Genomic DNA, 144,179 nt, shown 5'->3' with positions numbered 1-144,179 from the left:
AGCTTGAAACACCCAAGGTTTATTTCTTGTTCGTGATATGTACCCCTTGAGGCTTGGCAAGGGGACTCTGCCCTCTGCAGCCACTCAGTGTCCCTGGGAATGGGGCGGTCATTATCCGAAACGATGCTGTTGCCTCTGGCCAGAGGGAAAATAGAGCCGTAGGTGGTTTCAGACCAGCAAATAGGTGCTTCGGCCTGGAAGTGGCCCTTGCCGCCTTGCCCTCCACGCACTGAGTGCACGGGTCCCCTGCCCTACCCATGCCGAGAGAGAGGTGGCGGTGCAGTTCGAGGACGGGGAGAATTCCAGGGCAATTCTAGGAAGGCTGTACTTGACTAGCGTGACAACCACGGGATACCGGCTCTGTGCAAAGCACTGCGTTAGCACCCATAGAAGGTCAGGTGATCCGTGAGCTATGACCATTGTGACGTTGGTCCTTGGGGGACCTTCAGTCTGGCAGGAGAGATCAGGGACGGCAGAGGGCAGAATGAAGCAGATACCACTTCTGAGTTTCCAGCAGCATGTCACCGAGCCCGGAGGACGAGTGGACTGGTTCATTCCTACAGCACTGCTTTGGACACTGAAGAAATTCATTACCAGGGGCCTGGCAGGGACTGTAAAGATGTTATTTGGGAGATGAGAACAGGGGTAGTAATAGCTCATCATTTTTAAAGTTCTGGTGCAGGCCGTCATCATCAACCCCACCACTTATTTAAACATCGATCTGTCTGCCTGATGGGCTAAGCCAGGAGCCGACACGGTCCTGCCCTGGCAGAGAGCTTGGGGACCAGGGAGCCACAGGCAGACCGAGCACAGCACGGAGGGGAGTGGGATGCCCTGGAACCCACTCCCATTCCATGCTCCCGTTCCCACCCATGCCCCAGCCTCAGTCACAGTTACCGGGCACTAATTTGTTACAAGAAGACAGGGAAGGCAATGTGGGGAGACAGAGAAAGATGTGGAAGCCTTGGCCCTGCCCTCGAGGTGCTCAATACCTATTTAGAGACATAAGACAGCGAGGCAAGGAGACATCACAGTCGAAATCTCGTAGAGATTAGTGCCTAAATGAGTAATCCAGACCTATAGCATCTGAGAGAGAGAGAGAGAGAGAGAGAGAGAGAGGGAAAGAGAAAGCCCCCTGCTGTGAGAGGTCCGGGAGCACAAATGGAGGGGGCAGACTCCCCTCACCCTGGGGATGGGTAGGTGTGTGTTCGTTGGAAGGGATAGCTCGGGAAATGGCATGTGCAGAGGTGGTCAGGGAGGATGTTGAAAGGTCCAGGGGGACTCTAGCCAGCAGAAGGGCTTTAGGTGGTGGAGCCATAGGCAGAAAGGGAGGCAGGTGGGAAACATATTGCAGTTTCCAGGGTCAGATTTCCCCACAGGGCAGTGAGGGCTCTTTGAAAGGATGCGACATGTTTTAGTGTATTTTGTCTCCACGCCTACTCTCAGAGGCTAGCAGGCGCGTACATGAGGAGACCGAGGCTTGGAGGTCGCCCGGTAATAGGAGGCAGAGCTGGGCGGTCACACTCACGACTGTCTGGCGTTCAGCCTCATGTCCCTTCGATCACATACACTTAGTGTCCGTGAAGACTGTGATGTAGGAACATGACCTGGTTACGCAACATATCAAGAAGATCAAGCAAACTGTGACAAGGAAGATGGATGTGGGGACAGAGACTGGTGGCAGGGAGACTGAGAACTGGTGGCAGGGAGGCAACTCTAAAAATGAAAAATTTGGTAAGGGCTTGAATTGAGATAATGACGAAGGGAATGGGTGTTGCCATGGACCATAAGGAAGTCACAAATTGGGAAGAAAGACGGCGGCTTTGGTTGCAAACATACCCGACCAGGTTGCTACTTGGTATCGTGAGACCAGATCCATGAAGCGTTAATTGTTAGAAGCACAAACACTGTGTGACCTTAGGCAGCTCCTTCCCCTCCGTGAGCCTCAGTTTCCCCCCATCTAGATTGCTGTATGAATGTGGAGCATTGAACACTGTCTAAGAAACAGTGGGAACACCTGATTAGTATGGCAGCTGACATTTATGGAGAGAAAGGCCAGAACTTGGGAACGTGCCTTCTCCAAGACTTATCTTCCTGGGCTGAGAATTCCAGCAGCGTGGCCCCTGGAGACTCTGCCTACAGCTTCCATTATGACTCTTTGTCTGATTGATCCTCTTGGGTTTGCCCATTCGAATAGTACACCTGCCCTTCTGTATCCCTACCTCCATGGTGGAGGAGTCTGGCCTGCCCTGTGGTGTGGTGAGCATGGGATCTCCAGGTTTCCCAAAAGAGGAGGGTATGGTACCCACTTCCTGGTCCACGGTGCTTCTGGAGCTGTTAAGCCTCCTCTGTATGTCCCTACATTACATTCTCTTTACATGGAGTCAGTGCATGTTCTATACCAAGCGAGTCTTTGAAAGAAGACACCCTCAAACCCCAATCATCACCACTGCAAGGTCACATAAACACTCTCTGTTCTTATCACACAGCCATATTATCTGTTGCCGGAGAATTTCATAAACAAACTTGGATGTGCAATTAAAAAAAAAAGTCCCCACACCAGGCAAGCAATCAGATTTCTACATCTTAAAAGCCCCAATGACTTGCATACCTAGCAACCAGGTTTGTCCTCATAAAAGTCATTCTGCTACCCTCAAACTCATCATAAAAAGATCTATATTAAAAATCAGCATCACGATGTCCATAAAAGATTGAGGTGAAAAAAAAAAATGGAACGCCGAGTGATTCTCACAGGGCCTAAGGCAACCCTCATATGAGGCAGGTTTCCATAAATGTCAGGGTAGCTGAAGTCAGCTAGTAAAGGTGACTTACTACTCACTTAGTAAAGGTGAGGCGCATCAGAAATCATATACTTCCGTATAACTCTTTGGAAACTGAAGAACAATGAGAAAAGCGTAGCTGAAGGTTAACGGTTCTGTGAGCGCTCTCTTCCCTCACCAGCCACCCTAGCCCAAACACATCTCGTGGGATCCAAGTACCGCTAGCCTGGAAATTTATTTTCTCCACACACGCCTGCATCATTTCCTCACAATCACATGCAGTTGCCTGGGATGTTTCTGTTGCCACAATCACCTGGCTTTCTCTCTTTCTCTTTCTGCTTCTTTCCTTTGTTAAAGCTGCTCTGGGGGGGCGCCTGGGTGGCTCAGTCGGTTGAGCGTCCGCCTTCGGCTCAGGTCATGATCTCACAGTCCGTGAGTTCCAGCCCTGCGTCGGGCTCTGTGCTGACAGCTCGGAGCCTGGAACCTGCTTCGGATTCTGTGTCTCCCTCTCTCTCTGCCCCTCCCCTGCTCGAGCTCTGTCTCTCTGTCCCAAAAATAAATAAAAACGTTAAAAATAAAAAAAAATTAAAAAAAAAAAAAAAGCTGCTCTGGGTTCCTGGACCTAGAAGAGGTCTTGTAAGTTGGTAGATTCACACCAAGTAAGTTGGTGACTTCCCTCATGGAAGTTTCTCTTGACCTCCGAAGGGGTCCCCTTCGAGAAGAGGTTCTGGGAAAACCTGCCTGGGGGCCCTCGGTCACTGGCAGAGGCAGGTGGCATGACCTCACTGATATCACTTGCAGGATTGTGCAAATGAGTGTGGTAGACATGATGGCATGACGTGGTCCCTGCCAAAGTCTCGGCCTTGTGGGACAGGAAGTCGAGAACCTACTGGTGGCCCCTCTAGTGGCAGAGAAAGAAATTGGGGCATAGATGGTCACCATGACCCGTCAGATATCAAAGCTCAACTTCATTTTATTTTATTTTATTTTATTTTTAACGTTTTTTATTTATTTTTGAGACAGGGAGAGACAGAGCATGAACAGGGGAGGGTCAGAGAGAGGGAGACACAGAATCCGAAACAGGCTCCAGGCTCCGAGGTGTCAGCACAGAGCCCCCACGCGGGGCTCGAACTCACAGACTGCGAGATCACGACCTGAGCCGAAGTCGGCCGCTTAACCAACTGAGCCGCCCAGGCGGCCCTCAAAGCTCAACTTCAAAAGGCCTCGATTCCTTCATCTGCAAAATGGGGATAACAAAATCAGGATGAAATGAGATTATTTGTAAGTTACCAAAAAAAAAAAAAAAAAAAAAAAAAAACAAACCACAAAAGGGGCCTTTCTTCCCTTTCAAGCACCTGCCTGCCTCGTGGGCCAGTGGCACACACGCCTTTCTATTCCAGTCCCCTGTCATCCCCTCTCCGGACACTCAGTGACACTTGCTTCCTCTCCTGCACCTGCTTGCTCTTCCTGAAGTGGAGAAGGTGTCTGTGTGTAGGGTTTGGGTTAAGACCGTCAGCTCTGGGGGCCGATGAGCCTGGACTGAACCCCTTTGCGCCCACGGGGGCCTGTCTATCATCACAGAAGAGCTGGACCAGCCGCTCTAGAGGACAGCAGGGGCAGGAAGGAGGCATGACAGTGCTCCAGGCCCGCCCCTCAGAGTCACAGGGAGGGTCATTTGTACACACTTCGGTTGCTGGAGTATCTCATGTGTGCCGCAGACCAGACCTCACACCAGTTCCCCCACCTGCTGGCTCACCTGCCGAGCCCTGGTCACAGGCCAGGGCTGACCATACCTCCCGCTCCTTCCCGACAGCCAGCGGGGATGAAGCCATGCCTCCATGCTGGCTACGGCCTCCTCTCCAGCCTGTAGGGGCAGAGGAGACGGTCTTCCTGGATGAGATAGCCATACACACCCTACGTCGCATGGGACAGTGAGAGAGACGCTTCTCTTAAGCCCCGTCTTAGTTTGTGGGCATTACTCGGACCAGCAGGGAGAAGCAGACGCTGGTCCTTTCATCCCTACCCTTGCCCTAGCACGGGGAACCATCACCACAGTATCCATGACTGTGTCACTGGCACTGCTCCTTGGCCCGTGACCCCTCATCCCTGTCCCCTATGCGCGGACTAAGGTGGTCCACGTCAGCTGGGGTCGTGAACGCGAAGCCCTTCCCTTCTGAGCATTTCCATCATGTTCTGCCATCGATGCTCAAACGGGGCAATGGTGGAGGGTAAGTCCGCCTTCTGATTTGCTCACGGGGCCACGGGAAACTTCATGTTTGGACAAAGCGCTGGGTTACAGTGAGTGGAAACAGGACAAAAGATTTGGATTTGAGATTAGCAGGGAAAATCTATGACCTGGAGCTGCCAGCCCTTTTCTCTTAACCTGACCACTTTCCCAGGGGCGTGGTGGTGGGGGGGTGATGGAGGGTAGGGGGGTGGTGGGAGGTTCTGAGTTATCAGTGGGAACCGGGTTTCCAGAACAAAGACAGGGGAGCTCATACTTTTTCCTTGTCACTTTTGCCCCTAGTTATTGCCATTCTAGCCAGATAAGAATGAAGGGAGAAGGAGAAGCCAAGACAAAGGAAGAAAATTAGCTGGGCCATGAGGCAGGGGCCTTTTTTTTTTGTCTTGGGCATCAAAGGGGGCCATCCATCCTTTTATTTCCAACCTGTCTGATTTCTGACCATCACAGTCTTCCAAGGCATGCTCTGAAACTAAGAAGACAAGGGAGGAGAGAAGAGAAGAAAACTTTATGCCAACCTCGGGGCGCCTGGGTGGCTCAGTTAAGTGTCTGACTCTGGATTTCAGCTCAGGTCATGATCTTGCGGTTGTGGGATCGAACCCCACATTGGGCTCCATGCTGAGTGTGGAGCCTGCCTGGGATTCTCTCTCTCAAAGTAAATAAGTAAACATTAAAAAAGAAAAAGAAAAAAAAAAAAAACAACCTTATGCCAACCTTGAAAGAACAGATTCTGAGATCTGAAGAGAGTGCGCTAAGGTATGTCTGTTACTTCGACTAATTTTGATTGGAATTTATACTTTATCCGCCTCCTAAGATGTTATTGGCAGTTTCCAACAAAAGATGCAGATAAGAGAGCCAAATTCAATGATTTAATCAGAATCCAGTGAGACTCTTAAAATGCGCCGGGTCCCGGGGATGCAGGGAGGTCGGCCAATGCAGAGAGCAGGGGCTTTGGAATAGTTCACAGCTGCGTAACTTGGGCAGCTTACTCAATGTCTTTGAGCACCGGTTTCCTCTTCTGCAAAGCAGAATTAATAACCGTAGTACCTACCTCATGGGATTGTTGCATGAATTTAAGTGTGAAGCACTTAACACAGTCTGGCAATTAAATGAGCACTTAATACACGGGAACTATTGCTGTGCTTATTTCTGTGCTAGGAAATGGTGGTGGGGACATTGTCCTTGCTCTGAAGGAGACCCAGGGGCGGGGAAAGACTTGGGGCGTTTGGGGAGGAGTATGCAGGGTGCCGAGTGAGTGGGACATGAACAAGGACAGGAAGGAAGCTAGGCTCACTTTGGATTTACCCTCTTGGCAATGAAAAGCCACCAAAGCCCTGAGTGGCAGGGCTATTTCCAGAGATTACTCTTTCTAAAGTGTAATCGTTATTTCATAGTAACGTGGAGGGTGGGCTGAAGTAGGAAGAGACAGGAAGTAGTTATGGGCCTACTGTAAGACCTGAGGTAGAGGTGAAAATAACCTTCATTAGGACCTTGACAGTGGGGAGGGCAAGTCGGAGGCAGAGTCCCAGGCTTCTGGCCTGTGGGGCTTGGGATGCTCCCCTAGAATGGAGGTCCCACCAGAGCCGGGGGCTTGGTTTTATCCAGCGATGTATATCCAGCACCTAGAGCGGTGCCTGGCACACAGGAAGTGCTCAACCAATGTTTGTTGAGTGAGTGCGTAGATGGGAATGACCCTAACCAGGGAGAATAGGAAGCTTGAGGGTGAGGACAACGATTTTGTTTTGGATGTGCTGATTTTGAGTGGCCTCTGGGGCTTTCACGCGAAAACGTCTCGTGTGGAAAATGGAAACGTGGGCCTGATGCTCGAGAGAGAAAGCTGGACCCGGAGCAGGGTTCGGGCCTCTAGGAGGTGACGGAAATCACGGAATGGTTAAGGTCAGCCTGGGGAAGTACCCAAAACAAGAAGAGGAAGGGTTACGAATAGAAAGTTGGCTGAAGACTCACACTTGAGAGGGGAGAGATACAGGACAAAGAGCCAAGGGCTGGAGAAAGGGTAAAAGCCACATAAGAAGGGAAGACACAGCAAAGGGTGTTCTGCCGTGTGGCCTCTGACACGTAGCTCCAAGAAAGCCGTGCCGACTGCTACGGAGGCTTTGGATAGAAGCAACGGGCTCCTTGATCCGGCAGCTGGGACATCGTCAGTCAGCCTGTGGGCAGTAGAGATAGAAGCTGGATCACGGCCTCCAACCTCCCCCCCCCCCCCCCCCCCCCGATGACCCACAGAAGGGTCTGCTGACCATTTCCACTTGGTTTTCTCAAATAATTACCAGATGATTCCAAACCATCTTCATTAAATGTAAAACCAAGCGGCAGATTCATCCAATACTTAGGAGTGACTTCCCCTCCCCCCCCCCCCCCCCACCAATTAATAATGCCCTTGCTCAGCAACATTGTCACCAATTTAAGGAAAAAATAGAAATGTTCACATTCTAATCACATTGTTCACTTCCCTACGGTGCTTTCATGTGATTATTTTAGGTTATTCCCGTGGCTGTTCAGAGCGCTCGAATCCGCACAATTTGGGAGCACGTTGTCACGTCAGAGAAGTTTAAATTGGGTGCGTTCGTGCCTCGGTGGCTATGAAAACCTCATGTTCTTAAATGTCATTTTCTGAACTTTAGGTATGCAAACTCGGAGTGAGACGCCAAGGCAATGATTGCTTTTTCCAGCCATGATTAGGTTTGTCTAAACCATTCGGTCAGCTCCGTTATATTAAAATCCTTAAGAGAAATGAGAGAAACCAGAACATGCGATCTGAAGTATATACATCCTCTCCTATTGTTTGGGAAAGCCAATGGAACAGACTGCACGTAGAAGGACCTCATCCTCACGACCGTCGCGCATGGATAGTCCCGGGCTGGTGATGCATTCTTGTATAAACTCGGCTTTCCCTAGCTCAGCGGCTCAGCGGAGCCTCAGCCCCAAGGAAGGTTGCCTGGCTTTGCAGTCTTGCCTAACAGTTGATGGATACAGCGCAGTATGCCTGTTCATATAAATATTTTAAGTTGGAAAAAACCCTTTTGTTATTTTTCTCCTTGCCTAAGAAATACTTCCATGAACTCTTCCCATAACAGAGCCGTGCTCCGGCTTCAGTAATTCTGCCCCGGGTGACAAGGAAATAGCTTCTTGGCATCGTTGGCTTTCCACAACTGTTTTTAAAAAACGATGAGAGAATATGCAGAACCACGCCACTTTTAGGCAAATAGAAAAGTTCCTCATTTCCTATAAACTGTTCATCTGTTCTCCTTGCCAGTTCCGGATGTGGAAAAAAATTAACAATAGCATTAGTAAGGAAGCCAGTGTATTCAGCACTCCATTAACCTCAGAGAGTCCGGCTTCTTTGAGAGTTTCTCATTTTCTTCCCGTTGTGCCGTGGTACAACCTGTAACCTGGATTTTAATCCAAGAATTGCTTCTTCTAGGAGGGCTTTGGTGACTAACCCCAGCCCACACGGTCTCTTCCTTCCTGTAGAGCGTGCGCGTGCGCTCATGTGCCTCTATGCCTGTATGTTTCTGTATTATTTTCTTTTTTTTTTTTTTTTTTTTTTTTAATTTTTTTTTCAACGTTTATTTATTTTTGGGACAGAGAGAGACAGAGCATGAACGGGGGAGGGGCAGAGAGAGAGGGAGACACAGAATCGGAAACACGCTCCAGGCTCTGAGCCATCAGCCCAGAGCCTGACGCGGGGCTCGAACTCACAGACCGCGAGATCGTGACCTGGCTGAAGTCGGAGGCTTAACCGACTGCGCCACCCAGGCGCCCCTCTGTATTATTTTCTATTTACTTGTTCGGATATTTGCCTTCCCCATCTCCTTCGTTAGTCTACAAAATATTCCAGAATGAGGATTGTGTATCTTCTTCTTCTCTTGTTTTCCGTTTCAAAGCATCTAGCCAGAAATTAGCATCAAAGAAGTGTTGAGTCAGCGCTCGTGGATGAAATAGTGTTAGGACAGAAAACTAGATGCCGAGATCTGGGGTCGTACCCCTTCCTCCTGACTAATACATTTTGTTTTGCTATTATTGCCCTGGGTTCCAGTGAGGGTCCATGAACCCTCTGAAACTGTACCAGAATTTTAGTGAAATTGTGCTTCTGTGTGTGCATGTGCCCTTTTGGGGGCCATCGTTAGATTAAAGGGGCCCAGGTTTCTCAAAGTCTTGAGGAATGAGCTCCCTCCCTCCTCTTGGTGTTGGCAAATGGACAATGCAAAGACTGAGTGCTTTTCCAGAACCGGTCAAGAGTCTTCCAGACATGAGGAAGTTTACCATTAAAAGCCTTAAAAATATTTTTTTTTCTTTCTTCCTTTCTTCACTTTGGAGGGAAAGAGTGTGTGCGAGCAAGGGAGAGAGGCTGAGGGGGAGAGAGAAAATATTTTATTTTATTTATTTATTTTTAATGTTTATTTTATTTTGAGAGAGAGAGAGAGAGAGAGAGAGAATCTTAAGCAGACTCCATGCTCAGCACAGAGCCTGATGCAAGGCTTGATCCCTTGACCCCGGGATCATGACCTGAGCTGAAATCAAGATTCAGATGCTCAACTGACTGGGCTACCCTGGAGCCCCCAAATTAAAAGCCTTAGGGATAAAATAGAGTTGGGGAAGAAGGGTTCTGAGTTGGCCAGAGATCAAAGCCCAACTGGGGAGACTCTGAGGTCCTAGTATCCCCTCCACAGTTATCAAACGTAACTAGACATGCAGTATGTCTGGCATTGGCCTTCCCCGTCTCTCTACCACCAAGCTCTTGCCACCATCGGCTTTTTCAAGCCGTATCTCAGTTACAAATCCTGATAACAATGCTTTCCTTAATATATGCTGGACCTTAACTGCTGACATGGAAGTAAATCCTTAGGAAGAGGAATTGGAGGAAGGCGAGGAAAGAGAAAGATACAAGAACATAAAGATAGAATATGAAATTGGCCCCCAGATCTAGAACGGATGATGGCAATGGCATGGAGAGCTTCCTGTGTCGCTTAGAGGGAAAAGAGTTTGCTAACCTAGAAACAGAAAGGAGAGTGATTTTTTTAAGTGCATGTTTCAAATAAATTAGTTCATTAGTCCCAATATTTCTAATGAACACTTAGGGCTGGTATGAATCACTTCTTTGATGATTCCATTAGGAAAACGGTTGAGTGTGCAGTTGGAGTGGGATTTTGGAGAGAGAAGCTGAGAGATCTGTGATTTCGAAGGTGGACAGCTCTTCTCCCGTAGGTTTGAGTGTCCTCTAACTTTATGAAAACAGGGCTTCATGAGCTCGGCTGCAGAGGCAGCTTCTGGTTAAGAGATGCAGAGTTGGGTCCTTCAGCCAGTGACTGGCGCATAGGAAATTTACACTGGTGGTTCACTCATTGCCATGGCAACCACTCGAATGCAGAGAAGTACATTTGTTCATTTTTACAATTTTTCTATTATTTATACTGAGGTATCTTTGAGAGGATGATACATTTCTGGGGAGAAGCCAGAAAAGCTCTCCCTGAGACAAAAAAAGACGATTAACCACAGGTGCCCCAAATTGGAAATACATGTTTGCTAATCACTGGGGGGCATGATCTCTTCCCACCTAGCCTTGAGGGAAATCTTCAGTGCCCAACGGGATTTTGTGTTATTCACAAAACAGGGAAATTGGCAGGCGTCACATATCAAACCCAGTCCTCAGCAAATCTGCAGATATTTCTTCTTCTTTGCCAGATCTGTTTCTTTTTTGATTCAGGGCTTTCTTACAGCGCATGGTTCATTATACTTAATTACCTAGAATATGTCAGCACATGCACATGTAAGGTGGCTTTTTAAAAACTCACCTGAGAAAACTTCTTGTCTGACTCTGAAAACATAACGCAAAATCTAGGTTTCAAATGTAATGAATTTTGTTTTTCACAAATCTCTGAAAAGAAATGAATACATAGACAAGCAAACACATAAGCAAGCAAGTAAACAAATCTCCATACCCTTTCAAATTTAATGGGGATAATTTGATATGCTTCTAATTTTTGCTGATATGATTCCAGGGATTTAGAGTAAAAGGTGGAGGGATCAGGGCAGTTCCTGTGGAGAAATAGAGAGTGAGGGAAAGTTCCAATCTTGAGCAGAGATATGTGGTGAAAGATAGTTCTTTTTTTTTTTTTTAAGTTTATTTATTTTTGAGACAGCGAGAGACAGAGTGTGAGCAGGGAAGGGACAGAGAGAGAGGGAGACACAGAATCTGAAGCAGGCTCCAGGCTCTGAGCCATCAGTACAGAGCCCGATGCGGGGCTCGAACTCACAAACTGAGCTGAAGTTGGACGCCCAACTGACTGAGCCACCCAGGTGCCCCATGTGGCAAAAGATAGTTCTTTAAGAACTTTGAATCTTACATGATCATATGTCATATATATAACTGCAAATATAATAATTGAATACATACATAAAATGTATTACATATATGATACATATATGCCAGAACTAACTTAAAATTCCAAAGATGGGAATTGCTTTATTATTATTTGTACAAAGAATGGAATACCCATAGCCATTAGCCAGTAAGAATGATGATGTAGGTAAAACTCATTGACATGCAATAATACCTATGATATATTGAGTTTTTAAAAAGTAATAAAGGAAGAAAATGAAGAGCAGATTAAAAACAATGTGTATCTTATAATCAAATTTTGCTTTACAAATCTTCTGTTTATGTATCAATATGTCTATATTTATATGTATAGAGAAAAAAATTCAGAAATAGTCACTGAAGATTTAAGAGCCATTATCTCTGGTGATGGGATTGTATGCAATTTCTCTTGTTTTTTTTTCCTCCTTCACAGAACCATCACTGGAATAGTGATATGATGGTAGTTGTATTTTATAATTTATTAATGACCTGTTATGTGTCAGGCGCTGTGTTATATGCTGGGGATAAAATGGCAAATAGAGACTTGGCTTCTGTTCCTTCGGAACTCGTATTTTATGACTGGCTATATTAAGCCAGAGCTCTTGATTCTAGTTCTTAGCCAGGGCTCTTGCAAAGAACAAAGTCATTTTGCCTAGTTTAAGTGGAAATGCGATTTATGAAAGGATGTTGATTATCACCCAGAATTGTTAGGAGACCTGGAGAAACAGAGTCAAGGCTACCTTTCGCGAGCAACACCCCAAACCATATCAGCTGTTGGTGCGGATGCCAAACAGGAAGCGAAAAGAACTGGATTTTACTGCATTTCTTACTCCTCCAGCACCGATGTTGCTTTTACACCAAGAACTTGTCTTTCTATCTCCTGCATCTCCCAAAAGCTGGACGCACAGAGTGCCTCCTGCACCAGCACAGATGGAAACTCCACGCACGTGTGGCTTGTCAGAGCCTGGGTCACGTGTTTGCATCCTAGTTGCTCAGGAGACTGGAATTTGGGGTTCTGAAGTCACATGCATGACAACGGGGGAAATTGTCATTGACAAGCACATTGACAAGGCTGAATTCTTAATGTGGGGATTTCCGCCATTAGAGAGAGTCTTTCTAAAAAATTTTTTAATGTTTTATTTATTTTTGAGACAGAGACAGAGCATGAGCAGGGGAGGGGCAGAGAGAGAGGGAGACACAGAATCTGAAGCAGGCTCCAGGCTCTGAGCTGTCAGCACAGAGCCTGACACGGGGCTCGAACTCACAAACCGCGAGATCATGACCTGAGCCGAAGTCGGTCGCTCAACTGACTGAGCCACCCAGGCACCCCTAGAAAGAGTCTTTCTAAATGATGATAACAGCCAGGGATCTGACAAAGGTGCTCACAGACCATTTATTATAATCAGAACTTTGGAAATTACATGTAATGGAAACCCAGTTCAAACTAGATTAAGAAAAAGAGGAAATAATTAACTCCCACAACCACAAAGTCAAGGTTCCTGCTGGCCTCTGTTGTGGTTGGAAGAAGGTACTGAGATGGTGTCATCAGATATTAATCTCTCTTTTTCTTGTCAGATTCTTTTTCTTTTAATGTTTATTTATTTTTGAGAGAGAGAGAGAGAGAGAGAGAGAGCGAGAGCACACGCACAGGAGGGGCAGAGAGAGGGAGACAAAATCCCAAGCAGGATCTGCACTGATAGCCCCAACGCAGGACTCGAACTCAGGAACTGGGGAGATTATGAACTGAGCCCAAATCAAGAGTCACTTGCTTAACCCACTGAGCCACCCAGGCGCCCGTTGTCAGATTCTTTCATGTGAAGATCATGATGGTCCTTGGAATTCATGCACACTACCTTAGAATCATTAGCAGACATAGAACATTTCTCCAGGCACGAAGGACTTGGTTCAATTTGGATCACACGGCCATCCTTGAACCAGTCATGTGCCGGGACTGGCGTCATCTGTCCACAGTATGGGCTGGGAGTATGATGGGGTCAATTTCACTCCCAAACATATGTCCTGGCTCTACCACTTACTAGTTGTATCATCTTGGGCAAGTCACTTAACTTCTCTGAGCCTCAGTTTTGTCATCCGTAAAATGGTAATGGTAATTTGTCTACTTCAAGGGTTGTTTATACAGGTTAAAAGAATTCCTATTTGTAAAGCACAGGGAAAATGTGTCATGTAATTAGTGATATGTGTTTGCTATTATGATCCTATTCTCTTTGAGGAAGAGGGAGAAAATGACAGGTAGGTGAAGCTCATACATTTCTACCTCATCCTGGAAAAGGTAGTTGAAAATGTGAGTCTGGGATTTATAAAGAGGGCTTGGCTAGAGCCTGCTGAATGCAGCAGGAGTCCTCTCAGATACAGTGCTCAAAAAAGAGTGGAGCGTCTGAGCTCCCCAGGGAGAAGGTACGGGGTGGGGGGTGGAAATGAGTAGGGGTAGGACATAGCTCCATAAGCGGATGAAATTTTCAACACTGATGTTTCTCAAATGATGCCCCGTTGAACAGAAGTGCAATCTGCCAGTGTTAAACGTGCTCTTTTGGGTGTCACATTCCTACCTTGTGGCTAACTCCTCTCGTGAGATTCTTCTCAACTGTGTACACTTTAAGGATTTTTAAAAGGTGGTGGATCATGGGACCACGTTAAAGTGAAAGATTTTAGTTCAAAGAAAGCAAACTATTGAGAAAGTTAACGTATGGATGACAGACTGAAAATTAACACAGTGTCTGAGACTTACAGGGATTAGTATCCAGAACATGAGGAACTCCTAAAACTGAAAAACAGTAAAATGATGTGAATAGACACTAGAATTGTCTTATCCTAGAGATACCCATAAAGAGGTCCATAATGTAATCTACATAAGAATATTCCTACAAGTGATGTAATAGCACAAATTTGCAGGTGACCTAGATATTCATCAGTAGGATTATCTAGATTCTGCAGAATTCTACACAGGAAGCACAAGCTATGACTAGTTGTACAAACAGCGATATGAATAGGTCCTAAAAACATAATGTTGAGTAAAAGAATAAATAAAAATGAGATCTTTAAATCAATACCTCTTGGCAAATTAGAAATGCAATATAGAAAATAACACTATGAATTGGGCAAGGATATAAGCATGTTTAAACTCACAAATATGTTTGGGTGCCTGGGTAGCTCAGTCAGTTAAGCGTCCGACTCTTGATTTCGGCTCAGATCATGATCTCACAGTTCATGAGTTCGAGCCCTACATGGGGCTCCTCACAAACAGCGCAGAGCCTGTCTGAGATTCTCTCTCTCCTTCTCTCTGCCCCTCCCCTGCTCACTTGCTCTCTCTCTCTCTCAAAATAAACAAAATTTAAAAAAAGACACAAATATGTTAGAGTGGATAGTTTTGGGGGAATGGGAATGGGAAAGAGAAGGGAATTGAAAATAAAAATAAGTGAAAAAAAAAGTCCTTTTCCATTCTCTCCTCAGAAAGTATATATATATATATATATATATATATATGAGAAGTATATATATATATATATATATATATATATATATGAGAATTCAAAGCCCGGAAACCTGGCTGAATAATATTTTTGGGTACACAGTAGTTATATAAGCGTGTGTGAATCCTGGATGCTAATTAGCATATCTCATTGTCTCTTCCTTCACATTATGTCTGGGATCTACCTACTTGCTAACACCTCCACTGCTACACCTTGTTCTAATTCATCATCTTGTCATGCCGTAACTAATGCAGTTGTCTCCAGACAAGTTTCCCTGCCTTGCCATGCCCCACTCCAGGCCTCCCACCCGCCATCAAATCTCCAAACAGAAGTGATAGTTTTAAATACAGTAAAACCTTGGATTCCGAGTAACTTGTTCTGCGAGGGCTCCTCAAGATGAGCAAACATGTCTCGTAAGTGTTAACTTGATAAATGAGCCATGTCTTGCAATACGAGTCGTAGGTGACACCGAATGTCACGTGATCACGACTGAGCCAATGGCTCTTGAAATTCACTTCCATATACGAGTGCTGTGGATTATAAGCATGTCTCTGAAACGAATTATGCTCACAAACCAAGATTTTACTCTACTTAGTTCAGATCGTATCAACTGTTCAACTGAAAACCTGTCAAAGTTTCCTCATCTAACAGAATAAAACCCTGTACACATAGGTCTACAAGGCTGTGCACTTCCAGACCCCCAGCATACCTCCAAGACCTCAAATCCTATCTCAGGGTCTTTGCCCTTGCTGATTCCTCTGCCTAGAACACTGATCCCTGCTCAAGGTCATCTCATCAGAGAAGCCTTCCCTGACTACCCTCTCTAAAATAGCAAATCCCCTTTGCTCTTTCCAGATCTATCCCTGTTTTATTTTTCTTCATGGCATTTATCACCACCCAGATGCCAGATGCCCCTACCCCACTAGAAAGTAAGTGACTTAAAGATAGGGATGTCTTTTGAGATATTTCTCAATTTTCAGGGCACTGACTAAATACTAGTTGAGAGGATAAACAAATGAATGAATGAAACCGGAGGAAGAGAGAGAGAGAGAGACAGAGCCAGGAAGACAGAAAGACAGAAGAGAGAACTGCTCTCTGTTGGAGCCACTGTGCTTGGAGTAAGAATGGGTTTTTAGCGTAATCCCTCACTCTTTTCCTTCCTTTCCTTCCTCCCTGGCTTTCTTTCAGGTGTCAGGATTGCCAAGAAATAGCTGTAACATGGAGTGGAGGTTCTCTGCTCAGGAAGGGCCACGTCCCTATGACATGTGAGACCTACAAATACTTCCTTATTTTTACCAGCCCTGGGAAGAACTTGCACATGTCAGAAAGCTAAGTGCTCCTTCAGACAGGTGGAGACAGCTCTGGAAACAGACATCTCTTTTTTCCCTCCTAATTTAAAATCACATGTCCATTGCAGAACATTCAGAAAGCACAGATAAGCAAAAGGTGGACAATACACATATCCTTGGGGCTCCTGGGTGGCTCAGTCAGTTAAGCATCCAACTCTTGACTTGGGCTCAGGGCATCTCATGGTTTGTGAGACCCAGTCCTGCATTGGGCTTTGTGATGACAGCACAGACTTGCTTGGGATTCTCTCTCTCCTTCTCTCTTTGCCCTTCCCCTGCACATACACATATTCTCTCTCTCTCTCTCTCTCTCTCTCAAAATAAACAAATAAACTTAAAAAAGAAGATACAAGTATCCAATAACTTTGGCATTCTGAGATGACTTTTTGTTTTTCAACGTTTATTCATTTTTGAGAGACAGAGAGAGACAGAGTGCAAGCAGGGGAGGGGCAGAGAGAGAGGGAGATACAGAATCCGAAGCAGGCTCCAGGCTCCGAGCTGTCAGCACAGAGCCCAACGCAGGGCTTGAACTCACCAACTGTGAGATCATGACCTGAGCTGAAGTCGGCGCTCAACCGACTGAACCACCCAGGTGCCCCTAGATGACTTCTGCTAATATTTTGATGTATTTCCTTGCAATTTACTTTTCTGTACATTTTCACTCCTATATGTTCACGCTCACCTTAAAGAGGAAAATGAAATTTTTAAAAAATGACACTTAGTGAGAATGGCATTTTACTTCTGTGGTTTTTCTTCCAAAAAACGTAACCCGAATCTAATCATAAGTAAAACATCAGTGTTGTTTTTTGTTTTGGGCGGGGCGGGGGGGGGGGTTGAGGGACATCCTACAAAATATCTAACCAGTACTCCTCAAAACTTTGAAGTTCGTCAAAAAAAAAAAAAAAGCGGGGACGGGGGGTGGGGGGACGTTTGAGAAACTGTCACAACCAAGAGGACCCCCAGGAGACATGATGACTTGATAATATGCAGAATAGAAAAAGGACATTAGGGGAAATCTGAGTGAAACATTAATTAGTTAATATATTAATATTAGTTCATTAATTTTGACAGACGTACCAAGAGATGTAAGATGTAAATAGTAGGGTATGCCATGTGTGGGGAGGGTGGGAGCAAATGTATGGGAATCTTCTGTATTATTCTTACAATTTTTTTTTTTTTTTTGTAAATCTAACACTTCTAAAGTTAAGTTTTTTTTATGTATTTTTATTTTTTATTATTTATTTTTTATTTTTTTAACGTTTATTTATTTTTGAGACAGAGAGAGACAGAGCATGAACGGGGGAGGGTCAGAGAGAGAGGGAGACACAGAATCCGAAGCAGGCTCCAGGCTCTGAGCCATCAGCCCAGAGCCCGACGCGGGGCTCGAACTCACGGACCACAAGATCGTGACCTGAGCTGAAGTCGGACGCTTAACCAACTGCGCCACCCAGGCGCCCCAAAGTTAAGTTTATTTTTAAGGTGGCACTTGAAATACTATACCTCAGGTACATTAGCTCCCTACCTAGGGGGAAACAAAAGGATTGCTTCTGGAAACATATCAAGTTTCACAGAATTTGTCATCACGATTCGGTACCCCCACCGCCTCCCCCGCCCTCCTCCCCAGTTGCTGTTGAGTGAGGCAGGTAGAGAGAGCTCACTGTTTCTGGGGGAGGGAAACCCCGAGGAGTGTAATTAGCTCTCTATCAGATACAGCCTGAGGATTTATATGTTTTGTCATGTTTAGGTTTCAGCTTGGAGCTCAGTCAGGTTATTTTAAGATCCTTGGCCTTTACAGGAAAAGGGAAGCATGGAAAACACATCAATTTTTATAAAACCTCATGACTAACAAAAATGATTTACATGGAAGCAAGCAACTGGGCCCTGGAAGTCAGCAGTCCTGTTCAGAAAACTGCATGGAATTTCCTCGTCCTAAGAGCGTCTCTTAACATGGTCCGTGACAAGAAGGAGAGCTGCCCTCTCATTTCTTCCTCTGAGAAAGGCGGAAGGATAAAACATTGGATCCATTTTGCAACCAATCTACCACAACAGGATATAACAAATAATACATGTATATTGAATCTATATATAACAGTTTTTAATATATGCTATTATATATATATATATTATATTTAGAGAGAAATCTACCACATAATATGAGCTAATATATGACACGTATGCAGAATATATTTGCATACGGATGCACGTTATATGTTAGCTCATATTATGTGTTAGAGCTCTCTCTCTCTTTCAAGCATAAAACAAATATCCATGGAACAAGTGTCCTTGCACTCACCACCCAATTGAAGACGGAGAATAGTTCAGTATCTTTGAATTCTCCTCTGGATTTCTCTCTCATCACATCCCTCACCCTTTCCCTGGAGGTAACCCCTGTCCTGAATTTTTTTTTTTAATGTTTATTTATTTATTTTGAGAGAGAGAGAGAGCGGGAGAGAGGCAGAGAGAGAGGGAGAGAGAGAATCGCAAGCAGGCTTCGTGCTGTCAGAGCAGAGCCTGATGTGAGACTTGATTCCACAAACCGTGAGATCATGACCTGAGCCAAAATCGAGGTTTGAAGGCTTAACTGACTGATCCACCCAGGCGCCTCTGATTTTTGTGTTTCTGATTCTCTTACTTTCTTTACAGTTATTACCTGGAAAAAATGCATTTCTGAACAATGTGTATTTAGTTTTGCATATTTTAAAATTTATATTAATGGAATTAGATTGAATGCTTCTGTGGCTGGTTTTTTTCAGCCGCCTGTAATGGGCCTTTTTAGTATATGATTATTTGCTACTTAAGTTTCTTGTCCTGCGAATTATCTTTGTATCACTTCTGTCTACTTTTCTATTGGGTTGCTTATCATTTTCTTATTAAATTTGAGAAATTTTAAAATATTTACATCCTGGATACCAATCCCTTGTTGGCTGTATGATGGCAAGTATTGGTCCTATTTCTAGTTTATGTTTAAACCTTCTTGGGGCGCCTGGGTGGCGCAGTCGGTTAAGCGTCCGACTTCAGCCAGGTCACGATCTCGCGGTCCGTGAGTTCGAGCCCCGCGTCAGGCTCTGGGCTGATGGCTCAGAGCCTGGAGCCTGTTTCCGATTCTGTGTCCCTCTCTCTCTGCCCCTCCCCCGTTCATGCTCTGTCTCTCTCTGTCCCAAAAATAAATAAACGTTGGAAAAAAAAAAAAAAAAAAAACCTTCTTTATGGCCATTTGAATAAAGAGCTCTAAAGTTTACCAAATATTAAAAAATTTCCTTTATAGTTTGTGTTTTTTATTGCCTTTCTTTAAGAAAGCCTTCCCTACTTCCAGACCCTTCAGGTAGTCCCTATTATTTTCTTTGAAAAGATTTAAATTTTTAGGTTTGCATTTCCATGCCTGGTCCAACTGGAATCCACTTTTTGTGTAGGATAAGAGAAAATAGTCCCATTTCATTTTTTTTTTTTGAAAACATTTCTGTTTTCTGATTTCCAGCACTGCTATTGAGCAGTCAAAGCTCAGTCTAAACCTTCCTTTTCATATAATACATCTTTTTTGTCCTAAAGGCTCTTTTCTTTATTACGGTGATCTGTAGTTTCACAGTGATGCATCCAGCCTTGGGTTTCTTTGCTTGTGACTTGTTAGGCTTCCTGAATCTGAGTGCTTGTGTCTTTCATCAATGCTGGAGAATTCTTGGCTAACGTGTCTTTAATATTACATTTTCCCAATTTTCTTTATTATCTTCCTCTGACATCTTATTAGGTGTACTTTTAGCCTCTGCGTCTACCTTGGAGGGATCTCAAACTGCTATATAGTCTAGCAAAGAGCCTCTCTGTCTGCGTTCTGGGCAATTACTTCAGATCTATCCTTGGGTTCACTAATTGTCTTGTCACCTCTATCTAAAGTGTCATATGATATGTCCACCGAGTCTCTAATTTTATTTAGTGTACTTTTTTTTAGAAGTTTTATCTGGCTTCTCTTCATACTTGTCTGTTCATTAAAAGAAAACTTCTCTCATTTAAAAAGCTTCAGATATATCAAAGTAAAAAGAATAGAATATTCTTATGTTCCCATTAACTGGCTTCAATGCTGAGCAATTCATGGCTAATCTTATTTCCTCTATATCTCTACCTACTTCCTCTCCCCCTTCAGATAATTCTGAAGCAAACCCACGACATATCATTTTACCTGTGATAATTCAATATGTATTTATAATAGACGAGGATTCTCCAACAATACCATTTTTTACCCCCTTAACACCCACTGCTATTCCTCAATATCAAATACTCCTAGTCTTTTAAAATATACTTTGGGATGCCTGGGTGGCTCAATCAGTTAAGCATCCAACTTCAGCTCAGGTCACCATCTTGCAGTTCACGGTTGGAGCCCGGAGTCGGGCTGTGGGCTGACAGCTCGGAGCCTGGAGCCTGCTTCCGATTCTCTGTCTCCCTCTCTCTCTGCCCCTGCCCTGCTCACACTCTGTCGCTCTCTCTCAAAAGTCAATAAACATTAAAAAAAAGTAATAAAAAAGGGGCACCTGGGTGGCTCAGTGAGCTGAGCGTCCAACTTCAGCTCAGGTCATGATCTCTCAGTTTGTGAGTTCGAGCCCCACGTCAGGCTCTGTGCTGACAGCTCAGAGCCTGGAGCCTGTTTCTGATTCTGTGTCTCCCCCTCTCTCTGCCCTTCCACCACTCGTGCTCTGTCTCTCTCAAAAACTAAATAGACATTGGGGCGCCTGGGTGGCTCAGTCGGTTAAGCGTCCGACTTCGGCTCAGGTCACGATCTCGCGGTGCGTGAGTTTGAGCCCCGCGTCAGGCTCTGGGCTGATGGTCAGAGCCTGGAGCCTGCTTCCGATTCTGTGTCTCCCTCTCTCTCTGCCCCTCCCCCGTTCATGCTCTGTCTCTCTCTGTCCCAAAAATTAAAAAAAAAAAAAAACGAAAAAAGAAAAAAACTAAATAGACATTAAAAAAATTTTTTTTAATAATAAAAAAATACTTATGATTCCTTGGTCATACTTTTAATATTTCCTTTGATTTCTATGAACACATTACTTTAATTTAAATTTCACATCAAACTTTTCCAATATGTATTCCTGGAGAGCAGATACTATTATTTGTTATTGCTGCTGACTCTTGCTTATGGTGGTTTTTGCGTTTGCGATTTTTTGTTTCCTTTTTTTACTGTGAGCTTATGGTCATTGGAATTGGTCTGTGGGAATTCTCTGAGACTTGGATTAAGGTTCATTGCCCAGAGGTTAGTGATGGTGTCTTCCCGGCACTTTGGGTCATTACTAACCCGTAATCATTCTCAGTTTGGATGGTTCGGGCCACCCAGGTAGTATGAATTTTGAGACTACACCTATGTGATTAATAATTCTCAGAGGAGCCTTTATTTTCCAGAGTCAAAGCTGACAGGGGTGAGAGTTCTTACTGTGTTCTTGCTGTGATTTAAAAAAAATTTTTTTTAAATGTTTATTTATTTCTGAGACAGAGAGAGAGACAGAGCATGAATGGAGGAGGGGCAGAGAAAGAGGGAGACACAGAATCTGAAGCAGGCTCCAGGCTCCGAGCTGTCAGCATAGACCCTGACGCGGGGCTTGAACTCACAAACTGAGATCATGACCTGAGCTGAAGCGACTGAGCCACCCAGACGCCCCTTGCTGTGATATTAATTTCATATTTCCAGTTTGTCCTCACTGAGGTTGGTGACTTGTAGGACCTGTTCTATGCAAGGGTCTCGATTCGCCTTCCTAGCTTGCATAAACCACTGGCATTGTCTCCTGTCCCCAGTACATGCACATAATGTCCTGTTAAAACAGAAAGGTCCTTACCACCCTGTATTGGCAGATTCCCTGAAGGTAAGTTTTAGCTTTAATGCCCAACTACTGCTTTGGATCCATGCCTTTTTTATCCTCGGAGCATTTCTTTCATTTTTAAAAACTCAGCTAAGCTTTTAAAACGATACTATGAAAACTTCATCTGGATTTTAAAGTGTCTCATCCTGGGACTCCTTAGGATACCCACTGTACCACCGCATTTCCAGAAAGGGGCCTCCAAATTATGCTTTAAGTCTCTCTCCCACCCCTCGCCCCCAGATTGCCCGCTAGTATTTGATCTCCTTCAAAGTATCTCCTACCGATTCCTGAGACCTTCCCATTCAGGAGGCTGTGTGAGGCGCTCGTAGGTTCGGATCGTTTACACCCTGCGCTCTTCTGCTCTGTCTTCCTCATCTGACCGTCCCACTTCTGCTGCCAATAACCCTCGTGAGTTCCTCATTCTGCAGAGCAAGGCTGTCTTTCACCGGTGACCACCATTGTCACTATGTTTTTGGTCTTGGTACGAGACACTGTTCTTCCTTCCCTTACTGTATCCCAAATAATTGGATTGGCCTTTGCCTTCAGTTCCCTAAAGCGTGAAAGTTATGGGACAGGGTTTTATAACATAGGGATGGACTTATACCTACCACCCAGGGTCAGACCCATCCTCAGGACTTCTGGTTTGCCTACCTCTCTGCATCTCTCTTAACCCTGTTGCCAGGCGGCAATGGCTGGTATATTTTCCAACGCTCAGGAGCTTGTGCTCGTGGATGGGGTTTGGAGTCCAGGCTGAAATTCACAGAGTCCTAGAGAGAGGACTTTTCCATTCTCTTCTTCCCAGGCCAAGCCCCATCTTCCAGTCTCCATTTTCTTGTCTAGAATGAGTGCTGTCTCCTATGGTCATTGGAAGGAGGATTTTTTCCCCCCAGATAAATCCCAGGGAGATAGAGTCTTAGTTTACCACTGCCCCTCCCCCTCCAAGACATCGCAATGCCGGCTTGACATTAGGTGTATTTTTCAGTATCTGATTTTTCAGTCTCCTATTAACACCGTCTACAGAGCTTTACCATTCCCTTTTACCTTGGAGCACATTGAACCTCATCCATTTTTTGTCCGAAGCCCTGCAGAGAAAGACTTAGACAAGAAACACGCAGAAACTTCTCCAAAGATACATGATGTTAAAGAGGTACCAGGCAGTCTCAGGTTGTATGGAGAATATCTGCTCTCTAAGAGGCCAACAGTCTGCAGAGAAGCAGCATTCTTTAAAACGTCTTCCAAATTGAGGCACCTGGGTGGCTCAGTCGGTTAAGCATCTGACTTCTGCTCAGGTCAGGAACTTGTGGTTCGTTAGTTCAAGCCCTGTGTCGGGCTCTGTGCTGACAGCTCAGAGCCTGGAGCCTGCTTCGGATTCTGTGTCTCCCTCTCTCTCTGTTCCTTCCCCGCCCCTCTCAAAAAGAGAGATTAAAAAAAATTTTTTTAAACATCTTCCAAACGTACCGGACTAAACAGACTCCAATATCCACCCGGGTCCTCCTTTCCCCACTTATATAGTAAAAGATGCAACATTTAAAAAAATTTTTTTTTTCAACGTTTATTTATTTTTTGGGACAGAGAGAGACAGAGCATGAACGGGGGAGGGGCAGAGAGAGAGGGAGACACAGAATCGGAAACAGGCTCCAGGCTCTGAGCCATCAGCCCAGAGCCCGACGCGGGGCTCGAACTCACGGACCGCGAGATCGTGACCTGGCTGAAGTCGGACGCTTAACCGACTGCGCCACCCAGGCGCCCCAAGATGCAACATTTTAAATTGCATTTTTTCTAACTACTCTGCTCCGATGTTTTTAAAATGAGCATCATTGTTTCATCTAGGGTACCTTCTTAGATATCTTTCTAAACATACCATGGAATGATGTCTTACTCTTAGTAGGTCCTTATTACCTGTGTGTTTCTGTTGCAAACTAGTATGAATTACTGTTAGTGTGGATAATTTGACTCTTACACCTCTCTTCCTTCTATGCCATGGAAATGGGGGCTTTGATGGGATATGAGGCACTTGAGACCTTTAAATCCCTATTCTACCAAGTATTGTATGACCCCGGCCAATGTGTCTTCTCTAACTTCAGTCTCCTGGTAAAAATGGTGCTATATTAAAGAACTCAGCCAAGTGTCTCAATGTCTATTCACGCTCTCCTCTCTTTGCTCCTGCCATTCTTCAGCCTCAAAATTCTAGAGGCCACCTGGCTCTGGGGGTGGCCAGGTGAAGCACGGTCCCGGGGCCCTCGTGCCCACACTTCTAAGTTCTACGGATCATAGGTAGTTGTACTGTAACATCCCCCATTCAGATACTCTACTTGGCTTCGCTGGCCCGTCCGGACTTTGGTGGGTTCTTCCCTCCCAGACAAGAAAGGGATCAGAGAAGGCTAAGCCCTATAAATCAGTAGTTTTCAAACTGTTGCTTTTGACTCATGAAGGAATTCTGAAATTAATTTAGTGGACAATGAGCAACTTGAAAAATTAAATAGCATAATGGAAAGAAATGTTCACAGTAAGAAGTAGCATTTTGCGAAGCTTTTGTATGAAAGGAGTCATGCTGCGTGCACAATGTATTTCTTATCGTGGGTTGCAGTCAAAAAAGCTTGAGAAACACTTTTTTGAAGGGTTTGGATACAGGCAAAATTCGTTTTCTTTTTTTTTTTTTCAACGTTTATTTATTTTTGGGACAGAGAGAGACAGAGCATGAACGGGGGAGGGGCAGAGAGAGAGGGAGACACAGAATCGGAAACAGGCTCCAGGCTCTGAGCCATCAGCCCAGAGCCTGACGCGGGGCTCGAACTCCCGGACCGCGAGATCGTGACCTGGCTGAAGTCGGACGCTTAACCGACTGCGCCACCCAGACGCCCCGCAAAATTCGTTTTTAATTCTACCAAAATAAAGTCACACAGATGAATATTCCCAGATAAACAAGAACAGCGTGTCCTATGTGGTAGACTTGTTGCTTTATTGGCCCCAATTCTTTACACATTCTTGTTATGCATGTCCGTGCTGACTCTGCAGGCAGTCATGTGACTTGATTTGGCCAATCAGGAACATGTCCATGTCCAACATAGTCTGTTGGGGGAAAAGAATCACGTGGAGAAGGGTGGAATTCTCCCAGTCTCCCAGCCAAGGCCATCCTAGACCTGGTGACAGCCAGCCTACTACCACAACTGAGAAGACCAGAAGAACTGCTTAGCCAAAAACCAGCCCAAATTGGGGCCAACATGCCTATTCATGAGTGTGTATATATATTAATGCAATAGGGGCTTTGTAGTTGTTATGGAACATTGTGATAGTAGAAAATGGATATCACCTGTTAGGGAATTTCAGTCATTAATAATGCTCAATATAATAATCATCATTACAATAAAATACACACCAGGTTTTCAAAGACCATCTCATGTGGCAATTTCAAGAAACACTTTTCATCTTCATGTTTTACGTTGTACTGGGTGCCACAAAAGGGCTTTTACTCAAGAAAGGGTGTATTTAGCTGCTTTAAGAGAAGATGAGAAGGCAGAAGTATTTCTGCCCAAGGTTACTCAACTAGGTCCTGTTGTTACCAAGAGAGTAGGGATTAGCCACTCAAGATCTCTTCTATCAGAACTACGTACAGGTCGCTGGCCTCTCCCGTTTTCCAAAATAAAAACCCTGGTGCCTGCCCATTCTTCTGGACCTACTCGATTTTCATAAAAGGTCCTGTGGGATGTCAGTTTGAATAATTAGAATTGACATTTTGCTTGCAAGCAAAATAGAGGCTCTTCCTCAGGAAACCACGATGACATGTGACATCTTCCAAGTGCATATTGTCCTCCAAATAACCTGATTTGTTTTCCCTAAATTTGCATTTTCATCTGATCATTAAAGACGAGTTTGTCTTTGTAACAGGAAACCTGTGATTCTCTTGGCGAGTCTAGTTTGTCCTGTTGGTTATCTATCGCAGCAAGATTCGGCGCCATTTACTCACTGAACATTCCGTTTCCAGGAACTATCAGTTATTTAACAAAAAATACTGGGGCCCCTGGCTGGCGCAGTCGGTTAAGCGTCCGACTTCAGCCAGGTCACCATCTCGTGGTCCGGGAGTTCGAGCCCCGCGTCAGGCTCTGGGCTGATGGCTCGGAGCCTGGAGCCTGTTTCTGATTCTGTGTCTCCCTCTCTCTCTGCCCCTCCCCCGTTCATGCTCTGTCTCTCTCTGTCCCAAAAATAAATAAACGTTGAAAAAAAAAAATTAAAAAAAACAAACAAAAAATACTGCCCCTAAGAATGGGTGCTTACCCCAGTCATCAGTGAGGGAACAGGGAGTGACAAAGTAGCAGTGAGGGTTGGAGGTTCTTTCACAGAGCCTGTATCAATAGGTTAAGAAACTATCCATCATCCAGGTGAAAGAATTGTGTGTATGTATATTGAGAAGGAGAAAATGGAACATAGGGCAAAGTCCTTGAAAGCCACCCCTTGGTGGGGCGCCTGGGTGGCTCAGTCAGTTAGGCATCCGATCCTTTGTTTCGGCTCAGGTCATGATCTTGCGGTTTCATGAGTCCGAGCCCTGTGTCTGGCCAGCTCCGTGCTGACAGTGCAGAACCAGCTTAGGATTCTCTCTCTCTCCCTCTCTCTGCCCCTCCCCGACTCGCGCTGTCTCTGTCTCTCTCAAAAGAAATAAGTACACTTGAAAAAATTAAAAAAAATACAAATAATAAAATAAAAGTAATTTAAAAAGCCACCCCTGGGCACCGACAAACTTCATCAGTTAGACACACCTAATAATTTTGAATTAAAAACAACCCCAAAGGGGCGCCTGGGTGGCTCAGTCGGTTGAGCGGCCGACTTCAGCTCAGGTCATGATCTCACGGTCCGTGAGTTTGAGCCCCGCATCGGGCTCTGTGCTGACAGCTCAGAGCCTGGAGCCTGTTTCGGATTCTGTGTCTCCCTCTCTCTGACCCTCCCCTGTTCATGCTCTGTCTCTCCCTATCTCAAAAATAAATAAAAAACATTAAGAAAAAAAATTAAAAAAAAAAAACACCCAAATACCCTGTACCCTATTGCTAATAGAGTTGCTGAGCAGCAATTTCACGTACGTCTCAAATATGCTTATCCTGCAATGCTCTGAAAGAAGACAAATTTATCTCGAGCAACTTCTATGTGCTGGGCAGTATACTGAGTACAGGCAAGTTATAGACAAGTAAGACCCAATCCCTGGCATCGAGGAGAATCTATTCTGCAATAGTGTGATGTGGTCATCTCTAACGCCAGAGAAGGGTTCAGTATTTCTGGTCTTTGCTGACTTAATTTCGGTAGCTCAATGGGGCTTTACCCAGGGCTCACCATTTCGCTCTTGATAGGTTGGTCGTCCTTTGTGTCTTCTGATGCTTTATTTTGAGTTCTTTGGGGTTTGCATTTGGCACGCAGATAGGTATCCCATAAAAATATCCATCAAATCAATATAGAAACAATCCTAGTTTTTAAGTGCCTCGGAATGAGTGGTCAGTTGGTTTGGCAGAATCCACAGGATTTTGTTTGTGTGTGTGCACACCAAGATACTTACTTGAATCTAATAAACATTTTTAGAACGTAAATACTTTTTCAGCTAAGGATCTTAGGTTGACTTGAATCAAAATTTGACTTACATTTCCTCTAGTGCTTACAACTTGTTTTGAAGCTTAAATACTCGGGTTCAAAGAATTTCAGCTTTTAATGAAAATTCTTCGGATGCCATCAAACTAGTAGATTCAGTGTGCTGACTCCAATCGTCTGGCTCACAAAATGGGCCTGCAAATCTATGTTAATGAATGTTTACATAAGTCCTCTTTTGAGAAATGCTTAATAGGTAAGTTTAAGATAATCTATTTTAGTTAGAAAACACAAAACATTTCTGAATGCATTTAAAATAAAATTTGTTTTATTAAGAGTCTTTTTCATTAACCTTGAGATCATGTAAATTATAAAGAAATTAAATTGCTTCATAAGTAGTTTTGCCCAGGGGCACCTGGGTGGCTCAGTCAGTTAAATGTCTGACTTCCTCTCAGGTCAGGAGCTCACGAGTTCGTGAGTTTGAGCCCCGCATTGGGATCTGCGCCGACAGCGTGGATTTTCCTTCAGATTCTCTGTCTCCTCTCTCTGCCCTTCCCTGGCTTCCTCTCTCTCTCTCCAAAAATAAAATAAAAACATGAAAAAAAATCGTTTTGACCTCCTGGTGTACTTAAGTGTTTTTTTTTTTCTTTCATATGTTAGTTATCACATGTGTTTGTGTGTTACGAATTTATGATTTTTATGAAATAAGTTGAATGCTTATGGCAAGAGAGCTCACTATTTAGTGATACACAGTACGATCACAGAAAGATACAGGTATGCATCATTCACATTTTTATGTAGGGTTAGGTTCTTCTTACTCTAAGTGACTGTCATCTATTCAACCTAAAACACTTCATAAAGGCTTTAAAAAAAATCTGTGTTAATATCTCCTGAAGATAGATATAATTCATCATCATGTATTCTTTTTAAAAAAATTTTTTTTTTAACGTTTATTTATTTTTGAGACAGAGAGAGACAGAGCATGAACGGGGGAGGGGCAGAGAGAGAGGGAGACACAGAACTGGAAGCAGGCTCCAGGCTCTGAGCCATCAGCCCAGAGACTGACGCGGGGCTCGAACTCACGGACTGTGAGATCGTGACCTGAGCTGAAGTCGGACGCTTAACCGACTGAGCCACCCAGGCGCCCCACCATCATCATCATGTATTCTAAGACTGTCTTCTACTTTTGGGAAAACCAATGGGTTGGGTGATCATGCCAACTAATATAATTACAGTGTTGTAGAACTAGAAAGAACCCAATGTAATCCCAGTTCTTTATTCTACACCGGCAATAAATTGGCTCACAAAGGTTAAGTGATTTGCTCACCTTTCTAACCTAACATACAAAGATAATTTCAGAATTGTTGAACCTGGGGATGCACCTGGAGGAACATACATTATTATCCCCGTGAGTCTTTTCCCAACCACCTGGCTTCTTCACAGAGTAAAGTACAAGGGCAGAATATCAAGCTGCCTGCAGGGGCTATGGGTGGGTGGTGTGGCTGATGAGAACCTATGGCGTGCTTTCCATCACTCCTGTCATATACATGATCCTCAGGTCTCACACCAGAAACCAAACCAGTGGGAAGCAGATGACTAGAAGGGAATAATGAACAAGTGCTGATTTCATGCTTACAAATACGGACTTCGTGCTAGGGACTCCATGTGACCATTTAAAATTCGTACGTTGAATCCTAACCTCCAAAGTGATGGTATTTGGAGGCAGGGCCCTTGAGAGGTTATTAGGTCTTGAGGGTGGAGCCCTCACTAATGAGATTAGTGTTCTTATAAAAGAGACCCCAAAGAGCTCCCTCCCACTTTCTGCCCTGTGAGGACACCATGAGAACAGGCCATCTACAAACCAGGAAGTAGGCTCTTACCAGATACCAATCTGCTGGCACCTGATCTTGGACTTCTGAATTTTGATCTTAGTCTCCAGAACCGTGAGAAATAAATGTTTGTTGTTTAAGCCACCCAATCTATGGTGTTTTGTAACAGCAGCCCAGATGGACTGAGATACTCAGGAGTCCAACTTTTTGCTAGAACCAACAGGTGACCATTTCTCAAAGTCAGAAGATTTCACAACCACGTTCCATCCAAGACCAGGTATACAGAATGATGAAGTCAAGTCGAAGGCCCTTGGGTCTCATTACTGAGACATTGAAGCATGGTTATGATGCTTCAGTTATGATAACGTGGCAAAATCTGCCTTTTAAGAGGTTGGCAACTAGGAAGAACTTCTTGAAGAGGAAATTCCCTATCGAAAATTACCAGTGCGCAGGTGACTAGTTGAATTTTTTTTCCTGGTTTTGAGGAAGTAGTGGGGGATGGTGGAAAGGATCTAGGCTTTATAGGGAGACAATCTTGAATTTGAACCTTACCTCCACTGCATGGTAGTTGTGTGGCTCATCTGTAAAATGGGGGCAATAATACTGCTCTTACAACATGATTTTAAGAATTAGGGGCGCCTGGGTGGCTCAGTCAGTTAAGCCTCTGACTTCGGCTGAGGTCATGATCTCGCAGTCTGTGGGTTCGAGCCCCGCGTCAGGCTCTGTGTCGACAGTTCAGGGCCTGGAGCCTGCTTCGGATTCTGTGTCTCCCTCTCTCTCTGCCCCTCCCCTGCTCATGCTCTGTCTCTCTTGCTCTCAAAAATAAATAAAACATAAAAAAAATTAAAAAACAAAAGAATTAGATGCCAGTACATACAAGATCTTTAATAGATGCTCGATGAATGGTCGTCATTATTAATTTTCCCCCATCCGTGTGAAGGAGGACAATAATGGTATAATGGTTTCTATTCCTCATTAAATACTACGCAATAACTTTATAAGTTCCTATTTCAGATCTTCACAACAACGCCAGGTATTATTGTTACTGTTTTTCATAAAAAGGAAACAGACTCAGTAAGGTTAAGTAACATATCAAGGTCGCTTGGAGAGTAAGGTGCAGAGACAGGGCTCACACCCAGGACTGTCCGTCCAGCTTTTTTACTACTGTCCTATGCTCTCTCTCTACATCCTTTGGAATCAGGAGGCTGATTCCACTCCATAAATGCTCCTTCTTCCTGTGTCTATTTAGGCTGAATGATTAATGAAGATGATTAAAAACCTCAGAACTAACGCTTGAAACTGCGTGCAAGAGGGAAAAACCCCAAATTTCTGCAGTTTGAGTTGAGACCCTCGGGAACCAAGGTGAAACTAGCAGGCAGCAAGACAGATGTTTGACTTTGAGCTTAAACAGTGGAATTTTTAGTGCTCTGTGTTTGTTTTAGAACATAGTTTATAGTGGTTGCTGTTGAAATGATGGGAAGATAGAAATCTCTTTTAGCATTTGGAAGTGCTTTTTTGCTTTTTTTTTTGCTTTTTCTTTTTCATTTTCATCTGAGTGGCAGTGTTACGACTGGCTTCAGAAGATGAAGTTTTTAAGACCTTTATGCTAACTTCCGATGTTAGCTGATTTCCTTTAGCTCTGCTGTAGTGATATTCAGATAAACACAATTTTACTCCATGCCTTCCATTAACACGGTCAAAAGAGTAAAACACACAAGGCCACGTTCCTTTCTCTCCGGCAAAGCATTTAGCTGGGATTACACTTACCTTCTTGGGGTTTTCTTGCTTCTTGTAGGTTGTCCTGATTTCCCTGGCTCCTGATGTCGTGTGGCTCTGTTTCCTGGACTTGTAGCTCGAAGTGTGGTTGGAGGGCAGCCTGAAGGCTTTTCTTCTGTGCCAGGCTGAGGTGCTGAAACTCAGGAGACTGGCCTGATAGCCAAAACGCTTCTGGCCCGATTTGTAGAACAGAATGCCGATTTGTTACTTTATTCATTTGTCCTTTTTTCGATATTACTATATCTGGAAAGACAAATGACAGTCGGTTAATCCATCAGCAAGTATCTCAGGGACGTTGAAAGAGTATCTACTCTACTGTGGACACTATGGGCAGTTACAAGAAGTGTAATATACTGGAGTGAGTGAGAGTTCCTGGAGAAAAAAGCTCAAGTCTGATAATGATGATTATGGGAATGGGGGGGGGGGGAGAGCGGTGGTAATTATCAATTACCGAGCATCTTTCTTGTCTCGGGATCAAGGATCTGTCTGTTTCTGAAATTACTCTTTCTAACGTGCCCCACTTCCTTGAACTGCCCCAGTGCTATCGCTTGGTAGAGATTCTGTAGGTAGCTTGCTTTCATGCTTTAATTGTTAGGAAGTAACAGGATCAGGGACACTAGAAATGTGGTGTCAGAAATGCAAACTAAATCCCTTCATCTCTCTGTTTGACTTCCCTGGGAATAATCATACCAATGAGGTATCAAAGGGTAGTCATAAGAGGCTTATGCAAAGTACCAAGTGCATGGAAGATGTTTTCTAATTGGCAGTATTTATTGCTATTATTACTAATATTAGACACACATACTCTTGCCCTCTCAAAGGTCTCAGTGATGCGGAAAGGAGTTTTAAGAAGAATACGGTCAACAGTGGTGAATGCCAGAGAGAAGCCAAAACGTAAGGAGAATAACACTCCGGTAATATTGCTTTGTTATTTGAAAAGGAACTCAGGCAGGCCACGAGGTTGGGCACGGAGAAATAGCTGGAAAGTTGCACACGTCTGCCCTGTATATACCACGCACCTGCCAACGTCTTATACTCTCATTTCTACTAGTTTCGCGTCAGGGCTGGGCTAATACTGATTTCCTGAGCCTCATCTTTCTGGTCCTGGTGGCTACTTGTATGTCCCTGGGACAGACTCGGATCCATTGTTGTTTCATCTGGTTCTGTTGAAGCTTCCTGCCACGGCTTTCTTCTGCCCAGGAGAGGCTGACTGCGTTCCCAGGGAAGCTATCCTAACCACAGCCTTGGGATTTATGAGTGAGTTGAAGACACTAAAAAGTTACAGCCTCCTGAAGGCTGCCCGGAGATTGAGCTGATGATAACAGTCTCCTCCGCTCTAGTCGTCATGAGCCGTTTTCTGCTTGTTAACAGTGGATGGAGAGAAAGTAAAATGCGGTTCCATTTTGCAGAGACAATTATTCCACAAAATTTCAGTACTTGCTTTGGTCTTTGTTAGTTTGGGATAAATTTAAGTTACGTAAACAAAATCTTCCTTCTCCCGAATATTTCCGCTTTTATGTGTTTCCCTTCGATTGTTCTAAATCTGAATGAGAGCAGCACTGGACCTCAGGTGACCTTTTATCGAGAGATCTCAACGAGCGTTGCTGAAAAACATCTCAGAGGTGATTTTAACTAACTAATTAAATATCGCATAGAGTTTGAAAAATAGGTAATGCATATTTATGGCGAAGTTTCCTAACAGAACCAGAGGGGAAACAGTAAGAACTGCGTCTCCTGATTTCCTGGGGTTTTTTTACAGCAGGTCGGTGGCATGATGCAACCCAGTCTGCACACAGATGAAATGTGACAGGTCATATTATGAAAAAGAAATGTTTCCTATTCTGTCAATGCTGTAGATTTGCCAACTATGAATATATTGAATTTACTGTCACCGACTGACATCTGCAGCTGTTTACGATATCATCAATAACAACAATAGCGAAAGACCCAGAGAAGGAGAGCAGAGAGAAGAAAATACAAAACGTTAAAGATGGAGGAAGCACAACCCCAGACCTGGATGTGGCCCCTTGAGATTCTTTATCATGTCCACGTTATTGTGTGACCAGCTTGTGGAAGAACTGAGTTAAGGTACTTTGTGGTGAAATGTAACTTAGAAGTCTGACTCTTTCTCCACGTAACGAACTCCAGTGAAACCACCACCTGGGTGGCCGAGTGGGTTAAACGTCTGACTTGATTTCGGCTCAGGTCATGATCTCCTGGTTCCTGGGGTCGAACCCCGCATCAGGCTCTGCACTAACAGGGAGGGGTCTGCTTGGGATTCTCTCTCTCTTTCTCTCTCTCTCTCTCTTTCTATCCCTCCCCCACTGGCCTGCTTTTGTGTGTGCACGCTCTCTCTCAACATAAACATTTTAAAAAGAGAAAGAGGGGCGTCTGGGTAGCTCAGTCGGTTAAGCGTCCGACTTCACCTCAGGTTGTGATCTCGGGTCCGTGAGTTCGAGCCCCGCGTCGGGCTCTGGGCTGATGGCTCAGAGCCTGGAGCCTGTTTCCGATTCTGTGTCTCCCTCTCTCTCTGGCCTTCCCCCGTTCATGCTCTGTCTCTCTCTGTCCCAAAAATAAAAAAAATTAAAAAAAAAAAAAAAACGGGAAAAAAAAAAAAGAGAAAGAAAAACCATGTCCTGTTACCACCCTCTTAGAATAATTCATAAGGGCAGTCCCTATCCTCTGCTCTGGCTTTGCAAAATAATTTCGACAATTATTTATAGGAAAACATAAAATCTATACGGTCAGGTAGAATTTCAAGAAACGTTTCACGTTTCCTCGGGCATCCTGACACTTTTATTACTTCCCAGCGGATTCTAAGAACAAAAGAACCTGTTTATAATACTTACCATTATGTGTTTTTTCCAAATAGCTATTCCCATTTAAAAACAAAAACAAAAATGGGGGCGCCTGGGTGGCGCAGTCGGTTAAGCGTCCGACTTCAGCCAGGTCATGATCTCGCGGTCCCTGAGTTCGAGCCCCGCGTCGGGCTCTGGGCTGATGGCTCAGAGCCTGGAGCCTGTTTCCGATTCTGTGTCTCCCTCTCTCTCTGCCCCTCCCCCGTTCATGCTCTGTCTCTCTCGGTCCCAAAAATAAATAAACGTTGAAAAAAATTCAAAAAAAAAATTCAAAAAAAAAAATAAAATAAAAACAAAAACAAAAAGAGGGCGCCTGGGTGGCTCAGTCAGTTAAGTGTTCGACTTCGGCTCAGGTCACAACCTCACAGTTCATGGGTTTAAGCCCCCCATCGGGGCAGAGCCTGGAGCCTGCTTGGGATTCTGTGTCTCCCGCTTTCTCTGCCCCTCCCCCACTCATGCTTTGCCTGTCTGTTTGTTTCTTTCTCAAAAATAAATAAACGTTAAAAAAATTTTTTTTTTAAATTGGGGTGCCTGGGTGGCTTAGTGGATAAGCATCTGACTTCAGCTTAGGTCATGAACTTGTGGTTCATGAGTTCAGACCCCATGTTAGGTTCTGTGCTGACAGCTCAGAGCCTGGAACTTGCTTCAGATTCTGTGTCTTCCTCTCTCCTGCCCCTCCCCCACTTGCACTCTCTTTCTCTCTCTCTCTCTCTCTCAAAAATGAATAAACATTAAAAAATTAAAATTAAAAATAAATTAAAAAAACTAAAAAACCAAAACCAAAAACTCCAAAAGTCTAAGGAAAGCCTTAAGAGAAAGCCTGTGTCCCCAGGCTGCTCTCAATTTTCTTTGTAAGCTTGATTTCCTTGGATCTACTTACTGGGTTTGGCCCAAAATAAGTATAAGGTTTTTTCTCATGCATGGGAGTATTATGACCAAGATGGTCGTTGGAAGTTCAATTAAGCACCTCGAAAAATGGTACTATTTCCAAGTTCACATATTTCATACACGGATCATACATGATAAATTTCACCTCCATACCACCCCAACCCCTTTTATCCTCCTTATATTCTCTAGGCTTTGAGATTTTTCTCCAGTAGGAGCTAACAAACCTACACACTAGGACAGGATTGAATCTCGGGCCAATCGGAACCAGGGTTTTATCGTTATTAATTAAATAATAACGCAGTTCATTCACTTCTATTTCAATGACTATTCTACAATGGTAAATGAACAGTGTGCAACAAGTATGTAGTTGCCAGATCAGTTGGTCTTTCTAACTCTTTTCCACTCTCTTCTTTATAACCTAGTCCTCCCTTTTTCTCTACTTAATTTCTAAATTTATTTAAAATTATGTACCTCTCACCTTACACGCAGCAAGTGACTTACCCTGGGAGAATCTGCCTCTCTGGCAATATGTAATGCCTGCTCTAGAAATGTCACTTAAGGATCGAGTCTGAGTTTCTTGGGTCCGGGATCTGTGTCTTACATGACATTATAGTTGAAGCTCTTGAAATGCTATGAATTAAGAGGACAACTGAGAGGGCAGGGGGATGGATAAATGGATGGATGGAACCAGGGATGGACGAGTGGGTGGATGCGAAGGAGGCTATGAAATTTGAACTTGACATACGAAATAAAAGGTTCAAACATTTAAGAAGCTCGAGGAGAGTGACAGACCTCAAAAATAATCCTGAAAGATAAAAGCAGCCGCTGAGAGATAACACATGCAGATTCCTTAGGAAAGCAAAGCCCATAACAAACCACAAAGTTTCCAATACTTTCTTTCTTAAGATAGAGGACTAAACCCATTACATTGCTGCTTTCCAGAGTTTTCAGCTGTGAAAATTAGTCTACCTTCCAAACATGTTCAGAATGTATGAGTTGTCCGCCTACCTCCTTTGCTATTTATTGAGAAAGATTATGCCCAGAGTCATTAGAAAAGTAATTCTCTCTTGATTTCTCAAGAAAATTCCCAGATGTGACCTGCACCTTGATAACAGAGAATTTAGCTTGCCAGCAAGAGCCAAATTGGATTTTGGTTGTATTGTGAAGTAGGGTTGCTATATCTCTTTCTTATTTCAAGGACAAATTCAAATACCTTCTTTCCTCCTGTCCATGACGGCGACTCTGGTGGGAAATACCAGTGGAATAGATACATTTCTTAGGTGGCAAAAATTCCAATTGACAAATATTGTTTAAAAATCCACCTGTGAGATCCAAGTGTAAAATTCAGCTCTGCAGCGTTATGCCTAGGAATGCAGGATCAATCTCTTAATCTCTCCCGCAATAATACTACCCTAGAGAGGCTGAGTGATTATGCAAATCAGATGCTGTAAATGAAATTACTTTGTTTAAAATGACCAATTCTGTAGTGGAATTTAATCACTTGAACCCTGGCATTTATTTAAATACCAGACAGCATGATCCAATGGTACAAACTGTCAATCATGTACCACACCGCATCTATTAATGTCGCCTGGATGATGCTTTGCCCTGAAGTAATGATAATAAATTTCAATTAGTTAAATACAAATGATGGGCCTTATTTGTTAAAGTAATTTCAGATGAGAGAAGGAAATTATTATGAAATATATGTTGTCACATAAATTTGCATTTTGACCAAACAGGGGGGCTGTGTGTGGGAGTCAAGGACAATATTAATAGATTCTCTTTAACTTGAGTACAAGTTGTAAAGCCAAAAACTTTTGCCCAGGAGATGAGCTTCTGAAATAAGTCCCAAAGTAAATATAAAATGGCCACCAAGAGTGCGATGGTGTTTGGATTTAAACGTTTCTTCCCAAATAGTTGATAGAATTCAAGGAATATGACTACATCACAGGGACTTCAGAAAAAATAAGCATATTAAGGAAAACTGGAAGAGAATTTGCAAACATGGAACTAGTCCTGTTGGGCTGGTAGGATTACGGATGGGTTTTCTTTTATTCCTTCCAATTTTATGAATTGTTGTAATAAAAAGAAAATGGCTCGATTGTGCTCTTAGGTCCAGGGTTTGATTGACTGAGTCAGAGTGCTCTGGGTGTCTGCTCTTCCCCTGGAATGGTCTGCTGTTTGCAGAAGCTGTTTTTTGGGTTTTTATTAAGGCCTGGAGGAAAAGAAGAAAGTGTGTGTGTGTGTGTGTGTGTGCAGTTCTTTCTTATACTGCTGTCCTTTTTTTGCTCTGTGGAGGAAGGTATTTTCTTTGTACACGTTCTCTCTCTCCTTTGGTGTCTGCTCTCCGGGACAACTTGCTGAGAGAAATCTCCAGTCGGTGAAAGATTCCCTGGTCACAAGTAATTATGTTTTCCTGTTCTATGTCATTGTCTCTACATTTATAAGAACAGTATCATATTCTGCAGAAATACGCATGATTGCTACACCCTTCAGCAAACTTTCTGAAACATATTGGGAGGTTAAAAGGATTTTCCAGTCACTTTGTGTTTAAAAATAAAAGGCAAGAAAGGCAAGAAAAATACAGCACTTTGTGTTTGTAGTATAGTCCTTTCTAAATATCATTATAAGATGGTAAATTATGGCCTTAAATTTAAAAATAAAATTGAGGGGCGCCTGGGTGGCGCAGTCGGTTAAGCGTCCGACTTCAGCCAGGTCACGATCTCGCGGTCCCTGAGTTCGAGCCCCGCGTCGGGCTCTGGGCTGATGGCTCAGAGCCTGGAGCCTGTTTCCGATTCTGTGTCTCCCTCTCTCTCTGCCCCTCCCCCGTTCATGCTCTGTCTCTCTCGGTCCCAAAAATAAATAAACATTGAAAAAAAAATTAAAAAAAAAATAAAATAAAATTGAGAGAGTAGAGGGTACCGGGGTGGCTCAGTCGGTTAAGCATCCAACTTTGGCTCAGGTCATGATCTCACCGTTCTAGAAGAGTTCGAGCCCTGTGTGGGGCTCTGTGCTGACAGCTTGGAACCTGGAGCCTGCTTCGGATTCTTTGTCTCCCTCTCTTTCTGCCCCTTCCCTGCTCATGCTCTGTCTCTCTCTCTTAAAATAAATAAACAATAAAAAAAAATTTTTTCTAATTGAGGGAGTAGATATTACTGAAAAGTGGATGAAGTAGGAAATGTGTATTCAAGTTCAGATTTGGCTATTCTTAGTCTCCCCGCAGGTTTTAGACTCAGTCTTCCCAGCAGTGCAATGTCCAAAGTGTTCTTATTCTGTCTGTCAGAGGACCAACGTGAAGATGCTTTATAAGATTTGGCTGTTATTGATGCTTTATGCAAGGATTCCTTTTCTTTACTTTTTTCGTCTCTCTGCAAATCACAAAGAAGAATTTCCAGCTCTTCTCTCCAAGAACTGGTCCCACCCATCATCACGTTAACACAGGGCCTAGCCTAGAAAACAAAATGTTTCCTTCCCCCTTGTCTGGCATTCACAGACATGGACCTACATGCAATCAGAGACCCTTTACACTGCTGAGAGAATTATTTTCAGTGACTCGTGATGCTATTTAAAGCCAGAGGGACCATCCAGAGCCACTGTGTCAGGCACTAAGTTTTTCCAAACAAGAGCTCCTTGCTGGCACTGGGCTGAATCGCTCTCACACAACATATTCCATCCACCAGTATGTCTCTGGAGAACCTTTAGTTTACTGTCATCCTTGGAATATAGGAAGCCGGCATGAAGCTTTCTAAATTCTTAAGTCATTTGGCAGGAACTTGAAACAAGTCATAGCTAAGGGCAGAAAGAGTGGAAAATGAGCCCCAAGCTGACTTACGAAATATGCGAGCTTGCAGTCGCCTTGACATCAAGCTTCTTTATGGTCTGTCTTTTTGATTTGCCAACATTTTCCCTTAAGCACTCTGATGTGATTTTGTGGTTGTTGTTCATAATAAAAGGTAGGGATTTCAGGGTATGGCGTCTTTCCCTTCAAAAATATAGCCATGGAAACACGGGGAGCTCTTGGCCTATCCATAGGACAGAGGAAACACTCTAATGGTCTCCGAAATATCAGGTGAGGCCCTGGGAGGCAGGCATTTAGTGGCGGGGGGCCTGGCCACTGATGAGGAAAAGGGGATGCAGTGCAAAGGCTGCTATGCGGGCTGGGTGGGACACCGTCAGGCGGGGTTTGTAAACTGGGGTCAAAGAAGAGCTGTCTGTGTTTGCAGACTACAGGCAACAAGGAGAAGCAAAACAGTGAATGAAGATTTTGTTGAGGGCTGGGACTGTCTTCCTACTCTTGGGGCAGTATTAAATTCTTAATGACCCCGCAGGGTTGTTGGATCGCTGGGGAATGGGGTAATACTCCATAATTTCTCCACTAAAAGCTGGCAAAACAGATCCATTTCTGCCCACATGAGACATATGGGGGAATAGATGTTAATTTCACAATCACTCAGATCGATAATAATTATACAATAGGAGGAGGACCATGGATGAGAGACAACTGTAAGGTGCTAAAAGAATATTTTAGCTCCATTTTAGAATATTTCCCTGCATTTCCTTCCAAATGCACTTATTTCACGAACAACTATTGTAGTTAGTTGCAGGTGAGTAAAAGATTTCCTTAAGATGGAGACCTCTGGGCTGAGCTCAGGAGGATCTTCTGAGGTATGGACAAGGAGAAAGGGCTCTGGGAGCTGTAGAGAAAGCCAGCGTCCTCAGGAGATGGCATTAGAGAGGTGATCCTGTGGGTAGCAGATTGATCGGAGAAGTCTGTGTCACGGATTCTAAATTCCCGAGGACTGGGTGGGAACGTTTGGAAGGGAAGGAAACCCCCGGGGGGGCGGGCGAAGGCTCTTCCACTCCCCACCCCCTTCCCTTAACAGTGCATGAAGTAATCCATTCTCCACATTTGCTGCATTGTTTCAAAGTCGATCTGGGACTTTAGGTTCTTGACCCTCACCCAGCCTGACCTGTGGTTACGAAGAACTACAAACGTCAATGGCAGCTGCGAATGCCCGGAGGAGCCTTCTTTACCTCCTTGGACACTTGGGAAATGTAAAGAAATCAACCAAAAAGATGGTGATACGAGGAACAGGGATTTGGGCTACAGTGACTGCTGGTTCCTGCTGCCAGAAAAGAGAGCAAGCGACGATTCCTAGTTGGGTGCTGAACAGTCTCTAACTCATAAAGATGAGTCTCGGAGGGTCCCTGTGCACTCGAATGGCAGACGGTTGGTTGGTCTGGCATTCTGGGAGTCTTTTGCTTTATCTTACCTTTCAAATAAGGGTCTCGTCCTGCTCTGTCCAAAATGGTAGCCGCTAAGCGCTTGCAGCTCTTGGGCGCTTGAAATGCAGCTAGTCCAAACTGTGAGTGCCAGTGGGTATAAATAACACCCACTGGGTTTGAAAATTTAGCATGGAAACAAGCATGTTGGAGATCTTGTTAATAACTTATCAATCATCTCGTGAACTGGTGATGTTCTGGATCTACCGGGTTAAATTAAATCCCTTATTAAAATTAAGCTCTAGGGCAGCCTGGGTGGCTCCGTCTGTTGAGCCCCCGACTTCGGCTCAGGTCATGATCTGGCGGTTAATGAGTTTGAACCCCACATCAGGCTCTGTGCTTCCGGTCTTCTGTCTCCTTCTCTCTGCCCCTCCCCCACTAGCACAGGTGTGTACCCTTTCTCTCTCTCTCTCTCTCTCATAAATAAACATTTAAAAAAAATAATTTCTCCTTTTCCCCTTTTCTTCGATGCAGTTACTAGAAAGTTTAAAGTCACGTGTTCACATTTGTGCCTCGTACCCCCTTCCTCCTGGACAGCGCGAGTCCAGTCGGCCTGAACTTCACCTTCTCCACTTCTGTCTCTGGTCCTGTGGAGAGCAACTTTCCCCGGCACACCAACGTCAGGCAGGAGATCAGTAGTGGAAGAGAGGTGCTACCTGAGTCTGTATTCCGTTTCGAAATGCTGCATTCTCCTCGTCTCGACACCCTAAGACAGAGCGAACAAATCCGTGTGGCTTGTCTAAACCTCAGGCTTCCATGGCTGCTTCCTTGCAGTTCTTGGGGATAGAGGGAGGGGCCTGTCGCTGGTCTCTCTGCTCCCCTGAGCTCTTCATCTGCCTGGCAGCCGGAAGCCTGTGCGTTGAGAATTGTTCCTGCCGGTTTGGCCTCTCGCAGATGTAGCTTTGGGGAAGGATCTGCAACAGTTCTCAGGGCATCAGGGGAAAAGGCGGCACCGAGCCAGGAATTCTTTCCTTCCAAATGCGGTGTTTACAAATGCAGCTGCGAAGCTCGGAGACATACACTTGGCACCTTTGTTCTCCTTGGGACGGGAAGAGGCCTCTCCCCCAGGAATCCACATCTTGAGATGGAATTCTTCAAAGCTCCGAAAGCCTGAAGTGTAGGGGGGAAAAATGAGGCACTAATGAGGTCATTTCAAACCTGATGGCAGAGAGTGAGGACGTTGTTTTTGTCCCCTACGCCCACTCCTTGTCAGGTCAGCCCCAGGGAATGTCTTGAGTTAATCTTAAGATGACCCATTGGAAATGGATTTAGAGTAGCACTCTCGAGACACAGAGGGATTTGGTTGAGAGAGAAGCAAATGAGATCCTTCTGGGAGTAGATAGCATTTACCAAGCCCTTCCGTGGGCCTAGCGCTGCGGTGAGCATTCATTCACCTAGCCTTTGCCACAGTCCTCCAGGGGGGGATACAGGCGTTCCTTTCAGTTTACACACCCGTAAACTGAGGCAAGAGACTGTTCTGCCAGTTGCCTGAAGTCCTAAGCTAATAAACAGCCAAGACGATGGACCACCTCGTTCCAGAGCCAGTAACCTCCACACTAAGATGTCTCCCATTTGTGAAGGCTCAGATGACATGAGCAAGCTTCGCTGTATCTGTTAAATCAGCAAACTTAATCTCTTCCCTCATATACATATTCCAGAACTTTATGTGCCTGCAGACATTTTTGTAGCCTCGGAAATATTCACGCTCCTTCCCTATACTTAATGCAAGGTTCTGGGAGTGCCTCGGCCTCCCTCAGCATTAATGGAGAGGATATTGTGATAACTTCCCAGATGTGATATTTTAATCTTCCAGATACTGTGGCCTTTTAAAATATCCGTTTCTTGAGGGAGGGGTTTTTCTTCTTTGTTATTATGTTTTCAGTTCCCCAGGATGGGGTCTGGCACGTAGTTGGTGTTCATGAATCTCCCTTCCAAGTCTTACTTAAGTAGGAATTAAGAGTTGGGCGCCTGGGTGGCTCAGTTTGTTAAAGGTCTGACTCTTGATTTTGTCTCAGGTCGTGATCTCAGGGTTTGTGGGATCGAGTCCCGTGCCGGGCTCTGAGGTGACAGTGCAGAGCCCGCTTGGGATTCTCCCTCTCCCTCTCTCTCTGCCCCTCCCCCGCTTGTGCTCTCTCTCTCAAAAATAAATAAATAAACATTAAATAAAATAAAACCTTAAAAAAAAAAAGAGTTAATACCATTCCCCTTCCAAACAACTGAGGGGATGCTCAACAGAAGATAATATTATTTATTATCTCTTACATAATCTTTTAAATTCTTTTCACCTCAGAAACTTTAATTACCAATGGGCAAATGTTTCTCTAATTATTGGGACATAATTCCAATGTCACAGTCAAATAATTGGACTTGTAAATTTTAACAAGAATAACTACAAGCAAGTAAATAAACTAAATAATGCAAACATTCCTATTTAACAGGCCTTCTTGGATTAAAAGGAAATATTTTTGGTAACTGATAATTTCAGAGAACCCATTATATTCTATTCATTGCATTTATCCCTCCTCAAAAAGTATAAAACCAGTGTTCATTTTTTATGAGTCAAAATTGCAACATGTATAAATAATCGGTTTTCAATGATGCATGCAAATAATATCAGAATTTGTTTTAAATGTAGAAGCAATTGTGGAATATAATTACAGTGTATGCAGTTCAACACCCTCTTGCTCATTAATATATATGGACCCTCTAATGGATGTTCATTGTTTCCTGGGAATCAAATCTGGCAGGTCAGATCCAAAGAAGATAATTTCCCCTGGTTGTCAAATGGAGAATAGGCTCAAAAGCAAATCAATAGCCATATCTAAATCAATTGCAACATTTAGAAGAGCAAGACCCCCTCAAACCCCAAACCCCAATTTGGTTAATATTCAGAAAGTAATATTAATCATAGGAGCATAAAATATTCTATATAAAGCTTACCTCTTCTTGGTTGACCAGTTGCCCTTCCATTTTAGTGGGTAGTAGACAAAAAGAGCATATTGGCTTTCGTTTTCGTGGTTGGGGATGGGTTTAAAAGCTTTGTGTATTTATATAACTTGTGTACGTTTGTGTGGACCTACTCATAACCATGCCTGGCATCATTGCCAAATTTAGAGTGATTTCTCAGTTTTGCAAATTTTTCAAACTCTGGCTTACTCACATTTGTCCTTCTAAACTGCAATTAAAATTCTGTGGCTTTGTGCCATGTCTTCTAGAGCATTCCCTTTTGGGTAAGCCGCAAAGATGGGACAATGAGTGAGTCCTTACAAAGTCCGCTAAGCTAGCCAGGTGGGCTTCAAATGGCAGCGTTCGAAGTGAAATTGCGCAGGCTCAAAAGCCCCCCGGGGCACTGCCTGCCAGGTTCCTTATATTATCCCCTACTGTGATCATTCCTGTCCCCAGCCCTAAGCTAAGGTAACCTGTAAGCTGATCTTGAAGTCTGAAGAGGAGTCAGCCAGGTGGAGAAGGGCAGGGATGGGGAAGGTGTTCAGAAAGCGTGAACGACCTGTGCAAATGTTCAAAGGCCAGAGAGAGAGACGGCACGGTTGAGGAGCCGTGAGTGGGTTGGAAATGCTGGAGCCCTGTGTGCGCATAGAGATGCGGCCGGAGCCACAGGCTGAGATGGTAGAGATATGGGCGTAACACACAGTGCCATATCCAAATCAAGAGTGACATTTAGACAAGCAAGACCTACCCAAAACTCCAACCCCAATTTGCTTAGTACACAGAAAGAAATGATAATGATAGGGATGTGAAATATACCATGGAAAGCTTCCTTCTTTTCATTTGACCCTGCCTACCCCTGCCCTTCTATTTAGTGAATAGAATTAGCTAAAGGGGTCTATTGGCTTTGCTTTAAATTTGGTTCTGGAGGGCAAGGTTGCCGAAATTCTTGCTGAGAGTAATATAATTAATTTTTGATTTCTGAAAAGAAAAGGGCATTCTAAAGATGTGATGGGGAGAGAGAGTGAGTGAGAAGAGGGGGGGGATGGAAAGACCTTTAAGATGTAGAATGAACAGTCTCTGATGACCTAATGAAGGGGTTGACACCCAAGTTTCTAGGGCAGGTCGTTTGAAGGATGATAGTCACTGATCAAAGCAGGTACTAAGTATTCTCGTTATTATTAGGGAACAGACATGGGTGAGGGAATAGATACTTAAAAACAAGATAATGCAGCTTTATTGGGATTTTCCTGTAGGACAAAACTCTCTAATGTGTGCAACTGAAAGAGGAAAAACAACACATCATTAAAAACAACAAAGAGAGGGGCGCCTGGGTGGCGCAGTCGGTTAAGCGTCCGACTTCAGCCAGGTCACGATCTCACGGTCCGTGAGTTCGAGCCCCGCGTCAGGCTCTGGGCTGATGGCTCAGAGCCTGGAGCCTGTTTCCGATTCTGTGTCTCCCTCTCTCTCTGCCCCTCCCCCGTTCATGCTCTGTCTCTCTCTGTCCCAAAAATAAATAAACGTTGAAAAAAAAACAAAACAAAACAAAACAACAAAGAGATGTCCACCTCCCTGCCCCCCACCAGAGATTCTGATTTAATTAGTTAGGATGGGTCCAGGCATTCTTTAAAACATTATGATTAAAAAAACACAATATAAAGTCTACCCTCTTAGCGTATTTTAAGTGTGCAGTATAGTGTTGCTAACTATATACACACATCGTTGTGCAGCAGAAATTTATGGAACTTTTTCACCTTGCATGACAGAAACTCTATACTCACTGGACAGCAACTCCTCTTTTCTCCTCCCCCAGCCCCTGGGAACCACCATTAGACCTTCTGCTTCTGAGTTTGACTACTGTAGATACTTCATATAAGTAGAATCATGTAGTATTTGTCCCTCTGTGACTGGCTTCTTTACTTAGCATGATGTCCTTCAGTTTCATTCATGTGGTAGCACAACACAGGACTTCCTTCTTTTTTAAGGCGGAAATATATTCCATTGTATGTAGATACCATATCTTCTGTATTTATTCATCTGCTGATGAACATTTAGGTTGCTTCCATATCTTGGCTATCGCAAACAATGCTGTAATGAACACTGGAGTACAAATATCTCTGCCAGATCCTAATTTCAGTGAATACCCAGAAGTGGGATTGTTGAATCATATGGCAGTTCTATTTTTAATTTTGGGGGAACATCTATCTGTTTTCCACAATGGCTACATCATTGACACGCCCATTAACAGTGCACAAGGTTTCAACTTCTCCACATCCTTGCCAATATTTGTTATTTCTGGCCTCAAAAAAATTTTTTTTAATTTTATAATGACTATTCTAACAGTTGTGAGTTGATACCTCATTGTGGTTCTGATTTGCCTTTCCCTGATGATTAGTGATATTGAGTACCTTTTAATACACCTGTTGTCCATTTGTATGTCTTCCTTAGGGAAATGTCTCTTCAAGTTTTTTTTGTGAGTTATTTGATTGTTTGTTTTCGTTGTTGTTGGTTTTGTTTTTTGTTTGTTTGTTTGGGGTTTTTTGCCATTGAGTTATAGGAGTTCCCTATATACTTTGGTAATTAACCTCTTACAGATATATGATTTGAAAATATTTTCTCTTGTTCTGTAGGTTTCCTTTTCATTTTGTGATTGTTTCCTTTGCTTTGCAGAAGACTTTGACACGTTGCCCCACTTACTTATTTTAGTATTGTTGCCTGTGTTTTGGTGTCAAAGGCAAGAAATCATAGGCATTAGGTGCTTTTATAAAGCTCCTCCAGATGACTTCAGGGTGCATTCCGGAGAACTGCTAGTCTAAATTACACCTTGCTATGACATGTGGTTGCACTTGGACGTGAAAATTCTGTTAGTCAAACGGGTTAGCAGTTAACCGCATTTATTGTCTATTTGACATGGTGACCCCTAGAGGGAGAGGTGTATCTTACTTTCTGGACTGAATAGGAATGAAGTAGGGGGAGTGTAGTTTGAAAGAGCACCTTCGATGTAGTTATCAAATTTTATTTCTGAATCATAATGTTTTTCATACTTTAAACTAGAAAAAATAAAGCTCAACAAAATCTTTTTTAGTCCTGAGATATTCAGTGATTCTAAAGGGTGTGTACGTATGTGTGTGTGTGTGTGTATTATGTGTCTACAAAATTTTAAATTTAGGAGATGGTATCTGCAATTTAATTCTTTTACGTGGGTTTAAAAGTTTAGGAAACCAGGGGCACCTGAGTGACTCAGTTGGTTAAGGGTCTGACTCTTGATTTTGGCTCAGGTCATGATCTCATTGTTTGTGAATTCGAGCCCCACATTGGGCTCTGTGCTGACAGCATGGAGCCTACTTGCGATTCTCTCTCTCTCTCTCTCTCTCTCTCTCTCTCTCTCTGTCTCTCTCCTCTCCCTCTCTCTCTCTCTGCCCCTCCCCTGCACATGCTCGCTCTCTCTCTCTCAAAAATAAAGAAACATTAAAAAAAACTTCAATGGCTTAAAAAAAAATAAATACAAGTTTAGGAAGCCAGGTCTAGAGAGTTTGTCTCTGATTCAGTAGGCATATGCATTGATTTACGTAATATTTATTGAGGGCCTCTTTGCTATCAGTGCCTCTAGCTATATTGTTTCTAAACTACTCACCCTGGGTGGTAGGTATTATACCCATTTTATAGATAAAAGTGTGGCAGAGAAAGGTAGGAGAGGATCACGCAGTTAAAACGTGGCTGGAATGTCAGCTTCATGAGGGCAGGGATCTTTGTTCTGTCCACTGCTGTGGACAGCATCGGGCATATTTTAAGTACCCAAAATACATATGTGGAAGAGGCTGAGCTGGAGAGTGGGGCTGGTTTCTGTCCACTATCTGGAGCTGCTGTTTTTCCCTCATACCTAGAGACCCTCAGCTCTTCCTGTCCCTTGCCAGCTTTTCCTTCCCCTTCTGAGTTCAGAGGAAGCCACGCCCCCCTCCCCACACTCCTACCCCAGGTGGCTTTGCAGGGCTGCATCTTTATGTGAGGCTGTGAGGGCGGTCAACTGGGTCCTTGAGAGCACTGTGGGGAGGGCATTTATTCATCCAGGAAATATCCATTTACATACTAAAATCTGGTTGATCTGGAAGGTTGGACAGGAACAATTACCACTGTGTGTCCACAGGCCAGGAAGTTTAATGTCAAACTCAACGGCGTTTAACAGAATATCCTGCCATAGTAGTGAAAGAGGAACAATCATAAAAGTGTTTGAATGAAAATACACAGAAACAAATATATACAGAATGCCCTGTCTTAGCAGGGCTATTTTAACTTCATCCCTTATTTGAATTTATTTGCACTTGTATTTTAACAATCTTTGTGCCATTAAATGGCACTGTTTCCCAAATATGCCTGGTGAACTAAAAAACACTGCCTTACTTCTGCAGCTTAAATATGAAGGCTTCCAGGGGAAAAAAAAAAAAAAAAAAAAAGGCAGAAATGGAATGTGCTTACTGTTTTCTATAATTTTTGTTTTTATCATTTCAGAGCCCTCAAATGAGGATTGGGGAAATCTTCATGTCACTCTCTTAATAAAGCCACAGTGAACCCTTAATGCTGCTTCTACTTCCCACACACAAACTTTCTAATTATAAAAGGACCTTTTCAGACTTATTCAGGGCATATAATCTTATTTGCAGCTCCTAATTGGAGGACTGTGTTTGTTGAAAAGAACAGAAGTCTTCAGTCATTTAGAATAAAGCTGGCTCATCAACCCCTGTGGGAAGAAAAGAACTATTTATTTTATCCGTTAATCCCAAATACAAACACAATAAAGCTGTCTTTTCTAATAGTGACCTATTTCATGTTAAATTGGGATAGAGCTAGCTTTGCTCAATAAGACTATTGTGGTCAACAAAAAAGTCAATCTTATTAGGATTCCCATTGAATACCTTCCAATAACTTATCTTTTAAAATACTGAACCCAAAGGCCCAGTTGAATTCTTTATGTTGTCGACACAAAATGCAGATCTGGAAGGGAAGTAACCTCAACTAGTGAGCCCCATCTAGTGACAGGGAAATAAATTGCTGGTCACAAACCTGGGCTGGAGTTTTATCCTTTATCTTTAATCTGAATCTTTAATTCTTCTATTTGTGCCGAAGCCATCGTGTCTTCTTTTACACACACATTCTCTCTTTTGCCTAGATTCTTGTGTCGGAGAATAGAGAACTTTTTATACCCAGCAGTTGTTTTTTTCTTAATAACTCACATCCCAGTCTTTTAAAAAAATTAACGTTGTTCAGAATTAGCCAGCTTTCCCCATTTACCGTTGAATTTTAACGTGTGAGCGGCCATCTCTCATGAATGGCATCAGATAGCACTTCTAGATTAAACTGTATTTGATGGAAATAATATTATCCATCTACCAATTTTATCAATGTTATCAAAAGACCACAAAGACTTTTCACGCATAAGAACTTCGGGGAAGCATGACTGAGTCACAGAAAAATCGAATGAGAGATCTACAGATTAAAAGCTTTCAAAGTCTACTTTCTTGGGCAGTGTCACCATTTGACCGCTGGCTTGGAGGTTGGTTTCTTTTAGCTGACCATATTAGAAGTTAATTTTGGTGTGTCTGCATTCCATATTTCTGCATTTCTTGACTTTCACTATCACAGTAATAAACATGTCAAAACTAGATAAGGCTGCAATGGGGATCGACTCCAATCATACATGGGAAATGCTTTTGCTAAGGATTCTGCCTTATAAGTGCAAACCTTCTTTGTTCCCAGAAGAAAAAAAAAAAAAGGTTGATAATAGCCATATGTCACTTTAAATACCTTTCCTCTAGCCTATGTGCCCAAACACCAGAAGCAGACCTAGGTATAGGAGTTTTCTAAGCTATGGAGGAGAGAACAAAGGACTCAAGTTCAAGTGCTAACATGGCCCTTCAGTGGCTACGTGGCCTGGGGAAAGTCATAGCTCCCATCAAGGTGTCATGGGCTCGGGCCATGGTGCAGCTAATCCCTGTTCCTTCACCTCCCAGCTGTTGGACTTTAGACAAAACCCTTCCCTACGCTTGGACTTCCTCAATGTAGATCACGGTATCGCCTTCATAGAGTTGTTACGAGAATTGATTGAATAAAGTATGTGAAGTGCTGAGCTCAGGGTCTGGCACATGACAGAGTGTTCAGTAAATATATTACTTACAAAACGAGGGGACCAGCATCCACCTCTCAAGACCGTTGGAAAGACTCAGTGGAATGAGTCTCCATGGAATGTTGGTCAATTCTAAGGCATTCTATAAATGTTATGGATTAGAACAAACCTGATAGGGCCCTCTTTTAGGCCTCAAAGAAAGAAGGAAAGTGGTGGTAATTGAAGAACACGAGGCTTTTATTCATCTGCACACGCTGTATGGGCTGAACAAAATTTTTGTAGGTCGAATGATTTGTACCTTGGGCTTGCATTCTAATCGGGGTTGTAAATTTCTGAAGCAAGTAGAATGATTGAGCCAGAAGGGAGACTTGAGTTTCCTCATTTTTTTTTTTTTTTTTTTTTTGAGGAAAAAACCCAATGCTCCTTGCTTCTTCAGAGATCTTTGCACACTCGAAATTATTTAAGAATTTTAAATTATTTGTTTGGTGTCTGTCTTTACTTCTGGAGTGTCAACCCCCTGAAGACAGGGGCCACGTCTGTTTGGTCCACACTACAGCCAGTCGTGGCTCAGTGTCCAGTACCTTGCTCACACGTGGTAATCACTGACCAGCTCAGAGATGTCACATACGAAGGAACAGGAGAGCAGGGACTCTGCAGGCAGAAAAGGCTGGGTACAAATTTGACTTCCCTGCTTCACCTCCTACATGACCTTGGGGAAGTTACTTAGCCTCTCTGATCCTCAATTTCGTTATCTGTAAAATAGGACTGATAACGGCAGAACTTATTTCATGGGGTTGTTGCAGAGATTAATGAGCTAAATTCATGTAAATTGCCCGAAACGATGTAACTCTATTCATTTATCTAAATGACTGCGATAACAAAGCCAGTTAGAGGAGTTCTGGAACCAGAAGCTTACCTACGTCTTGCTCTTTATTTTGATTCCGCCAGTATCCCTCAACCCCTCTACCTAGACCACTTTCCAAAACCATTATGTCTAATCAGACAAAAATAGTGACACAAAATGAAGTATGGGCCATTCACGTAGAGGAACTGCAGTCACTCAGAGTACTAGCAGCAAGTTTCAGGAACTCATTTGAATGGTGGTAAAGGGCTTATTATTGCTAATAACCTCCCGGTGTCTAAGGCACGGAGTCGCACAGAGTATTTCATATTTTGCTTTAACAGTTGGTCCTTAAGAGTTCAACTATCAGAAGCAGACATAGCTGCATTATGAAATGGCGTGTTTAAAAATATCTCTGCGAGTCACTCCGAGATGACTTTTAGCGAGTGAACGAACTGTTAGCCTCCTGGAAGATGAGATGTCAAGATAATTAGCCCCCTGCCACAGTGGACTATCTTTTTTTTTTTTTTTTAATCTCATTCTTTCTCCCCTCTGTTGACACAACTCATTACTACATCATGCCTACATTCTTCAATTTCATTTCAGTGCGCTCACAAAGCACCTCCTTTTCATGACTAATCACACCTAATACTCTATTCACACCCTTAACACTGATGTTAAATTTTACAATTTCCAAATATCATGGAAAACAAAGAATGGGTTAGATAGGTAAGCCAGATATGTGGGATTGCTTGTGATAACCTATCCTCCTGTCTCTCCTTGGTCTTCAAAAGCCCCGGTGCCAGGGAACAGTGTGAAACGCACATTTTCTCATTTCATGTCATAAGCAGAGGTCTGAATTTCTTCTTTCATTGTCGAACGTGGGGGTCTGTGAGCTTTCCCATTTCATTATTCTGTACGACCTGGACCTGGCCTTATGCAACCAGGGAGTAACTTTCTCTTTTCCCTCGTAAATGGAGCCAGTGAAACACTAGACTAAAAAGAATAAGACGGAATGGAGAACGATCCAAAGGAGCCATCCAATTACAGAAACTTCTGGCTGGAAGAACTTTGAAAGGCTGTCTGTCCACCTCCTTTTCCCTTTAGTCTTGCCCCACACCAAACCGACAGGTAATTTTGACTCCTATTTCAAAACAATACACAGGATACCAGGTCTCTGCCCTCCATTTAAGGTGCCTTCATTCATGCAGCTTAATACCTTTCCCCCCTCCAGTTCAGAGTGTTTTCTTTCCATTGTTAGGAAGAAGAGTAGGTTGGTTTCATGTCACCTGGAAGGTGAGAGATTATTTCACCATCTAGCTGCCTTTCCTGCCCAGGACCTATGGAGTTTTTTTTTCCAGCTTCTCTGGGCATCGCCTCCATTTGATTAATTGTGGAAAGTCCAAGATTTCCTGAAAATAGTCTTGAACTGAGCCTCAGACGTTGTCTACTCCCCCCCCCCCCCACCACTTCCCCCACCCCACCTCCCAGCTTGGAACAGGTGAGACAAGATCCAAAACCCATCACACTGCTCCCAGCTTTGGGCTTGGCTCTATCCCAAATCCAGCTCTTCTCAAAGCCCCAAGGAAGGGCCTGGGTCCTAAGAAGTTTCTGAGATTTATTCAGACCCAGGAATTGTCCCCTGGAGTCCTAACCCTTGCAGGGAATTCTTCCTACCCCGCTCCCACCATAATCTTACATATAGGTCCTCAATTTTTTTTTTTTTAAATGCTGAGCGTGACTGGATAGATACTGACCTGCTGGGCTATTTTTGACGTGCATCTATCTTAGTTTTGTACACCAGTGATCAGTCTATTGAACTCGAGCAGTCTGGCAACACATGTAATGAAAAAAGCCCTCGTTAGGGGTTCAGGCCAACCGTGCTCTGATGCTTTCCTATTTCATTTGCCTGAAAAGCCTATTTCATTGACTTTTGTCAAGCCGCTTCGCCTCCACGCTTCAGGTTCCTCAGGTGTAATATGGAGCTAATACCGACTTCAGGATTTGATACAAGGATTAAAGAGAGAGTTAACTTATGTCAAGCCCCGGGCACAGCACTTCGCATTTACTAATTGCTTCAAGTGTGTCTGTCTCCTCCACCGGCTACAGGGGAGGGGAGCGATGCATTCATTGGCTTTATCAGGAAGCGGGGCTGCCTTAATAGCGACACTCATTGCAACTGTTAAAAGCGGAACCAGTGACTACAGCGACAAAGGTCTCTGTTGTACCTGCTACGTGCCCAGTACTGGGCTAGGTACTGAGGACTGGAGGACAGCAAAACTCATGGTGCCTGGTCTTCTGGAGCTCACCACAGGAAAGCAGCGGGTAGCAGGGGCACGTGAGACCCTTCATGAACATCTAAGCCCGGAGCCATATCAGGACCGGATTAAGATTTTAGAAGACCTCAGCACTAAGAAGATTATGGTGCTGCCACCCCCGTATATAATTAAAAATAAAAACGGTACTAAACCATAATTAACTGTAAAGAAGCAGAACAATGTTCTGATATGTTCCCCACTGGGGAAGTCTTAGTGCTTCTTTTGAAATATCAAGTTTCAGAGTCTTTTTTTTTTTTTTTTTAAGTTTATTTATTTTGAGAGAGAGAGAGAGAGAGCATAGGAGGGGCAGAGAGAGAGGGAGAGAGAGAATCTCAAGCAGGCTCTGCGCTGTCAGCACAGAACCTGACGTGGAGCTGGAACTCACAAACTGGGAGATCGTGACCTGAGCCGAAACTAAGAGTTGGATGCTTAACCTACTGAGCCACCCAGGCCCCCCTCAAATTCTTTTCAAAAAGATGTTTTCTGAGTGTCTTCATGTTGTAGGCAACCAGTCTGCTTATAGGGTAACACAGCACCACTGCCTGGCTCTCACCATGCTCAGAGAATGGATTAGAAGACTGGCCAAGAGCAGAGAAGCCAGGAGTCTTGATGATTCACGAACTACCTGATAGATCCCACAACAACTGTCAAAGTGATTGCACATTTTAAGCCAAGATCAGGCCACCTTTTAAAAAAGTTGAAATTCGGGGCGCCTGGGTGGCTCAGTCGGTTAAGCGTTCGACTTCGGCTCAGGTCATGATCTCATGGTTCCTGGGTTGGAGCCCCGCATCGGGTTCTGTGCTCACAGCTCAGAGCCTGGAGCCTGCTTCAAATTCTATGTCTCCCTCTCTCTTTGCTCCTCCCCTGCTCATGCTCGGTCTCTCTGTCCTTCAAAAATAAATTAAAAAAAAAACATTAAAAAAAATTTTTTTTAAATAAATAAATAAATAAGTTGAAATTCATTCCAAACACATGGAATGTTTTCTTTTTTCTCTTTTCTTTTTTCCGGGAGGGACTTTTCACAAACGGGACAAGAGAGAGGTTATATCTGGATAAGCCAAGTTGTAGGGTGCATTATCCATTTTGCCCTAAGAGATGACCACGCCACGGAATTGTAGCCCTCTTACTCTAATAGAAGCGAGGCAAACTTCCGGGACGATGGTGACAGGAGACATTCTCCAGGATGCAAACACACTTGTCTTTCTTGGTTCTTTCCTTGCTTTGCTGGAGGGTGTTTTCTCTGAACGACACAGTCGAGTGCTAAGATAGTACCTGGTGAAGCTTATCTGAAGATCCAGCTAACCAACCCTCACATTTGGGTCCCCTCACCTCTCTACTACAAATCAAAGAGAGAAGCACCAGGAAAGGTCCACAAACCCTGACAGAGAACTTTCTCCAGCACAGATGAAAACAATTTACATAGCCACTGTAAATAGTTAATAAAATCCATTTTATAGCCCATCTACTTAGATTTCCATTACATCCTGTTCTATTTCAAACATGCATTTTTCTTTTGAATCGTTAGGCAATAGAGAGTGAAGCCATTTATCAAGCAGTGTCTTAGTATTCCTTTAAAATGTTTTACCATTTTCAGGAAATACTGTGGCTTCTATAATTAATCTCCCAGTAGAAGCTGTTTGAGAAAGACTCCAGTCCAACAGAGAGAAAAGTCTTTTCTTGATGGGAGTTTTTTTTTTTTTTTTTTCTTTTGGTTCTCGTGAGTGGAAACGTTCAGAAACAGATGCTGGCAGCATTATCACATATTGCAAACTGTTCGTTTCAGATAACGAGAGGGAAAAAAAACAATAGCGTGCAGTCTCGCTCTCAAAAAACTGTCTTGTGACAGAGCTGGTGTTAAACGGGCCCCCCAAACAGCTCGGTGCTGTGCTGCACGAGCGTGACTCCCGGGGGCGGCCAGGCTCTCCGCAGTTCTCACACCCGGATGCAAACAGGGACACCTGGCAGGAGGAACGTGAGCGATTCCCACCCGGGGACCGCCGCCCCCTGCACACCTGAGCGATAGTGAGACCAGCTACCACTTAGCACGTCCCACGTGTCAGGGGATGGTCTGAACATTCCCGCTAGTCACTCATTTGCTCCTCATGGCAACTCTCCGAGGAGAGGTTCTGAGAGGATCTCCATTTTCAGATTACTTGCCAAAGGGCGGACTTTGTAAGGGGTGAGTCCAGGAGCTGCGCCACCGCAGCCTGGCGGCGTCTGGCCCGACAGTAGTCATGCTCTGCGGCCTGGGACGCAGGCCTGTTGGGAGCTCGCTCTGCGGCCTGGGACGCAGGCCTGTTGGGAGCTCGCTCTGCGGCCTGGGACGCAGGCCTGTTGGGAGCTCGTTCTGCGGCCCCGGATGCAGGCCTGTTGGGAACTCGCTCTGCGGCCTGGGACGCAGGCCTGTTGGGAGCTCGCTCTGCGGCCTGGGACAAAGACGGTTCGGAGCTCACCCTATCATTCGCTCAGGCAGGAAGCAGGCTTGTTCAGGCCTCTGCTCCACAGAAGAGGGAACGGAGGCACATGAATGCTAAAGGACTTGCCAGAAAGCCATGTTCAAGATGGTTAGGAATTCGTTCCTTGTTTTTTAGACCAGCTTTTCCTATTTTCCAGTCTTGTATCCTTTTCTTCCTCTTCACGAAAATAAAAAATGAATAAAATAAAATAAAATAATAAATCAAGAAAACCAAACCTGTTGCTTTACTTCTCTCTACTCCTTGTCCTCCTGGGTCACAGGAAAGGGCAGAAGGCTTGGTGGGCCTGTCTCACTGGGCGGAGCAAACGGCTACTCCAGGCCCTGGTTCTTCCCCCAAACAACCGTGGCTTTGCTCCTTGAAGGTACATACGTGGTTTGTTTGGCCTCCCACCTAAAATGAAGGTTTTGAAATGGTTCAATCTCATCTTTAGAGAGGTTAATAATGCATATTGGAAGGTGCTCCTATATTTAAGGTTTATGCAAATGACCTAGAAAACAATTTGGCTCTGGATGGTCTCCAGAAGAGTGTTCTAGATTTCTCCAAAGCATTTGATGAGACAATTGTATTTACCTTTCCGGTGTCAAGGTTACATTTCCATTTGTTTCATTTTGTTTTTTAAACAGCCGTACTGGGGCGCCTGGGTGGCTCAGTCGGTTAAAGCGTCCGACTTCAGCTCAGGTCACGCTCTCGCGGTCCGTGAGTTCGAGCCCCGCATCGGGCTCTGGGCTGACGGCTCAGAGCCTGGAGCCTGTTTCCAATTCTGTGTCTCCCTCTCTCTCTGCCCCTGCCCCGTTCATGCTCTGTCTCTCTCTGTCTCAAAAATAAATAAAACGTTAAAAAAAAAAAAAAAATTTAAACAGCCGTACTGAGGGCTTAGGTGACTTTTGTGGACCAGTCTGCCCCCCACATCAACCTCACTCTGAAGACACTTAGGCATCATTTCATCTACATGACAACCTTATACACTTCCCGGAATATTTCTTCCTGCAGGAGGGGAAAACTTGGTTGTGATGAGACCACAGGCAATGTAGTGCACAGGTGGCACTCAATCTCTAACAGTGTTGTCTGATTAAGCAGGCAATCATCTTCACACAGGGAAAATCTTGAGTCACATGAATGCCCATCTGTATTCCTCAGAGTTCAAGAAACAGGAAGATGGGCCACATCCAATGGATCTTTAGGGAGTTTAATACGAGACCATTTACAAAGATGGCGGCAGGTTAAGGGAGAGTGAGAGACGGTGCAGTACCCCAAGCTAGCACCATTGGGGAGCCATCACCTTAAAGAGAACAGTTAAGGAACCAGAAAGAGAGCTGTGTGGGGAGATGCACAGGATAAGAGCTGTGGTTTCCTAGAGGGACACGGAAACCCCCAGTGAACCCACACAGAGGGAGATGGAAATAAACACTACAGCTGCAACTCTCCTCCTGCCTGTTGACCAAACCCAATCAGAGGGCAAGGCAGCCTACAGATACAGACCACAAGGGACAGCCTTCCAGGAACCCAGTGCAGGGAGAGGGGGCAGTGGGAAGATGCCCAGCTCATCATTTACATTACGTTTCTGAGGTACAATAACATCTGCGTACCCTTTTGCTATGACATGAGTAGTTTCATAAAGAAGTAATTAAGGGGCAAAAAAAAAAAAAATACAACCCTCTGCATGCATGAACTTTGGTGGCCAATTTTATGCGTATGGTAGAAATCAGTGCTTAAATTCCTCATTGTGTTTTATGAATCAGAACTGGATGCATCCAAGGGCCTCAGGAATATGAAGCTCAAAACTGACCCTCTAATTATTGGCAAAGGAGAATCAGTGGAAATCTACTCCTGCCTGGATGATGGTCATAGTCAAAATTAAATAGGAACGTAGGTTTAAGAAAGAGGGTCATGGGGGTTTCAAGTTATTGGCATAAAATCTCTGGAGGCACCATTGCATTGAGAGCCCCATATGTTAATGGAATAACTAAAGCCTGGTTTTGTTTTGTCCTACATTGTTTTGTCTGGTTTCTTTTAGGAGTTTAGGCAAAAGGCCAACCAGAAAGAGGAGAGATGGGGAAAATCTGAAGAGGCATCCTGGGGCATTTTTGAAATGTCACGGATGCCAGAAGTCAGTTAGGATATAAAGAGATGGGAGTGAATCTCGTTTCCAATCAGGTGGTTAAAAGCCTCTCTTAGCAGAGACAGAAAGAAGGCCAGGAATTTTGTTTGCACAAGAACATGATATGGTGTTAGAAGCAAAGGCTTTGGAGGGGCCCCTGGGTGGCTCAGTCGGTTAAGTGTCCAACTTCGGCTCAGGTCATGATCTCCCGGTCTGTGAGTTCGAGCCCCGCGTCGGGCTCTGTGCTGACAGCTCAGAGCCTGGAGCGTGTTTCAGATTCTGTGTCTCCCTCTCTCTGACCCTCCCCCGTTCATGCTCTGTCTCTCTCTGTCTCAAAAATAAATAAACTTAAAAAAAAAATTTAAAAAAAAGAAGTAAAGGCTTTGGAGTCTAGCTATTAGCTTGATCACCTTGAGCAAGTTTGAGAACCTATAGACGCCTCAGTTTCCCACTCAGTGAAATGGGGACATTGCCTGCTTCTCCTAAGGGTTGCCTTATGGATCAAATGAGATCATGTATTTAAAATGCTTGAAATAGTATCTAGCACATAATCAGTGTTCAATAAATAGTATGTATGTGTCTGTAAACTTAATCATATATGCAGACACATATGCATATCTATTTCTACTAGAACCATCTGGTCTTAATGAGGGATAGGAATGGTCATGATTGGTCACAGAGCCCTTTGGTTGTGAGAACAGAGTGTGACAAAAGGCTCTTCATTCTTTCTCTTTCTATCTACCCCCCACCAAAAACTTACATACTCAAGCTAGTTCTTTCTTTCTTCCTTTCTTTCTTTCTTTCTTTTTTTCTTTCTTTCTTTCTTTCTTTCTTTCAATTTTTTTATTTAGTTTTGAGAGAGAGAGAGAGAGAGAGAGAGAGAATGAGCAGTGGAGGGGCAGAGAGAAAAGGAGACACAGGATCCAAAGCAGACTCCAGGCTCTGAGTTGTCAGCACAGAGACCGACACGGAGCTCGAACCCACGAGCTGTGAGATCATGACCTGAGCCTAAGTCGGACACTCAACCGACTGAACCACCCAGGTACCCCACTCTCTCTTCCAGCTGTGTTTCAAATTCTTCCTGACTGTGTATCCTAACACACATATATACCCATCTATGCACTTTAGACACTTTTTTCTTTAAAAAATTCTGATTGAATGATTAATTATACACCTATTAATTTAATTAAAAAATGTCCAGAACTTAGGGTAGTATAACAAAGTCTCAGGTTCTCCATTTCTCTTTCACCCCTCCTTCATCTCACAGATTGCTTTACTGTGGAAATGACTTTTTCCCCCAAAGGTCTTATATGATTGGGAGCACAGAGGTCAGAAAATTTTGTTTCTTGCACTTTTGGCCAGAATGGAACTAAAGATTTCAACTGAGCGGATGTATTTGCTTGTCTCACTTCTCATTGACTAGAGAACGCACCTTAGTCCATTCGTGACTGTTGGTTTAAAGATGTTATATATTTTTAACATTTTTAAGAGATTTTAAAATGTGTTTGCCTCGGGTCATTAAAGCAAATACAAAAGGTTTCACAATTCTGCCAGCTCCTTGGAAATTTCACTCTTGGGCCCATATCCTTGAAAGGTATTGACCCCTACAAGCAGCTAATAATGTAAAAGTTGACAGGCCAGTTTAACCTTTTAATTGTATTCTGGGCATCATGCATTTGACCTTCTGGAGACAACTTGATGAGTTTCTGCCATATTAATTACTCCATGTTGTTCTTCAGTGAACCTTTTACAATTCAAACCTAGTGGGTGAATGCATGAACCTTTCTGGGCTCCAGGGAAGAAGCCAAAATGGCAATTTAAAAGTACCCAACAGAATTTCCCACTACCAGACTTATTTTCTTTCCTTGATATAGTGAACAAAGACCTCCAGAGCGATTTTGTATTTATTGTACTCTCTCACTTCTTGCAGATTTTTAACACCTTTTTTTATCCAAAATATCTTTGAAACTACCAGGCCTTATCTGGAATAACTTCTTTCAACTATGAGGCATTCTATAACCAATAAATTTATTACTATGCAATAATATTTTTGACACCCGAGTCTCCTTAACTTTGTCCAAAATGTCATTAATGAGATCTAATGGGCCGAGTTCCACTTAATTTTCCACTCCTAAATATTCTTCATCTGGGTTTGAACTTCGTCTTCCGGATGAATTAGACAATAGTCATGATACCAAAAGATTCTCCCCCGCCCTTCCTCCCTCCCTGGTTGTTAGACGACATGCAATTTAAGCTTTCCTTCTTCCTCTCCTTCATAGGGAGTAAGGAGTCATCTGTGTGGGTCATTTTCATCACCCTATGCTCAGGTTTCTTCCCAGAACAGTTTATGCCACTTCAAAACTGGACCCGAACATTTTCAATGGCTGCATTTGGAAGGCTGCTTACAGCTCAGCCTGTTCTTATGCACCATGTAAGAGTATTACACTGGAAGTCCTATGCGCCAAAGCTGGATTCTAAAATTTTTTTTTTTTTTAACGTTTATTTATTTTGAGACAGAGAGAGACAGAGCATGAACGGGGGAGGGGCAGAGAGAGGGGAGACACAGAATCGGAAGCAGGCTCCAGGCTCCGAGCCATCAGCCCAGAGCCCGACGCGGGGCTTGAAATCACGGACCGCGAGATCGTGACCTGAGCCGAAGTCGGACGCTTAACCGACTGAGCCACCCAGACGCCCCCAAAGCTGGATTCTAGAATCCAACTTTTTCCTGCTTCCTGTCCCCTTTCATTGCTTAGGTCTTTTGACTCAACAACTCTCTCTAGCTACACTTTCTTTGATGACAAAATGTGATGGGATAGGGGTCAGATATTTGGATGGAGTCTCGGGTCTTCCATTTATATCCTGTGTTTCTCTACTTACGCATTTGTGTTTTAAGCACATGCTTTGTGCCAGGCAATGTGTAAAGCAATTCACACTTAATCCACATAGCAATCCCTCGAGAGACGTACTAGGACGGATACTTCGCAGACGAGAACTAGCTCAGAGGGTTTAAATATTCATTGAATCAGGTTTAAGTAATTTACCTGAGTTAGTACCAGTGGACCTGAAATCAATACACGGCTTTTCCTGACTCCACAGTGTGTGCTTTGAGCCGCTACACTCTGCTAAAAATCTTACAAACTTAGTCAAGGTGCTTGGCTTTTTGGTGTCTGTCTCGGGTGCATTGAGAGGCAGTGATTGAGAATTCAAGAGGCTGGAGCCAGATTGCCTAGATTTGAAATCTGTCCCCTTCATGTACAAGTTGTGGGACGTTGGACAAGTAACTTTATCTGTCCACACTTTGGTTTTCCCATCTACAAATGAGGATAAAAATATTATAACACCAAGTTCCTCGGGCCACATGGAGGATTAGATTCATGTAAAACACTTAGGTCAGTCCTGACACATATTAGGTGCTCTTTAAAAGCAACAATAATAAAAAAAATAAATAAAAAAAATAAAATAAAATAAAAGCAACAATAATAGGTGCACCTGGGTGGCTTGGTCAGTTAAGCAGCCAACTTTAGCTCAGGTCATGATCTCACAGTCCGTGAGTTCGAGCCCCGCGTCGGGCTCTGTGCTGACAGCTCAGAGCCTGGAGCCTGTTTCAGATTCTGTGTCTCCCTCTCTCTGACCCTCCCCCGTTCATGCTCTGTCTCTCTCTGTCTCAAAAATAAATAAAACATTAAAAAATAAATAAATAAAAGCAACAATAATAAAAACAGCACAATAAATGTTAGCAACTATTGTTGTTATTGCCTTATTTGTAAAAAAGAAAAAAAAAAAGTTGATGGGAGTCATTGTGTCTACCCTAATTGATTGCAGAAAGGATGCTTGGTGAGCCCTGGAAAGTCTGAGGTTCTCTGTGATTGTATATTATTGATAAATTCCTCAGCCTCGAACAAAATGGTAGAAAGGGGTTTGGGGAAGCTTGCTTGGGCATAGAGACTAGGTGTGGTATCTCAATAGCAAGAATGGTAAGTCTTGCCTTTCATCCCCTGCAAAAAGTGTGTGATTATGCGGTAGGACCAGGAGAGGGAATTAAGAAATTAGGCTTCTATGGGGTGCCTGGGTGGCTCAGTCAGTTGAAAGTCTGACTTCGGCTCAGGTCATGATCTCACAGTTCTTGGGTTCGAGCCCCGCATCGGGCTCTGCGTTGACGGCTCAGAGCCCGGAGCCTGATTCTGTGTCTCCCTCTCTCTCTGCCCCTCCCCTGCTTGTGCTCTGTCTGTCTGTCTCTCAAAAACAAATAAACATTAAAATAAAAATAAAAAAAAATTAAGAAATCAGGCTTCTATCAACCTGTGCTGCAGGCTTGTTATCCAAAATTGGGTAATTAACATATCCAAAGCTCAAGCTCTTTATCCTTTGTATCAAGAGGAGGATGCTATTTCTATGCAACCTTATTTCAGAGAAATATTAGGATGCAGAAAATAAAGTTAAAAATCAAAAGGACAATAATAGCTTTGTATCACCAAATGGACGGTCCTCTAGGCAATGGGAAATGGATAGGGCCAAGTCAGATAGGCAGTTACTAGGGGATACTTAAACGGATATCTAGCAATCAGTAGGATGCTTATTACTATGGGCAACAAGTTGTGTTTGATATGATACAAAGATGTATAAGACACAAAGTCTTGCCTTAAAGGGGACGTGGTTTACTTAGTGGTCAAGATGTAACAAGGTAACTAGAAATAGAGGGGTTTCTGTATGGGATGAAGGGTGCAATGTTTCCCATTTCAAACACCTGCTATATCCTGCAAATCATATTTCAGGATTTGGTTGAACTAATTTGCTCTCAATCTTCAAACGTATGTAAACACTAAAACAGAATTCTTAAGATTTAAAAAAAAAATTTTTTTTTTAATGTTTATTTATTTTTGAGACAGAGAGAGACAGAGCATGAACAGGGGAGGGGCAGAGAGAGAGGTAGACACAGAATCTGAAACGGGCTCCAGGCTCTGAGCTGTCAGCACAGAGCCCGATGCAGGGCTCGAACTCACGGACCGTGAGATCACGACCTGAGCCGAAGTCGGGCGCTTAAACGACTGAGCACCCAGGCGCCCCCAGAATTCTTAAGATTTGACCTAAGCTCACGTTTGAAAGTTAATTTTAGCTCCTCTGGGAATTTTAGACACTTCTGAGAACCTATCAAAGACTCTGAAGTATCTTCTAGGAAACTGCACAAAACCCCCAAATCTGCATATAATGGCAGAAGGGAGACAGATCCCCTAAAACCCATCCGTGAACCCTCAAGTTAAAAAACCCTGCTCTGAGAAGGTGAGAGCAACACTATTATGGAAACTAAGTTACCCATAGTTTCCTAAATCTTACTAGATCTCAGTTGCATTTTTGTTAACTTTTGCTATTTTAAATAAGGCTATAGTTGTGATTCTTGGAATTAAAGTGTCTTTTTTAAAAAACAAAAACCACTGGGGGCACCTGGGTTGGCTCAGTCGGTTAAGCATCCAACTTTGGCTCGGGTCATGATCTCACGGTTCGTGGATTGGAGCCCCGTGTCAGGCTCTGTGCTGACAGCTCAGAGCCTGGAGCCTGCTTCGGATTCTGTGTCTTTCTCTCTCTCTGCCTCTCCCATGCTCATGCTCTAGCTCTCAAAAATAAATAAACATTAAAAAAAATTAAAACAAAACAAAACAAAAAAAAAACAAAAACCTTGGAGTGCCTAGGTGGCTCAGTTGGTTAAGCATGGACTCTTGATTTCAGCTCAGGTCATGATCTCATGGTGAATTCGAGCCCTGCATTGGGCTCTGTGCTGGTGATGCAGAGCCTGCTTGGGATTCTCTCTCTCTCCCTCTCTCTCTCTCTGCCCCTCCCCTGCTTGCTCTCTCACTCTCTCTCAAAATAAATAAATAAACTTAAAAAAAAAAAAAACCCTCAAACTTCTTTCATACATAGTGTGGCAGGAATGGCTACTTGTCCCCAGTGCCCATTGTCTCCTGCTATAGAAAGAGAATTTGTAACTGGGCACAACAAAACAAAGACTGCATTTTCCATCCTTTCTAAGTATGGCCATGTCACTAACTTCTAGATATGGAACATAGATGAAAGTGTTGTAAATCTACTTCTGGAACCCTCCTCAACAGACAGCTCGACTATGCCTTTTGTTTCTCTTTACCCAACTCCTCCATCCAGCTTCTTGAGATATGGGTCTGACGATTGAAGTGCCTTCTTGGTCTGTGAGGTGAGGGACACATCCTGGGGCCGCAGGTCTGAAAGATGGTAGGAGCTTGGATCCCTGAGGAGCAGGGAGGAGTGTCCCCATGGTAGTTCTGAATATCATCTTCTGGACTTCGACATAAGACAGAGATAAACTTTATCATCGTTGAAGTTGCGATTTGGGGTTTCTTTACTGCTTATAGCTGAACCTAATTTGAGTTTGCAGATATAATCCCTCACACGTGGAAACTTATCTCCCGGCTTCCTGATATCCATTGTCCTTAATGAGAAGAATAATCTGTCTTCTCTTTCCGGCAGCTTTAAGACGGCCTCTATATATTTTGCAGTTTCTCCTCAGGGTACATACTGTGGATTTGTTTTCATCTTTTCTGTTTTGCCCTCGCTGTTCCTAGGTCTCAAATCCTTTTTCAGTCCTGAGCCAATTTCTCAGCCATTTCTGCCCGGAATATTGTGTCTCCATGCATCCCCAGCCTCTTCCGAAACTCCCGTTCAAAAAATGTGGAAGCCTCCCATTCAGAACTTCGTGTATCTCAACTGCACGTCGAAGCATTTTTAAATCTCTGCCCTGCATGCTGTTCTTGAATTTTATCTTCCGAATACCCTCTCTGTGAACAAGCTTGAGTTTATTCCATCCATTCAATTTTTCCTTGCATTTGTGTCGCCTGGCATTTCTTGTAGACAATATGTAGTTGAATCTTTGTTTCCACTTGGACAATCTCTGTTTTTTATTTAAAAATTTGTTGTAACGTTATTTATTTGTTTTGGGAGAGAGAGAGAAAGAGCTGGCGCAGGGGAGGGACAGAGAGAGAGAGGGAGACAGAGAATCCCAAGCAGGGTCTGACTGCCAGTGCACAGTCTGATCTAGGGCTCAAACTCACCAACTGTGAGATCATGACCTGAGCCAAAATCAAGATCCAGTCGCTTAACAGACTGAGCCACCCAGGTGACCCTCTTTTAATTACGGTATTTAGAGAATTCAAATTTGAAGTGATTATTGATATAGTTGGAGTAATGCCAACCACGTTTGTGACTCCTTTCAATCTGTTGCATTGGTTGTTTTCGTCTCCTCTTTTTCTTTCTGCCTTCTCTGATTTCAACTGAACGGTTTATATGATTCAACTTTATCTCCTTTCTTAGCAGAGCAATTGTGTTTCAAAAAATTGGTGGTTGCCCTACAGTTTGCAGTATAATTTGTAAACTAATGTAAGTCCATCTTGAAAAAACATTACACTGCCTTCAATGTAGTGGACATACCTTATATTAGCATACTCCCAATTCCTCCCTCCCATCCCTTGTGATATTGTTGTAATTAATTTCACTTATCTGTATGCTATAATCATCTGATGCATACTCACTATGCCTTCAAATAAAGTCATCTTTCAGATTACTTAAGAATAAGAAAAATCAAACGTTTTACTTTATCTTCATTTAGTCCTTCTGTGATATTCTTCATTTCTTCCTGTAGATGTGACCCTTTGACTCATAGATTTTTCTTCTCTCCAAAGAACTTTTAACATTCCTCTCAGGGCAGGTCTGCTAGTGATGAATTCCCTCAATTTTTGCCTGAGAAAGTCTTTATTTCCCCTTCACTTTTAAAGGAGAATATCACTGGGTATAAAACTACAGGTTAATGAGGTTTGTTATTAACTACAGGTTGGTTTTCTTCAATGTTTTAAATATTTCACTCCGTTTTCTTCCCTTACATGGTTCTGAGGAGAAGTTTGCTGTAATTCCTATCCTTGTTCCTTTATATGTAAGGTGTTCTTTTCCTCTGACTTCCTTCAAGATTTTCTCTTTGTCTTTGGTCTTCCGTCATTTATTTATTTATTTATTTATTTATTTATTTATTTATTAATATAAATGGTCTAAACCTTTAAATTTTTTTTTTTCACCGTTTATTTATTTTTGGGACAGAGAGAGACAGAGCATGAACGGGGGAGGGGCAGAGAGAGAGGGAGACACAGAATCGGAAACACGCTCCAGGCTCTGAGCCGTCAGCCCAGAGCCCGACGCAGGGCTCGAACTCACGGACCGCGAGATCGTGACCTGGCTGAAGTCGGACGCTTAACCGACTGCGCCACCCAGGCGCCCCTGGTCTTCCGTCATTTAAATATGCTATGCCTAACTAAGTGTTGTCTTTGGTATTTATCCTGCTTGGTGTTCTCTGAGTTTCTTAGACCTGTAGTTTGAAGTCTGTCATTATTTTCAGAAAGTTCTTGTCCATTATTACTTCAAGTATTTCTCCTCCCTTTTCCTGGATATTCCAATGATGCATCTGTAACACTTTTGAAGTCGTCCCCAAGTGTTGGACCGTTTTTGTTTGTGTGCTTGTTTGTTTTAATTCTCTTTTTCTCTTTGCTTTTCCATTTGAGAAGTTTCTATTAACCTATTTCCAGGCTCACTAATTCTTTTCTCAGCCTTCTCCAAACCACTGAAGAACCCATCAAAGGCATTCTTCATTTCTGATGTAGTGGTTTTGATTTCCTTTTGGTTCTTTCTTCAAGTTCTCAGCTGTCTGCTTATACCACTGCTCTGTTCCTCCAAGTTTTCTTTTTCTGTTAGAGCATTCAACATGTTAATCATACCGATTATAAGTTCTCTGTCTGATAATTCCGTGCTCAGCATCACATCTGAGTCTGGTCCTGGGCGCTTTGTCTCTTCACACCGTGTGTCTTCTTACCTTTAACCACGTCTTTCAATTTTTTGTCACAGGAGGGACGTGGTGTACAGTAATACATCTAGTGGTAGGAACCAAGGTGAATAGGCATTTGGTGTGATGTTTTATATTGATGTATCTAGGAGCTGAGCTATGTTTAATCTCTTCTGTAGCTACGGATTCCAGAGGTTTCAAATTCTATTCTAGTATCCTTGCTTTTTTTGTTTTTGTGCTTTCCTCTTTACTTTGGTTTCCCTAAGAACTCCTCCTCAGAGCGTCTTTGTCTCGTAGCTCTTTCGGCTGTAACCCGGTTACTACACTGGAGCCCTGTGGGTGTGGTGGGAAGGCCACGGAGAGGGAAGGTGTTCTACAGTTTTATTTAATCAATCTGTCCTTCAGTGGGTCTGTGTCCCTTGGCTGAGACCTTCACCATGGTGGCTCTGCTTCCTTCCCCTCCCTATGTGAGATAAGAAGACTAGAGGGGTGGAATGGAAGAAATGTCCTTCCCCCTGCTAGGATAGGGCTCTGGCACATTCTTCCCCTGGAAAGTAAGCCTTTGTTATGGAGAAAGCTCTGGGTCTATTTCATAAGGATTACCCTTTCCTTCTTCTGATAAGAGTTATCAGGGTACCTTTCTCCCATCAGGACTGTAAGAACCTGGTAGGGTTCCCTGGAGGAAAAATCCAGGAAAGTGTGGGGTCATCCGAAGACTGGATTCCCAGGAATGTCTCACTTTTCTGCTAGCCCACACTCAGCCTCCGGCAGCTCACCAAAACCACCATGAAAGTATTCCTACCAGGTCATGGCACCAACATCATCTGCTTCAGACCTTGGCTGTGACTCCGAATCCACCTGTCTCGTTCTCTGATGGGTTCAGAAAAAGTCACTGATTGTTAGTTTATTCAGCTTTTTCTTATTGCAAGGACAAAAGTGATGACTTCTAAGCTCTTTACATGTTGGAGCTGAGACCAGAAGTCATTTGGGAAATTTCTAATGGATTTTGTAAATCTTAGTATTCTGCATATTTTTTATTATTGTTGTGTTGATGATGATGATTATTATTTCTTCCTGTTTGTCTCATGACCTTTCAGTCTTTTTTAGGAATGTCAATCTTTCCCTATTTCTTAGAAGCCCTTAAATATACTTATATGGTCACTTTTAGATAGGCCCATAGTCACAGGTGCCAGTGAAATGATAGTTTAATTCTCAGGAGTGAATTAATCTCTTGATTTTTAAAAAAAATTTTTAATGTCTATTTATTTATTTTGAGAGAGAGAGAGGGAGTGTGTGTGTGTGTGTGTGTGTGTGTGTGTGTGCATGCACAAGCCAGGGAGGGGCAGAGAGAGGAAGAAAGAGAATCCCAAGCAGTCTCCATGCTGTAAAGTACAGAGCCTGACTTGGGCCTCAAACTCATGAACTGTGAGATCGTGACCCGAGCCCAAATCAAGAGTCAGATGCTAGGGGTGCCTGGGTGGCTCAGTTGGTTAGGAGTTCGACTTCAGCTCAGGTCATGTTCTCACAGTGTGTGGGTTCGAGCCCTGCGTCAGGCTCTGTGCTGACAGCTTGGAGCCTGGAGCCTGCTTCCGATTCTGTGTCTCCCTCTCTCTGGCCCTCCCCTGCTCACGCTCTGTCTCTCTCTCTCAAAAGTAAGTAAACATTTAAAAAAAAAAGAAATCCTGTCAATTCGCTTAAAAAAAAAAAAAAAAGAGTCGGATGCTTAACCGACTGAGCCACCCAGGCACCTCTAATGTCCTGATTTTTATGATGTTGGCAAACTTCCTTAGGTGAGTCTCCTTCTGTGTTTTAGAACTTTGACTTGCAGGTACGTCTTGAGCAGGAAGGTTTTGTTCTGTTTCGTTTCTCTCTCTAATCCCATTCCTTCCCATATTTTGTGGATGTTAGACCACTCGCATCCCGTATTCTGTGGATTTCGTTAGACCACTTGCATTCTTAAACCAGAACTCCGCCTACTGTTTAAACTCAGGGCCCCTGTCCTTTGGTGAGTGTTGAGGATGACCTCTATCCAGTCACCCACTCTGCAGGCAGCAGCAGGTGGCTGGGTCTGCCCTCTCCCTTTGCCCCAGGTAGGAAGCTTTATATTAGCTTCATATATATACACATATATATACATATATATATACACACATATATACACACATATATATACATATATATATATATATATATACACATATATATATATATATATATATATATATATATATATATATATTGAAAGGGCCGACCTACGCCGGCCGACTCCATCTTGTTCTGTGTCCTCCACCTTGAGTGACTATGTCCCCTACATGCCCCCTTTCCGGGAAAATGGCAGAAACCTCAGACCACGCCTCCTCCCCTTGAGTAACTTCCCGATCAAAACACACCCCGCAACCTGCCTAACAGGACTCCTACCCTTCCCCAGCCAATCGGCAGAGGCCACAACCCTTCCCCAGCCAATCAGCTGAGGCCACAGCCATTACCTCACCAACTGCCCCTAGACCCCAATAAAACCTTTGTGCTTTGGAAACTGCTCTCTCCCGGGCATCTCACCGCTGCGTCCGTGCAGGTAGGGGGTTGAGCTTGAGCTAGCTCGAATAAAGGCTCTTTGCTTTTGCATCGGACTCAGCTCCCTGGTGGTCTTTGGGGATCACGAATTCTGGGTATATATATATATATATATATATATATATATATATTTTTTTTTTTTTTTTTTTTTTTTTTTTTTTCAAGTGTGCGTGCTGGGGGAGAGCATTTCAGCTTTGCTTTGAAATGAGGGTTGTGTCTGTTTTATTTTTCTCTCTTAAAACTTTATCTGGCATTTCTTTGGAATACATCAGGGCCAGAAAGCATAAATTTACAATCCCCTCTGGCCCAGAAGACATGTTTATCTTAGCGATATCTCTTTGAACTAGACAAGTCGGTTTTTCAAATGCAAAGAGAGAGTAACAGGTGATCGGCAGCAGGCTCAGATTGGTGACCCGGTCACCTGTTTCTGCCTTCAGCAGGTGAACCTCATAATCCTATCTGGCCGGTGATGTTGGCGGCTCAACCTCTAACATTTCTCTCGCTTCCGATGTTCGGAATCCGGGTTGTGATGGAGAGGCTCTGGGTGGGGCGGGCCGACGCTTCCACGTACAACTTAATCACCAGGTGTTTCTACTTCAGAATCCGTGGTTTCTGCCCACAGATCTCTGAGCCCCTGGCTGAGCTCACGATGCCCTTTGACGGTATCGGTTTCTTTATGGGCTCCACGCAGAAAAACCTGTTGAGATTTCATTTTCCCCTCCTCGGTCGTCGGCCACGTGCGGTTTCCAAGGACCTCACATCCGCTCCACTTGGGCTCTCCTCCTCCCTCCCGTCTTACACTTTTGTCAGATTTCATCACCTAGAGAGTGGAGCCCCTGTGCCTTTCTGAGTGAGGGCGTGGTTTTGTTTATATTTCTCTTGCCTTTCGAGGCCTTCGTTACCCAAAAACTGTGTGGAATAGAGAGAAACGCGGTTGGCCCGAACCCTGGAACCATCTGTTCCACCTGCTTAAGATATTGGTGGGTGACTGTTTACTAAACAGACTACCCTGGGTGGCAGCCCAAAGGCTGAGGGTGGGGCTCCTGTTAATCATTAGGCATTTAACAAACAGTGGGAGCCCTTGCTGGCTTTTTCTTCTTTGCTTTCAGAAGCAACGTTCTGTACCCTGCCTTCAGCCACACCACAGGAAATGGACTCTGGGATGTGTTTTACTGTGAGGATTTCCAGCAGGCTTGGGTTGGGAGGCAGTGGTCATGTCGTTTTGTAGGAGATGTGACATGTGTGCTTTTGTTGTTGACTCTATCTTAGCCAGCACACGTGGGCGTCTAACGTTGGCTGAGAAGCCGGGCCCTAGGGTGGAGCAAAGGTTTAATTTTGTTGACAGTTTAATGCTTGGAGAGGTCTGTGCTCTGGTGAGGTCTTTCCCTTGAGTCTTTTGCCCTTTCGCTAATGCTCTGCGTAAACACTGCCTTGAAAACTGTTCCTGAAGTATCCACAAAGGCATGTGGGGCTGTTAGTAAACAGTCATCGTGACTGACATGTACCCATGATCCCATGATCAGATTCCCAAGCCTGGGCTTCTTTTTGATGGGATTTATGGTCTGGTGCAAATCTGGGTGACGCTGCCGACACAGATTGAACCCTTCTGCCCAATTCTTTTGGCAGAGTAGAGTTCATGATGGAAGTTTAGCCTTGAGAGTAGATACGAAAAACTTCTCCCAAGGTCTCCTATTAGAAATAGCAATCCCTACCAGTTGAGAGTATTAAAAATAGGAAAATTATCATGAAATTGCAGAAAGTGGGGCAGAGACAAGAGCAGCCCATATTCTTAGTGAAGGAAAAGAAAAAACTTGGGAGACTGGTATCCCTCAGATCTTGAGGTGCTCTGCAGCCAGCTGGCCTCTTAGGAGCAGTCTGCGTATCTTTCTTTTCAGTTACGTTTTTGGGGAGATCGAGTTGGTGGCTTCGAATCAACTGTGGTCAAAGTATTTAGTGGACTGGAATTGTCAGATGCTACCAGTCAGGGCTTTTCTCCCCTAGAGAGCCAATTGTTAAATGTTTACCAGCGCACTGCTGGATGTGGAAGGCTAATTCTTAATTTCACTTCCAGGAAGTGAGAGAGGTTATACCATTTTAGAAATAAAGACGTGTCACAGCTGAAGTCATCATGTTCACAGCAAAGGAATAAGGGTTTGACTCCCTGACATGCCTGAGTCACGAAATAGCCTCTGAATTTAAATGGAGCTCTTCTCTCTGGGTAAAAGCACATTATGTGTAAAACACAGCCGTTTTAAAGATCTGGGCCAGGGAGGGGGCAGAGAGGGAGGGCTGGAGTAAGCAGTGTAAGCAATTGTCAGATCCTAGCCTAGTATTCTGCTTGGTTTTACTGGTTCCGTTCAGTTTTTATTCATTTAGTTTTTCATTTTACGGTATTTATTGAGCACCTCCTGTATGCCCTGTTCGCCCTTAGGTGAATAAAAACAGATGTGCCTATTGTCTTCGTGGCATTTCCAGTCCTGGAGAAAAGACAGATATCTAGGAAGTAGCCATGAATAAGTGTATAATTACAGACTACAGTACATTTTATAAAGGGGAAGAAGAGAATACTAAGAAAACATAACTTGATCTACACGGAGGGTGGGGAGGGAGGTTTCCCTGACAAAGTGTGCATTGAGCCAAGATTTGGAAGATTGATTATAGCCCAGCGTGGGGAATGGAAGTGAGTGATAGAGGAGGTTTAAGCGGAGAGAACAAATGTGCCATAGCTTTGCAATGTGTAGGAATATGTGCCTTTTTAGGAAGGTTAAAGATGAACTGAATGGCTGGACAACAACGAGAACGGGTAGTGTGTGCGATGAATTGTATCAATACGTTTGTATTAGTCGAAGAGGAACCGAAAGCCATTGGATCAGATTTGCACTTAAAAAAATTCACTTTGGCTACAATATGGAGCCAGCTGAAGGGGAAGAGAGAAGATAAGGACATAAGTTAAGGGCCGTTACTGCATTATCCAGGTGAGGGATAATGGAATCCTAGACAAGGCTAACGGCAGAAGCGATGAGAATAAGGAGCTGTATTTAAGAGATGTTTAGGATACGGAATTGAAGAGAACCTGGTGATGCATTAAGTAAATGTAGGGATGGTGAGGGATGGTGCTCCAGGATGATGCTGAGATTTTTGGCTTTGGAGATTAAATTGGTATTTGTTCTGCTTACTAAGATTAAGAACCAGAACTAGGACAGAAGCCATGAGTTTGGCTTTGGATATGTGGAGTTTAAATACCCTTTCAACCTCTATAATGGAGGTATCTAGTAGATCCTTTGGATGTTCAGATTTGGAGCATATGGGGAGGTCTAGAGCTATCTGCTTCTGGGTGGTAACTGAAGCCATGGTCAGAATGAGGTTTTCCAAGGGAAGTGCACAGGGTGAGAAGAGGAGAGGGCCCACACAGTATACCTGGGATATTGAAATATTTAGTAACTCATGAGAGGAGAATGAGCCTGCAAAAGAGTGAGGGAGTAGTCGGGGAGGTAGGGCCAAGAAAAATGGGCCAGGGGGTGAGAGAGGGACTCCCTGTAAGTGGGTCTGAGGGATCTCATTGGCGGGGGGATGAAGATGTTCTAAAACTGATTTATGGTGATTGTTACACCCCTTGGTCAAGTTACTAAAAAACATTGAATTGGATACTTGAAATAGGTGATTTTTATAATATATTAAGTACACCTTCATAACATGCTTAAACAAACAAAGAAACAAAAACAAGAGAGCATGGGATGAAAGAAAAGAAAGGACGAGAATCTTTCAAGAAGGAAGGAATGGTCGTGTGTGTTGAATGTTGGTAAGTTTAGTAAGATAAGGGCTGATGGTCACTAACAAATGGAGAACTTTAAACAGGCAATGCAAAAACAATAGTCCAAATGTTGGATAATATAATTGGGTAACGTAATACTGTAAAAATAGTGACCTGTATTTTGACATGATATCTTCATAATTATGAGAAGATACACATGACTTGGTCCCTCCTTGCTCTCAAATAAAGAGCCCAAATAGAGGTGTTGGTTGTGCCCTCTGCATGATATGGCAGCTAGCAGGTGGATTCTGACAAGGCAGTTCCATTACAACAGAAGCCCTGCCTATGTGTGGGTGAGAATTAGCCCCCATATGCGATCAAACAATATTTTTATTTCCTCAAGAAGTGTGACACACTCAGACTATTGTAAAACTCTTTGTATTCTTTAAACGGTTCTTTAAATCCAACTTAAATTTAAAAATGTATTCTTTAAATCTAATGGTCCCAAAGGGAATTTACGTGTCAAATAACAGTCATCTTCATAACTATACGATCATCGAGCAGATGGCATTGGGTAGGTGATAGTAACTATTTGTTGACCACCTGAACCCGGAAGCTAGAAGAGGGAGAGTACACATTAATCATTATGTAGATCTACAATGTAAATTATGACAGTAGAAAAGCTCAGAAGAGCACAATATTGTATCAAATCTATGTAGGTAATTTACAAGTTTCGTCCACTTAGAGTTTACTAATTCTCCATTAGTTCTTTTTTTTTTTTAAGTTTATTTATTTATTTTTGAGAGAGACAGAGACGGTGCAAGTGGGGGAGGGGCAGAGAGGAGAGAGAGAATCCCAAGCAGACTCTGCACCGTGAGCACAGAGCCTGATGCAGAGCTCGATCCCACGCACCCAAACTTGAGATCGCAATCTGAGGTGAAACCAAGAGTCAGAGGCTTAACCCACTGAGCCCCCCAGGCAATTCAATTCTTCACTAGTTCTTATGCATTGTTTACTTGATTACCCAAATCAACTTAAACTAGTCAGCCAAAATTATGCATACAAGTAAATCCTTTTACCTTAGCCATCTTTTGGAATGGAGTTTTGCTATAAATGTTCTTATTTCACTTACTTTCTTTATTTGAACTATTCTGAAAATGATATTTTTCTTCCCATTTTTACTCTCTGTCTTAACTAATGAATGCCTCTGACTTCTAAATTAGGCCACACTCAAAAAAATACATACCAAGAGTTTTGTTTTTTGCTTTTCGTTTTTTGTTTTTCAACTGTGCCTCTTAATTTAGGTAACGGCAGAGGACGGTTGACATGCGATTGCCAACCCAAATTTTCAATGAAACGTTTCAACTGAATTTAAATAACTTTTCCAAATTGGTTTTTAGGAAATGTTTAACTCAGGCCAGTAGACGTTTGCTACATTTCATCAACTCATCTTATATTTACAACAGCAACCCAGTGTCAGTTTCTGAGCACAGGAAATCGGGGATCAAAACTACAGTTGATGGAGATGGCTCTGTAGGAGGAAGTCCCTGATGACTGAGATGACCTAGAAATGACCAGTTCTTGACAGAATTTTAGATAAGGATCAATCTATGTGGTGAGGTTGTGGTGTTCTGTTAGATCTGAGTACTTTAGTATATCTCCCCTACTGACGCTTCTGTTTCTGCTAGCTGGAACTTAATAACGTTAGAATCATTGTTCTGGGTTAGACAATGTTGGAGAGGCGTTTGGGGCTACGCAGCAGTTATACGAAATTAGGACATTTGCTCTTTGTGCAATTGACCAAAGCTCTCCATTCCCTTTGTGAACATACTGAGTGATACTGACAGCACACTGAGCACTTGAGATGCTGGGTGGCTCGCTCGTAAGCCCAGGCACTTCTACTCCCACAAGTCAAATTGCACGTTTGCCAAAAGTCCCGTACTTGTCATTGCCATTATGTAATTTAATTTAGACATAAATATTAGACACAGAGGCACTGTATCATAGGGAAAACGATGCTTCCATGAAAAGTAGGTTGAATGCTTTGGAAAGACTCATGAAGGTGAGTTGCCCCAAGATGCTATTGGTTTGGGTGTGAACAAGGCAACTGTAAACGAAGATTGAGTGGGAAGATATGACAAAAGTATAGTTTCTGTTTAGGGTGGCTTTGTGAGTGTTCTTAAGTTCTCACTTCACTTATGAAATTAAAACTGGAAATAGTGCACAATGCACATGGACTCATTTATATAAGAATTTCGACATGTAACACTCATCAGAACACCATACTCCAAGAAACAGGCTAGGGCTAAAATCAAAAGATTGGTGAGAGAATATCCATTTATGTTTTAAAATCATCAGTTAATGTAGAGCAGAACTTCGACTCAACTTGTGATTTTCCCAACACTGCTATTTCCTCTAAAATACCCCCTCACTTCCTCCATCTACTTTTCCACAGTTTGTGTTCTCCTCCCCACCCCCCCCCCTTATATTCATTCTTTGATTCCTAAGACTTCAGCTCAAATGTTAACATCTATGAGGAGCCTTTCCTATCCCTTTAAAATTTTTTTAAATGTTTATTCATTTTTGAGAGACAGAGAGAGCACAAGTGGGGCAGGGGCAGAGAGAGAGGGAGACACTGAATCGGAAGCAGGCTCCAGGCTCTGAGCTTCCAGCACAGAGCCTGATGCGGGGCTTGAACTCACAAACCGTGAGATCATGACCTGAGCCAAAGATGAATGCTTAACCGACTGAGCCACCCAGGCGGCCCTCCTAGCCCTTTTTTTAAATTTTAAAATTGTATTTATTTCACTCTATAAGTACCGTTTTTTTGTTTGAATGCTCATATAGACCCATTCCATCGCAAAAGGAAATGTCAAGGGTTTCCAACAGTGAAAGCAGTAACAAGGCCTCTCCAAAGGTCTTCGACTGGAGTCTGCAGAAAATCTAGATGCAGTAAAACCACAAACTGGATGTTTTTATTCCTTGGATCACAAGAAATTTTCAAAATCATTTTGAGTTTTAAGACCCATCAAGGGGCGCCTGGGTGGCTCAGTCGGTTAAGCGTCCGACTTCAGCTCAGGTCACGATCTCGCGGTCCGTGAGTTCGAGCCCCGTGTTGGGCTCTGGGCTGATGGCTCAGAGCCTGGAGCCTGCTTCCGATTCTGTGTCTCCCTCTCTCTCTGCCCCTCCCCCGTTCATGCTCTGTCTCTCTCTATCTCAAAAATAAATAAAACGTTAAAAAAGAATTAAAAAAAGACCCATCAAATGGTTTTTTTTCAGATTCTTCTGCCTTGTGTGCCACCTCTATGCTGAGTACATCACGTTATGACTGTACTTAAGCCACAGTTGGTATTGTATTCTAATCATTTATTTAAGATACTTTACTATCTTTGAGTCCCTCTGGGATCAGGCTTCACGACTGCTCCTTTCTCTTGAGAATGGGTTACATTTTCTTGTTTCTTCTTATGTTGAGTAATTTTGTTGCATCGTATCCTGGACACGACTCTGGATTAAGTTACATTCCTCTAGAGAGTGTTTACTTTATTTGTTCTAGCAGGTAATTTACTTACATGGATTCAAAATGCAAACTCTGTCTTTTGGGCAGCAACTCAAATCTCGGTGCAGTTTGTTCATCCTCCGCTGGTCTCCTGACAATCTACCTGACATGTGTATCGTTCAATAGGCAGATAGAGACTCGAGTTTACACACAGAATATGGGTTCTCTCTCTCTCTCTGATTCTTTCCTTTCTGTGATCCTCCTTTACTCACCAGTGAGTTTTTTTGTAGGATTTTAGTCACTCCATCCCTCATGGCACCCCAAGTCATAAAAATAGAAAACTCACCCAGTGCTGTTTCTCCTTCCAACTATCAGTCTTTTTCCAGAATCTTCCTGCTTTTGCTCACTCTCCAGTTCCTTCAAGGAGTTGGTGTTGGTTTTGAATTTATTATTTTTTCAAATATTTTATCCAGAGTTGGGGCATCTGGGTGGCTCAGTTGGTTAAGCGTCTGACTTCGGCTCAGGACTTGATCTCATGGTTTGTGAGTTTGAGCCCCGCGTCAGGCTCTGTGCTGACAGCTCAGAGTGCGAAGCCTGCTTCAGATTCTGTGTCTCCCTCTCTCTCTGCCCCTACCTTGCTTTCTCTCTCTCTCTCTCTCTCTCTCCAAAATAAATAAACATTAAAAAATATTTTTAAAAAATTAAAAAAAATTGATGCAGAGTGTATACTTGTTATCTATGAAACAACTGGTTTGCTAGGTGCTTACACATCCTACCAGAAGCAGAAGAACCTCATTTTCTTTGTACCTCTGTGTCTAAACAATGCCTGACACATTGTGTAGGCCCTCAGGAAGTATTTTGTGTTGGACAAAATAAACAGAAGAACATTGCTAAATTGAACAAATTTATTAGAGGAACGGAAGGAGAGTTTGTTATTCGTTTGTCTGCTTTTTTTTTCAATAATAATTAGACTTTCGATATCATAAAGATCTTAATCAAGGGGACTTGAAGAACAGAAACAGCAGGTTCTCATGAGGTCCAGAGTTAGCAGGAGGAGGGAAGGCACCTGCTTAAAGGCAGGCTCAAGGGGCGCCTGGGTGGCGCAGTCGGTTAAGCGTCCGACTTCAGCCAGGTCATGATCTCGCGGTCCGTGAGTTCGAGCCCCGCGTCGGGCTCTGGGCTGATGGCTCGGAGCCTGGAGCCTGTTTCCGATTCTGTGTCTCCCTCTCTCTCTGCACCTCCCCCATTCATGCTCTGTCTCTCTCTGTCCCAAAAATAAATAAACGTTGAAAAAAAAAATTAAAAAAAAAAAAAAATAAAGGCAGGCTCAAGGCAGTGGCATCCACAGGGTCACGAAGCATCTTGAGAGTTTCAGCTTGTCTAGCCCTGGACACGATCCCACCAACAAAGTGAGTTTCCCTAGACACTGGCATTATTAAGCTTCAGAGTAAAAAAATCTTCTTCCTGGGAAATCCCCTTGAAAAATCCGTTAAAGGCAGTTTAGAGAATAACACACGACAATGGGTTAAAAGACGAGAAACAGAACAACACAATGAATAGCGATTGCCCGCCAGGGAAGTGTCTGCAGGGGTGCGAGGGGCTGGTGCCTGGCCTCTTCTCATTTACCATCTTTATTAATGACCTGAAAGTGATGTAAAGAGCTTGCTAATGAAGTAGCAGCCAGGTCTGCCGTGGAAGCCACGGCGGCGGCTGGGAAAGAGAAGAACACAAACCAATCTAAGACAACAAGGTTAGGACACTGGGCAGCGGGCAGCGAAAGCAAAGGAAGGAGATTCAGCAGGGAGGGAATACTGTAACTGTCAAGAGGAGAATAATCAGAAGTGTGGCTTTCTGATGGCAGGGAGTCGAGAAAACATGACGAGGAGCAAATGCCTGGAAAGAAACTGGAAAGGCAAGGCTGGGAGAAGGCAAGCGGCTGATGGCTGGTGTGAGATGATATTTCATAATAGTGAACTTCCACCTCTTCTGGCTTTGCAGGCTATAAATGCCACTGAGGTGTGAAAGGACCAGAGAGGTTCCCAAGACCCCAAGAAGGAAGGAAGACCCTGCTTCCAATCATGCCTTCATGGTACCCATTGGTCCTTGGTGCTGGTGGTTTCCCAGTTTGAGGCTGGCCCAGGCCTAGCTTGGTGTGGCTCCTTTATGCAGAACCACATATGTGGACCATATGTGGTTTTTTTGGTGTGGCTCCTTTATGCTCCTGGTCCTTTATGATCCACAGGAAAAGGCCTCACAGTCAGGTGGGCCTAGGGCCCGGGATGCAGAACATTAGAATCCCTGACTATTCCACATAAAGAATTTCCTTCCACCAGTAGTCACGTATGTATTTGATTCACTTCACAGTTCTTAGGTCTGTCAAAGATGATCTTATTTACTCACTTATTTATTGTCTGTCTTCTCCACAGGAATCTGAGATCCCAGGAGGACAGGGTCCTCATCTGTCACATTCACCTCTGCAATGTCTATGTTGAGGACAAAGCCTGGCTCATAGTAATCAGGAAATAAATGTTTGTGGAAGGAAGGAAGGAAGGAAGGAAGGAAGGAAGGAAGGAAGGAAGGAATAAAGGAAGGAGGAAGGAAGGAAGGAGGGAAGAAAGGAAGGAGGGAGGGAAGGAAGGAAGGAAAGAAGGAAAGAAGGAGGCAAAGAAGGAAGGAGGGAAGGAAGGAAGGAGGGAAGGGATGTTGGGAGGGAGGGAAGGAAGGAAGGAGGGAAGGAAGGAAGGAGGGAAGGAAGGAAGGAGGGAAGGAAGGAAGGAGGGAAGGAAGGAGGGAAGGAAGGAAGGAGGGAGGGAAGGAAGGAAGGAAGGAAGGAAGGAGGGAGGAGGGAAGGAAGGAAGGAAGGAGGGAAGGGAGGGAGGGAGGAAAGGAAGGAAGGAAGGAAGGAGGGAGGGAAGGAAGGAAGGAAGGAGGGAAGGAAGGAAGGAGGGAAGGGATGTTGGGAGGGAGGGAAGGAAGGAAGGAAAGAAGGAAAGAAGGAGGCAAAGAAGGAAGGAGGGAAGGAAGGAAGGAGGGAAGGGATGTTGGGAGGGAGGGAGGGAAGGAAGGAAGGAAGGAATCCTGTCCTACACGCTCATTTTACAGAAGAGACGACAAAACAACGCAGTGACTTGCCTGTAGGCATGCAGGTGGTGGATGAACGTGGCCTAGCACCCAGTTCCTCAGACTCTGAGCACCTTCTCGTTCCCCAAGGCCTTCGGGCCTTTCAATCAAACATCACCTTGTCAGGAGGCCTGCCCTGGCCACCGAGGGCAACACCATACCCCCTCCACCCAGCCAACATTTCACATCCCCTTCCCAGTTCCATGCTCCCACCTCCCATGAGCACTTACCATGACTCTGTAGATCTTATCTTGCCCATTGTCTGTCCCTCCCTGGAGGATGTAGGCTGCGGTGAGGACAGCCACTTTCGTCTGCGTGTCCCCTGCTGTGCCCCCAGCACCAATAGCAATGGCAATAGCTACTAAGTATTGAGCACTTGCTATGTGCCAGACACTTTCCATGGATCATCCCATTTAAAATCCCTAACAATCTGGGGTGCCTGGGTGGCTCAATTCAGCTCAGGTCATGATCTCGCGGTTTGTGGGTTCAAGCCCCGCGTCGGGCTCTGTGCTGACCGCTCGGAGCCTGGAGCCTGCTTCGGATTCTGTGTCTCCGTCCCTCTCTGCCCCTCCCCTGCTCATGCTCTGTCTCTCAAAAAATCAAATAAAACCGCTAAAAAAAAATGTTTTTTAAATCCCAACAATCCCACGAAGTAGCTATTGTTACTGTTATAGTTAGTATAGTGTTCCCATTTTATAGATGAGAAAAGTGAGCTTCAAGAAGTGACCCACCCCAACCAGCAAGTGACAGAGGTGGGAAGAGAAACCAGTGCCTTAACCACGGTGCAAACATTGCCTCCCACAGGAAACCCTTGAGGGGGAGGGTGGGGAGGGGTCTGGGGATGTCCTACACCCGCTGCTATGTCTCCACAGGTGGCTTCTCTCTTCCTGTGACTCAGCTGTACTCACAGAGGAATCAAACGGGCCACAAGTCAGTGCCAGTGGGCAGAGCCCTGGACAGAAAACAGCAACACATGGCCCGGGAAACTCCCGACCTGCCATTTCGGTTGGCATCTCGCTGGTCACATGACAGCCTAGGCCACGAAATAGGAAGACAGGAGGCAGGCTGTCCTGGGAATGAGTGTGGGGAGGTGCCCTCGGCCTCACGCCCTCTTTCTCATAAGACCTGCCTCCTGCCCTATAGCACAGTTGCAGATGCTTCCAGAACAGCGGGGAAATCCCAGCCCACCAGTGCTTTTCCTTTCACCATAATTAACAGACCGCCTTCGGTCCTCAGAGTCAAGTGCAACTCACGCCAGAGCCCAGGCAAACCGTGAAGGGTAGTCGGAAGGTGCTATGTCACAGGTCCCCCTGTGTGCTCCCCTTCGCTCCTGATCTCCACCTCTCAGCACTCACTTTAAGGGGCTGCCTGTGTTTTCCCTGGATTCTTAGGTCTAGGACTCTGTTGTGGGTCCTCACAGAGGCAGATTAAGAGCAAGGGAAAACCCATTTATTGAGCACCAACTGTATGCCAGACACATGCTGAGAGGTCTAGAGAAATGGCATCATTTAATCTTTATGTAATCCCATTGCAGAGATGGGAGATTGGAGACCCAGGCAAACCTGTCCAAAGGCCAAGGTACCGAGAACGCAAGGTGAGTTTTAGAATTTCATCTACTTGCCACTCACTCGAATCACATCCGTCCTACGGAGACCCGGAGACCGTATCCTGCTGCGTCCTTGAAGGCTGAGGACCATAGTCCTGCTCATTTTTTCTTCAGCAGCCAATATTTATTATTTACTGTGTATCTGGAATGATGCTCGGTGCTGGGGCCACAGCAGGGGACACGCAGACGAAAGTGGCTGTCCTCACCGCAGCCTACATCCTCCAGGGAGGGACAGACAACGGGCAAGATAAGATCTACAGAGTCATGGTAAGTGCTCATGGGAGGGGGGAGCATGGAACGGAGCTGGGAAGGGGATGTGAAATGTTGGCTGGGTGGAGGGGGTATGGTGTTGCCCTCGGTGGCCAGGGCAGGCCTCCTGACAAGGTGATGTTTGATTGAAAGGCCCGAAGGCCTTGGGGAACGAGAAGGTGCTCAGAGTCTGAGGAACTGGGTGCTAGGCCACGTTCATCCACCACCTGCGTGCCTACAGGCAAGTCACTGCGTTGTTTTGTCTTCTCTTCTGTAAAATGAGCGTGTAGGACAGGATTCCTTCCTTCCTCCTTCCCTCCCTCCTTCCTTCCTTCCTTCCTTTCCTCCCTCCCTCCCTTCCCTCCTTCCTTCCTTCCTTCCTTCCTTCCTTCCCTCCCTCCCTCCCAACATCCCTTCCCTCCTTCCTTCCTTCCCTCCTTCCTTCCTTCCTTCCTTCCTTCCTTCCTTCCTTCCCTCCCTCCCCCCTTCCTTCCTTCCCTCCTTCCTTCCTTCCTTCTTTGCCTCCTTCCTTCCTTCCTTCCTTCCTTCCTTCCTTCTTTGCCTCCTTCCTTCCTTCCTTCCCTCCCTCCCTTCCCTCATTCCTTCCCTCCTTCCTTCCTTCCTTCCTTCCCTCCCTCCCTCCTTCCTTCCTTCCCTCCTTCCTTCCTTCCTTGTTTGCCTCCTTCCTTCCTTCCTTCCCTCCCTTCCCTCGTTTCTTCCTTCCTTCCTTCCTTGCCTCCTTCCTTCCTTCCTTCCTTCCTTCCCTCCCTCCCTCCTTCCTTCCTTCCCTCCTTGCTTCCTTCCTTCTTTGCCTCCTTCCTTCCTTCCTTCCCTCCCTCCCTCCTTCCTTCCTTCCCTCCTTCCTCCCTTCCTTCTTTGCCTCCTTCCTTCCTTCCTTCCCTCCCTCCCTTCCCTCATTCCTTCTTTCCTTCCTTCCTTCCTTCCTTCCTTCCTTCCTTCCTTCCTTCCCTCCCTTCCCTCATTCCTTCCCTCCTTCCTTCCTTCCTTCCTTCCCTCCCTCACCCCTTCCTTCCTTCCCTCCTTCCTTCCTTCCTTCTTTGCCTCCTTCCTTCCTTCCTTCCCTCCCTCCCTTCCCTCATTCCTTCCCTCCTTCCTTCCTTCCTTCCCTCCCTCCCTCCTTCCTTCCTTCCCTCCTTCCTTCCTTCCTTCCTTCCTTCCTTCCTTCCTTCCTTCTTTGCCTCCTTCCTTCCTTCCTTCCTTCCCTCCCTTCCCTTGTTTCTTCCTTCCTTCCTTCCTTCCTTCCTTCCTTCCTTCCCTCCCTCCCTCCCTCCCTCCTTCCTTCCTTCCTTCTTTGCCTCCTTCCTTCCTTCCTTCCCTCCCTTCCCTCATTTCTTCCTTCCTTCCTTCCTTCTCTCCCTCTCTCCCTCCCTCCTTCCTTCCTTCCCTCCTTCCTTCCTTCTTTGCCTCCTTCCTCCCTTCTTTCCTTCCTTCCTTCCTTCCTTCCTTCCTTCCTTCCTTCCTTCAGCAAACATTTATTTCCTGATTACTATGAACCAGGCTCTGTCCTCAACATAGACATTGCAGAGGTGGATGTAACAGATGAGGAGACCCCGTCCTCATGAGACTTCCTATTCTTGTGGGAAAGACAGACAATAAAATAAACGAGTAAGGAAACAAGATCAGTTTTGATAGACCTCAGAGCTGTGAGGTGAATGGAGTATATAAAATGACTCTGGGTGGAAAGCAATTCTGTGAATAGGGTAGTCAGGGGTCCTAGCATCCCGTATTCCCGTCCTACTACCCACCTGCCTGTGACATCTCCTCCAGGCAGATTCTGGCCATGTGGTGCCCACAGCAGCAAGAGAAAATGCTCAACAGCTAACAAGTCCCAACCACCCCACGCAGGAGATGAGACACAGTCTTGAGGCTTTTTTCTAAAGGCGCTGCAATTCAGAGGGAGGGCGGATGAACTTGGCCAGCAGGCAGATGGCAGGTGCACGGTGTATTTTGGAACTCTTGAGAACACTCTCCTCTCTGAAAAACAAGCCGCAGCTTGTGGGGAACATTAGGCTTACACTTTCCACCTCTCCTACCTTTGCAAACAAGTTGTTAGCAGTTTTACATTTTCCCTCAGGGGAATCAGCGTTAATTCACTTTGGCGCCTTTCTGGCACCAGGCCGTCTACTTCTGCTCACAGCTCTTTAGCTAAAGAAGGAAAGGAAGGAAGGAAGGAAGGAAGGAAGGAAGGAAGGAAGGAAGGAAAAAACCAGAAATTCTACCTCAAAAGCTTGCTAGAAAAAAAAGCCTGAAACTCACCCTAATGACCCCTGATGATGAGTGGGTTTTTTGGAATCACATGTCCCAAAAAGTTTCCTATGCATTTCTGGAGCTTTTGCTTCTCGTAGAGATTTAGGGGGAAAGTGCGTGGGGAGGGGTCTGGGCTTTCTTCACCATAATAACCTGATTTTTCTTTCTTTTTTTTTTTTTTTAATTAAAAAAAAAACCTTTTTTAACATTTATTTAAATTTTGAGACAGAGACAGAGTGTGAGCAGGGGCGGGGTAGAGAGAGAAGGAGACACAGAATCCAAAGCAGGTTCCAGGCTCCGAGCAGTCAGCACAGAGCTCGACGCGGGGCTGGAACATCGTGAACTGCGAGATCATGACCTGAGCCCCCCGAGCGCCCCAACAACCTGACTTTTCTTTGACTTCCTCCAGGATCAATGAAAATTTAGGTTCAAGGCATTCAAGGTCCTCCACGTCAGACGTGGGGACATTACTCCTCAGGCTAGAAAGCAGTGGCAGATCGTATGATGTTCCTCTCAACGCCACACTCCCTCATTTGGATTTGGCCAAATCCCTTAGTGATAACAAGAGTAGCTCACATTAGTTGGGGCACAAGACCTATGCCCTTACAAACCTCCTCTCCTTTAAGTTGGATACTCTTGACCCCTGCAGGGACTCACTGTTCCAGTACCGTCTTTGACCGGGTAGGTTGGTTTACCTATTTTTGGAATTCAGTATCTCTGGAAGCCTGCACGTAAGCTACATTCTTCCATATCGGCTTTCTCAGTAAACAGGGGCGACGTTTTGGGGTCCGGGCTGCTTTGCTCTTTTGCCTTATATCATGGCTGGTTCACAACTTGGTCAGGGAAGAGGAGTGCAGGTTGTGGACTCTCCTGGAACTCAAAAGGAGCTTATTCCACACAGGTGCGTTCTGCACCCCCACACACAGCCGTATGGCTTGTCACAGGCCCTTCTCCTTCACAGAAAACACGGTGTGCACTTTTCTGACCTCCCCAACGATTGAGGCGGGGCCGGTGTTGGCCGCCCTTATAAAATGGAAAGTGAGACCCACCAACAGTCAGAGTTGGCCATGGGAAGAAAGTCCAGACTATGTGTTCGAGAAGGAGCAGAGCTCCGTACCCACCAAGTCTGTAGTACTGTCAGACAGAAAACGGACATGGGAGCCCATCATTCCTGCTGGAGCTCACGGGATCTGGGTGGGCACCTGACCCAAGGGTGGCCATTAGATGGACGTATATGAGGCCTGACACAAAGGCTTTGCGAGAGAGGCAAGGTCAATATTAATGACGGACACAGTGACAGCTATTTATAAATCATTCACTATGCCCCAGGCGTTGTGCTAAGTGCTTGAGAGTCGTTATTTTTTTTTTAATGTTTATTTATTTATTTTGAGAGGGAGAGAGAGAGAGAGAGAGAACTTAAGCAGGGGAGGGGCAGAGAGAGAGAGAGAGAGGGAATCCCAAGCAGGTTCTACACTGCCAGCACAGAGCCCAATGAGGGTCTTGAACCTACGAATCGTGAGATCATGACCTGAGCCAAAATTAAGGGTCAAACGCTTAACCGACTGAGCAACCCGGGCGCCCCAACAGTCATTATTTTATTTAGCCCCACTGCATTGAGTAAGCAGTGTTACCACCTTTTTACAGATGTGGAAACTAAATCCCACAGAGATGAAGATAACTCTGCAAAGGACAGGTGTGTGCTCACACATGAGTGAGAGCGACAAAGGTGTGATTCAAGAGCGAAATAAAGGGTAGTGGTTAACAGGACGAGCTCAGGGACTCAAGAGTCTGGATCTGACTTTTTGTTACACTTGGCGCTGTCCTTTTGTACATCCCTAAACTGGGCCAGTAATGCTCCATATTTCACATGATTGCTACGAAATTCAGGGAGGTTGATACTCGTCAAACATGTGGGACAGTGCCTGGCGCTTAACATTATGTTCAAGAAAGATCAGTAAATAATATCACTCTTGGAGCGCCTGGGTGGCGCAGTCGGTTAAGCGTCCGACTTCAGCCAGGTCACGCTCTCGCGGTCCGTGAGTTCGAGCCCCGCGTCGGGCTCTGGGCTGATGGCTCAGAGCCTGGAGCCTGTTTCCGATTCTGTGTCTCCCTCTCTCTCTGCCCCTCCCCCGTTCATGCTCTGTCTCTCTCTGTCCCAAAAATAAATAAACGTTGAAAAAAAAAATAATAATATCACTCTTTTTTCATAACCACAAATAACTCGGCGGTATCATATGATGGCAAGGTTGCCAAATCAAAACGAAAAAACAAAAAAAAAAAAACCAAAACGATTTCTCCCAGGACAGATGTTATGACTTTAAAAATATCTTCTAGATGTGTGGGGAAGGCCATTTTTCTCCACGAGGAGGGAGTGTCACATGGGTAATATTCTTGCTTCCTCTCTCTGCCTGCTCACTTTCTCCTCCCTCTTTGTTCGCTTGACTGATACTCATTGGACACCTTGTATATGCCAAGCACTCTTCCCAAGCACTGAGAATACAGTAGAGAACAAACAGAAAAAAATTTTTGGCCGTCATGGAGCCTACATTCAAATCTACTCAAATGAGTAATATCACATTTCCTGCATGATTTGACCTTATTCAGTGTTTTGATGACCTTCCCTCATCCTTCTCTTGAATCTGGCACTGTCCCCCTGGACGACTTCAAGGCTACAGGGCCACACTGGAAAAAAGGTGTCAGGAGGGATTCACCTGACTGGGGACTCCGGAAGGTGATGCCGGGACTCGGGGCCCAGCTCGCCTTCTCTTCCGCAGGTGCGCACGTGCTTCCGTGCTCAGCCATGTTTTACGTTCCTAGAAGGGCTGTGTCTGTGGTCATCTACGCCTGTCTATGACTGTGTCGGCTGATTTGCCTAATTCTGGAGTCTGGTTGCACATATAAGCCGCATTCTGTAATATCCACCCCATCCGTGGGAGAAAAAGGTGATTTAGTTTCTTGGCTGCCTTATTCTTTTGTCTGATATTTCAGTTGGCTCTGAACTTGATCCTGGAAGAGAAATGCTATTTACTGGGCTCTCTCAAATGCCAAAAGAAGCTCACCTTGTACAGTTACATTCTATATACACAGTAGACAATGTTCAATATGTGGCTAATGTGTAACTTCATATCCAACATTAGTCAAGGCTTGACTAATGTTCATTAGGAAACAAATAACAAGAAAATCTCCTCTAGATGAGTACACTCGGCGATTTAATTTACGGAGCCAGGCATAAAAGAGTCAGGAAATCAAAGGCATGCCTAACAACTCGAGTGGGTGTTTTCTGTTGCCTGTTTACAGTGAATGATGAACATTACTCCACAGTAAATGGCAGACATTAAATTATAATTTTACATTAATTATAATGTACATGTATAACGACACATTTGCTTTATATGGTTACACACAGCTTATAGTCATTCTCAGTTCAAGTTTTATAATACCCAAAGAGACTTGGCTTAACTTAAGAGGGTATGACCAACGTTTTAAACATCTAAAATTCAATTATAGTTGACTCTTGAACAACCTGAGTTTGAACTGCGTGAGTCTGCTTATACCCAGATGTTTTTTGATAAATAGAGTACAATAGTGTAAACCTCTTTTCTCTTCTTATGATTGCCTTAATAACATTTTCTTTTCTGTAGATTACTTTATTATAAGAATACAGGATATAATACATATAACATACAAAATATGTGTTAATTGACTGGTTTTGGTATCAGTAAAGCTTCTGATCCACAGCAAGCTGTTAGTAGTTAAGTTTTGGGGGAGTCAAAAGTTATACACGGATTTTTGACTGTGTAAGGGGTCGGTAACCCTGACCCTTACGTTGTTCAAGAGTCAACTATCATGTCAATTTACTATAGTTCTATAGTTTGAAAAGACAAGATCATCTCCGTGGCACATTGGCAGTGAGGTGGTGAAATGGACTAGAAAAATGGAAGCAGAGAGGGAGGGAGAGAGAGAATCTCAAGCAGGCTCCGTGCTGGCAACACAGAGCCTGATGTGGGGCTTGAACTGTGAGATCATGACCTGAGCTGAAATCAAGAGTTGGATGCTTAACCGACTGAACCACCCAGGTGCCCCTACCCCTGTGATTCTTAAGCCCCTTACATGCATGGAAATGTTTTTGTATCTGTTATCCAACAATTTTTTAAAGTACTGGCATAAAAGCATACATAACGCTCCTTTATTCCATTCACAGAATTTAGGACAGTCACTTTGGTTATAATGTGACTTACAGTTTGCCAGACTTCAGTTTGTGCCCCATAAGCTTTACCTTTATCAGATGGGGTCTTTCCCCACATCCTGCTCCTATGATCTCCTCAGGCTCGCCTTTCTCCACAGCTCACCTTCCATAGCCCCTTCTTCAACCTGAGGTACCTGGTCACACCTGCTCCAAAAACCCCCGGGCAGCTCTCTATGATCAAACCTCTTTTAGAAAACGATAATTTCCTTCAAGCTAATGGAAGCAATGGTAGTAACAGACAAGGTAGAACCCTTTGTTTATATGTTCATTTTGTTCAAAAACTTTGTTTGACCTCTTGGTATATTGCAGACACTATGCCAGGGACTGGTCACGTAAGGATGATCAAGGCACTCTCCGGGTCCCGAAGGGTACCCAGAAGGGAGATCAGGATCAGTAGTATCTGGGACGCTCCCTACCATCTCCTCCTGTGCCCATGGCAGACATTAGTAATCAATCACAGCACTACCCCTCCCTCCCCACCCCCTGTTGAACTTAGACTCAACATCACAGTCCTTTTGGACCCAGTGCTCCAAGCTACTACTATTGCTGAATTGGATCGCATGTATGAGATCCAATGAGGTATATTTGCCAAGTCCAAAGTCAGACCTGGGATAGAGGAAGGAATGAGGTGGGGAGGAATGATAGATTCTCTCAGGCTGACTCAGGCAAAGTCTGGTTAAAGTGGCTTCGTGATTAATGGAACCTGAAGTGCAAGCATTATCATAGCCAGTTTTCATCACACCAGGCACCACGCTAAGAGATTTCATGTACGATCTCATGTGATCCTCATAGCAATCCTATGAGGTCAGTATTGCCATTATCCCAAGCATGAAGAGGAAACCTATGCAGAGCAAAGGTTATAAAAAGTCCCCAAAGTCTCACAACTAGAGTGATGAACTACACAGATTCAGAGTTAAGCCAACTTAAGAGCAACACGTTTCCAGAGTGGAGAGTGAGCCACTGGGACATTTTAAGCTTCTGTAGACATTTATTTTTCATCCAAAAACAAAACAAAAATGTATTATGTGGATTATCACTGGTACCCTCAGCCTGAGTGTCGAAGGGTTACTTGTCACACAGCGTGGGAGACTCCCTGGAAATAGAGAGCAGTTCTCCATGGTGGAGCATTGGCCACGGTGCCCTCACCTCCCATCCTTTTCAGATATTGAGAGATACTGCCATTCACACATGCCTGGTTGCTATGGTATCTTAGACAGTAGAATCAGCAATACTTTCTATGGACACGGAGAGGGATCACGAAAGTATTTTGAACCCCTGATTGGTTATGGAAAAGCTCTGAATAGATTTGTCAAACTTAAGGGTACGTTCCACATTCTTCTCTTATGAGAAAGGACCGTTCTGTGTTCGCAGACCTTTACTATGGCGACAAATGTTACAAAGCAGATTTTTCGAAACAACAGGCGTACTTCATCTGTCCCCTCAAGGTAAAGGTGACATTTTAACCAGAAAGCTTTTCTAAGGAAACTTACACATGAAAACAGCATTTTGAAAATGGTTCGAATTTTTCATCTGTTGGTGCAAATAGTATAAATGTGCCACATGTCAGCACTCTTTAAAAAGTTGAAAATGTAATTTTCTAACCTTTGTAAAGAACTTCCAAACAAAGAGTTCTAATGGGTTCTGAATTCATTTGTTAAAAGTACCAACAGTAGAAGAGTAGTTCAAGATCACCTTGTAAGAACAACTGATACAAACATTAGGGAAGATGGAAATTTCCTGGCCAGAGGCACGTGGGTGGCTCAGTTGGTTAAGCATCCAACTCCTGTTTTTGGCTCAGGTCATGATCTCACAGTTTGTGAGATCGAGCCTGACATCAGGCTCTGCTCTGACACTGATCTAGCCTGCTTGGGATTCTCTCTCTTCCTTTCTCTCTGCCCCTCCCTGCTCGTGCTCTCAATCTCTCTCTCTCTTTCTCTCTCTCAAAAATAAATAAATAAACATTAAAAAAAAAAAAAAAAGAAATTTCCTGGCCAAATTTCAACACAGTCTGCATAATTTACAAATGAGACTAAAAAAATAAACTAGTGTGATTTACTGATTCCAGCCAGGGGTTCATCTCTTCTTTTGTCTCTATGTCCCTCGGTGAAGGAACTTTGTCAGCTCTGACAGTCTTGAAAACCAAGATTTAAACTCTCCTAAGCTTTCGCTCAACACCGGCCAGAACCGGCTCATCAAGCTGTTTTAGCATAACAGGTTAAAGATTTACTAAACCGCGACTCCTGGCTAAGACATATTAATTCTTTGTGATTAAAGCAAAATATTTTTGCACTGTGGAGAGTAAAATCAGTTTAACGGTATTGTTTATTTCATCTTTCACCTCATTTCTCCAAATGTTCGTTTTGTTGTTTTTCCTGCACAGAATACACCGGGAGAGGCGTCCGTGTATGCAATTTATAAACAGATGAGCATATTGCAGGGCATGCTTCAAATCTCCTGCATTAAAGATATATAGACACAAGAGACTTTGCACAGCGTGCTGCAGTGTTCCCGCAGCTTTGCGGATGCAGTCAGGGGGAAGGAAGTGAAAATACAAAAGAGCCATCAGTCAAACTACTGACTTTGTAGCTTCCCCTATATTCAGGCTAATTCCATTTTATAACCTGAATCTAATTGTGTTTGGCCACTGCTTAGATCCCTCCCCGGTGGCCAGAGGTCCTGAAGTTTGGCCCAGGGTAATCCGTAGTTTGACTGCTCAGAGCTCCTTCTCGGCGGGGGCTGGGTTGAGAAGAAAAACGAGTTGCGGAGGGAGCTCTGTTTCCCGATAGGTCTCACAATGGCTCCCTGAGCTGGCTCGGATGACCCTGACCCTCCATTGTCCCTGCCCAGCCCAGTGCGGTCCCTGGCCACGTTCTCCCCCTGCCACCTAGGCTAACAGGCTGGCCTCCCTTCCCTTCTATCAGCACAGATAATCCGAGTGTCAACAGAGGAATCATGACCAGTTAATGTAATCCCCTCACAGTTTAACAAGAGAAGATTATCTGGAAGCCTAAATATTGCACGGAGCTGTTTGAACATGACCAGCCATACTCGCACTGTCTGGGACAGCCTTCTTTCTCCCTCCTCTTTCCCCTCTTTGGGAAGTTTGGACACCTCAACCCTCCCAGGAGCCAACCCCCTCCACCCCTGAGGCTTGTTTGCAGACCTTGTTTTCAGGTGCTTATCTGTGCAGGCAATTGGCAGACTGACTTTCTACCTAGAAGGCTTTCTTTCTTTCTTTCTTTCTTTCAAGTTTATTTATTTTGAGAGAGAGAGAGGGCACAGCAGAGGAGTGACAGAGAGAGATGGGGGGGGGGGGGGGTGGAGAGAGAATCCCAAGCAGACTCCACGCTGTCAGTGCAGAGCTGGATATGGGGCTCGAACCCACAAACCATGAGATCATGACCTGAGTGGAAACCAAGAGTCGGATGCTTAACCGAGAGTCACCCAGGCGCGTCTAGAAGGCTTTCTTTAATCCATCCCCTCGGAGGTCAGTTTAAAGGGTCTTTGAGCGTCTGCAGGCAGTCAGTGGATGGAGCGTCAGAGTATCCAGGGCTCCTCAGAGGCATTTAGTCACTTTCCAGTCCGTAAATACCTCCTCTGTTACATGAATTGTTTTCCCTCTGGCTCTCGGACTTTCCCTCACGTTACCACTGCCCTTTCCCAAAGCTCCGCCTCTCCTAACCCCATGTTCCTCCCCAGCCTGGGTTTTTCCCTTCCCACTTCTTTTTCCAATCTCAGAAGAACCTTAGGTCAAAACAAGGTTGTTCTTGGTGGTGGTGGCAGGTGATTTAAAAGCACGAGTGCTTTTCATTTTCCTCTTTTAAAAACAAATTCCGGGGCACCTGGGTGGCGCAGTCGGTTAAGCGTCCGACTTCAGCTCAGGTCACGATCTCGCGGTCCGTGAGTTCGAGCCCCGCGTCGGGCTCTGGGCTGATGGCTCGGAGCCTGGAGCCTGTTGCCGATTCTGTGTCTCCCTCTCTCTCTGCACCTCCCCCGTTCATGCTCTGTCTCTCTCTGTCCCAAAAATAAATAAACGTTGAAAAAAAAATAAAATAAAATAAAAAATAAAAACAAATTCCCTGACCATAAACAAACCAAATCTGAGGTGATAGAAGCCAGAAGAGTGGTTATGTCTGGAGGCAGGTTATCTCTGCAACGGGCAGGGAGAAAACCTTCGAGGGTAATGAGAATGTTCTATAATGATCGGGATGGTGACAATAAGGGTGTACACAGGGTAAAAATCCAGTGAGCTGCCCACTTAAGATTTATCGTAGAAAGATTGTATGTCAAAATTTAAAAGGAAAGTAAAACACAGTAAGCTACAACCCTCGGGGTTTGGGTGTTCCGAAACCAGTAAAGTGCTCAGACTAGGCGGCCCCTAAGGTCGTAGGGAGCTGTCGGCCACCGAGCACTCTTCCATGTCCCTACCCCAGGGTTGCTGAGGTTCATGGTCATTGCTGGGTGGACTGAGCCAGGACTGACCCTGAGCAGAGCCCAGAATTTTAAAAAGCCACCTTGGACTCTGTTACCAGCTGGGTATAATGCCAACTGCTTTATGTGTATAATCTCATGTAATCCTCACCATAATCCTGTGATGGGGCTTATTAGCCCCATTGCTCCGGTAAAGAACTTGAGCCCCCGAGGCTGGGTAGGCGGTCCCAGGGTCACACAGCTCAGCGCTGGGGCACGCCCTGTGCTCTCTTCACAACCCCACAGAAGTGGCCTCTCAATTGGAATGTCCTCGTGGACAATTCATTTGCTTTCAAAAATGGCGTTGTTTTTCTCTGCTAGTGGTTGTTTCGTTCCTTTCTATATATCACGACAACACAAGAGCAACGAACGCATGGATTATGGGTGGGATGGGTTCCTTGGGAAATGTTGCACTGGGGACTTTGCCCTCCTTTTTCCTCACCAGTGAAGAAGAATGGGACAAAAAATAGTGTCTAACTTAGGACCCAAGAGAGGAGTCCTGTGTTCCAGCGGCTTCCCTCCAGTTGTGCCGGCATTGGGCTGGCAGCCAGCACCTGAAGTGTTTACTCAGCATTTCTGATCTCTTGGGAAGGGGTGCTATAGCTTTTTTTTTTCAATATTTGTTTATCTTTGAGAGAGAGAGAGAGAGAGAGAGCATGAGCAGGGCAGAGGCAGAGAGAGAGGGAGACACAGAATCCGAAGCAGGCTCTAGGCTCCGAGCTGTCAGCACAGTGCCCAACGCGGGGCTTGAACCCATGAATCGTGAGATCGTGACACACTTGAGCAGTGTTCATCCAGCCCTCCCAGCTCTCCCAGCGATTTATTATACACATAAATCAATATGATGTTTTGAATTGCCAGGGGTCCTAACAGATCACTGGGGACGGTGCTGCCTTTGGCATTTTAGAGCCTATTCTATAGCCTGGTCTGTCTTTTGGCAATTTCAAGTTCACAAGCAAATTACTTAACCTCTCTCAGCCTCATTTTCCTCATTTGTAAAATGAAGGTGGTTACTTGAACAAACAATAACAATACTCCTAACCGGGCCCGTGTTGTGTGCCAGGCACTTTTCTTACTTGGACTTATTTTAATTCTTATAGCAATCCTATAGGCACCCTTATGTCCTGTTCACAGATCAATAAACTGAGGCACAGGCCCACAGTAGGTTGTAGAGTCACGATTCCATTAGGTCTGCCTGATCCAGAGCCTAAAGTCTTAACTTCAATGTTTCTTCTCTTACCGTCTCAAAACGTTGTGGTGAGAGCCATTTGTAATATTTGTGACAGCACTTTGTAAGCAATAAAGCAACATCCAAATACCGACATTATCATTGTCATTCTAACTACACGCCAGGAGACTTAGAAATAAGAGACATAGTCTGTGCCTTCGAGGAATTTACAGTCTCAAAGATTAAACAAACACATAGCCGATGTACACACACGCACTAACGTATAAACTCAAGACGCCCGACTATGTCAAGCACACAAACAACACAAACTATATAGGGAAATCATACGTGTGCCTTAGGGGATGCTGGGGTATCTAGAACATCTGGAGCCTGATGGCACTGCTGTGAGAATACTTCCCAGGAGCACTCTGCTGTCTGACTTGGGTTCGAGAAGCATTCCAGGTGGGGAACGGCCTGTTATGTTTCAGGGGGACCTGGGGTTGGAGCTGAGAGGGTGTCTTAGAAGAGAGAGCACAAATTCGAGTGTCGTGCTCAGTAAGAGACAATGGAGAGGCGAGAAAGGCGCTTGCCAGGGGCCTACGAGGCCATATTATCCAAGGTCCTAATTGGATTTGCAACACTGTAATGAACCGCCGTGGGTGTCTGACCACAGACGTGAGGTGATTCAAAATACCTCAGAAGAAGACACACCAAAAGGGATGATGAAAAAAAAAAAAACAGCCCAAGGCCATGCGGAACTATATAAAAAGCTAGAATCTGTGTATAAAGGTAGATCAGGCCCCTGGAAGGCCGGACAGCGTCTGTCAGGCTCACGGCCACTCTCCCAGAGCCTGGGGCTTAACAGGCATGCCATCAATATTTGTTGACTAGAGGGGCTCATTGAGGGACAGAATGGGTATAGGATGTTAAAAAAAAAAAAAAAAAAAAAGGAGTCAAGGATTACACTCATAGGACACTAATTACTACTGAGGGACGAGGACACCAGAGACACCATTGACGTGAAACTGAGTTGACATTCAGGAAGAAATTCGTGACCTTGAGTAAATTTGGCAGTAACGGGTATCACTGGGGATTCTTGGCTCGAGACAAGACGAGAAGTTTAGAAAATAGGAGAGGTCGGGACTGGGATGGAGGTTTGGAAGTCGTTTACGGACTAGCGCTTATGAGGATTGGGATTTGCGAGCAACGGAAATCTACCCCAGCGGGTTTATGTAGAAATTAATTTACCAAAATAATAGTTCTTAATTCACAGAGTCGCTGAGAAATTGGGAGCACCCGGCAAAGAGGTCATGCATTCAGAAAGCAGCCAGCAAAAAGCCTTCTGCACCTGTTGTTGAGGGACCTCACTTACGCCCCTAACCCTGGGGGTGCAGGGCTTTGGGCATCCCCATTAGCACCCTGGCCCTGCTGCCCCTGCGTACAGGTTGTGGACAGGTCTACCGCCCAGAAGCATCCTCCACCGTCCTTGCTTTTTGTGTCAGGGTCCCAGTCACTGCGTCTAATGGACAGAACACAGCCCATTAGCCCGCCAAGCAGCCAGGGAAGCCGGGAGAAGGCGATTGGAACTTCTGCAGCGGGACGGGCCTTTGCTTCTCACAGGATGACTGCAGCGGGGAAGGGGGTTCAGACCCTGCAGCCCACACTGCACGGGCTTATTTCAGAGAGGAGCGTGGTGAGATCAGAGCACACAGTGACAGTGCCCCCCCCCCCCCGTGCTGGCTTCACCCACTGAGCACGACGGTGGGGGCTGGTGTGGTTGGCCAGCCCCTCCCTGCCTATAAACCGTCTCTCTCCGACCCCCCCCCCCCCATTTAACGCCTGTAATTAAGAGTCATCCATTGACGTTAAAGAGACTGTTCCAGTTAAAAATGTAAATATCCCTGGAAAGAAACACACTTTACTTGTTATCGCTACTCACATTTCCTGCGTTAATTTTCAGGGCTGGAGGGTAGAAAAAGGCTGACAAGTTTGGCGGGGACCTGAGCCGGATAGAACCTCCTCGTACAGGGCTACCTTCCCTTGCTTAGGGACCCCCAGGTTTGTTTCTTTTTTCCACTCGTGTACTCTCAGTGGCTTGATCAGTTTGTCGCACATGTCCAACATGCTAAGTGTCGTGAGGGGAGAGAAATGATAGAATGGAAAGAAGAGGAGACCCGTTTGTCGTGCGGCTCCTCCTATGTACGATGCCACGAGGATGGGGCTGGGATTCCCATTTGGCGGATGTTGAAAGCGAGACTCAAGGCCACACAGCTGGTACATTGCAAAGACAGGTTTCAGAGCCTGCTCTATCGGCCTCGGAACGCTGACCGCTCCCTCCACACCGTGTGGTCTCACCGTGAGTGGAGCAGGGGAGTGTCACAGAACGGGAAATTCACACGTTCAGTCCAATGGGTTAAAGGAAAGGAATACCTCTCAGGGATGTCCCAGGATTAGGCCTTAGCATCAGTGTGCTGGATTTTTCTGGGGTAGAGTGTGCACTGATGAGGAAGAGAGAAAGCGACAGAAAACCAACTCCTATCTCGTGACTTCACCTAGCACCCTGGATCCTATTTGTCAGCCATCTCTTGGTTCCAAATAACAGAAACCTGGGGCATCTGGGTGGCTCCGTCGGTTGGGCATTCGACTTTGGCTCAGGTCATGATCTTGCAGTTCGTGAGTTCAAGCCCCGCATTGGGCTCTGCGCTGACAGCTCAGAGCCTGGAGCCTGCTTCGGATTCTGTGTCTCCCTTTCTCTCTGCCCCTCCCCCCTCAAATAAATAAACATTAAAAAAGAAAAAAAACAAATAACAGAGACCCAACTCAAACTGGTCTAATAGGAAATGGAAACTGTTGGCTCATGGGCGTAGAAAACATGCTGGTTCTCTCAGTTTCTCTCTCTCTCCATCTCTCAGCTTGGCTTTCCTCTGTGTCCGCTTCATTCCCAGGCACGTGTCCCTGCGTGGTGACAGCGACGGCCAGCAACAGTGCTAGACTCACATCTCGCCAGCTAGTCGTCCCCCCACCCCACCAAGTGAAGCAGAGGGCTTTTTCACCAACAGCTCTAACGGTTGTGACCAAGGGGCTGCAGTGCCCCAAGTTCACATGTGCCTCAGCCACCAGCGTTTCATAAACCCCGTCTCCATCACAAAGCCTGAGAATGGCTCCCAAAAGGAGCACCCCCCCCCCACCCCGCCCAGTGCTGGCACCAAAGGAGGGGGGCTGGAGAGGCAAATCTACCAACATCCACTAGCATGGAGGCTTCATAAAGAGGGAGTTGCTTTTTGTTTCCTTTTTAATTTGCTTTGTTTACAGCTGCCTCCCCGGGGCTTCGAACAGGGCTGAGCGTATGGTAGGCACGCTCCGTAATTACACCTGTTGAATGAACGACGGAAGAGATGAAGAAATGTCCCTACGGTCCGTGAAGCCATGGAATGGGAGAGTGCGTGCACCGCGGTTACAGACCCGCGTAGGAAGCAGCATCTCTTGTCCTTTAGACGAGTCAGGCGTCATTTGGTCAATGACACGGGACTCCGGCCACTGCATGTCAGTCACAGAGTTACATGGAGCCCTGGAACACAGTCTTAATACGGGCAGAACTTTTACAGTCCTGATGCTCACCTTCCTCCTGGAATAGAGGATGATGTGCCCCTTTTTCTCACAGGCTTGTGTCTACAAGATAGATGTGCCTCACGCGTTGCTGCCCCTTCTTGCCACAGCCCCACTGCGCAATGGAAAGCCAGTGCCACGATGCCCACTCGCTGGGAATTCATGGCCCTGCTCTGGCAGCAGCATGAAAGGTGACGTTCGGGAAGAATTGCTCAATCACTGGTAACTGGGTCTTAACGTCCTCTCTCATCAATATGCTAACCCATTGCCCCAGAGTGTATTTTGGGGAGAACATGTACCTCAACCGCCCCCACCCCCATATTATCTTCCAGCCTCATTAGCCCCATTTGGCTTCCCGGCACTTGGAACAGGGGGACCTTTTGCATTAACAAGTAGGAGAATGTACTCAGTCAACTTGTCTCAGCCAAACTTGGATCTCTCCAGAAAAGGCTGCAAGGACGCTGGATCTGGAAACACTTGGAGAGACAAAGCCAAAAACCACCCTCAGAAAAGACTCTGCGACACAATGCCTGGTTAATATGCACCCAGTGTGTTTCGCCATTGTGGAAGCTGAACTTAATTTGTAACATGATACAGCTATTTAGCATTTTCTTCCCCTCCTCCCCCTCCTTCTAGTTAATTCTGAGTGGAGATAAATCTTGAAAACAGACTTGGAGGGCACAGCAGGAGGGCCCGCAAAGTCATTTGGGTTGCAGCTACCACGGGTGCCCCTTTGCTATTTTCTGAGCAATTAGGACTGATGCAAGAAGATAAAGTATTCCTAAAGTGACTCATGAACGTTAAAGAGCCAGGACGCGTGGAATACTTAGCTCTCCTGAAAGGAGGCTCCTTGGGCACCTGTGAGTGCTGCAAAAGCTCCCTATTGCCCCACTGACTGTCCTGAATACTACCAGAAGGGTAGGTAAGAGACCGACACTCAGCAGGTTGTCAACCTTTTAGCCCTTACAGCATTCCAGAGAAGTAGGCGAGCCCGAGCTACCGAACTGTCAGTTCCAAAGCTGGAAACAAAGGCTCCAGGAGCAGAACAATTTCCCCCAGGCAACTTGTCTGAGTCAGTGACAGAAGCTCAGGTGCTTTGTCTACAAAAACACGACAGTGCTGCACCGCATTAACCTCTGTATCCCTCCCTCAGTATTGAGGTTTTGATCCTTGGCATTTTCTTCCATCCAGGCAGCCGCGTCTACCGTTATCGTTGTCTGCTATTATTATTATTCTCCTTTTGACCTTCGCGTGTCTTCAGGCAGCCCATGTTTCATTGAATAAGATGCACCACTATTTTATATAATGCTCACAGAGGAGAAATATTGCCGATTACACATAATGCGACCTCGATCATGATTTCAGAGAAGTTAAAATGTGGAAAAACAAGTTATCTTGTGATCCTTAAAATGTGGCATATTATTTGTTTGCCCAGACTCGGAACTGCATGTTTTCTTCAAGAAACAGGTTTGGGGAAGTGCTTCTTCCTTCCCTCCAACCTTGTGGTCCTACTGTAAGTTGTCAATCATGTGCTGTGCTCCTTGGGGTACAGAATGTGAGCATGAAATCCAAAAGGCGTAGAGCAGGGGACTGCCCTGGGATTTCGAACCTTAGAGTGAGAGGAGAGAGTGCTTTCTCTCAGGTGACAAAGAATTCCTGACACTTTTTTCAAAAACTGGCTGGTGCGGGGGAAGGGCGAGGTAGGGGTTGAGAATTAGGTTCACTTCTTGGGAATCCTAGACATAAAAATGTGGGCAAACAAAGCCCAACAGAACCTGAGGTTGCCTTCAGACTGTAATGCTTCCGGATTTCTCGGGTTTGCTAATGAATACTTTCAAAAACTTTTCTACATAAAACTGAAAAAAAAAAAATCATCAGGGAATTAGGCTAATCCACTTACCGTATTTTAACTCTTCGAGTGTTCCCAGAGCCTCTGATTTTCTAGTGCAGAGAAAAGTAAGTGGGAAATTGCTTTTGAGGTTTCTTTTGTACAATAATATTCTTGGGCAGTACCCACCTTGCTGTGTCCTCATGTGCACCTTGTAAATTGATTCCAGACTGCTCTCTTATTCAAAAACCCAATCCCCTTAGAAGCCAGGAAGAAAATGAATAGTGGCGAAAGCCCATTTTACCATTTTACTAGCTTTAAGATCAAAACCTTCATTACACAAATATGTTTGTCCTTCAGTGCCTTTTAAGTCAGAAATATTCATTATGAATTGGTGTTAATCTCATATTTCTGCAATATTATTTATCTGGATGGATCCCAAAGTTGGAGAGCTGTCTCACAATGACAAAAAAACAAAAATTGCTTCCCCTTCCTGCACCTAACAAAGGTAATTAGCTTTTTCCTTTCTTTTCTTTATTTTTTTTTTTTCAGCAACACTGTATTATAGTGTTTTCTGAGGGTTTTAGCTTTTTACATGGGAAAATGTGGAATGGAGGTGGTATTATTACTTCATGGGTCTTTGATCAGAGCTTCCCCCCCCCCCCCCCCCCCCCCCCACCGCCCCGAATGCCTTTTGTTGGAAAATCCTGGACGGGAGAAAAGCATGGCCCTCCACCGAGCCGTCATTTAAGTATCATGCTTACATTGAGCCTGTCAGGCAATGCAGCACTGACTCTTTTCTTTCTAGAGGAGGAAAATAAAAGGAGTTTGAACCATAATCGCCACATACCACAGTATCACCAGCTTTGGAAGGTATCGAAGTGATAACTTTTATTAATCTGATCCATTCGTGAAAATACTCCCCCCACTAGATTAGCAGCAAGACATAATGCTCAATGCCTTTGGTGTGGGTCTAAGATTCCCACAGGACCACCCTTGTTTCTCCCCGTGTGTTTACATTTGGAGTCACTGAAGCTCTCCAAAGACCACGTCTGTCTGCTCTGGTTCCTTCCCTCCAACCTTGCTCTGGTTCCTTCCCTCCAATTCACAGAGAGTCAGTCCCCCCCTCACTCCCTTCCTGTTCCAGATTATGACAGTGACGCTGGAAGTGAGCTCCTGCCGTGAAGGCGTCCAGTGGCCGATGTGTCCCAGTGTTCTCCTGTCAACATCAGAGTGTCCCCCCGAGGCCCCCCTTGTTAGTGTGAGTCAGGAGCCTCCACTGTCCTGTCTGGTCCTCCAGTCCCTCGTAGACCTTTCGCCCCTATCCACCTGGCTGAGATTCTTACAAGCTTCTTCTCCCAAGGGGGAGCTCATGCACATCTGGTTTTCTTGCCTTCCCAGCACCGTTTCCCCCTTCCCCCGGTGTCAGCCTGTAATTTAAACTTTGGTAAGGCAAAGTGCCACGTTCACAGTTTGCGTGGTTGGGTAGTTGTGATGTGTCAGCCCCAACCCTAGCAGTTCACACATGGCCCGGATCTGGCCAATTGGTGTTTTTACTGCCTTGGCCACGGCGGTCAGTTCTGAGATGAGCACGTGACAGAAGTCGAGCCAATGAGAATCAGTCCTAGGACTCGGGTTAAAATTGTTGGTAGGAGGAGCTCTTTTCACTACATCATTTCTCAGCCACGACACTATTGACATGTAAGTCCAGATGATTCTTTGTCGTGGAGGGGTTGTCCTGTGCGTTGTAAAATACCTGACGACATCCGTGGTCACAACCTCCGGTTGTGACAACCCCAAATTTCTCCCAACACTGCCCCATGTCTCCAGGGGGAATGGAGGGCAAAGCTGTGCGTGGTTGACAACCTCTGTGCTACATGGAAACGGCGATGGTGCTAAGAGCTGCTGGGAACTTCACGTGGAGAAAATTGGCCTGATGTTGATGCCATATACAGGAGGGTAGAGCCGAAAGAAGACACAGGCTCTCACCAAGTGACATTCTTGACGCTCCTAAATTTTTTGTGCATTGTGCCAGTCCCACTCCTCCTTCACCTTGAGAACGAGGTGAAGATGCCCACTCTCAACACTTCCGTACGACATTGTCCTGTGTAGGTTTTAGCCAAGGCCATAATGCGAGAACTATGAGTAAAAGGCATAGAGATTGGAAATTAAAAAAAAAAAAAAAAAAAAAAAAGCGTCCTTGTTTGTGGACAGTATAACCTTCTAGATAGAAAATTCTAAAAAATCCATGAAAAACGTTATTAGAAGTAAAGTAAGTTTAGGAAGGCTCAAGGATGAAAGCCAACGTTCAGATTTCAATTGTATTTCTATATACTAGCAATGAATATTATGCTACAATTTATTTATTTTTGAGAGAGAAGGAGCACGTGCATGCACACAGGTAGGGGCAGAGGGAGAGGGAGAAAGAATCTTAAGCTGGCTCCACATTCAGCATGGAGCCCCGACTTGGGGCTTGACGTCACAACCCTGAGATCAATGACCTGAGCCAAAATCAAGAGTCAGATGCTTAACCGTCTGAGCCACCTAGGCACCCCATAAATTATCATTTAAAACAGCATTTAAAACTGCATCAAACATGGGGCGCCTGGGTGGCTCGGTCGGTTGAGCGTCCGACTTCGGCTCAGGTCACGATCTCACGGTCCGTGAGTTCGAGCCCCGCGTCGGGCTCTGGGCTGATGGCTCAGAGCCTGGAGCCTGCTTCTGATTCTGTGTCTCCCTCTCTCTCTGTCCCTCCCCCGTTCATGCTCTGTCTCTCTCTGTCTCAAAAATAAATAAAAACGTTAAAAAAAAAAATTAAAAAAAAAAAATAAAACTGCATCAAACATATGAAATTGCTAGGGATAAATGTAACAAAATACATGTAGGACCTGTATCCTGAAAATTATAAAGCCCAGATAAAAGGAGAGCTATATCAGATTAATGATCAGAAGACAAAAATTTGTTAAGATGTCAAATCTCTTCATGTGGATTTATAAATTCAATGCATCCTAATCGAAAGTTCAGCAAGCTTATTTTTTTTTTAAAGAAGTTGACAAGTCAATTCTAAAATATACAGGAAAGGCAGAAGATCGGTAGTAGCCAATTTTACAAAAAAGAACAAAGTTGGAGAACTTACACTACCTGATTCGAGATCTTTTATAAAGCTATAGTAATAAAGACAATGAGGTATTAGCATAAAGAGATTGACATATAGATCAAAGTTATAGAATAGAGAATCCAGAAATACACCCAAATTTATTAGATTAATTGATATATATATATATATATTTTTTTTTTTTTTTTTCACATAGGTGTCAAGACAATTCAACGGGAAAGGATAATCTTTTTAACAAATGGTGCTGCAACAGTTGGATATTCATAAGCCAAAAAATAAACAAAAGAAATCTCATTAGTTATCTCACATTGTATATAAAAATGAATCAGATCTACATGTAAAACATAACATTAAAAAAATTCTAGAAGAAAACATAGGAGATCTTGGTGATCTGGGGTTAAACAAACAATTTTAAAACTAGAACTTGGGGACACCTGGGTGGCTCAGTCAGTTGAGTGTCCAACTTCAACTCAGGTCATGATCTCACAGTTCATGGGTTCAAGCCCCACATTGGGCTCTCTGCTGTCAGTGCAGAGCCTGCTTTGGATCCTCTGTCCCTCTCTCCCTCTGTCCCTCCACCACTCATGCTCTCTCTCTCAAAAATAAATAAATTAAAAAAAATAGGACTTGAAAAGCAAGAAGTATAAAATTTTTTAAAAATGCTGAATTGGATTTCATTAAATTAAAGGTATTTACTCTTTAAAAATACCATTAAGCAAATGAAAAGGCAAGATGTAGTTTGGGAGAAAATATTTGCAAAAACATACCAGCTAAAGGACTTGTTTTCAGAATATATGAAAACTTCTTTCAACTCAACAGAACACAAGCAACCTAGTAAAAAGTTGGCAAAAGGTTTGAACAGGTATTTATTTCATCAAAGAAGGTATATGGATGGCAAACAAATATATGAAAAGATGCTCAAAATCATTAGTCTTTTAGGGAAATACAACCTAAAAGTAAATGATAATACTACCATATACCCACCAAAATAACTAAAGTTAAAAAGACTGATAGTCCCAAGTGTTGACAGGGGTGTAGAGCAACTGTTACTCTCATAAACTGTTGCTGGGAATGCAAACTAGTATAACCATTTTGAAAACGAGGTCAGCAACTTCTTAAAAACCAGGCCATTACTATAGGAAATAGCAATTCCATTCCTAGGTATTTGTCCAAGAGAGATGAACACATATATCCACCCAAAGATATATGTGAATATTCTTTTCAGTTTTACTTATAAGATCCCCAAACTGGAAATAACCCAGATGTCCATCAAGTGTATGGATAAACAAATTGTGGTATATCCATTCAATGGAATAGTACTTAGTAATAAAAAGAAATGAGCTAATGATACATGGTCTAGTATTGTATTATACTAAGTTAAAGGAGCACGACAAAAGAGACTACATACTTTATTTATATAATATACAAGAAAAGGGACAATCCTAGTAATATGAAGCAGATTAGTGTTTGTCAGACATCAGTGGATCGGGAAGGTTGACCTCAAAGGGCCACGAAAGAACTGCTAGAGTAATGGAAATGGTCTGGATCTCGTTTGGTGGTAGTTACATAACTATCATATTTGTAAAAACTCATCAAATTGTACATCTAAAATAGATGCATTTTAACATGTGTAATACTGTCTCAGTGATGCTACCTCCAAAACTCAAGGGATCTACATCTATATTATATGAAAATAGGAGGGGTGCTATGAACCAGGGGTCAGAAAACTTTTTCTATAAAAGACCAGAGGGTAAATGTTTTAACTCTTTCAGGCCATGCAGTCTCTGTCACAATACTCAACTCTGTCTTTGTAGTGCTAAAGTGGGTATAGACAATAAATAAATGAATAAATATGGTATTCATATTTATTAAGGACGCTGAATGAATAATGAATAAATAATTGAATAAATATGGTATTCATATTTATTAAGGACGCTGAAATTTACATTTCATATAAGTTCTACACGCCATAAAATATTATTCTTCCTCTGATCATTTCCCCCGGCCATTTAAAAATATAAAAGTCATTCTTAGCTGGCAGGCTATGCAAAAACAGATGGTGGGCCAGATTTGGCCCACAGGCTTTAATTTGCCCATGCCTTCTATAAACATATGTTAGTAAAAATACAACAATTATAATGACTATATCAAAGAGGTGATGATGCAGGTGACATTTCTAATACCATTCATGTTGACGTGTTAGAGATCTATGTAGACTAGAAATAACAAACTGTACTTATTCTTCAATGAGTTTTTCCAATAGTACATATTTATTTGCTGTATGAATATCACTTTTGGAGTAGTGGGCTTAAAAATATCAAGACCTCCTTGGGGCGCCTGGGTGGCGCAGTCGGTTAAGCGTCCGACTTCAGCCAGGTCACGATCTCGCTGTCCGTGAGTTCGAGCCCCGCGTCAGGCTCTGGGCTGATGGCTCAGAGCCTGGAGCCTGCTTCCGATTCTGTATCTCCCTCTCTCTCTCTGACCCTCCCCCGTTCATGCTCTGTCTCTCTCTGTCTCAAAAATAAATAAAAACGTTAAAAAAAAAAAAATCAAGACCTCCTTTATTAAATGAAGTTCAACTTTCAAAACTTAGAACGTACGTATGAATTCATTTTCTCTTATAAAAAGACATTTTCATCCTCATTCATCTCCTTTGCCTTCTAATTCATAAGGTGATAATAGAGACTTTCCGCTTGCTCTGCCCTCTGGAATGTTCTTCCTCCACATACCCTAAAGACCTAGGACATAACTGTCTTTAGGTCTCTGCTCAAAAACCTCTTGTTCATAAAGCCCTCAGTAGGAAGCCCCTCGCCTTGACCTTTTACCTGGCTTCCCTTTTTGTCCATAGCATTTGCTAGCCTCTGTCACACTGTATGTTTACTTCTTTAGTTCCTTATTTTCTGTCTCTTCTCACTGGAATGAGCTCCACGAAGAAGGAAACGTCACATTTCTCAGTGTGTAATCCCAGTGCCTAGAAGAGTGCCTGACAGATAGTAGGTGTCCAATATGTGCTTTGATGGGTGAATAACCTGGGAATACAAAAAAGAGTGTCTTTCATGGGAACCTCATCCAACAGCTGCCATGTAGTGGGTAGAAAATTATGCTGAGAACCATTGTCCTGAAACACCCAAAGAAAGCGGGAGAAAACACCAATGCACACCAGCCACATGACCATGCCAGTCAGGAAGGTGACTAGGTCACTCTAAAAGAGTGTGGCACTTGTATCCCTGAGGACCCCTAACAGAAAGATATTTCCTTACAAGGTTTTGAGCAACTGCCATTTTGGAGAATGTTCAGTAACCATGTTGTCTGCTGAAAAAGTAATGGCCATGAGTTTCCCTTTCCCCCAGCTTAACTAAACTAGCATTTTCTTGATAAAATGATTATAATTTTTTAAATGTTTATTCATTTTTGAAACAGAGAAAGAGAGAGAGAGAGCATGAATGGAAGAAGGGCAGAGAGAGAGGGAGACACAGAATCTGAAGCAGGCTCCAGGCTCTGAGCTGTCAGCACAGAGCCCGACGCGGGGCTCCAACCCACAAACTGTGAACAGAAGTTGGACACTTAACCAACTGAGACACCCAGGCTCCCCTTGTTAAAATCATTGTAAATAAGGAGGACAAATTATTTAGCAGGAGGGTATTTCCCAGCTTTCAGAGAGGAGGTTTGAGTGAAGAATTGTGTGTTCAATTCCCAGAAGGCAACTTAAGCTTTCTGAGTTATGGATGCTCATAGCACAGAGGTTATAATATAGTTTATTTCTTCATAAAATGCATTTCACTGTCTCAGAACTGCAATGCCCAATGTAGACATCTATGCCTTTGAAGTTCTTGACATATAATGTTGACATTTTCAGACTCTCAGTTGCATGATGAAAGATTACAATGATGGTGGTGAACAAGAATGACCTATAGAAAGACATTTTCTGAAGTGGCAAAAACATTTTTTTTAATAGATGGAGAACTTTTCTTTTAAACTTTGAGCTCATCGTAAGGGGAAAAAAATAAAACATATAAATGAAACATACAAATTGATTCTCATTTTCTTTACAAAATCTTATAGGATCTAACAGATACAGACCTGGAACAAATTTGTACTTGAGACATCATCCTCTTTTGCCGTGCATTTGAAAATATTTTCACGGGAAAAATATGATCCGTATTTTCTTAATACTTAATAATTGTGTCACAATGAACCTGATGTTGACATGTCACAATTAGAGCTTGGCTAAATTTGAATCCAGAGACAGTTGTCTAAATACTTAGGTTCTGACTCTTGGCCCTGGAAGTGAACATTAATGAGTTCTCTTTCCGCTCTCTGTCTCTCTTTGCCATATATGATATTTATTTGATTCTAAGACACACTTTTTTTGCATTTCAGTATTTCTGAAATCAGAATATTTTATAACATGTGGCATCTCCCGATTATACTTGTCAGCATGTTTTCTTTCTTTGTGGTACATAAGACCATCTTGAATCACACGGTCGATATCAACCTAGATTCCATGAAATAAGGTATGCCTGAAGTATCCTTTACTATTTTTATTTTTTATTCTATTTCCCATCAGGGACCATTGTCCCCACCCCTCACCTCAGTTCCTTATGAAGCTTATGGCAAAGCCCCACACAAAAGAAAGGCTTTATACTGTTTATTCATTGCTTCCACGACAGTGGTTCTTTTGTGATTATTAAGGCTCAGGGCTTCTAAATGGATACGATTTGTCTTATATTTTTCAGAACCTACACTTTTATAATGCACATGAACAAAGTTATTATTAGCAAGCACCTGTTTAGTATGAGTTGCTGTGAACGTCACAGCCTTGATGTGATTTTTTCCCCTCTCTTGGTTTTCTTTTCTTTCTATAGCCAGAATCCTCACCTACTGATTGCTTAGATAATAAGTCCGAGTTTAGTCCAGGATTTGGCTTAGGAAATTATATAATATATATGGCACACTCTATACGTGTCTGGCTACTTCCTATCCTACAAGGAGCATCAGCACCAATTAAAATGTTTAGGGTGGTGGGCCAGTGTTGAGAGCACCTTGCTTAGGGATCAGGCTCCTGAAGTGGAGGTCAGATTTCACGGGAAGAGACTGGGCTCCGGAGCCAGAGAAACCTGAGTTCGATTTCTGCCTCTGCTACTTCCCAACTGTGTGAACTTGTATGCAAATTTGCAACCATAATATCTGCCCTGCAAGGTTATCATAAACACTGGATGTGTGTAAAGTGTTGGACTTTAGAAAGGGCTTGAACAGTGTGAGGGTTAAGGGTGCTGGCCCCCAACCCAGTAAAAAAATTCACAAATGATTTTGACTCCCCCCAAACTTAACTATGAATAGCCTACTGTTGACCGGAAGCCTTACTGATAGCATAAAGTTGATGAACACATATTTTGTATGTTACAGGTATTATATGCTGAATCCCTACAGTAAAAGCTAGAGGAAAGAAAATGTTAAGGAAATCATAAGGAAGAGAAAATACATTTAGAGTATTGTGTGGTAAGCGGACGTGTGCAGTTCAGACCTGTGCTGTTCAAGGGTCAACTGCATCGTTCAAGATCTCGTGTAAGAGGGTGAACCCAGGAGAAATTTGAGTTGCTGCACCCTTTACCCTCCTCCTGTGTTCTTGCTTGTTCATTTTAGATCTCAGTGTTCTGTTATTTATACCTTTGCCCTCCCCCAATCTGGACTCCTACGAATTTAAAATTGCCCTCGGCTGAGGATCTGTTATCACCGATTTCCATTCATCTGCTATCACCTGTTTACCTCTCAACATGAATTTAAAGTGAAAAAGACAGGCCTGGGTTGGAATTCTGGCTCTGGGGCTCACCATCGGCATCATTCAGAGCATGTGCTTAACCCGTGTGTTAGGGCTCTCCAGAGAAACAGACCAATAGGATATATATGTGTACATACACATCTATGAGATACAGAAAGAGATTTATTACAGGGAATTGGCTCACGCGACTCTGGAGGCTAAGTTCCAAGATCTGAAGGATGAGTTAGCAAGCTGCAGACCCAGGAGAGCCAATGGTGTAGATCCAGTCCAAACGCCAGTGGGCTCGAGACCCAGGAAGAGCCAAGGTTTCAGTTCAACTCCAAAGGCAGAAAAAAGCCAATGTTGTGGTTTGAAGGCAGCCAGTTAGGAAAGAATCTGTAGCTTTCATCAGAATCAAAGAGATCTATTCTCTTTGCAGAATTCTCTCTTACTCAGGGAAGGGTCAGCCTTTTTACTGTATTCAGGCCTTCAACTGACTAGAGGAGGCTCACTCGCATTAAGGAGGAGCCTGAGCTTTACTCAGGCTATTGGTTTAAATGTTAATCTCGTCCAGGGGCGCCTGGGTGGCTCAGTCGGTTAAGTGGCCGACTTCGGCCCAGGTCATGATCTCTCGGTCTGTGAGTTGATCTCTCGGTCTGTGAGTTCGAGCCCCGCGTTGGGCTCTGTGCTGACAGCTCAGAGCCTGGAGTCTGTTTCAGATTCTGTGTCTCCCTCTCTCTGACCCTCCCCCATTCATGCTTTGTCTCTCTCTGTCTCGAAAATAAGTAAACGCTAAAAAAAAAAAAAAATTTTTTTTTTAATGTTAATCTCGTCCAAAAACACCCTCACAAAAACACAGGGAGTCATGTTTGACCAAATATCCAGGCACCATGGCTCAGTGAAGTTGACAGATAAAACCAACCATCACCATCTGTCTGGGTCTCACTGTCCCTTTTGTAACAAGGGGGATAACAAGCATATTACATATGGAATTGCTATCAGGAGCACGTGAGACCCTACATGCAAGGTTCCTGGTATTCACTAAAGGCCGGTTTTCACTCTCATTTTCCTGCAATACTCAATATCTTTGGCACCCGTGAGCAGGTCGAGGGGCGATCTTGGTCTTGTGTTTTTCCCTTTGCCCCCAAAAGCCCCCTACGCTCATCTTCCATTCTAGCTCAATTCTACCTTTTAAACAAAAATGTCGACAAGGCACCTCCATAATTAGAGTGGTCCTTTCCTGTCAGTTTCTTTCTGGCATCTCAGCATCGGGTGGCAAGAGAACAGACCCAATTTTGCGTGTGGGGAAGAGTCCTGTCCCATAAACCGATGTATCTGTGTCCATCGCGGACTGTTTACTTCCTGGTCTTGGTGTTCCTCAGCTGGCGGAAGCAGTCACACTTGTGCCAGCTGAGAGGGGATCGTGAGCAGGCCAGCTGCTCTGTCTCGCCCTTCACCTCCCTTGCCCTGTAGGTCACTCAAGTTAAGGAAGATGAACTGGCCGGTTCACTTGCTCAGCGCTGGGTGCGTGCGGTCATCCATCACTTCCAAACCATCCTGTATTTTCTTCCTCGATATTCCATCGAACCTTCTGTTTATATGATTACCGCATTTCCCCTCCAAATGGCTCCCTCACTTCCCTTCTGTTTCTTCCCCCCCCCCCCCCCCCCCCGCGCCACTGTTACAATTTCCAGATTATAGTGATGTCTTTCTGGTGTGTTAAATCTCAAGTAAAATCAAAGTGGCTATACTATTGCCCATCGATTTAATCTTAAGTGAATCGAATCTTGTTTTCATAGGAGATGGGATAGGGAAGGGTAAGGCCACATAGAGAACAAGATGACTTTAGCACGTTGGTCTGTGTGACCCTCAGTCCCACAATGCTCTTCGCTTGGACCCTTGCTGGAGCCCCTTTAGACCTAATTCCTGGTGTTCAGCTCATTTTCAGGTCCATAGACCTACTCATTTTACTAAAATCAAAAGAAAAGGAGAAGTGGGGAACCAAACATTTGATTTTTTCCGAGTCATATCAAAATAACCACAATGCATGCAAAAAATACCTTTGTTTTTGTATCAGTGTTAAACAATCACTGATCTTGAATTTAAGTTCAAATCATCCCACCTCTCATCATATAGGCCATTCAACTACACATGTTTCTTCCCTTCGGGCCCTTTTTGGAAAAAGTGACATATACAGCTAAGGCTAACAACTGGTGTCAGAGAAGCAGCTCATCATGAGAAAGTTTGGACTTCCAGATGACTCCTGGTATGCAACTTCCTGCCCTCCTCATACTTAAAATATATACATAGAGGCTGAAGATGATTTTGATTTAAAATCAAAACAAGGGGCGCCTGGGCGGCTCAGTCGGTTAAGCGTCCGACTTCGGCTCAGGTCATGATCTCACGGTTCGAGGTTTTGAGCCCCTCATCGGGCTCTGTGCTGACAGCTCGGAGCCTGGAGCCTGCTTCGGATTCTGTGTCTCCCTTTCTCTCTGCTCCTCCCCCCACTCATGCTCTGTCTCTCTCTCAAAAATGAATAAACTTAAAAAAAATTTTTTTAAGTCAAAACAAAAATAATCTCTTGGAAATGAGTCCCCCTTTGGCTGAAGTAAAAGGCCTGCTTCTGCAGTCAGCGAATTCTGCACGTGCAGTCCTGGCCACGGGACAGGAAGGTGCTTGGCTCCAGGGGTATGGCCTTGTGCCTAGAATGAGGTGGTGGCAGTGTGGAGGGTGAAGGTCAGGGGCCATGCCGCAGCTTTCTTTCCTACCCGCTCTCTGGACAGGCAGTTCCCACCAGTAAGTCTCTGTTGCCAGCAAAACTGCTTTCTCCAAAGGCCTGAATCCCCACTTACGTTCAGCTGCCCATCTCCTGCATTTCAAGAAAACGGGCCATGTGGCATTTGTGTTTATAACGATTCTTCACTGTTGCCAGCACACAGGCTCCGCAAGTGAACCTCACTGTTGTAGGTGCAAAGGTCAAGTGTTATGACTCTGCTTAGCAACTCCTGAATAATGAAATTGGTGCCCAGGAGGAAAACAGGATCTGGGCCACAGGAAACGCCGAGGAATGGGGTGTGTGGAAAGGACAGACTTAACAACGTACACGGACTAGCTCCTGTGACCGGCTTCCCCTCCCCACTGGCATTTACCCTGAGGATAGTTTCTTTAGGAGGATTCTACCTACTAGGGTCTATGGAACAATCTTTTTACTACACACACACACACACACACACACACACACACACACGGCACATGCTGAGTCAAATGCCCCATCCCTAGATGCCCTAATCCACGGCTGGCCATTTCTTCCCAAAACACCAACCTCCAAGCCTCTGCCAGCCTGGCCATTGTTTCTTTAATTTAATTGATGATTCAGAACTCACCACCATCCACAGTCTGCCTGTGGTTTGCCCAACAAAATTCACATGGTGGTTTGTGAAACCCTACCCCCTTTGTAACAGGGAAGAGAATTGTCTGTTGGATAGATACAGCAGGAGATGGTGACATCTGGCCTAGATAGCACATTCAAATGGCTAACTCTAGCTAACTCATTCATTCATTCATCTATCAAATATTTATTGAAGCCAGACTTTGTTCTAGCTATGAGAATACAATAGTGAACCAAATAGTTAAGGTCCAGGCTTTCAGGCAGGTTAAGGTCATGTAGGGAGTGGGTGGTCAAAAACAAGTACTCAAAGAAACAAGGACGTTTAAAATTTTATCAGGATTACCACTAGGAATAAAACGAATCAGATCAACGTAGTAAGGAGGGAGTAGGGATTACTTTTTAAAAATCTTTTTCCTTTTCAAAAATGGACATTAGTTGAAAAGAAAAAACTGTGTTTCCATTTTGTGTGTGTGTGTGTGTGTGTGTGCATAGTAACAACACTTGAGATCAACTTTCTTAGTAGACTTCAAGTATACAATACAGTATTATTATTATTATTATTTTATTTATTTTTGAGACAGAGAGAGACAGAGCATGAGCAGGGGAGGGGCAGAGAAAGAGCGAATCCGAAGCAGGCTCCGAACACAGAATTCGAAGCAGGCTCCAGGCTCTGAGCTGTCAGCACAGAGCCCAACGTGGGGCTCAAACTCACGAACCGTGAGATCATGACCTGAGCCGAAGCCGGACGCTCCACCGACTCAGCCACCCAGGCGCCCCATACAATACAGTATTATTAACTGTAATCGCCATGCTACACATTAGATCCCCAGACCTTATTCACATAACTGGAAGTTTGTACCCTGTGACCAGCATCTCCCTCATTTCTCCACTCCCAGCAGCCAGAATCCACTGTTTTATTTTCCGATTCTGAGTTCAACTTTTTTAGAATCCACCTATACGTGAGATCATACAATATCTCTTTCTGTGTCTGGCTTATTTCACTTGGTATGATATCCTCAAGGTTCACCAGTGTTGCTGTAAAAAGCAAGATTTCCTTCTTTTCTGTGCCTGAATAACATTAAATACACCTCATAGGTGGTTTCCATATTTTGGCTATTGTGAATATTGCTGCAATAAATCTGGGGAGGCAGATATCTCTTCTGTATCTTATTTTCATTTTTTCTGGATATATACCCAGAAATGGAATTACTGGATCATATGGTAGTCTTATTTTTAATTTTTTGAGGAACCCCTATACTGTTTTCCATAATAGCTGCATCAATTTACATCCCCATCAACAGTGTACAAGAGATCCCTTTTCTCCACAACCCTAGCAAACATTTGGTATCTCTCCTCTTTTTGGTAATAGCTATCCTAACAGGTGTTAGGTGATAATCTCGTTGTGGTTTGGATTTGCATTTCCCTGATGATTGCTGACGTTAAACATCTTTTCATGCACCTGTTGGCCATTTATATGTCTTCTTTGGAAAAATGTCTTTTCAGAGTTCACTTAAAAAAAATTTTTTTTAGCATTTATTTATTTTTGAGAGAGAGAGCGCACGCGCGTGCGCATGAGTGGAGGAGGAGCAGAGAGAGAGGGAGACAGAATCCGAAGTAGGCTCCAGGCTCTGAGCCATCAGCACAGAGCCCAATGCACAGCTCGAACCCACAAACTACGAGATCATGACCTGAGCCAAAGTCAGATGCTTAGCTGACTGAGCCACCTGGGCACCCCCAGAGTTTACTTTTTAACTGGGTAATTTGTTTTTTGTCTATTGAATTGTATGAGTTCCTTATACATTTTGAATACTAACTCCTTATTAGCTATATGATTTGCAAATATTTTCTCCCACGTGGTAGGTTGCATTTTCTCTCCGTTGATTGTTCCTTTTGCTATACAGAAGCTTTTAGATTGATGTAATCCCACTTGTTTATTTTTGCTTTTGTTGCTTCTGCTTTTAGTGTCCTATCCAAACATATCCTTGGCAAGATCAGTCAAGAGGCTTTTTTCTTGTGTTTTATTCCACAAGTTTTATGGTTTCATGTCTTACATTGTAATCTTTAATAAATTTTTAGTTCATCATTGTGAGTGGTTTAAGATAAGGGTCTAATTTAATTCTTTTATGTTGTGGATATCCAGTTTTCCCAGCATCATTCATTGAGGAGACGATCCTTTCCACATCGTGTATCCTTCACGTCTTTGTTGAAGATCAGTTGACATATATGTGTGGCTTTGTTTATGGGCTCTCTATTCTGTTTTATTGATCTGTGTCTGTTTTTATTTTGGTACCATACTGTTTGATCTTTATAGCTTTGTGATAGTTTGAAATCAGGAAGTGTGATGCCTCCAGCTTTGCCCTTTCTCAAGATTGCTTTGACTATTGGTGACCCTTTGTGGTTCCCTAGGAATTTCAGGATCTTTTTCTATTTCTCTGAAAAATGCCCTTGGAATTTTGATAGGGGTTGCATTGAATCTGTAGGTTGTTTTGAGGAATATGGAAGTTTCAACAATACTAATTCTTCCGGTCGTGAACACAGGATATCTTTCCGTTTATTTCCGTCTTCTTCAATTTTTCTCATCAATGTTTTACAGTTTTCGGGATATAGGTCTTTCACCTCCTTGGTTAAATTTATTCCTAAGCATGTAATTCTGTTTGATGCTATTGTAAACAGGATTGTTTTCTTTTCTTTTTTTTTTTCTTCTTTTTTTTGAGAGTTTGTTGTTAGTGTATAGAAATGCAACTGATTTTTGTATACTGATTTTGTATCCTGCAACCTTACTGAATGTATTAGTTCTAACAATTTTATGGCATAGTTGTTAGGGTTTCTATTTATAAGATCATGTCATCTGCAGACAGAAACCATTTAACTTCTTCCTTTATGGTTTGATGATTTTATTTTTATTTATTTGTTTATTTATGCCTAATTGGCTCTCGCTCAGACTTCCAGTGTTATTTTGAAGAGAAGTAATGAGCAGGTACTCTTGTCTTATTCCTTATCTCACAATAAAATCTTTCAGCTTTTCACCATTGACTCCGATGTTAGCAATGGGTTTGTAATAGCTTCTATTATGTTGAGGTACATTTCTTCTACATCCCATTGTTGACAGTTTTTAACATAAAAGGATGTTGAATTTTGTCAAATATTTTTTTCTGCATCTATTGACATCATATGATCTATGATCATATTATATTCATCCTTCATTCTGCTAATGTGATGTATCACATATATTGATTTTGTATGTAAAAACATCCTTGCATCCCAGGGGTAAATCCCACTCGATCATGGTGTATGATTTTTGAAATGTACCGCTGAATTTAGGGACACCTGGGTGGTTCAGTTGGTTAGGCATCCACTCTTGATTTCAGCTCAGGTCATGATCTCACAGTTTGTAAGTTTGAGTCCCACATCAGGCTCTGTGCCAATAGCGTGGAGCCTGCTTGGGATTCTCTCTCTTGTTGCTCCTCCCCCCCCCTCTCTGCTCCTCCCCCCCCCATATTCTCATTCTCTCTCTCTCTCTCAAAACAAATAAATAAACTTTAAAAAATGTACCACTGAATTTAGTTTGCAAGTATTTTGTTAAGGACTTTTACATCTATGTTCATCAGGGATATTGGCCTATAATTTTCTTTTCTTGTATTGTCCTTATCTGGATGTGGCATAAGGGCAATGGCTGGTCTTGTAAATGAATTTGGAAGTGTTCCCTCTCATCAATTTTTTGGAAGAGTTTGAGAAGATTTGGCATTAATTCTTCACTTAACGTTTGGTAGTAGAATTCACCTGTGAAGCCATCTGGTCCTGGGCTTTTCTTTGTTGGGAAGTTTTTGGTTATTAATTTAACCTCCTTACTCATTATTGTTTTTTTCAGATTTTCCATTTCTTCACAATTCAGTCTCAGTAGGCTGGGATTTTATTTCCTCTAGGTTTGTTGGCATATAATTGTTCACAAGAGTCTCTTATGATCCTTTGTATTTCCGGGGTATCAGTTGTAATGTCTTTTCTTTCATTTCTGATTTTATTTATGAGTCTTCTCTCCTTTCTCAGTCTAGGTAAAGGCTTGTCAATTTTATTTATCTTTTCAAAAAACCAACCTCTAGTTTCATTCATCTTTTCTAATGTCTTTCTAGTCTTTATTTCCTTTATTTCTCCTCTAATCTTTATTACTTCTTCTGCTAACTTTGGGCTTAGTTTGTTCTTTTTCTAGTTCCTTGAGGTATGAAGTTAGATTGTTTATTTAAGATATTTCTTTTTTTTAATGTAGGCCTCTATCACTATAAACTCCCCTCTTTGGGCCACTTTTCCTGCATCCCAATTCAACTTCTACTAAGGCACTTAGTTTTTTCATAGTAAGTTTTAGCATGTTGTGTTTTCATTTCTGTTTATCCCAAGATACTTTCTGATTTCCTGTCTGGTTTCTTTTTTGACCTTTTGGTAGCTCAGGAGTATGTTGTTTAATTTTTAAAATTTTTCTTCTCTTATTGATTTCTCATTTTATACCATTGTGGTAGAGAAGACACTTGATACGATTTTAATCTTCTTAAATTTGTTCAGACTTATTTTGTAGCCCAACATAAGATCTATCCTGAAGAATTTTCTGTGTGTGTGCAGAAGAATGTGTATTCTGCTGCTGTTGGGTGAAAAGTTCTACATACGTCTGTTAGGTTCATGTGATCTATAGTGTTATTCAAGTCCAGTGTTTCCTTATTCATTTTTGCTGAATGGTCTATCCATTACTGAAAATAGAGTATTGAAGTCCCCTATTATTATCAAATGGCTGTCCTTTTCTCCCTTGAGTTCTGTTCATATCTGCTTTATATATTTACATGCTCCAATGATGGGTGTATACTTACTTGTAATTGTTATATTCTCTTGATGAAGTGAGCCATTTATCATTATATAATCACCTTCTCTTTTTCTTGTTACAGATTTTGGCTGAACGTCTATATATGTACAACCATGCTGTTCTCTTTTGGTTACCATTTGCATGGAATATCTTTTTCACCCCTTTGCTTCCACCCTTAATGTGTGTCCTTAAAGTTATAGTGAGTCTCTTATAGGCAACATATTGTTGGATTGTATTTTTTTTCTTATCCACTTAACCATTCCGTATCTTTTTGATTAGAGAATTTAATCTATTTACATTAAAGTAATTATTGACAGGTAAAGACCTGCTATGACCATTTTGTCAATTGTTTTCCTACCGTTTTTTAATTCCTCTGTTCCTTTCTTTCTTTCTGCTCTTTTCCTTTGTAGCTTATTGATTTTTTGTTGTTGTTTCAAGTTTTTATTTAAATTTGAGTTAGTTAACATATAGTATAATATTGGTTTCAGGAGTAGAATTTAGTGAATCATCATTTACAGGTAACAGCCTGGTGCTCATCACAAGTGCCCTCCTTAATACCCATCATCTAGGGGCGCCTGGGTGGCGCAGTCGGTTAAGCGTCCGACTTCAGCCAGGTCACGATCTCGCGGTCCGTGAGTTCGAGCCCCGTGTCAGGCTCTGGGCTGATGGCTCGGAGCCTGGAGCCTGTTTCTGATTCTGTGTCTCCCTCTCTCTCTGCCCCTCCCCCGTTCATGCTCTGTCTCTCTCTGTCCCAAAAATAAATAAATGTTGAAAAAAAAAAATTTAAAAAAAAAAAAAATACCCATCATCTATTTAGCCCACTCCCCCACTTTCCCTCTAACAATCATCAGTTTGTTCTCTACAGTTAATAGTCTCTTAGGGTTTGCCTCCCTCTCTTTTTTTCTCCCTTTCCCTATGTTCATTTGTTTCGTTTCTTAAATTCCACATATGGGTGAAACCATATGGTATTTGTCTTCCTCTAACTGACTTATTTTGCTTAGCATAATACACTCTAGTTCTATCCACATCATTGTAAATGGCAAGATTTCATTCTTTTTTATGGCTGACTAATATTCCATTGTGTGTGTGTGTGTGTGTGTGTGTGTGTGTGTGTGTATACACACATATATATAATGGAAGGTGCCAGGGAGCTTTGTGGGGTCTCTTTTTAGATGAGCTTCAGTCCTATTCATGAGGGCTCCACCCTCATTAACTAATCATCTCTGGAAGACTGTACCTCATAATACCATGATATTGGGCCTTAAGATTTCAACATATAAATTTGAGGCTTATGCAAACATTAAGAGCATAGTGTTCCTCTAGCTGACTAATTTCAAATGACCTGTCTTTGAGTTTGTTGATTTTCACTTCTGCATGATTGAGTCTGCTTCTTAAGCTCTTTGTTGAGTTTTTCAGTCTGTCTTTAGCTCTAACATTTTGGTTTTGTTCTTTTTTTATGGTTTCTGGTTTTTTTTTTTTTTATTACACCTCTCATTTGGTTCATGCATTGTTTTCCTGATTTTGTTTAGTTATCTGTGTTCTCTTGAATCTCATTGAACTTCTTGAAGTTGATTATTTTGTATTCTTTGTCAGGCAATTCATAGATTTCCATTCCTTGGAGTCCATTACTGTAGCTTTATTAGTTTCCTTTGGTAGTGTTAGTTTGCCAGATTCTTCACAATCCATGGAGCTTTGTGTTGGTGTCTATGCATTTAAAGAGGCAAACACCTCTTTCAGTCTCTATAGACAGATAAAGACCTTCTCCTGTTGGATCCCTGGCTGATGGAATCTTCTCTGGGATTTCGGTTGAGCGGAGCTGGAGCTGGGACATATGGCTGCTGCTGGATCTGCACTGTGGTTGGTAGTTGGTATGTCTGTCACCAGGGGCTCAGGCAGGAGTGGATTCTGTCTGGCACCGTGGATGGGATTGCCTTATCCCTCCCACGGTAGCATTGGGACAATGGTCAGATATGGGGTCCACAGACAGTGTGCCTGTTACCAGGTATGCAAATGGCTATGGTTCCTGTTGGGTCCCTGGGAAGGCTCCCAACATGTCCCTGGGCAGGCAAGATCAGTCCCATACCACAGCAGAGAGGGGCTGGGACCGACCGCAGTGCTGCTTCAGAGTCCACAAGCTGGGACAGAGGTCTGCAGTCCCGCCTCCAAGAGCTACAGACAGGTGTGCCTCTGCCGGGTCCCTGGGTGGACAGGAAGACCCCTAGACCGTGGCTGAGTGGGGCTGGAGCCAGATTAGAGGGCCGTTTCAAGATCTGCAGCTGGACTGAGATTGACAGGCATGCCTCCAGGGGTGTAGACAGGCATGACTCCCTCTGGGTCCCTGGATGGGAAGGAGTATCCTCGCCTACAACCGTGAGGAGTTGGAGCTGAGTTACAAGGCCTCTCAGGGTCTTCAACCAGATGGAGATCAGAGGGTCTGCCACAGGGGAACAAGGAGGCATGCCACCTAGTGGGTCTCTGGGTGGGCAGGAGTGTTGCCAGCCTGTGGCTAGGAGGAGCCACGTGCAAGTTACAGGGCTGTTTCAGAATCTGCAGTCTGACCTAGATCCCAAAGCTCCCATAAAGTCACCTGTGTCAAGAGATTGCTGCAGACTGGGGATAGGAACAGGCGACCTCCTGTTCTTCTGTCTTGCTGATGCCCAGGATTACTGTAGATTGGATGACCAGGGAAAGATTGTTCATGATAGTGACAGTTGGGCTAAGATTGAAAGCAAGAAGGATCTAGCCAGGAACGCTTATGTGGCTCAGTCAGTTAAGCTTCTGACTTCCGCTCAGGTCATGATCTCATGACATCCACTCAGGTCATGATCTCACGGTCCATGAGTTTGAGCCCTGCATCGGGCTTTGTGCTGAGAGCTCAGAGCCTGGAGCCTGCTTCAGATTCTGTGTCTCCCTCTCTCTCTCTGCCCATCCCCTGTTCACGCTCTCTCTCTCTTTCTCTATCTCTCAAAAATAAACAAAACATGAAAAAAAAAAAAAAAAGATCTAGCCAGATACACTGTATATTGTCCACTGTAAAGGAAGCAGTTGTGGGAAGAAGACAAATGTTCCTTTAGCATAATAATGTCATGGCTATTATCTCTTAACAAGTAGGGCCAAAATCGTGTAAGTAAAAAGAATATTCCTGCCTTGTGTGAGATCCAACTGTGATTTGTTTATAACAATTATTATGTGCCTTTAAGGAACTGGGGAAAATTCAGACCACAGCCTATGCTGGTACAAGTGGAGAAGAATTGGATTACTCATATCTTATCCCCAATCATGGCACTAGAATCCACTGCTCCCCTGTGGGAGCCAGAAGTTTGGGCAGTAGAAAACCTCCATTAACATGTGGCTGAAGCCAGAGGCTGCAGAATTTGCAAGATTCAAGGCCCAGAATAACTTGCTCCGGTGGGAAGAGGTGAGAGTGTGAGAGGGGAACTCGGGAGAGGACAGCACAGCCAGAAAGAGACAACATTGGGCGGGCTGTCTAATAAAAAGGATTGCTTAAACCTCATCAAAGCCATTGTGATTCCCTCTGGAGAAGATGGGGAGGGAACTCATGCTTGAAGCAGTGAGCGGAGCTGGAGGTGGGGTTTGATGGGCACAGGACTCTGCCTCTACCAACCAGTGGAGAGACCTACACGCTAGGACAGGAGACCTAGAGGGAAGCAGTGCATCCCTTGACCTTGACAAGTCCTTGACAGGGACTAGGAGAGTCATCTGTGCCATTACACAAGCCTTGCTCTCTGCCTCCTGAGCAGTTCCGGCCAGGGCTCAGGGTCAGTGGTGAGTCTGTCACTCAGGGTTCCCCACAGCAGGAAGGAGGCTGAAGGATGCTCAGAAACCTGGGTGTGCTTGACCCAGCAGACCCAAATGTTATCGAGAGACCATGGACTCCGTGATCAGCCTCCTTTGATCCAGATCCCCGCTCGGCCATTACTTAGCTTTTAGTCTTTTGTAAAGTATCTTCTGAGCCTCTGGGTCCTCTGCTGTAACTGGGATGAGGACAGCCCCCGCCCCCAGGGTTGTTGGGAGGATTAAAGGAGAAGGGGCCTATGAGATGTCTAGCACAGAGCAAGAGCTCAACAGATGTCGCCTACCACTGCCTTTAGGAAGAGGGAATTCTTGCCATCTCTGAAACGTAGGCTTTATTTTGCACCACGTCGTCAGTGATATTGATAGAGCTCCTGGGATTAAGATTGACGGATTAGGGGCGCCTGGGTGGCTCAGTCAGCTGAGCGTCCGACTGGGGCCCAGGTCATGATCTCGCTGTCTGTGAGTTCGAGCCCCGCGTCGGGCTCTGTGTTGACAGCTCGGAGCCAGGAGCCCGCTTCCGATTCTGTGTCTGCCTCTCTCTCTGCCCTTCCCCTGCTCGTGCTCTGTTTCTCTCTCTCTCTGTCAAAAATAAACAAACATTAAAAAAAATTTAAAAGGAGATTGACGGATTAAATATGGACTAGCCAGTTAAATTTGAATGTCAAGTAAATGATGAACACTTTTTTTAGTATAAGTGTGTGCCAAATATTGCACGGGACATACATACTTATGCGAAAAAATTATTATTATTTTTTTTTAATTTTTTTTTTCAACGTTTATTTATTTTTGGGACAGAGAGAGACAGAGCATGAACGGGGGAGGGGCAGAGAGAGAGGGAGACACAGAATCGGAAACAGGCTCCAGACTCTGAGCCATCAGCCCAGAGCCTGACGCGGGGCTCGAACTCACGGACCGCGAGATGGTGACCTGGCTGAAGTTGGACGCTTAACTGACTGTGCCACCCAGGCGCCCCCAAAAATTATTTTTTTTTATCGGAAATTTAACTAGGAATCCTATATGTTTAGTTGTTAAATCTGGCAACTCTACCTGAGACACAATTCATTTCAGGCGAACTTTGCAACGTGGTGCCCCAGCTGGATTCATTGACATGACACTTCTGTGCCTCAGGAGGAATTAGTCTAGTGCTGCCCAGGTAATAACGAAGCAGATAATCAATGTCCCCAGAAACGAAGAGGGCTGGACTCTCTGTCCAGGCTCTTCTTGGACACCTACCTACCTTCTTCTAACCAGAACCTTCCTCTTCATCACTATCATGGCCCTTGTCAGTGGGTGGCCCTTGTCATGCTGTTGTAAGCAGATAGTTTCCAAATTTACTCCCCTTCCTTCCTTTCTTAATTTTTTTCTTACTATCCCACAACTGATTTCTTTGTTGTCTTCTGAAGTTAACAGTTACCTAGCGCTTTTTTCTCTGAGTCTGAAAAGCACATGCAACCCTGTGCACTCACATTTTACCCCCTTGCCTGAAACATGCATTCAAGCCAGACGGCTCAGAACCCACCCATATAAAGCACATTGCTTTTCAGTGGGCAGACTTGACTGATTCTTTTAAATACGCCGTGGTCTCCTGGTGGTGGTTAGTTGCCACGCTCTGTTGAGTTCTAAGGGCCAGGAACTGTGAAGCAGCAGGCACACATTATCTGACCGACACCTCACCGACCCATGAGGTGGGTACCCTGCTTAGTCCCTTCTTTGCAGATGTGGAAAATAAGGCTCAGAGAAGTTAAGGAACTGACCCAAGAGGGCACAACTCATAAAAGCCAGAGGTGGGGTTCGAACCCAGGGTTTCAGACTGCCAAAGCCACGCTGTGACGTCTGGGCTATCCCAACCAGCCCTCTGAGAACAGGGGAGGGGCCCACTTTGGTATTCTTGGATTTTTGCACTGCAGTATTTCATCAAGATCCCCACCAACTCTTATTTCTATTACTTTTGTTAGCATTCTCTCTCAAATTGCTTTAATCTCTAAATCCTTATTACTGCACTCCTTCCTCTTACATCTCTGGCTTTTCAAAATATGCCGAATATCATGCCACGATGAAGGTCCTAACCCTCACTCACATGCCCAAATCCTGAAAGCATCAAAGCAAAGTTGCCTGAGGCAGAAAGACAAAGAAATGAAAACTCAGTAGTAGCATTTCAGCCATATATTTGGAGCCAGATGCCGCGTGGTGCATACAAACACATCACCCTGTTCTCTAGACGGGGTCTGGGGATGACCCTGCTTTTAAAAAGTTGTGTTCTCCTTGGGGATTTATCCAGCGATCACTGCTATGAGATTATTGCTCTCGCAGACTGCTCTCGCCTGTGAGCATTCTGTGGTGGGAATGTCAGGAAGCATTTTAAGCTCAGAGGGAAGATAGGTTTGTCTCCACAATGCCGTAGACTTTCTCCCATGACAGCTCTATGTGTCCTTAGGAAAAGGTCACTGGCTATCATGGCTTCTGCAGACAAGTCTACAGGAAAGAAGAAGCCCGAAGTTCTTTCCAAAGGTCACCTAATTCTGAACCAGGCTGATGCCTCCACAGACTCGGGGTTTGGGCCAAGGACTTGCAGAGCCCTGGAGGCCATCTGCATTGCTCTTGTTAAAGGATTGGGTCTCAGATGCTGCAGGAGGCCATAGGAAGGGGGTTGGGGAGGAGCCAGTCCGTGGGCAAGATGACCTGTGTTCCCTTGGAGCGTAATGCCCGGGGATTTTCGCTAGCTGCTTCAAACTGCTCGGCGTTCTCCCCGTAGCATAAGCATAATTGTATTTAGGCCTGGCACCGTATTCATGCATTGTTCCCTCCTACCTTCCGGTAATTAATTTCATTTAACAAATATTTAATGACTGCCTACTCTCAAAAAGTGCTGTGCTAGGACCGTGAGATACACATGATGAATACGGTCCTGTGTTTCCAGCCAGAGCTGAGGGAGAAAAACAATAAGCAGGTAAACATCTCAGTTGTTCATTATAATTAGAAGCATATTTACTAGGAAGTTAATGAAACATAAGCTTCGGGGCAAGCTTCAGGGTCTCTGCTTTGCATCAGCCCCTTCCAACTTCCCAAGGGACTGTGCATATGGGGCAGCTGGAAATTTATGCAGAAGCTTCCCTGGTTTTGTAAAGATTGCAAAAGTAATATATTTGGGCCTTCTCTTACTTAAAGAAGGTGCCCCAAATGTGTAACCTTCAGCCTGATTACCATGTGAGGAGCTGTGCATAGATTACCATCTACCCACAGAAGCAAAAACTGCATTCTGGTCTTTTGTGGAAAAGTCAACGTGAGACATGTCTGCAGTCGTAAACAAACCTGCTCTCATTTGCCTATTTTCTTTCACAATTGCTTCAGGTTTTCTTATATGCAAATAACAGTTGATAACACTCAGCCTGGGGTGGCAGAGGAACTTCTCCATCATTCCAAAACAGAATTTAAAAGTAACCAGAAGAGCAGCCCATTGTGAACTAAACAGCTGCCTGTTTAGCGCCTGCTTCCCTTGCCACAGAGAGAAACCAGGGAGGGAAGAAAGGGGATGGCTGATTAGAAAGCAGCATGGCTGTGATTCTGAGATCAGGCAAATTAGTTAAAGGGCAACTGCAAGAAAATGCAAAGGAAGCCACGAATCTGGGCCCGGGAGGAGGCAGGGCTGACTGTGGGAAGGGGAATCTTGGGAGGTGACAGCAGGGCCACCAGGCTGGCTGGCAGTGAGCACTGGGGCAAAAATGGAGACATTCTCACCAACTCCCCAGGGTGGAAACTAGCTGTGATCTGGAAATCTGGGGTGGGAAGCTATGAACTCATTTTGCTTAAAGACTTCAGAGGGAGGGGTGCCTGCTCAGAGGGAGGGGTGCGTGGCTCAGTTGGTTGGGTGTCCGACTTCGGCTCAGGTCATGATCTTGTGGTTTGTGGGTTCGAGTCCCACGTCGGGCTCTGTGCTGACCGCTCAGAGCCCAGAGCCTGCTTAGGATTCTGTGTCTCCCTCTCTCTCTGCCTGCCCCTCCCCTGCTCATGCTCTGTCTCTCTCTCTCTCTCTCAAAAATAAACATTAAAATTAAAAAAAAAAAAGACTTCAGAGGGAGCCAAGGTGAGCTGGGCAGAGGTGCTTCCCTGGTGAAGACTTGCTTTCTACTGGATCAACGCCATCTCTACAAGGGAAGAAAATGGGAGCACAATAGTCGATGAGTGGTGTTATGGGCTGGGTTGCGTCCCCTAAATTTGTATTTTGAAGTCCTAACCCCCAGTACCTCAGAGTATTATTTGGAGATGGGGTCTTTACAGAGGGAATAAAGGTTAAATGAAATCACCACAGTGGGCCTGAATCCAATATGGCTGGCGTTTTAAGAAGAGGAAATTTGGACATAGAAAGGCACAGAGGGAAAACTGTGTGAAAACACAGGGAGGAGATAGCCAAATGCAAGCCCGAGAGAGGGGCCTCAGAAAACACCAACCTGCCACCACCTTGATCTTGACTTCTTGCCTCCAGAACTGCGAGAAAAGACATTTCTGTTGTTAAAGCCACCCAGTCTGTGGTACTTTGTTATGGCGGCCCTGATAGACTCATATAAGCAGATACTGGCTTCACCATTTACTCTCTCCATCCGGTGACCCTGGAGCTTGAACCAGGATCAGACCAAAGGAAAGGAATCCAGAGACAGCCCGGAAAAGATGTTTGTTCTCACCACCTATCCTGGGTGCACACCAGACATTACGGATCTGCCTTAAGATGGCAAAACCCCACAATTTACCAACATGACTTCCGCGAGAGGGAAACCATTCAGGGGAAATATTTCATTCCAACAATATAGATTTTTCTAGCTATGAAAAGAGTAATGAGAGGACTGGGAGTACCAAAGACTTGATGGATGGATGGATGGATGGACGGATGGATGGAAAGATCTGATATAAACATACTTTCCCATTTTGTTAATTATCTGACTTATTGTAGGGAATTTACAGCACACAGAAAAGGTAGGAAGAGAAGCAAATCATGCATAGTTCACCAACCGCGTATAACTGCTGTTAACAGCCTGGTGTGTGTCCTTCGGGGAGGTAGCGAAAAAGAACAGCGGGTCTCAAAACTCCCAGTATCAAAAGATAGCATTTTTGTTATAGTTCCTCACAGCTTTTTTCCCTGGTGTTTGTTGTAAAGGTTGTGGTCATACAAAATACACTGATCTGACAACAGAGTTAATATTCCGAACATTGATGCAATGAATCAAGCATTTATACTGCTTCTCCTATTTAAATTGTATTTTAAGGTAAACGAATAGGGTGGGGTACAGATGGGCTACATTGGGGTAACCGCCAAAGTTCAATTTCCCGTTCTAGGTGGTTATAGTGTTTGCCTTATAATAATTCCTAATGTCTACATTTGTTCCGGGTAGTCTTCTGTAGCTGTCTTTCATTTTATAATAAGAGTTGAAAGCCAGAATGGAAGCAAAGATTAGTTGGAAACAAAAATCCAGGCAAGAGGTGAGGCTGGTGCAGACGACATGGTGGTAGAAGGTTTGGAAGGAAGCGGACCCATTCCTGATATATTTTCTGGATAGCAGGATGCAGGAGAGATAGGGGCCAAAATAACTGCCATGGGGAGCAGGTGAACAGAGGGAGGTGTAGATGAACTAGATTTGTCGTGAGCTGGATAGTGAAGCCGGGTGATGGGAACTGGAGAATTCATTATGCTAGTAAGCCCTCTTTTTATATGCTACAGATCTTCCATGGTAAAAAAATAAAATGAGGGAAAGTGACAGGAGAAACTAAAGTTGCTCTATCATTATTTTCCTTAAGCTGTGCCTGTTTAATATTTCAGTTGTCACTTTTTTTTTTTAACGTTTATTTATTATTGAGAGACAGAGAGACACAGAGCGTGAGCAGGGGAGGGGCAGAGAGAGAGGGAGACACAGAATCCGAAGCAGGCTCCAGGCTCTGAGCTGTCAGCACAGAGCCCGACGCGGGGCTCGAGCTCACAAACTGCAAGATCATGACCCGAGTCGAAGTCGGTCGCTTAACCAACTGAGCCACCCAGGCGCCCCTCAGTTGTCATTTTTTATTTTAGCCCATTTTTCCCACATACTTCTCCTCCCCCCCGCCGTTTTGGAGAGTTCCTTTGCATCCTGTTGAGGATGTTCATCAAGTTTCGAAAATGTTCCTGTGGTTCTTGTGAATCATTTTCAAAGGTTTGCTCTGCCTCTTAGTCTTTGGGATATTTAAAAATGTTTCTTCTTTGGTAATATTTTCTTATGGGCCTTATGTGCCCCCCCCCCCACTCCACCCCATTAAGGTTTCGTCTTCAAATAGGGACACCTATTCTGGCCCAGGGTTTTCTGAAAGCCCTGGATGGGACGATGGTCACTGACTCCACTCTCTGTTCACATGGATACTGAATCTCCTCAGAGTCCAAGCTCAAGGGCACGATCATTTGAATGATGCCTAGGCCAGTCCCTGGTGTCTGTTACTTTGGCCTTAGACCAGCTAAGCTTGTACCCCAACTAATACACGAGTAATTACGTGCTCCGTTGTTCTCACTTTAGCATTTTAGGCCTGTAATCTCCGATAATCTGCAATTCTTCTCTGCTATGTACTTGGAGACCCCACACAAAGAAATCTTTTTTTTTTTTTTTTTTTTTAAATCCCTGAGTGGTTGCACACTGTTAGAAGCAGCTTTTAGCCCGTTTATTAGGGGCCGTCCCATTTCATCATGTCACTGTGAGATTCTTAGGCTGCCTTTCTATGTGGCCCATAAAATGCATCTAGGATTAGGTAGCCCAAAAGATTACTATGCCTCCAGCCAGCACCCCCCCCCCCCCCCGTTCAGGCACGAATCACAGGCCATCAGACACTTTAAAATTGGCTCGTAGGGGCGCCTGGGTGGCGCAGTCGGTGAAGCGTCCGACTTCAGCCAGGTCACGATCTCGCGGTCCGTGAGTTCGAGCCCCGCGTCGGGCTCTGGGCTGATGGCTCGGAGCCTGGAGCCTGTTTCCGATTCTGTGTCTCCCTCTCTCTCTGCCCCTCCCCTGTTCATGCTCTGTCTCTCTCTGTCCCAAAAATAAATAAACGTTGGAAAAAAAAAAACATTAAAAAAAAAAAAAATTGGCTCGTAGACCTTCTGTCTCACGAGTGCATGCTTTGTGCAGGAGTCTGGGGCCACGTGAGTTTCCCCAGTCTGTTAGAAGCACTTACACCGCGGGGCACCCGCGTGGCTCGATCAGTTAGGCGTCTGACTTTGGCTCAGGTCGCGACCTCGCGGTCGGCGAGTTCGAGCCCCGTGTCGGGCTCTGTGCTGACAGCTCGCAGCCTGGAGCCTGCTTTGGATTCTGTGTGTCTCTCTCTGTGCCCCTCCCCCGCTCGTGCTCACTCTCTCCCTCAAAAGACAAATAAACATTAAAAAAGAAGAAGAAGAAGAAGAAGAAGTTATACCGGTCCTAACCCTACGACCACAGCAGAGAAGGTTCCTATGTGAAACATTGGTCTGCATCTTGCACAACCATTGGAGATACTATGACACCATTCACATCAGAGACTCGGTGACTAGCTCACCAGGCCATGTGGCCAGACCTCGTGGTGGAAAACGTACACACAATCCTTGCCTCACCCTTAGCTCCCCATCATGCCCGATGCAGAAACACAGGTCGTATCCTCAACAGAAGACCCCACGGTCATCCCTCTTTTACTTGGATGCTGCTTCTGAGGCAGCCAGACCACCATGTTCTGCGCTCCCCCCTCCCCCCGACAACCCCCAGCCCATACACTGCAATTCTGTAAAAGTAAGTGAAGAGAGAGCAGGGCTTGGAGGAGGGAGCGGAGGAAACGGACTGTGACCATTTTGTCCTTGGACAGGTGAATTAAAATTTTAAAAACTCACTTTATTTTAATTTAAGATAGAATTCTGTATGGGGCGGGGAAAAAAAAAAAGGTGCCCTGCAGCCTACTAGGGATTATAATTTTTTACCTACTGCATCTCTTAAATCTCTCAGGAGAGTTAGGTAGCGAAAGTAAGAGAAAATCGCTGGGGCGCCTGGGTGGTGCAGTTGGTGAAGCGTCGGACTTCAGCCAGGTCACGATCTCGCGGTCTGGGAGTTCGAGCCCCGCGTCGGGCTCTGGGCTGATGGCTCAGAGCCTGGAGCCTGTTTCCGATTCTGTGTCTCCCTCTCTCTCTGCCCCTCCCCCGTTCATGCTCTGTCTCTCTCTGTCCCAAAAATAGATAAACGTTGAAAAAAAAAAAAAAAAGAAAAGAAAATCGCATTTCGGCCTTCCAGAACCTCAAGAAATGAGAGCAGAAGTGACATTCAACATACTTAACAACTGGTGTGGCACGGACGTGGGTTATGCACAAGATATGCCATTTCCCAGTGTCCCTTTGTCAGTGAGGACTGCTTCAGTAGAGTTTGGATGAGAGCTTCTTAGAACTGGTGTGGGAACAATCTTCGGGTCAGCGTTCACAGCACTCTGATCGACGGGACCTCATCCAACTTACGTGAGTGCCTGTATTTCAGTCCTCATTCTAACCTGCTCTTTAGCTTATGGTCTGCCCCAGTGATTGTCCTCCTTGTTGTAAGAGAGACGGCTTATTGTCATCACACAATCCATTCTTCCCTTCTTCTGCGGTTTGGAAGTGAGGGAAGTTGAGAATCCAGGGACCCAGCTAAGGATCACATTTCACAGCCTCCTTTGCAGCAGTGTGTGGCCACGTGACTGGACCATCGTCAGTTGGAGGTGAGCCAAAGCCATGACCTTACAAAGAGTGGAACACGCCCTCCTACCACCTTGTTCTACCCATTACTGCCTGGAACGTTGATGTGGCATTGAGAGCTGCGGCAGTCATCTTGTCCACAGGAAGGAACTCAGGGAAGGAAATGCAGAGCAACTGCGGTAGGAACCTGGTCCTCTGAAGATGGGAGGGCTACCATATATGTTCCTCGCGGTTTCTTCTCCCGCCCCGTATCCTACCGTTCCTCGACCCTCGTCCAGTGCCAGAGGGAATCTCAGCATGCAAACGCTATACAAACAGGGCAGACTCTCCACACTTTACTTGGCAAAGATGAACTTCCGTGGGCATGAGAATCACCAAGGGGTAGTCTGTTTCCATAGGTCTGGGCTGGGGCCTGAAATTTAGCGTTTCTAGCAAGCTGTGACGCCGAATGGTCCCCTCACACTCAGAAGCGGGGACCCGGAGCCCTGAACGTGGCTTGTAAGAGGTCCCCACCATCACTCCACTTTTAGCGGGCAGGTCCCTCGGGCTTCTCGAACCCAGTGCGTCTTCCCGTCTTTCCCTCCGCCTGACAATGGTCCTTTCGGTGTGGTTCCAGGTCTCCTCAGCTCTGCTTCTGCAGGACCCTGCTGACTTCGTGTCTGTCCTGGTCGAAGGCCAAGCTCTCCGGCAGAGCAAAAGGTGTGTCCAGATGTGTGGCCCCGGACAGTCCGGGAACTGAGCAGGTGGTATTGGATAAGTTACCCCCGGGCTAGAGTCTTTATCCACACACCACCCCCCCCACCCTTCTCAGAGAAACCCTTCCAGGCCATTTTCTCTAAATGCTAACCCCTGTTGTGCCATTTCCCTGCTTTATTCTCTCACCCCCTGCCCGTTAAAGAACTTAGTACCGTTTGACATATGCATTTTATGGGTTTACTTAATTTATTGCCTGTCTTCTCCCACTACAGTGCAAGCTACCATTTGTATTTATTGAGAGGAGGCCTGACAGGCAACTGATGCTCAGCAAACACAGATACGGGGGCTCTAAGAGGATGCCCCCAGGGACAGGATGAGGAAACGCTGTCTTTGCAGGGTACAAGCCAGCTTACCAAGGCAGGTGCTCAGACCCCTCAGGTAACTCCGTGATCTTGTACGTGAGACCAGATCTCAAAAAAAAAAAAAAAAAAAAAATCCTGCCATTATCCTCTTACCCCTGTCCCTAACCCTCACTTGTGGAAATCTTACTCGTGACAGCCAGGATCCTCCCCCAAAGTCTGGAGGGTAGGTATTATTATGACCCTTGTTTGATAGATGAAGATACTGAGGCTTAGAGAATGTAAATAGCTATCCAAGAAGCAGAGTTGGGATCTAAGTCCTCTTCTATTTAACTGCAAAGATACAAGGGTTTTTGCGGGGTGGGGTATGGATTACTTATTTATTTGATGTTTATTTATTTTTGAGAGAGAGAGACAGAGGGCGAGCAGGGGAGAGGCAGAGAGAGAGGGAGCCACAGAATCTGAAGCAGATTCCAGGCTCCAAGCTGTTAGCACAGAGCCCGATGCGGGGCTGGAACCCATGAACCTTGACATCGTGACCTGGGCTGAAGTCAGACACTCAGGCGCCTCTATTTCTTTTTTTCAAGAGAGAGCGTCAGCGGGGCAGGGGCAGAGAGAGAGGGAGACAGAGGATCCAAAGCAGGCTCTGTGCTGACAGCAGCAGGAGCCCGATGTGGAGCCCGAACTTACCAACTGTGAGATCATGACCTGAGCCAGTGTCGGAGGCTCAACAGACTGAGCCCCCCACGTGCCCAAGACACAGGGTTTTGATGCGAGAGTCTCAGAGCGGAACCGGGTCTGCAGGTGGAGGCCTCCCGGCCCCAGTTTTTAGGAAACAAGGCCAAGGGCCTGCAGACCAGGCAATGAGTATCTCTTCCTGGGTTCTGCACCTCGGGGATCCCTTTCTTCTCACCTTTTCTCTGACCACTGGCCTTAGGCCTCTCTCTGCCAAGCGATGCCTCCAGCACAGGGCTGGCTGCTCTCTCCCTTGTGGGAACCAGATTATTCTAATGACGCTGCCCCCCCATCCCCCCCACCCCGGAGCTCTGCACAGCTGTCTCCCGGCAACGTCAGGCCGCTGGGCCCACCTTGGACAGCCTGGGCCCGGGGTGGGGGGGTGGGGGGGCATCCAAGAAGGGAAGGCTGAGGGGGCTCACACCCCACCGCCCCTCACACTTCCCAGTGCAGTAGGAGACGCCCCTCAATCCTTCACCGCTTCGAGTGCCAAGCCACATTCGACACAGGCAAAAGCTACTGCTTTTCTGAGGAAGATCATTTCTAGTCTTTTCCATTCAATGCCTTCGGGGAGCCCTTGAGGATGCCCGCCTCCTGGGGGTGGGCAGATTGGGGGAGGGGAGTCCTTAAAGCCCAGAGAGAAGGATTGCTGGCTTCCGCTTTGCTCCCTGCCCCCAGGCTGTTATGAAAGCTCTGAACGGTCCTCAAACAGAGCCCGCACCTGTGACCCGCACCTTCTGACCGGGGAGAGCTCTGCCTCCATTATGAAAGCGTCTCTGCAATTACAGTGACAGGGAAGAGTGCCTGGGAGATGTGCCCTGGGCTCCTGGACAACCTCGCTCTGGCTTCCTATGAGTGACACATAATCATGCCCTGGAGTTAGAGAGCACCCTTCTCTGAGGAACTCAAGTGGCCTTCTAGACATAATCTCATCCACTCTCCCAACGGCTTCATGCGGCCCACCAGAAGCAGGTGTCCTTTGTCGGCCCCGCCTGCCCCCCCCCCCCACCGCCCCGTTTCCAGAGTTTCCAGAGGAGAGAACTGAGCCCCTTCCTCCTCTCCCCACTCCTCCCCTCCTCCACCAATTAAGGCCAACGCGAGTCCACGAGGGGGCTGGTAACCAAACCCGCCTGCCGACCCCCATCCGCTGAGCTGCCCGTTCTTCCCTTCCTGACGGGCCTGCGCGCGGGAGAGTGACACGGCTTACCCACAAGGACTAAGGAAAAGGTTAGTTTCGCGAATCTGCGCTCCTTCTCAGAGTGGAACCCGTGAGCCAGCCTAAAGAAAACGACAGAAAGCGAACCCGGGGCTTACGCTCAACGAGGAGCAGGGAGAAGGGTGAGTGTGAGCGGTGGGTGGCGTAGGATGGTCCCCAGAGCTCTGAGCTGTTGAGATCTCAGCTGACGGTCACACCCGAAAGAGGCGCGTTCTGTCCGACGGGCGTGAGGCGCAAGGAGCGAGGGTCCCCGACGACTTGGATGCAAGGATCGCTGCCTTGTTTACTTCTCAGGGTTCATTGGGTTTTGTTTTTTTTTTTTTTTTTAATATTCAAAACACGGGCAGATGGCTGTGGTGCAAGGCTCTGCTTCCTCAGATATGGCTGCTCAGATGCCCAGGGGACTGAAAAATGAGGAGGGCGTGGCGGTTCCTGGATGAATGGTAATGACAATGGCCAACGTGTGTTGGTCTCCTACTCCAAGCTTTTTAAGCAGATGGTCCAAACAGCATTTTAGTTTTTTTTTTTTTTTTTTTTGGGTTTTATTTTTGTTTTTGAGAGAGCGAGAGCACGCGTGCGCCGTGAGTTGGGGAGGGACAGAGTGAGGGAGAGGGAGGGCAGAAAACAGGTTCCGCGCCCACAGCAGGGAGCCGGACGTGGGGCTGGAACTCACCAACCCCGCGACATCAGGAGCTGAGCCGAGGTGGACGCTCAACCGACTGAGCCACCCAGACACCCCAAGTCGCATTTTTAGAAACATATTCAGTAGCTAGATTGGAAGCCTCGTTTGAGGGCGGGGACTCTAATTTTTGTACATCCCAGGACAGGCACTCACCTTTCCCTGGCTCTGTACCTGGAAGGGCTTATGACCTTTTGATATAGCAGCAAAGGTCTACCAGGCAGGCAACTTGAGAGAGTGGGCAGACCTTTGGAGTAGGAGACCTTGGACAAGTCACTTTGCTTCTGTGGGCCTCAGTTTCTTCACCTGTGAAATGGGGATTCTGACTGTTATTCCGTGACTCCAAGAGCCTGCAGTGGTGCTGGGGAAATGATTGCTGCCTCAGCTAAACATCAAGGAAAGGATCAATGCCTTGTTTTTATACCAGCCCTCTTCTATTCCATGTGTGTCGAGGGTCCCTCTGCTGCCTTACTGTCAATAGGGCCAGAGACCAAGAAAACAGATTTGCTCAATGTCACCTTTTTTGATCTAAAGCTTCATGAGGACAGAAATTCTGTTTTGCTCACCAATGCATCTCCAGTGTTTAGCACACAGCAACTATTCAATAAATATTTGTAAAGAAAGAATGAATGAAATAGTTTTGAAAGAAAAAATGAATGCAGGAACATCTATGGGAAGTCAAGAGGCGAGATTGCTTACAAAGAATTCAAGGTCTTTCTTGAAGACAGTCTAGTCTAGAGATCTTAAAAACCATTTTCTTTTAAGACTTAGAAATAAATGGGGCAATGTAGATGAGATTCTGAAGGAATACAAATGACCAACGGGAATATGAAAAAATTTTAACCTCCAGTAACCAGAGGACTACAAATTAAAATAACAAAATACCATTTTTGTCTCTATCAAATTAGAAAAAAAAAATTTATTGTTGGAGGAAATGCTATTTTAAAAAAAAAATTTTTTTTTTTCAACGTTTATTTATTTTTGGGACAGAGAGAGACAGAGCATGAACGGGGGAGGGGCAGAAAGAGAGAGACACAGAATCAGAAACAGGCTCCAGGCTCTGAGCCATCAGCCCAGAGCCCGACGCGGGGCTCGAACTCACGGACCGCGAGATCATGACCTGGCTGAAGTCGGACTCTTAACCGGCTGCGCCACCCAGGCGCCCCCAGAGGAAATGCTATTAACGGATACATAAATTGGTAAAGATTATGGAAGACAGTTTGATGTTTCTCTTAAAATTGAACGTAAAAGTTTTCACTTGGCCATCTGCTACAGTCTGATGTTTGTGTCTCCAGACTTCATGTGTGGAAATCGAACCCCCCAAGGTGATGGTTTGGGGAGGTGGGGCTTTTGTGAGGTGATTAGATTATTAGGGTGGAGCCCTTATGAATGGGATTAGTGCTCGTATAAAAGAGACCCTGGAGAGCCAACTAGTCTCTTCCACCGTGTGAGGTTATAGCAAAAAGAGCTTTCTATGAGGAAGTCAGCCTTCATCAGACACCAGATTTGGTGGCACCATGATGGACTTGAAGCCTCCAGAACCACGAGAGAGAAAGAAATGGGTTTTGTTATTATAAGCCATCCAGCTTATGGTATTTTTTGTTATAGCTTCCCAAATGGACTAAAACTCTATCAGTTCCTCTTCTGGGCGCCTATTGCATAGAAATTCCCACCCTCTTCTCAGATGTTTTCATTGCAGCATTTTATTTAATAGTGAAAAATCAGAAGCAACCTAAGTGTTCAGGAGGGGAGTGCATTCGTCAGAATATTAGGTTATGCTGCAGTTAAAAAAAAATCGGGGGCTTTCCTAGCAAAGGGTAAGTTCTCACTACAAGGTTTGCTCTGGATCCAGGCAACCCCTAAGGCACCTTTCCTTCTTGTTGAGAATCAGCAATCCAGGCAGGCCTGACCTTGGACTCTACCATCTCATCATCAGGCCTTCTCCCCTGCGGCAGGGGGCAGAGTGCTGGAGGGTCTCGCCTCTGCAATTGCACACTTGAGGCCAGAAGTGATGCGGGGCACTTTTGCCCCCCACCCTTTGGCCAGAAGCTAGTCACGTGGCTCCAAAACACTGCAATGGAGCAGAGTATGATCCTCTCTCGTGTGTCCAGAAGAGAAAAGAAGTGTATATGGGTAAGCGTCAAAGTCTCAACCCCAAGGAGATGCTAAATGGTATAGCCACACTGTGGGATATGAAAAGCATTAGATAGGTCTACATTGAATGATAAAAAAAAAAGATCGAAGCCTCAAGACTTTAATAAGTAAACGCGTTAAACAATATGATTTCATTTAGACTTAAAAACTAATTACGTTTCTATACGTGTTCATGTTTGCAAATGCATCGTAGCATGAGGTCTGTCTAGAAGGATACACCCAAGCACTGGTTAATTCTGAGGGAAAGAGCTGCATTGGAAAAACGACCCAGATTGAAAGTCTTTCAAATTTCACTATGTATTTTTCTGTATTGTTCAACCTCTTTAAAAATGAGATTGTATCCGTATATTATTATGGACGAAATTGTTTTTACGTCTTAAAAAAGGTAAGTAAACCTATCTGAGAACCTCTCTTCTCTAGGAACTCTTGAAAAGCCCTCAAGAAAAATGTTTTTTTTTTTTTTTCCAAAAATGCAAATATAGCAGTGTGAGCCAATGAATTACCCGTAGTTGTTGGCCTAGCCAAAGGTTCTTGGATATAGAGGGTACTCAGAAAAAAAATCATTGTCTTAGGTCTATTTCCTAGGAACGGATTCTGACCCTCTGGGATTTCTTGGCAAGTGTTTGAGGGGGAGTGTGCTCAGCCAGGAACAATATCTGTGAAGGGTGACAGAAGCAAGACTGGCAGAGGGTCACCTGCGGTTCTGTCACCAAGAGGCTGTTCCAGCGCCGGCCTCAGTCACTCATAGTGGTAACTCTGGCCCTGCACATTGGCTCTGTGTGGAGGAAAGTGTACCCTTTCCATCCTCCAGACATCAGTTGGGGTTGTCTAGGGTAGGGGTGTGACATTGGCCAAGGACATCCCAGAGAAGGGCTGAGCTGAGGACTCTCGGCCACCAATATTTTCGGCAGCTGGGATGCTGAGGGGCCCTTTACCAAGTATTGCACGACCATCACATGCCAGATTTCACCCAGGATGACAGTTTAACTAACGGCATAGCAGAAGCTTGATCCGGGAGCAGGAATCTGGGTCTGTCTTTCACGGTGCCTAGCACGTAATTGACATTCAGTGACTATTTGTGGAATGAATGAATGGATGAATGAATGAATGGTGTCAGCCTTGGGCCAGCCTCATGGAATCCTAAGGAGCTCATAAAGTGGTTTAGGGTCCAGGATCCCTAAGGCTGAATCTCTACGTAATCAAACCAGGTTGATTCTGGGCTTCAGACTTTGGGTCTTGCCCTCTTGGTTCCCATTAATCTCCTAGGGGTGCAATGAGTACTCAGAAGCTTTAGGAAAGTTGATGGCCAGACTTAGAAAAGCTGGGTTTCTAGCTTCTCCTTCTCCCTCCTTCCGTCTGCCCCACCTGGTCATTTTTCTGCTCCGTAGCACTTTTTCGAAGGGCATTTAGAGAAAGGAGGAGGGAATAAAGCTCTAGAGAGACGCTTTCCTGCTCAAGGATGGCCCTGGAGAAAATGCAGCCATTGAAAGGGGAGTTGAGGTAGTGAATGCACCTTGAAATACAAGCTCTCTAACTGACTTAGAAGACATTAGCAGATTATTAGTTACAAAGGGTTGAAGCCCATAGAATTTCTGGACCAATGCTTCTCCAACTTCGATGTGCATACAAATAGCTGGGTGTCTTGTTAAAATGCAAATTTTAGTTCAGAAGGTCTGGAATGAGGCCCAAGATTGTTCTTCTGTAAGATTTTGTTTTTAAGTGATCTCTACACCCCACATGGGGCTCGAACTCACAATCCCTCACGCTTTACCGATGGAGCCAGAGAGTCACCCCCAAGATTCTCTTTCTAATGAGCTCCCAGATGATACCCGTGTTGGTAGCCCATGGATCACACTTTGAGTAGCTGGGCCTTTAGAGAAAAAGATTATAGACGTATGTCACTGATTTTGAGTCAACATTATATAGCGCCATCATCATGTGACCGCTTAGAGGCTGCTGGCACTGTGCTAAAAGCTTTGGATACTTTTTCTCGCTTTTCTTTCTTTCTTTTTAAAATGTTTGTTTATTCATTTTCGAGAGACAGAGAGAGCAGAGGAGGGGCAGAGAGAGGGGGAGACAGAGAGTGTCAAGCAGGCTCTTCCCTGTCAGTGCAGAGCCCCGCTGGGGGCTTGATCTCCCAAACCATGAGCTCCTGAGCTGAGTCGACATCAAGAGTCGGAACCTTAACCGACTGAGCCACCCAGGAGCCCTCACTTGATTTGCAAAGAGCCTTCCACGTAGCTATTACTGAAGACAATTCCCATTTTACAGCAGGAGGGACTGAGGCTCAGAGAGATTAAGTAACCGATTAGCCTGTGGCGAAGCCTGCCTTCCAACCCTGTCCCGAGTTCTTAGCCACTCCGTAGAAAAAGCACAACTTTGGGGCACCCTTTCCTGTGACTATGTTTTCTGGAAGGCCTCTGCCTCAATGCTAGCTAGCCTGTGAGAAGGGAAAGACAGTGGAGTCTCGAACAGAAGCACGAAGACTTTGTTGAGCATCCAGGGTGGGAGAAGACATTGGCTCGGTAAGACGCTCCCCTCCCCTCCGGTGCTTAGCTGCCCCCCTTGGACATCGGGCATCGAGCAGCATCTTGGAGCCCAGGGCAGAGGCCTGCGCGGAGCCACCCCGCTGTCACCTGGCTACTGAGCCGTGTCAACAGTGGCACAGCGCCCCGGCCTAGGGGCACCACCTCCGTGGCGCCCACGCCCCCCTGCTCGGCTGTGCGCTCATTTCACACATGGCCACTGCTCCTGCCTTCCAGGAGCTCGGCTGAAATATCACTTAGTTCAGCCTTGAAATGCAACCTAAATTCACCCCTTGGGCCAGCAGGCGCTTCCTTGGCAGATGCTTTTCCCCAACCAGAGTGAGGGTAATGGGAAGTGACAGGCTGAGCGCAGGGACCTGGGTGAGAGGTTGAGTGGCTACGGGCAGAGCACCCTTTTCCCGGAAAGGTCTGGATCATGAAGGTGTGGAGCTGAGTTCTCGCACTTCTGGAGGGGGGACAGTCGCAGCACGGGGGACCACAGACGCAGCCCTAGGGGGAGCAGGGATTTTACTTAGGTTTAGACCTGCATGCTTCACTCTCTTCAGATTTAAAGCATTTCTTTTGCCGTGGGTAACTCTGACTCCCTGTGGGAGTCCCAGCCTCACTATCAGAGTCCACTGTGGCAAATCTTGAACAAAGTTATGGGAATTTTCTAGGAGTTCAACAAATTGAGTTGCCAAAAAATACACATTTCCTAGACAACATGTTTTCCTATTCAGCCCCCAGACTTGGCACCTTGGTGAGAACAAAAAAAACGTCCTCTTCTGGAGCAGGGCAGCAAGTGAGGGCAAGACAAGCAAGTGGAAGGACACAGCGAGACATAGAGGTTTTGCCTGGCGAGCAGAGCATGGCCGGGCTTCCAGCACCCATTTGCCCTATTCAATTGGTGCTCCTTGTGCAGTGAACAACAGATACAACCATACCAGGTAACCACCCTTTTTCGCTCCTTCCTTTTTTTCTTAATCTATTATTTATTGAATAGTTCTTCTATGTTCCTTGCTTCCTGGTCCTTCTGGCTACCCTTCTCACTCTGTAGGTAATGGAAATCTAAAGATAAATAAGATACTGTCCCTGACTGAAGAGGCTTACAGTCTAGTAGATGAGACAGCAATATGACAAATAAACCTCAGATTTTGCTACTTAGGACTAGATAGTTTATACATGTTTAAAGTCAGAGAATTAGGTTGATTCATAGCAGGAATAAGAGCCTAGGAACCTACCTCCTCAAAAACCAATGCATAGTCATGGACGGTCTTAGAAGTATAACTGAGAAGTATTTGGTGTCTAGATTCCTGACTTCTCTCTAAGAAACATGCACAGTGTTAACAGAGAAGAGACCTTTGCTCCATGAGCACCTTGATGGGTTCACCGCAGTACCTTTGGGAGAAGGCTGAATTGCTCTGCTATTGAGAGAGGGAAGTTTGAAATGGGTTGGGGATGCAAAGGAGTCGGGGAGGAGACAGAATGATAGAACTCTCTGTGGAAGAAAGACCAAATAAAAACCCCCATGGAGAATGAAATTTTAAGTTATATCTGCTGCGAGGGATGCTGTTAAAATCTTTATAATGTACTTCCCTCCCCCCGAAAAAAATCATTACAGTCCACTCATAAGTCTGGACTGCCTGGGGTAAGGAGAAGAGACCAAGGAAGAATCTAGATCCTTTTTAAGTTGTCATGAGTCAAAACCATAGATGCTAGAGGCAAAGCAGACCATGAGACTATTAAGCTCTGAGCATTCACACAGTTTCTGGGAAAGTCTTAGATTTCTCAGGCTGGGGCATCGGCGATTCAAGGCAATTTCTGACAGCTCTTGAGCAGGGAGGCCCCAGCTGATATCCGGGTTGGAGCAATAGTGTCTATAAAGTTTGTCATGTGTTCAACTCAGGGTCATGTTCAAATGCATACAGCAGCCCGGCAGGAAAGGAGTGAAGCAGACTGGATGTGAGACAGCAGGGGGTGGTGGGGACTGTGGCAAGCCACAGAGCACACGTTCCACCGAAGGGGACCACTGCCACCCAGCTCCAGCTGAGCATTGTCTTGCAAGAATACAAGCCCAGTGTTGTCAGAGAGTCCACATTTTAAGAGGAAGATGTTTGAGAAAACCCTCCAGTAAAAAAAAAAAAAAAAAAAAAAAAAAGAGAAAATGTTCTTAAACTTCAGGGGTCAGACCACAGATGCCTCATGTTGTATATGGTTTCTAATCTGGAAGACAGAGAAACACAGCGCCAAGATCCATTTTTAGAGCAAGTAATGAAAACAATGGCATTCGTAAAGTGAGAAGTAAAGTGAGAAAGGTTCTGACCGGCAAGTCCTAAATTCAGGGCTCTAGGCTCTGATTTGCTACTAATTGCCCTTGTGGCCCCAGAGAAGTAATTGACAATCTCTTTATCTGTAGTCTCTTTATCTGTAGAATAAAGGCATTAAATCCGACATTCTTTTGGAGTTGGAGTTCCCATTATTGAGAGGCAGAAAGGAAGTTTAAGCAGTGGAAAAAACAAGGCCTGGATATGTTTCAAAAAGTATTGAATTCATTGACATTTATTGTGTGCCTGCAAGGTGCATTGCATTGATCATGGAATTCTTGCTTACTCTGAAAAAGCAAACATGCACTCAGGACGCACCTTAATTATTTTGCCTGCCTGAGAACAATGCTTTCAAAAAAGAGGGAGAAGAGACCCACAACAGGGAGCCGTGTTACTGACACTATCAGCAGGTGAGTTACAGAGTCTGTCAGCGATGATAAGAGTGCTGGCACATTTCCTATTCAGACTGACACTGCGCTGAGACAGAAACCTAACTGATGTTCGTTCAATAATACCAAGATATGTACGGAATCTGGGGTGTGGGGGGGGGGGGTGTCCGGTATCTTTTGTCAGCTTAGAGTAAAACCCTGGGGAAAATACGTAGCAGACTGTTGCAGATGTTCTGAGATTAAATGATGTTTCCCTGAAAATGGAGGAAGCATGGTCCGCTAGTCTGCCTGTTGGCAAACGGCCTTTTGCTTCATCAAGACCCCTCCACCCCATCCCCCTCCCTAGGCCACTTGGAATAAGCAGAGTCGTATTCAGGCCGTTGAACTTCACCTGGGACCCCAGGTGTCCAGAGACATTTGAAGGTGGGAGTAGTCTGGTCCGAGAACCCCAAGACGATGGGATAGGGGAGAGGTGGGGGTGGGTGGGAGGATGAGAAGCAGCAGCAAAGATTAAGGGGCAAGAGAAGATTCAGAGCACTGAGACTGAGTAATTTTAGGAGGCAGTACTGTTTATGGAACATTTCATTCTTGATAGCTACTGCCACATTCTAGTCATTAGACTGCATTTACTCGTGGCTTGTAGAAATTACTTCCCATGGGAAACGAAAGCAATTCCTTTTTCAAAGGACGCTTTGTTTTCCAGGAGAAGAAAGTAAAACGTATGGTGGTGCAGCCGACTATCGCCGACGTTCCCTGCTAAGTCAGTCCTGGTTCAAGTTCTCTACTTAGCGTGATCGTGTGAATGAGTAACCAAGTAGTCACGATGGCGATAATAATAAAATAATAATAAAGCTACCATGTGTTGAGTACCGTCTACCTGTCAGCCCTTAGCAGAATATTTGCCTATGTGTTTCAATCAATCCCTGAAGATACCTGGGGCGCTCTCATCGGCCCCATTTTACCCATGAGAAAACTGAGGCTCAGAGAAGCTAACTGTATTTACTTAAGGTAACGTAGCTAGGGACTCAAACCGGACATGTGGGGCTCTGAGGCCCATCCTTTTCATTGCCAACCCCTGGATGTACTACATTGGGCTGAGGGAGTCCTTTGTCATTCTGAAATTAGAACTCTGCAGCGCATATTGTAAGGATAAGGATGAATGAAACAAACAGGAGGGCCCAAAACAGACAGTGGGGTTTCTAAAACGGGAGCAATCATGTCGATTTCGGCTTTAATCTATTACACCCATTAGAAGGCACCTGCGTCCCTTCTGCTCTCCAGGTGCTGGCATCCGGAGCTTTCCACATCTGCAAATTAAAGTGCTGTCCGAGGAAATGAGCTGCGGCTCCTGGTCTCCTGCCTCAGCCACCAAAATCCCATTCTTGCCTTGTTAGCATTTATATAAGGCCCCTAGCTGCAGCCCCAATGTACTCTACCTCACTGCCCTGCGTATTCTCGTTTTGATTAGTTACAGGGAGGCCGGAATAACTGCCTTCGCTTCTCCTCTTCACACCTGATAGAACACCCCCAGCTCCCTGGGCCCTTCCTGCGGTCTGGCATTAAGCCACGATCAATCCCACCTGAGTGATGATGATTAATTAAATCCTTCCGTTCTTCGTAACCGTTTTCCAGTTTGTGAAGAGCTTTCAAACCCATGATCCTGTTCTCAGTGACACGGTTAGTCGATGGGAGAGCCGTAGAAAGTCTGCTGTGCCCCTGCCCATGGTTTACCGAACGGTCCTCTTGTTTCTCTGGAGAGCAGGCCACGTGGGCTGGACTCCAAAAGGCTTTGGATTTGGGTTGTGATGCCAGAAGGTGGGAGGAACCTCCTCCCCCACTCATTTGGTGTTGGGAGAGGTTATCAAAGAACAGAAGGCAAGAGTCACCGTGCCTTCTTGAGCTGGGGTGCCTCTACTCAGGTGGTTAAGGATTTAAGTAGTTGAGGATTAAGTTTATTCTTGGAGGGAGCCAGAATCCTGGCGGGGGGGGGGGGGTCACAGAGCAGGGACCTCCTGGCCCGCTAGGTCCTGCCTCTCCCCTCCCTGCACCGGACCCCTCTCTGCTGTCCCAGCAGCTCCAAGAGACACATTTGCCATTGGCCAGCAGTCCCTCCCTGGGCTCAGCACGTGGGGCTCTCCCTCCCACAGATCCCGACCCAATCCCTAAACTGCATGTTGCTTCCTCCTTCCGTAAAAGAAGATAAATTTTTTTAAAATTCAACCCCCCCCCCCCCCAAAGAGTGTGATGCACGGTTTATGCAAGCGTATGAATGGGGCTTTGGAGAAATCAGGAGAAGCCAAAGCGGGGTTTGGAAATGGGGACTGCAGGGACTGAATTGCTCTACAGAATGATTCCTGAAAAATTGTCCAGTGCTGTTGAGAGCTGAGAAGAGGGAGGGGGCATGAGGCATGAATTACAGCAAGAGGCGGTTGCCCAGGTTGGCAGAACGGCCGGGTGGTTCCCAGACACAAAAGAAAGTCCGATATTTAACTCTGAGTCCTTTGCCATGAAAAGGAGCTCTGGTTTCCATTTCCCCCAAGTCGGTGAAGTCTGACTTAGTAACATATGCACGAAGTGAGTGGTTTTGTGCAAAAATTATTTGCAACCATAAGCAGAGGAGGACAACCCCAGGAGGGAGATGTAAGGGGGGCAGAGTTTTTAAATTTTATTTTTTAATGTTTATTTCTGAGACAGAGCACAAGTGGGTTAGGGGCAGAGAGAGAGGGAGACACAGAATCCGAAGCCGCCTCCAGGCTCCGAGCTGTCAGCACAGAGCCCAACGTGGGGCTCGAACCCACGAGCTGTGAGATCATGACCTGAGCCAAGGTCGGACGCTCAACCAACTGAGCCACCCAGGCACCCCGGGGGGCAGAGTTTTAATGAAGCCAAAGTTTTCATGAAAACATAGCCCCATAGGAGTTGCAGGACTCTCTCCAGTGTGGGGTGGGGGCAGGATGTGAGTTAGCAGAGTGATGGTGACACTTGGGGGCTATTCGTCAGCCCCGTGAGGAAACCACAGCACACAGCAATATGCCCCCATTTGACAGATGAGAAAAGCAAGATCCAGATAGAATGTTCTTGCCCAATACCACCCACCCAGCAAGGAGGGAAGTGCACTCAGAATGCAAAACCACGTTCTGTTCCTAACCATGATCTGACAGTTACCAATAAGTAGTTGCCAGCTAAGAGGTGACCAGGAAAAAAAAAAAAAAGATAAATGAGCACCTTCTGTTTACTTCCATAACTCGTTACATCACCAGCCTTCTCACTGTGTCACTCTGGTGTAAACTTTACCATCTGTGAGGCTTGGAGCAGAAGGAAGGGAAGGGGAATTTTTTTATTTTTTTTTACGTTTATTTGTTTTTTGAGAGACGTAGAGAGACAGAGCACAACAAGTTGGGGAGAGGCAGAGAGAGAAGGAGACACAGAATCCGAAGCAGGCTCCAGGCTCTGAGCTGTTAGCACAGAGCCTGACACGGGGCTCGAACTCACAAACTGTGAGATCATGTCTTGAGCCAAAGTCGGATGCTTAACCGACTGAGCCACCCAGGCGGGGGAGGGGCATTCTGATGCAAGGAACAGAAAAACTAGGTAGGGCATCACAGCAGCAAACACTGGGTAGGTAGGGGAAGGATGGGAAACTTCATGAAGTCATTGGGTAATCGGCCTCAACCAGGCTTGAGCTAAGCCCGGTGGGATCGGGAGTCCTTACGGAGGATCGTGTGCTGTGCATGTGCTTGGAGGGGGTGGGCAGAGAGATCTCCACCCTCTGCACTTGCTTCCTCTGTAGAAATCCTACTAGGACTCTCCAAGTTCAGCACAATACTCCATCTGACAACCTGCCTGGGGAATGGAACATTCTTTCTGCCTTGTGACCTCTTCCTCCGTTGACCATTTCCTCCACTGAAGACCCGTGATTGGGGCTTGTTTACATAATTTTTCACCACCAGTATTGTCTCCTAGGCTGAGTTCTTTGTGGGCACTTGCTCGCTGGGTAATTGCTGGTTGACTCATTGATGTTTTCACCATGAAGCTTGTGATTCTCATATGATTCTGAGCAGGACCCAGGCAGAACCCCTGCCGTCTGTCACTTGCAGGTGGCCTTGTGCAGTTTTTCTATCTGCGTGCTCCAGTAATTAAGTATGGTGCTGTCTCCTGATGGCTTCTGTCCCTGGAACTTGGTTCTGATGGCTGCTGTCCCCGAGGCTGTCGCCTAATGACTTCATTCTCTGAGGCTGGCCCTGATGGCTTCTGTCCCTTGGGTCATTCCCAGAACTCAGCCTGATGCGGAGACAGAGAACAGTCAAGCCTGGAATTATAGGATAGAGAAGCAAAGGCCCTCTGAGCTGGAATAGGACTCAGTGGTTGGGTGATCATACATCTCCATTGGTCTGGGATGTCCCCCACTTAAATCTGTTGCCCCAGTATAATTTTTACGAACGTCTCCTTTCCAGTCTCGAAATGTCCCGGTGTGGATGATGATAAATTAGGTATGATCATCCAGCTTTAGTGATCAGTTAAGGTAGTTGAGAACTACTTTAGCTTGGAAGACCTTTTCTTCAGATACTTATTCCCTGTTCCTGATGTGTCAAATAAAAAAAAAGGGAAGCTGTTCTGGCTAAAGGAAGCAGAGGACGCTGAACCCCCACCCCCCCAACATCACCGCCTTCACCATTCCTCCTGCTGTGGCAGCCCTCCCCCAAAAGAGCTCCGTGCATCACCTGTGATACCCACACTTACCGATGAGGGAATGGGGGCCTGTGGAGAAGTAAAGGATTAGGTAAGGTCATACCACTGGTTAATGGAAGAGCCATTAGTGCTAGAAATCCATAGTGATATCTCTACCACGCCAGGTGCCCTGCCAGTTTGCCCAACAGTCTTAAAACTAAGTAGCTATATAGCCAGTTTTGCGCTAGCCTCGCAGTCTATCTATCTATCTATCTATCTATCGAGGTATCGCCTATAAAATTTCTGTGAAATTTCCATCATGGGGAAAATGGTCATGAGTTAACAATCATCCAGTTCACACTTGGAAAGTCCACAGAACACAACAGGGGAATTGCTCTGGGCTGAGGTAACTTGGTGTGAATTGTGTATGCATTGTTAAAGTAAACAGTGCTTGGGGACAGATGCCCTTTCTGGAGGCTGTATCCTTGAAAATATTTGGATGGAGTTCATTAATCCCAACAAGCGGCCCTCAAAAAGTCAA

The sequence above is a fragment of the Leopardus geoffroyi genome, chromosome B1 (genome assembly GCF_018350155.1).
Source record: "Leopardus geoffroyi isolate Oge1 chromosome B1, O.geoffroyi_Oge1_pat1.0, whole genome shotgun sequence".
NCBI classification, from domain to species: Eukaryota; Metazoa; Chordata; class Mammalia; order Carnivora; family Felidae; genus Leopardus; species Leopardus geoffroyi.
This window is presented reverse-complemented; position numbering follows the sequence as displayed.